The 127,557-nt window shown below is 42.9% G+C and overlaps 3 protein-coding genes and 1 long non-coding RNA gene across 17 annotated transcripts; 3 read left to right on the top strand and 1 right to left on the bottom strand.

Annotated features, from left to right (window-relative positions):
* Positions 1–8,602: 8,602 nt before the first annotated feature.
* On the top strand, positions 8,603–71,685 carry LOC120804585 (BAH and coiled-coil domain-containing protein 1). 11 transcript variants are annotated; one of them, XM_040154094.1, is made up of 29 exons: positions 8,603–8,731; positions 12,033–12,356; positions 40,714–40,896; positions 47,028–47,153; positions 47,368–49,731; positions 50,678–50,792; positions 50,906–51,105; positions 51,295–51,453; positions 53,045–53,346; positions 53,758–54,103; positions 55,033–55,965; positions 57,290–57,459; positions 57,627–57,763; positions 57,970–58,083; positions 60,974–61,088; positions 61,401–61,635; positions 61,778–61,972; positions 63,022–63,195; positions 63,330–63,613; positions 64,275–64,355; positions 64,850–64,979; positions 65,080–65,194; positions 65,831–65,906; positions 68,180–68,288; positions 68,419–68,535; positions 68,640–68,801; positions 69,004–70,256; positions 70,400–70,636; positions 70,771–71,685. In XM_040154094.1, exons 2-29 carry the CDS (start codon positions 12,185–12,187, stop codon positions 70,978–70,980), a joined length of 8,814 nt encoding a protein of 2,937 aa, XP_040010028.1. In that variant the 5' UTR covers positions 8,603–8,731; positions 12,033–12,184; the 3' UTR covers positions 70,981–71,685. The 11 variants fall into 11 exon arrangements, with proteins under 11 accessions (XP_040010028.1, XP_040010027.1, XP_040010048.1 ...); XM_040154093.1 differs by having other exon boundaries at positions 8,603–8,864; positions 12,038–12,356; XM_040154114.1 differs by having other exon boundaries at positions 8,603–8,864; positions 47,031–47,153.
* Positions 57,890–103,215, bottom strand: LOC120804683. Of its 2 annotated transcripts, XR_005709469.1 has the most exons (5): positions 102,976–103,215; positions 101,137–101,245; positions 71,763–71,824; positions 71,446–71,492; positions 70,113–70,211 (listed from the first exon to the last, which is right to left on the bottom strand). It is a non-coding gene; the product is annotated as an uncharacterized LOC120804683 (long non-coding RNA). The 2 variants fall into 2 exon arrangements; XR_005709468.1 differs by lacking the exons at positions 70,113–70,211; positions 71,446–71,492 and adding an exon at positions 57,890–58,061.
* On the top strand, positions 90,536–95,216 carry fscn2a (fascin actin-bundling protein 2a, retinal). Its single transcript, XM_040154162.1, has 5 exons — positions 90,536–91,358; positions 94,209–94,365; positions 94,467–94,588; positions 94,687–94,854; positions 95,011–95,216. Exons 1-5 carry the CDS (start codon positions 90,536–90,538, stop codon positions 95,214–95,216), a joined length of 1,476 nt encoding a protein of 491 aa, XP_040010096.1.
* LOC120804665 (transmembrane protein 235) lies at positions 101,089–111,361 on the top strand. Of its 3 annotated transcripts, none has more exons than XM_040154190.1 (5): positions 101,089–101,109; positions 103,904–104,204; positions 105,438–105,515; positions 106,048–106,185; positions 110,159–111,361. In XM_040154190.1, the coding sequence occupies exons 2-5, from the start codon at positions 104,030–104,032 to the stop codon at positions 110,401–110,403; spliced, it is 636 nt and encodes a 211-aa protein (XP_040010124.1). In that variant the 5' UTR covers positions 101,089–101,109; positions 103,904–104,029; the 3' UTR covers positions 110,404–111,361. The 3 variants fall into 3 exon arrangements, with proteins under 3 accessions (XP_040010124.1, XP_040010116.1, XP_040010109.1); XM_040154182.1 differs by lacking the exon at positions 101,089–101,109 and adding an exon at positions 102,356–102,376; XM_040154175.1 differs by lacking the exon at positions 101,089–101,109 and adding an exon at positions 103,064–103,247.
* Positions 111,362–127,557: the final 16,196 nt, after the last annotated feature.

Here is a 127,557-nt window from a genome sequence, read left to right as displayed (position 1 = left end):
TGAGAGATTCCCTTTTGTGTAATTTGATTAGTGGACCAGGATTCCAGCAAGCCCTCACTCATTTACTATTATTGAGAAGAAAAACAATTAAACTATACATGTTAGCTATCAAGGAGACAACGCACCCATGCGAATGCACACTAACAGATAAAACTCACACACACTCACATAGGCACATACACATGCACATGTCTCATTTAATCCTTTATGATGCGCCTTGAATTTGTAATGATTTTAATTAGGAAAGGTGCAGTAGGAGTCTACTCTGTGGCAATGCTGACACTCCAGGGTGCCTGGAGCCAATTAAAAATATGTGCTGATCAAACAGCCTGCCCTCGCCGTGCACGACTATCCCCGGAGCCTCTGCTGCTGCAGAGGGACGGCCAAGCTCAGGGCCTCTTGATCCCACCGAACAGGCTGCCGAGAACCCGGGTGAGCTACACCCAACACTCTCCGTCCTGAGATGTATAACTCTGCATACGTTGGTGGGCAATGGACGTCCAAGCAGCAAGTGAAAGCTCAAAACGAGGAATCTTTCAGTTCACAATCAAACGTCTGTGAGAAAATGTCACACACCTATTTGATCCCCACAGAGAGGGTTTGTTTCCACAAGGGAACTGGCTCAGCCCAATTTTCCCTCACACTCTGAGCGAGAACATCACATTAAATTAGAATTATATGACAATTTAGAGTGACAATTAAGCCTGGTATTAATTACACTGTTCCTTTTGTTTCGAGCAATCCCTGCGATGTTGCCAGAGCCATGATTAAACAAAACAGATATATTTAAACGATTCTGAAAGCAACTTATAAATGTTAAAATTCTTGAGGAATCCTTCATCTCTGTCACATCCTTTCCCTCCTCCATCTGTGAAGGCCCTAGTCCCTATATCATTAGGCATCTCTGTCCCTGGTGATTAATGATACTAATGAGCATCTGCAACCATTCACTCTGCCTTACATTATTCTGCCCTTTGGCCTTGGCCTTGTGTCATGCCCTCCTGAGGACGGAGAACATGGTTCCCTGGTCAAACAACAATATTAACTTATATCTTTTGCAATATCTTTGTCAGAGGGGTAAGGGATGTACACACATACGTATGCGGAAACATGCATACAGCTTACCTTCATTTCGAATGACTACAGAGATATTATATTTCTGAAAAAAAATCATAATGAAAAAGAAAGAACATAGAAAAAATGTTTACATGCACTGGCGGCACAGAGTAATAATCAGACAAGATTTTACGGTATGTGGACTACATTTAAAGTCAGTCCTCTGTTCTGTGCAAATAATGCTCAATGCATATCTAGTGGTTTAATCAAATGTGACAACCTACTGCTGTGGCTGACCTGCTGAATTTGAGTGGAGTCTGTAGTGACTTGGTGTGTGCCATCATAAAAGATGGATCTCTCTGTGTTTCTTTTCTTTCTCACTTTTTCTCTCTTGCTTTGTGTGGATCTGTTTATTCGGCAGATCAGAAATCAACATTTAAACTATTCTAAAGAAAGATTCTGAAAATGCATTAATGCATTAATGGTTGAAGAGTCATCTTCTACCATTGTCTTACTTAGAGCACATGTTGCTCATTGAAGTGACTGTGTCAGCTGCTGTTCTGTCACTTTTCCACTTCAGCGTTGTTGCAATGATCTGGCATTGTTAAACTTTTATCTTTGGCAGATGTTGCAGGCTCATCCTGTGGGCAGCGAGAGTGATAACTGCATATTTGAAGATCCATAAAAGGGCCCCCATATCTTTGGGAGTACTATCAGCTGGGACACTGAAAAACGGCTCATCACTTTTATGTCAGAACCACAATCGGGCATTGGGATGTGAAATTAATATGACAGAAAGGCCATCTGCTATTAGGGAGTACAATGGCAACCAGGAAAACTGGTTTAGGCCTCGCAGAGGACATTTTTAATTGGACACTTCATGCGAAAGGCATATACATGTCATGTAAAGCGATCCGTTGGTATGATGGCTGCGCTGGATTCATGGCAGCAAGCAAAGAAACATGTTGAAAAAAAGAGATGGTTGGAAGGAAAAGACAAGTAGTGCTTGGAGGTGGACACTGGGACACTTTAGAGATTACTTTACATTCAATGCCCTGCATCAGATAACCGAAAAAATGCTTTGTCTACTTTGATTGTTCAAAAGGTGCTTGTTGAGAAGTCATGGCATTTTAACATGCTCTGGCTTCAGTGCATGCTTGTTATTGTAATTGTTATTACTGGAGATAAGCATCGACATGTCGGGCTTTTAACTACCTTTTAACTAAGCCTCACATTCTCACTTAGGGCTGCAGCCTGCTGTGCTGCAGGGCCTTGATCACTGAATACCTATTGATCATTCATCAGGAGCTAGTGGCAAGGGTCTCAGCACCTTCTTGATTCAGCAAGCTTACAGAGAGGTGAATGATCGGAGGATGCTGCCACTGTTATACCCTGGTTGATTTTCTGGCCTCACACATGTTTAACTGTCTCCTAAGTTTTTCTACTCTGAGGTTGACACTAATGACTGTTACGGTTCTTGGGGTGGTCCAAATACAAACAGTTGGTGGCAAAACTTAAGTTTCAGCATTTTTGTCTACGTGTAAAACCATGTTTGTATATTGATAGATTTATAGTCTGTCTGTAGCCTCTATCTGTCATCCCGTCAGCTGCATGGACATTTAATGTTTTTTTTAAATTATTATCTATTGCCATGATCTTCATTTCAAATAATTTGACTTTGTCTCTGAAAAGACACGCGCGCGATGCTCTGATTTACAGTAAAGAGAAGTGGCCTGTGACTCACTTTCCATATTTCCTCATTGTGAAATTTTATGATAATGTGAACTCTATTGTTTCTGAACTCATCTGCATGCAGGGGATTCCAGCAGTCTGTTACCAGTCATTTTGAAGCAGGCTCTTCTGCATAACACAATCTCTTACTATATTACCCTGTAAGCAGGACAAATACATAGTCTTCTTTTGCACCGTTTCACCGCTGGGTGAAATCCTATGGTACTATTTCTTTATCAAACTGGCAAGAGAAATCAGTATATCCTGATAAATCAGCCCTAACAAGCATCCAGGGTGTGGAGAGAGGAAGAGGATAAAGCTTGAGTTGTGTGAGATGAATGCAGGGGCTCTGTGAATGAAAAGAGGAAGCCCAAAGGGCTGAGCTGACTTAGCCATGGATAGACCTGGGTCTGGGACCCTGAAATGATCTACATGAGTGCTGGCCAGTTCAACCATGTGATGCTTATGCAATGCTCCTCCAACCTGCAGCTGGGGGAGAAATCAATCACACCACAAACCTCCTTTTCTTCTCTCGAACAAGAGCTTTTTAGTGACAACAGCCATCCTGGTCACATGACCATGGGAGCATCATGCAACCCCCTCGGTGTCCCCCAGCACCTCTCACTGCAGATGTTGGGTAACAACGCGGCTGATGAGTTTAATATTGGAAGCACAATGTTGTTCTTGTGTGTTGTTAAGCCTTCAACAGCCATGTTAGACATCCATGATCATAAGACTTGATTAAAAACCACAACAACCTAATGTGTGATTATTCTGACGCATCAGTAGAGCTATTTCAATAGAACGTCAACTAAAAACTGTTTATCAACGTATCTATATTTAAGCTCAATTTTGAGGGAAGCGGGTATTTGTATGCCACATAAAAGAAATGCTGACCTATGCATCCTTATACAGACCTACCAACGGTCCAAATGGGTTAAACTGATACATTAAGACACTTAGTTGATCAGAGCCCCTGCGAATCAGTAGAATTCATCAGCTGCAATTTAGGTTTTATGGCACATACATGAACATAAACACACACACACAGTTTACTTTTGAAACCTTTTTTTATCCATGAACTTTGCAGATGTTGTCATTTCCATTGTGGGCCTACAGGGCTGCAGGGGAAACAGTGGGGCAGTGAGGGGGTTAAAATGTGACGTCAGGTTGCCTGGGTCGGTGAACTTAAAGGTAAAGAAGGGCAAACGTGCCAGAGGATGTCACAGGATTGTCGGTTTGTAATGATTACATCCTGCCTTTATCTAGACAAATGCCCTGCACGCTCCACCACCAACATCTCTGTGAAAGTACTGACTTTAAATTAGGTAATATTTTGATTGAGGAAAGGGCTCTTTAAAAAAAAAAAAAAATTATTAATTCATAGGTAGTCAATATATAATCATTTATCAAAATAAAAAATTTGGCAAATACTGGATAATGTTGTTTGTGTGTGTGTGTGTGTGTGTGTGTGTGTGTGTGTGTGTGTGTGTATGTGTGTGCGCACACTCTATTACAATGTGGGCTGTGATGTATCTCGCAGTTCTGTGCATTGTCTGTTTCCACTGCTCTCTGGAGGCGCTCGTGCTTCCAATGATCTTTTGTTTACAGTCAGAGGAAGTATGATGTGATTTAACTTTGGCCTGTCGCTAGCATTTAAATTTGTTTGAGCTGCCCCATAGCAAGAAGCACATCTGGGCGAGAATATATCTAAAAATAAAACGAACAGTTTTATTAGTGTGCTGGGATCAGGGTTCGTTCCTTGAAGTGAAGACAGATCCATGTAGGGTGCAGTTTTAAATACAGTGCCAGTGTTCAGTGGGCTTCTGGTTATGCCATATGCCACCACAATTCAAGCAGCCCTTACCCCCACCACACACACACACACACACACACACACACACACATACACACATACACACACACACCCACAAACACACACACACACCCACAAACACAGAGACCTTGATTATGCCAATCCAACCATGATAAACACACACAAAAAAACATATTATGTTACCGCAAACAATCTGCAAACTGTTATATTTGCTTCCAAAATGTTATGTGTGTAATTTATGCATAAAGATAAACCTGTCAATGTGATTCATTACATCTTAATTAATATCGACTGATATTCAATCAGGTCATGGCTGCACGCACCAATGCTCACACACACACACACACACACACGCACACACACACACACACACACACACACACACACACGAAATGCACACAAACACACAGTTCAAAGGCTAGCCGTTGTTAACCATCTCCACATTATTTCGGACTGTGGTTTGAGGACTTAACTTGACCGAACTAAACGCATCAAACCAAAACTAATGCGTTTTGGAGGAATATTAAATATTATTTTTTTGGAGTCAGTCGATTTAAAACGTTTTCCAGCATTTTCAGCTACGTTGCGAAAGGAAAAAAAAAAAATCGACTTTAAACCGCCAGAACAACTAAAATCTCGTGGTGGTATAAAGCGTGCTTGTTTCAAAACTCGCTCTACGAAACAATCGCAAAAATTTCCCGAACATGAAATCTCGCACTATCACTGTCAGATGTTCCACATGATCACCCACGCTTATAGTGCTCCTGAGTATTTTATGGGTGGAGATAAAAGCGTATAGACAATGAGTTTGTCTATCTTTAATATCCAAAGGCCCTTTCTTCGACTGTAAATGGAGGTGGGAGGCACAGGCTGTCAATCATCAACGCTTCATTGATCAAGGACAGTCCTCGTCGTAAAACTGGTCTTTTTCTTAAGAAATCACCCACTCCGCATTAATTATCACTTTGCCTGTTGTGTGTGCGTCTCTCTCTCTCTCGCTCTCTGTGTGTGTGTGCGTGTGTGTGTGTGTGCGTGCGTGCTTGCGCGCGCGTGCACTTAACCACCTCTCTGACTATTTCACATTGCATGCACCCACTTGAGAAGAAGCCACGACGGGGATGAAATTCCAGCACCTTCTGCTAAAATACAAGTTACTGTTCAAACAAAGCAGCCGGGTTTTTGTCGAATCTCGCGCGGGGCAGGGCACAGTGAAAACAGTGTCCTCTGCAGTAAACGACATTATGGTCACAGAGAGTGAAAAAAAAAAATCCATTAACTCCAGCTCGACTTGAATCTGTGCAAGTAAAGATAATTTCAGACACACTCCGTAATTCCTTTTCTTGATATAGGGCTGAGTTATGTGAGTAGGCCGGCTGTGAAAACCTCTTGGACTCACAAATAGCACCGAGACTAGTTTTTGGTTTCATCTGCCCCCGAAAAATAAATAAATAAAAATGAATAAATACAGAATATTTTGTATTTTTTGTCAGCCCATCCAGGATGCTTAAAAAAATGTCACGTGGATCCGGGGCCACTTAAGCTGGTAATAATTTACCATGAATCTTGTCATAAATATTAATACCCTACCTGTATATTTTATTTTCATATGATCTGGCATTTAAATGAGACATTTATCCAGGAATGTTTTGCAGAGTAAAAAAAAAAAAAAAAAAAAAAAGAAAGAAAGGAGGAAAAAAAAAAGTCACTCCTTTTAATGCACAGTTGTGGGATGAATAACCAAATGAAAAGAGAATGAATACATTTCTCTTCTTTATTATTCTTACAAAGTAGACGTAGAATTAAAAATGCTTTGTATAACAGAGAGTGGCAGCTATTTATTGACCCATATAATAAGTAACATTCAGGGGGGCCTCCCAAAAGTATTTTCAGGAAAACCCTAATGGGAAAATTCTTGTTAAATGGCTGTGATGAATAGGCTAAATGAAAAAAACATGCAGGGCTGTCGGATAAAAAAAAGAAAAAAGAAAAAAGAAAAGACTGTCAAATATTTTGGCTGCACGACATTCACGATGGTCTCCACATTGTAATCACACATCCATCGGCGACCTCGCCTGGCTCCATGCAAGCTTTTTTACACCCTAGTCGCCGACTACAGCCAAACCACAACTGTTACAAGCAGCATGCGACGCGATCCGATTAACTCAAAAGTCAAAAATTCACATCAAACACATTACGCTGTTTTTTTTTTGTTTTGGTTTTTCTTTTTGTTTTGGTTTTTTTTTTTTACCGCACTAACACCACAACGACAAACCTCATGCAGACACACTTTAAAATGGTGAGAGACTCCATGCAGGTTTTCTTCATTAAAGAGGACTTCGGCGGGGGCCGATCCGCGACCGGAGCTGCTCCCTCCCCGCTCGCCCTCGCGAGCAGCCTGTGAGCCGAATCGTTTCGAGGCTCGTTTCACTTGTTTTCATAACTTTTCCACTAAGATTAGGCACCGCCGGTCCGCATTTATCCGAAAACTAACCTCGATTATTTTAAATATCCAACATATAATTTCCCCCCTCTCTGCAGCATTCCCTTTGATTCACGCTTGACTCATATGGCTTCAGGGCCAATAGGGGTCCGCCTTTGGGGCGCCTTGAAACCGTCCCTCTTTTTTATCCCCTTTCATCATCTAACCCGGGACGCCTTGAAACCGCAGGGCCAGTTATTGCCTTTTTTTTTTTTTTTTTTTTTTTTTTTTTTCAGGCAGCCCAATGCGGACTGGCCAACAGCCAATCAGAGTCTTGTTTACACTCCGTGACTGACAATGCTCTGGCAACGCGCCAGCCAATCAAAAGAGCACATACAGGAGGGAGATTCATTTGTAAACATTTGGCATAATGTAATAACCGAGGTCCATAGTAATAACATGTGGGAAATACTGGAATTACTGTCTTGTCTGCGTGATTCAGTGCAGTGAGTCTCAACAAATTGGCTTTGAAACCATTTGTCAAGAAGCATCTATTGGCTCCGAAGAGGGAGAAAGTAGGGAGACAAGAATAGTGACTGTTTGATGTGCATATATGCCCTGAGTTGTAAAAAAAAAAAAAGTGAAAATGAAATGTACATAGAGCTATTAATCGGTAACAGAGACAGGCTACTTCAGTTTTATGTTACAAGATAAGATTTATTTAGCTGTATTTATGTTTGGAAAACTTCAAAACTTTCTGAACAACACTGCATAAATAATTGTCATTTTTATGTTTTTTCTAGTGTCATTATTATTGTTAATTTTTTTTTTAGCTCGCTTTATATTTCAGTGCTGTTGGTGACGTGTTTAAATCCCTTGGTAAATGTCACGTAGGCAAAGATGCAAAACATTGTTTACCCATTTCTCGGGGTGCTACCATTCTTTCTGATTTAAATATCAAACTAAAATGTAGGATAAATTGGGAATTTCTTGAAAGCGTGCATGAATTGAATTGGATCTCTACTAATTCATTTCATTTTTGTTTGGTTTTACTTTATTTACATTTGTCAGGATCCACCAGGACGTAGTAAACACTCCATTTTTTTTTTTTAATCTGCTGTGCATTTTTGGAGCTGTGTTCAGACTTAAAGCTCCTGGGAAATGTCATACAGGTATGTGGTATACATCTTGTTGATTTATTTGGAACATTATCACAAGTAGCATAAGTTCAGTTTGGGGTTTTGCATAAATTCAGCTTCACTTCTGACCCTTAGATTGTTGTCATGACCACTGCCTGTCAACCTGTTCTACCTACTGTGCATTTTTAAGCCGAGCTGAGGCTGCGCTGAGCCCCATTTGTACGGGATCCGGACCATCCCGTGCTTTAAATCTGGCGCTCTTCGCTCTGTTTAGTATCGCCAGCCGGCGCGCTATTGGTCCGCGCCGCTGGCCAATCGGCGCCGCCGCCTGTCTGCGGGCGGGCGGCGCCGAGCGCGTGAACATGCAGGTATCCGACCAATGGGAGGGCGTGTTTACCCTGCCCCGAGACGCGAGGTACGCAGTTGCACCGGGAGAGAAACCGCTGCTCGGAGATCCGAGCCGCGATCCAGCCAGGCCGGAAGCCCCAGTCCCACTGCTTCCATAGACTGAACGAGCAGGGCTACTGCACAGCCTCAGATGGAAATACTGTAGGATTTCACCCTAGCCACATGGTTTATCTCAGATTTTGATTTTAAATGGGCGTCGCACTTGGCCTTGCTCCTTCCCTCTCTGTGTTTTGTGATTTTATAATTTATTGTTATGCAAGGATTTAACATACCAGTAAGTAGTAATTTTATATACTTTATATTTTTTTTTTCATTGAATAAAATATTTTAAGGTCTATTTCCTCGTTGTAAAAATGACTATATTTAGTCCAAAATGCTATAGGCCTATGTGACATGCTGTCCATTGCACACAGAGCATTTCTATAATTTTTAAAATAACAAAACAGGATCAGGGTCTGTTAGGTGTATCCTATGTGGCGTAAACTGAGGATTTAATACAATGAGCTGACAAAATATACGTACACTTAAAATATTATTATAATAATTATTATTATTAATAATAATAATATTATTAGTGTCAGTTGACAATAGGTAGGAGCCGTTTTGTAATTATAGAAAATATTTAATTTCTAATCGACGACTCACTCACTGATATTTTTAATCATCCCATATTTTTAGAAACGTGTGGGGTTTTCATTTTTTATTATTTTTTTGTGCTCTTGGACGAGATTTAAGAGCCTCTAATAGACTGTTCAAACATATATTTTTTTTTCATCTGCTTGCCGGTAGGGTGTAGACTGTGGTTGCAGTCCGTCCGCGACACGCGAAACCCCCGAGCGGAGAGAACGGGAGACATGTCTCCGCTCGCCCCGGCCGAGATGCACTCCCTGCCGGCCAGCTCAGTCGCGGAGTGCCGCCCGTCTCGCAGCACGCTCCGTCCTCCGAAGCACAATTTGATTTATTCTGTGCGTTTTTGCTCTCGATTGGATCCTGTAAATGATATCGACAGCTGCTTAATGAATTGTATTAGGGGCGTCGATTATTTGAAGGTTTTTTTCCCCCCCCTTTTTTTTAATTACAGCGTGTTTGCTGAGGGGGAATCGCACATTTAAGAGTGAAATGAAAGAAAACAGCCACGTTTTTAACGCCACTGCGACTTCGTTCCCGCGAATGTACATTTTCGAGCATTCACAAAGCAGACGACTCGTGCCCGCCTCGTCAATTGTGAATAATTTTATTCTAAGATTGTAGGTGGATCTTTAGAGTGGGCTGTATGCAACAGCATGGCGAGGGGAAGGTAATGGCTGACTGCAAAGCACTCTCTCAGTGTGGAGACAAAGGCAGTCCTCCTGACGGGCGGCCATTCACCTTGGATCCCTGCACAGTCGCACAAACTGTAGACTCAGCTATCGTGCATGCCGCATCTAGGCTTCTTTGACGTCTTTTCGCGTTAAGGACCCACGTTCACGCACACACATTTAGCTCACGAAGCCCCAGTTGGTAAGATTTCGGTCCCAGGGAACCTCCATATGGAGGGATTGTATTGTTGTTGATGTAGCACTGAATTGTAGGCTAGGCTGCAACCGGCTACATGGGGAGATAATAGTGCTGAGAGGGAAATAGCCTATATGATTAGAATAGGCCTGCTCATTCTTATACATTGCAGAATTTAGATATTTATTTAGTCATTTATTTGACGGTTAAAGAAATGCCTCTATCTTGCTGGGGACTCTGTGTAATCCCCTAAAAGCAACCCTGTAGGGACCCCAAACTGAGAATTTATAATCTAAAAACCATAACCCGACTGTGTTAAGAAAATTCAGCCACATAGGATTTATTTATTTATTTATGTGAACTATGAAATTGAGCTGCCCTCTGCTAGCCTGCTTCATTTTTTTTTAATTGCTCAAAGCCATCACTGAGGCACAAAAATGGCCTGTCACGTTTAGATGATTGTTGAAGGGACAAAAATATATTTTTACAGTAAAAATGACATTTTATTTCAATTCATCCGAATGTTTTTTTGTGTTGTTTTATTGTTTTTTTTTGGGTTTTTTTTTTTTTTGCCTTCCCCATCTCGACTAAATATTGCTATTTTTGTGCCATGGCAGAGGATGAAGCCCATAATGTATTTACTGCACCATTTGATTACCTGACCTGAAATAGGTCAAGGCAGATGAAGACAGTGAGAGTGCAGTTATTCACATGCACACACACACACACACACACACACACACAAACACACGGGCGGGCGCACGCTCCTGGCACACGCACACACACACACACACACACACACACACACACACACACACACACACACACACACACACACACACACACACACAAAACGAGAGAGAGAGAGTCCATGACTGCAGGAGCTGATGCATCTCTGTGATGGAGCGACATTTTAATTATATTCTTATTTTAAATATCAGGTCTCCTACTTTATGATCTGTTGCGAAACTTAATGAACTGACAGCACAGGTTCTTTGTACCTGAGGGTCGGCAGCTGGTCGATGCGTGGTGCATTTTGTCACTTACCAGTTTTATCAGAAATTGGGTTATTTTATTGTTTGCAAATGGTGCAAAAAACAACAACAACAACAATGTCTTCGGTATCTGTGTCGTTTTACATGTGAGATCACCGTAGTGTGAAACGTGAAAATTAGTCTGAGGTGTGATGAGAGCTGGATGGAGGAAGAAAAAAAACGCCTGTATCAACCCGAAACAATAGGACGAGCAGGAGAAGGCGGGCAGCGTTGTTCACCTTGAGATGTAGGCTGAGTAGGCTTCCATCATTTTTAACCCACCCAAACAGGGCAGCGCACTTCTCCCTCTCACAGAGCTGCTGAGCTTTTTTAGATCGTTGCAGCAATCACGATTTCATTAAAAAAAAAAAAAAAAAAACCTTAATATGCTTACCAGGCTTTTGGGAGTGACAGCTGGCAACTGCTGACGTGGTGGTTGAGTGAGTTGTTTGGATAAAATACAATATGAACATTACTGTGAACGTCAGAAAAAGAATATATAGAAACTCAGATGTGTCAGTCGGCTCGTTGAGCCCGTGTCTGTGGAATATGAAGGGCTCCTCTCCATATGATGCATATTAGGCCCATGTCCCAGGCTGATCAATAGAGCCGCGGTGGCGGAGCCTGGCTCAGTTGGGCTTGTGGACGCCTCGCCGGTCGTGTGTATCTGCGGTGACTTCTTTTGTACCCTCCGCTTTAGGTCGAAAAAAGGGCGATTTCAGGCAATATGCAAACACGAACCCTGACATGAGAGAGAGGTAGCCTATTACAACAAAATTCAATGGTGCGGCACTAATGATTTGTTTTCTCTGACATTTTTGAAGGAGCGAAATGCAATGCAATGTCAGTATTTTGCACTTTCCTTTTTTTTCCCCCCTGATAATGAAAATTGCTTTGAATTTCTCCTTTGGCAGAAAAGATGATCGGGGGCTACGTTTTTGGCTGGAGAAGCCTGCACTCGACTGAATGCAACACATAGATCTGAAGGAAAGGATTATTATATGGGTTGCATTTGATTTTCCTGACCTGCCCTATCCGGAATTCGGATTACTCAACATTCTTCGGAATGGAAGGACGGGATTTCGCTGCTCCGGCGCACCTCCTATCAGAGCGGGGCGCCCTGGTGCACCGAGCCGCCTCTCGGATCGCTCCCTCGGGCCACAGCTCTGTACAGCATGCCGGTCACTTCCCGCCGGGGAAATACTACCCCTCGCACATACCAATGGCTCCCCACTCAGGTTAGTCAAACATCTACGGTTTTTTTTTTTTTTTTTTCTTTTTTCTTTTTTTTCACACAAGAATGCAGCGACTGAAATGTTTTTTTTGTTTTTTTTTTTGTTCCCATAGCGGCAGCATTTATCTATCTCAGCGCTGGCTGTTGTTTCAAATGCCCCTCTCCTAATGTTGCGCTAGAAAGCCTGTGCATTTATCAGCGTGCATAGGCTCTGGCCTGCATGTGTGGTGTAGAACAAAGCTGACTCCTATTGCACAAAAGAGCAGAATGGACGGGGCTCTCTGCTTTTAAATGAACGGTTGTTCAGGTGTTGGCTATTGACAGAGTTTCACTATTTAAATATCAGCTAATAAATCGGGTGAAATTTGATTAACACTTGATCTGCGATCCTGAATTTTCATTAGGCTGAATCAACATTTATAGCTTAAATATCTCAAAGGTAATAAAGGCATCTTAGTTAAACAAACAGCCATTTGATAAGTTAGGTAAATGCCATGGTATTTAAAATTGGCATTTAAGATCTGTTTTAGTTTGCACGTAGGTAGTTGGACGGAGCCCACTGGCACCGGCTTCCCACTGGCTCTGGGGCTGAATCTGAAATGAGATTTTGTCATTTCGCGTTAAACTGATAAGTGTCACACCGATGCCATCACTTAACCGAGACCCTGGGCCATACCCGGAGCCACAAGCCATCCGACGAAGAAGCCGGGCGAACAGGTCTGTGCCACGGGTCACAGTGTGTGGAGGTGGTAGGAAGTGGGAGCACTACGGGAGAATCCTCCTCCTGTACAGGGCTTCCAAGTGTCGGAGTGCAAATGTGTTCGGGACATGCATCGAGGTTTAACAATTGACACGGGTATCTCGTGTACCCAAATGTGCACGTTTACAAACTTGAGTGGGCACATCTGTGTCCAGATAGAGCAGTCCAAATGTAGCACTCAACATAGAGGAGGCTGAGCAGAATAATCTATTGCAGCTGATATATTTTTGAAAATACAGGATGAAAGAAACACCTGTACTGTCGGATGCAGTCCAATAAAATAACCCTCCAAAATAAAATAAAATAAGAAATACTTGGTCATGTGGGCTCTGCTATGTAGATATTGTATTGGATCTAATTAAAGCTTTTCCTAAATGTATGGTCAGGAAAAGATTTTTTTAAAAATTTGCACAGATGTTGTGATGAACTACAGCTTTTATTTTGTCCGCCTATGTAAAAGAAAAGAGGTTTGAAATGAGGAAAGTCACATCGGTTTCATATTGACTAAATCAAACACATACACACCTCCGAAACTATTTCCTTTGAAAATATGTTAATGCAGCTTCCAAAAACACATTTCCAATCCGGGAGCTGAGGAGTCTGGGGTCACTGGAAAGCAAAGAAAATTTAGCTCTTTAAGGTTATTTTATGTAACGTATATCAGCTAAAGTTATAACTGAATTCTGCGGGCTATGTGTAGGTGGTTGTTGTAGGTGGTTAAATACTGTATCAGTGCTCTTTTTGTTTTGTTTTCTGCATTGCTCTTTATTTATTTATGCGTGTGTTTGTTTATTTATATTTTTTAATATCTTATTAAACCGATCTACCGTAGGCAGTATCGTGGCGGGGCAATCAAAGATATTTTCAAATTCATTGTGTTTCTAAAGATTCCGAATTCATTTGCAAAATCGTGCTAAACACGAGGTATAATTAGTCATTCAGGAGAATTCATGGGCGCTGTTCACCATTCATCTCGCACCATTCATGTTTGCTTTTGGCAGTGCTCTCTCTCACACACACACACGCACACACACACACACACACACGCACACACACACAGTGCCTGTGTCCCTATGCTTTCCTTATAGATGTTTTATTGAGAGCATGAAGGCTAATGCTGGCTACAGGGTACAGGTGCTTACCCAACAAGCTCTGGTGTTTCTTTTGTAGTGCTGCGCTGCAGCAACATGAAGACCTACCCTCCAAATGTCATCGCTGTTCAATGAGCAGCACAGGTGGTTTATTGTTCTCCCTAGTCTCCTCGGTTACACATGGGTGTGACTGGAGAGAAGTCTATCTAACATCCTCAAGATTAGGAAAATGAGTTAATTCTTTACATTTCTGGTCTTTGATTGAATTAACATGGGGAATAATCCGACATAAATTAACATAATTTCGAAATCGTCCTTGTTGCGCTCTGCTGACGTACAATCCTTGATTTATTATTTTAACAATATTTGAAAATGTCAAGCATGTCATAATGCAAATAAGTGGACGAGACATGAGGCATAATTCACAATTATTCACGGCATATATATTTTTAAGAGGGTAACTCATCGAAACAGTACACAATGCAAATTTATAATCTATGTGACACGAGGAAAAACCTTTTGAAAGCTATTTTCATTCACTAGGTCCAAATTTAATATAAGGGAAAAGTACTTAAGTATTCTTTTGTGAGGTATTGAAGTTCAACTGTTTTTTTTTTTTTTCTTTTTTTTCACACAAGAATGCAGCGACTGAAATGTTTTTTTTGTTTTTTTTTTTTTACTTTTTTCCTTTTTTTTCACACAAGAATGCAGCGACTGAAATGTTTTTTTTGTTTTTTTTTTTGTTCCCATAGCGGCAGCATTTATCTATCTCAGCGCTGGCTGTTGTTTCAAATGCCCCTCTCCTAATGTTGCGCTAGAAAGCCTGTGCATTTATCAGCGTGCATAGGCTCTGGCCTGCATGTGTGGTGTAGAACAAAGCTGACTCCTATTGCACAAAAGAGCAGAATGGACGGGGCTCTCTGCTTTTAAATGAACGGTTGTTCAGGTGTTGGCTATTGACAGAGTTTCACTATTTAAATATCAGCTAATAAATCGGGTGAAATTTGATTAACACTTGATCTGCGATCCTGAATTTTCATTAGGCTGAATCAACATTTATAGCTTAAATATCTCAAAGGTAATAAAGGCATCTTAGCTAAACAAACAGCCATTTGATAAGTTAGGTAAATGCCATGGTATTTAAAATTGGCATTTAAGATCTGTTTTAGTTTGCACGTAGGTAGTTGGACGGAGCCCACTGGCACCGGCTTCCCACTGGCTCTGGGGCTGAATCTGAAATGAGATTTTGTCATTTCGCGTTAAACTGATAAGTGTCACACCGATGCCATCACTTAACCGAGACCCTGGGCCATACCCGGAGCCACAAGCCATCCGACGAAGAAGCTGGCGAACAGGTCTGTGCCACGGGTATCTTATTAAACCGATCTACCGTAGGCAGTATCGTGGCGGGGCAATCAAAGATATTTTCAAATTCATTGTGTTTCTAAAGATTCCGAATTCATTTGCAAAATCGTGCTAAACACGAGGTATAATTAGTCATTCAGGAGAATTCATGGGCGCTGTTCACCATTCATCTCGCACCATTCATGTTTGCTTTTGGCAGTGCTCTCTCTCACACACACACACACACACACACGCACACACACACACACACACACGCACACACACAGTGCCTGTGTCCCTATGCTTTCCTTATAGATGTTTTATTGAGAGCATGAAGGCTAATGCTGGCTACAGGGTACAGGTGCTTACCCAACAAGCTCTGGTGTTTCTTTTGTAGTGCTGCGCTGCAGCAACATGAAGACCTACCCTCCAAATGTCATCGCTGTTCAATGAGCAGCACAGGTGGTTTATTGTTCTCCCTAGTCTCCTCGGTTACACATGGGTGTGACTGGAGAGAAGTCTATCTAACATCCTCAAGATTAGGAAAAATAGTTAATTCATTACATTTCTGGTCTTTGATTGAATTAACATGGGGAATAATCCGACATAAATTAACATAATTTCGAAATCGTCCTTGTTGCGCTCTGCTGACGTACAATCCTTGATTTATTATTTTAACAATATTTGAAAATGTCAAGCATGTCATAATGCAAATAAGTGGACGAGACATGAGGCATAATTCACAATTATTCACGGCATATATATTTTTAAGAGGGTAACTCATCGAAACAGTACACAATGCAAATTTATAATCTATGTGACACGAGGAAAAACCTTTTGAAAGCTATTTTCATTCACTAGGTCCAAATTTAATATAAGGGAAAAGTACTTAAGTATTCTTTTGTGAGGTATTGAAGTTCAACTGTTTTTTTTTTTTTTTTTTTTCTTTTTTTTGTGGGTGGGAACACAGGGGAGTCATACTATGTAAGAACAGTCAAATGCTTGTAGGTTGTCTGACCAAACTGGCCCCAGACTGTTGTTCATCTTGACAGGGCAGGTCATTAGTGTCCCTTCAAATGTCCCGTATGCTAGCAACATTAGCACAACTGAGCATGTTGTTTGCTGAGTGTATTGGATCCCTTCGGTTTCTCTGCATTTTCCCCTTGGGGACTAACTTGCACACTGGTTCACATGAATACTTTACAAAGAGCATGAATATTTCAGGGTTGATGTAAAAATGCATTCGGAGGCAGGTTTCTGATGTGGCTCCTTGAAAGGGCTCCGCTGACTTTGCAGAGGTATTTATTGTGAGCGCTCCCTTCACCCTCACTGCTGAGAAGAGTGATGGCAGTTGCAACAAACCTTCCTTGGCATTGTTCCTTGCCGGGTTGCAGAATTTCAACATATTTTGGGAGGAAATTTCCTTTCTTTCTTTTGCACAGACTGGTGAGTTTGGGTACAATCAGGAAACAACAGATGCATACATACACTCCTACCGTCTAGTCCACTGAACCATGTAACTCAACACCGGTAGAGATTCTGTCAATGTGCATTTGCCTCTGTCCATCTTCACCTACTACAAGCCAGTCATTTGTAATGCATGTCAGGTGGTCGATTTATAGTTTGCACTTTCACTGTGTTCTGGGAATGTGACATTGGAGCAGCTTCTCTCTCTCTCTGCTTACCGAAACACTGAGACACAGACCTGTTAACTCATCTAATGTGGTTTAATTCAGCCTCTTCATTTATGAGGATTTTGAAATAGTAATTTTATCTTCTGCTGGCTCTGGCGCAGCGTTGGAGACAGTCTTCACTTGGCAATGAGGCCGGGATTCAGATGTTGGATAGTGTCAAGGCAGGAGACACAGTGGAGCTGTCTTTACTGCTGGCATTTATGGCTAAGGGCTCATCTTTCAGCCATATTGTTCTGATCAGTGTGCTCGGGCCGAGGTGTGGCTGTGTGAAAGCAGCATGGGGTTCAGAGGCTGTCCATGGCTGAGCTCTCATGTAATCAAAGGTCATATTTGTGTCATCTCGCTCACTTGGCCTCCCCTTCCTTTACATCTCCTCTGTCTCCGTTTCCATAAGCTGACCTATCTCTCCTCCCCTCCATTTCTCAGTCTCCTTTCTTTCCAGCAGGAAGACCCTTGTGTCTGGGAAGCGGTGGTCTTCCTGCCACTTCTGTTTTAGCCACCCTCCCCTGCCCCGGGCCATTGTTGCAGACCCCAGCTTTGTGTGTGTTTTACGGCTGCTGTTAAAGATAAAAAACAGTCCCTTCCACCCCCTTTATTGTTTTCTGGTAGGATGTCCCTGGCATTCCCTTAGTTTTTATGTCCTAGCTGGATATCCAAGCAGCTTCCTCCTTCAAAGGTTAGCTGTGCTGCCTGCCTTCTCCAATTTTTTTTTTTCCAAAGGGGAATAAATAACTTTACTGAGACTTTTATTGAATGTGTCACTGCTGGACTATCCCATGGGTCTGCGGTTGTTCGGAAGACGCTTCAAAGACAAACACAGGTGTTCAGTGGAGTTAGCAAAGAGCTGGTTACAACCAGAGGCTTAAAAAGAATAAACCTCAGTGAGTGGGTGAGGGTTGTATGTGGGAAGGGAGGCGACTTCTTCTTGGCCTTGTAGCTCCTGTGTTGTGAGCACTTGCAGTTCATACCCTGCTCAATTCTGCTTATACCCCCCCCCACACACACACACAGACACACACACACAGTCCTTGTTGACCCCAGACAAGAGTGGTGACTGGAGTGTGTTGCGTGCTCAGCGTAATTATTCAACAGCACAGCACCCAGCCCCACTGGAAGGCTGTGCCAGCCCTTTCTTTCTAAATCTAACAATTTTGGGGATTTGGTTAGAGAAATTCAAGAGGCGAGACTTACCTGAGTAAAAAGAAAACTGACATCTTGAATAACCCATCTTAAATATTACATTAAAGGGCTTCTTGTATCCACTGTGGTGGAAGTACAGTGACAGAACGTGGGTCTTAGGCCAAGTTCCATTTGGCTCGGCCTTGTGCACTCCCTCCCCCTTTCGCTCTGTAAAACAGAGCGAGAACCTTGGCCTGTTGTCGGGCTCATTTGTGGATTGTTGTGAGATGACACAGTGCAGACGCGATGTCACAGGAGTCCCCCTGAATAGTGGAGGTGTTGCCTGGCATCCTACACCTGGCCGAAATAGCACCTTGCCCGATGCTGCCGCCATCTGTCACCTTCCCCCGACACTCCCACTGGAAGCCCAAATAACTTGCAAGGGCAGTCACCTGTCTAAGAAAGGGTAAATCCCTCGCATATTTGCAAATACTTTCGGTTACAAGGGAAACATGCGCTTATTATGTTTCGAGTCAATTCAGGATTTCATATCATTAAAACTCTGGCAAGCCCCAGATTTATTGTCACCATTGGATCATCATACAAGGTGTCCATTAACCAGTCTCCAAATGATAAGCAGGAGCATCCGGACGTAATTACAGTCAGGTGGGTGAAGTGACAGATTTGATGTCAGAAAAAAGGTTCAATCAGCTTTAACTTTGCATTTCTCTGTAAATGTGTAAAAAAAAAAAAAAAAAAAAAGTAGGGGTCTGGCTTGGCAAGAGGATTTTGGCTAGTGAGTGGCCATGCTGCCTCAGAGACGGGTTCTTCAAACAGACCGCCACCGACACTACACTGTATGGCATGGTGCCACAGAGCCCTCGCCTCGAGCATGGGGCGTGTACACAGGACAAACACAAAGGAGACCCACGGGTGAGAGCGACGGGCAGGGTAATACCTTCCTGTATCGGATTTCAGGGCATTGGATTTCAAAACCTTCCCATCTATTTTTACACTCAACATGAGGAAGTGAGAAGCTGCATTAAGAATCCAACAAGGCTATGAAAGTCTTTTGTTCACTTCCCATGACGAACACACACCAAAACTTAAAAAAAAAAAAAAAATAGCTGGACTGAAAATATATTGTTGCGAGATTGAATAGACTGATACATTTGCCCAAAGTCAACCACTGCTGTTTTGTTTGTGATTTGGATCTCTCCCCCTGGTTTGCTCTTTTTTTTTTCTCTCTTTCTGTCTCTCTTTCCCACTCCTTCTCCCTCCCTCTCCCAGTATCAGGCTGCTTCTCATCAGGCAGCCCCAGGCCCACCTCAGCGCATGGCCGTATTGCATGTGACAGCTGTTAGACATTATTAACGGCTCAAGCAGAAAATCCAGATTACTTGTTTTTTTTATTTCAATTTTATTATTGTAATCGTTCAGTGAAAAGAACAAAAAAAGGGCCGTTGCCCTATTGTTGTTAGCAGATTTGTGGTCAGTAACAATACTATATGCACATGAGGATATGAGCATGTGTGGTTATGTTTGGGTGGGTGGGTTTTCGCATGCGTGTGTGTGAATCCTGGGCTGTGTTCTCCAGACTACCCCCCCTCCCGCCCCACTACAACCGCGGCACCCTGTGGTTGGCTGTGAGGCCTAGACAGGTGCATTGTTAACCCTCCAACGTCTGAGTCTGTCCCTGCTGGATCTGCCGCTAGTGTTCCTCGCAAGATTTCATGCTCATGATGCGGCTTGTGTGGCGGTTCCACTTCGTGCTGCATTCACAGCAACCAGCAGTGCTGCGCTACTGGGGTGCTCTTTTCTCTGCACACGAGAGGGGTTTTGAAAATCACAATTTTTCATTTGTCAGATGACAGTTTAGCAAACAGGGTGCCTGTCCAGTTCGGCCATATTCTACAAAGAACCATTTGAAGTTCCTGGTGAAGCCCTAACATGTTGTTAATGTATGGGATTCATTTTGAAAGGGAAACAATTATACAACTCAGCTGTTGTTCCTGGTGAGCACTTCCTTTCTGCTCCTGTTTGTTTATTGTTATTGCATATTTTCTGTATTCTGAGCTTCCATATTTCAATTGGCTGAATATGATCCATAAATTTAGATGTTATGTGGTGGAGGGCCAGGAGTGAGAGCAGATAAACTCAAATAATGGGCCACGATTCGGTGACTGTCAGTGGAGCAGCGGGCGGTGGCGACACACAATACCAAACAATGAGGTGTGCTGCTAAATATATGCAGAGATTTGCCATTAAATATACATGCAGTATGCCTCTCAAGGATGTGTCAGCCCTTTTGTGAGAAAACAAAGATTAGCATCAGGAATTCCATTTTAATAAGTCTCTTGGGACCATCCAACCAGCTGCCTAGTCCTCAATCCAAAGGGGACTTGTTGCTCTCTCTCTCTCTCTCGCTTTCTTATTTTACGTCCTCTCACTTGCTCTCTGTCTTGCATGAATTTCATGTGCTCCTTCTGACATTGATTAGAACAAAAATCCTGCTCTCTCCCTCCCCTTGTGTTTTATTTTTTTTTTTTTTTGTCAAATCACTTGTTTCACACCACAAAATTCTTTCATGTCTTCATGTTCTCTCTTTGATGATCCATGTCTTTCCCTGTCCATTCCTCCCTGTATTCCCCCCACCTCCTACCTCCCCCCTTCTCTTTTACATTTATTGTCCTCCATCTTTCTCAGACTGGGTACCTCTCTGCCCCACTACCTCATTCTGCATTTTTTTTTTCTTTTTCTTTTTGGTCCCCTCTGCCTGGTGTGACCACTAGGCTACACTGCCTCCTCTCTCTGATAAAGTATGTGTCCTGAGGATCTGGGGCAAACGACTGGCTCCTCAGCAACAGATGTGTGTTTGCTGGTGCTGTATGCATTAGCTTTTTCCTCTTGCCATGCATGGCCATTGACCTACCCTCTGGTGAATGTGGGGGAGGGGAGCGAGTGAGTTTGTGTGTTTGCACAAGAAAGAGACAGACAGACAGAAAGAGGAGGACGACAGTAAGACTAGATGCACATGTCACATGCTGTCATACACTTACTGGTGCATTGAGAGCAGATGCATACAAAGGCGTGCCCGCACACACACACACACACACGCACACACGCACGCACGCGTGCACACACACTCAAACACTCACATGTCATGCACATTCACACATTTTGCTTCCCAGGAGGCTGTGGGGCCAGTGGGACAGAGCAAGCTTGAGAGCCTGGTTCGTCTGTTTACATCTAATTATAGAAACAGGACTATTTCTGCAACCGCTGCTCCAGCTTTTTATATTCTTACGAGAGAGAGCGAGAGCGAGAGAGAGAGAGAGAGTGGGGAAAAAAACAAAGCTTTGACAGCCTTTTCTCACAATGGTGAACAGTTATCTCATCCCCTCAGCGCTGCTACAGTCTGCAGGCTCTCAGTACAGTACAACCGAGACCGGGGGGGAGGGGGAGAGCGTCTAATATTGTAAACCTTCTCATCCTCATCTAACATGAATGTGCAAATTTACGAGAAGCGAGCAACAGCAAACAAGCCAATGTATTTTCCCCATTAGTCTCACTGATACATTCAGTTGACAATCACCCCGATAAAATGAGAATAATTTCTTCACCCCTGCCCTGCGGGCTCTGGCTTCGACCTGGTGGAAAGTGCTGTCCATCACAGTAGTCTAAACAAAAGGAAGAAAGAGTTGATGTTGGGGATTAGCGTTGTATAAAATGTATCTAGTATTAAAGAGACAGGGCCAGTGCGGTAGTTAATCCTCAAGCTTGGTGGCTGATATCCAGCTGAGTGGCTGCTGTTAACCAGGGGGGCCTGGAGGGGGGAATTTGTCAGGGAGACGCTGGGCTGCCTGTGATGCCAGGTGAGAGCCAGAGCAGGGCAGGGTTGGGCCTGTGGGTCTGGGCCAGACAGGTTGCAGCCTCTTGCAGGTGCTTTCATAAAGATCCCCCAAGGCCAAATACACAGCCCGCTGGATGCAACCTGAGCCAGGTGCTCCCCATCCCCCACTCAAATACAGAAACCACTACATAATGGCAGCGTGTGCTTGCATACACTCCGCCGCCACCCCCCCACGCCACCCGCTTTATTCTGAGACATGGCAGGTAAATTAATTGGCCGTGAGTATGCAACGTATATACTGAGATAAAGGTGCGCTGTCTGGCCGAGGCATAGCGTAACGGCCGTAATGATGCCTCCATTGTGTTGATGTTGAGGGGGGTAGTTAGCGGCACAGCCGCTGAGGCCCTTTCTGGAGGGCTGGATAGCCTGTGATTAATAGTGGAGAATGCTTTGAAGTGACACCCAAGTGCAACGGCTCACACGCTAATAGCAATACCATCAGTATAGGGAGCTCTCCCTCTTCCTCAGTCTTCATTAGCTAATGTTTTCCCAGCGCTATCTCGCCACCCTCCCCTCGCACGCCTGCCTCATCTACAGAGAGCTTTTAGGAGCTCTTGGGTTTTTATTTCTGAAATTGTTTCATGATTTCACCATCATTTTTCTCTGTCACGTTCGGTAAAATAGGAGATTTTTTTTCATGATGGCAGCGGAGAGGGAAGGCAGAGAGGGGGCCTCTGCTCACAGAGCTCTACCGCACAGGTGAACTGTGGCACAGCCTAAAGACTCATGGGACTGATGTGGCACAAGTGGGACACGGCTGGGGACTATTCCCAGGATCCATTTTGATCTCCCATACTGACAGACGAGCTACAGCTGTGGGTGTCTCTGTGTGAGTGTGTAAGTGTGTGTGTGTGTGTGTGTGTGTGTGTGTGTGTGTGTGTGTGTGTGTGTGCGTGAGTGTCTGCGTGTGTTTAGGAAGCCGAGGCGGGAAGCAGGGTTGGGTCTGTCAGCTGTTGGAGTAAAGTAAACTATTAGCGGTGGGAGAAGGCAGTGTTTCCAGTGAAGAATTAGAACCACTTCTAATTGCAGTGAGGTTGGGCTATGATTACATGCTGGCTAATGCACTGACAGACCTCTCACTTGGCTGGCTCTCAGAATGCTGCTGAAATGGCTGAATGCCTTTTGGTTATACAGCATAATGGGAGGGTGTGTGGACACACGTGTATATGTGTGTTTGTGCGCCGTGTGGGTGTCTGCTTGTGTGTATCTGTGATAAAACTTGCTTTTGAGGGTGGTTTTCTGTGATTTTTACATGTTTTTGTGAGTTCTGCATTTTGCTTGCATGCTTGTGTGTGGGTTTGTGTGTGTGTTTTCTGTGTGATAACTCTGCTTTGCTTGTTTCTGGAGTGCCTGTCATTATTTGTAGTGGAGGCAACTTTTCTTTCCAAATCAAAACTCAGCTGGCGCAACTGTCTCTGAGCAGTAAAGAAGAAGTGTGTTTTCGTGTGTTTGAGTTTTGTGTACGCATGTGTTGTATTCTTGAGTGTGTGTGTATGCCCACGGGAAAGCGCAATCAAAGGAGCTGTGTGGTGGAGAGATTGTATAAAAGGAGTGAGAGCAGAGACGAGAGTGGCAGGCAGCTGAGAGGGCAGCATGTGGGGGTGGACGGGGGGCTGATGCAGGTGCCTAATTCTACCTCAGCCCTGGGCGTTTCGTATTCCATCCGTTTCTCTCTTCTCCACTTCTGCATGGGGCTGTTGAGGATGTAGTAAATCCACCTGCTTCAATTACAATGCTGATTAGCCGATATATCTGTGACAGCGATCAGAATAATAACACACAACGCTGGATTTATACAGCATTATACTGTAACTGTGTTGCATAAATAAGCAGGTATGAGCTTTAAAAAGCTGTGTTCATTTTTCAGCCCATAATTTTAATTAGTCTTTTTTTTTTTTTTTGCTGGTGGAACAGCTTGTTCTCAGGTGTGCCGACACCCCCATTTGCAAGAAGCTGTGGTTTACTGTTTTGCTGGCAAGTGCCGTAAATCACATTATATTCCCGGCATATGGCTTGACAGTTATGGGAGCGTATCTGCTGTTTCTTCATCAGGCCATTAGGCCCGTGTTATCTCTCTTTTTAACTAGACAGAAGGAATACAGACATCATGGTGGTTTCTCCAGGGGTCAGGAGGTCAGACAGAACTTTCAAAACATTAACAGGGAATTTTTTTTTGTGTGAATCTCTGTTGATTACATCCCGGAATATTCATGGGTCATAGATAGGCTGGAGTGTTTCGAGGACTACTCAAAGGAAGGCATTTTCATGCGGGTGGGAAGTCAGCAGTGGACCATGACTGCTCAAGGATCGTAAATGGACCTGATTGTGCACATGTGGATCTGTGCACGGTTGTTAGGAAACAAAACACGACATGTGTTGGGTTTATTTTGGTGATGTGGAAGGTCTGTACTTTCCTGGCTAACGTGTGACAGAGCATTGAAGTATGAGGAGAGAAGTGGTCATCTGTGGTCACAGGGCTTTACCAGACTAGATTCGTCTGCACACATGGAAACTGGATGGATCAATACCTCTGGTATGGCGGTAAACTGTGCAGCTGTGTGGGAAGGAGAGGATGGTTGGGCATACTGGAACATATGATTGTGCTGCAGATGTCTGTCAAATTAGAGAAAGAATATTATTTAACCTATAAGGTCCGCAAAGTATTAACGCCTTTTTTTCACCAATTTTTGTGTGTGTGTGTGTGTGTGTGTGTGTGTGTGTGTGTGTCTGGGGGGGGGTGTACATGTGTGTATCCCCATTTGACAGATCTTCTTTCAGAAAGTGGAGCTGCTTTGAGGATCAATACTGACACACTGTCTGCACAAGTACACACACACAACATACACACACACACTTACTGTCTCATCTGTCAGTTGACAGAGTTTTCTCCAGCTTTGTAGGTTCTCTTTCCAGCCAAGCAGATGGCGAACATTCAGAATGAAAGCAGATCCTAAGTCCTTTTGGATCTACACCAAGCCGCCTGTCTCTGGCCGTCCCACACGGGGCTCAAGTTTCTCAGCACTGACTGAGCCGTCCCAGCTCTCCAACTAGGCCGTAGTCGCCGCCTTCCCTACACAGCACACATACAGTAAGTCCAGTCTAACAGCAGCGCTATTTAATCTCGCATCCAACAACGGTCCACATTCACTCGTACAAACACACAGGGACTGAAAAGGGGCTGCTGACAGTTCCCATTGCTCACCTCCAAACCCAGCAGGGTGCCTCTGCTCTCCCACATCCTTGCCCAGTGTGTGGCATCCCTCTGTGCGCATATAGCAAATGCTCTGAAGAGCTCATTTCCCTCGTACCTCCCCCAGACCTCCACCCTGTGTGTTTTATGTGACAGAATGAGCGGGATTTAGTTCAGCACGCGTGCTTGGACCCTTTAACGGGGCTGGTTTGAAGTCGCGCTGCTTTGAAGCCTGCGCCACTCTTAACTGTAAGTGATTTTATGAGACGTGCTCCTGTGCCAGTCAGCCAGGCCGCTGCGGCACCACCAGATTGGTGGAGAGCAATGGGGATGCCATTGCAGCACACACCATCTGGGAGAGTTTGCAAAGTGGAAAGGAGAAAGTGTGCATTCCTGTGTATGTGAGTATGCACATATGTTTGTGTAGGTGTGTGTTTGTGTGCATGTAAAGGGAGAGGGGCGGTTAGTGCTGGCTGTGAAAGGAAAAAAAGTTTGGCTTTTTGAGGGAGGCCTCATACTGCCCCTGCCCGCGTCTACTGATTTATGGGCTTGTGAAGGAAATCTCTCATTTGTCACTTTTCATCTCTTTTCTCCACGTCATCCTTTTTTTTTCTCCCTCGCTCTCTCTCTCTTAGTGGAATTCAGCCTTTTCCCAAATCTTCCACTGCTTCCAAAGAATGGAGAGGAAGAGAGAATAACGGAGGAAGGGAAGAGAAAGGGAAGCAGCCAGGAGGGAGCTGGTTTCTTTCCACAATAAAACCATGCTACACAAAAGGCTTGTCTTGTGGATATGTTTTAGTAAATATTCTTAGTTGTACATTACACTGGCATGTTGACATGCCAGTGTAATGTACAACTGATGTGTACTTTGTGGTAAGGATGCATGTCATTAGGCAGTGTATACTTTCTGCCTGTAAATAATTCAAAGCACTTGTTACGGTGCTGTTCCTGCTGTACTGTGGTTTGAGCGTTATTGTTGGAAGTAGAAAAGAAAACACTGGGTCTGAATCTTCTGCGCAGCACCGTGTCTGTGTGTGGAGAAATACTCTGGCCACGGGGACACATACACACAGGCTTGCTGCTAATACCTGCTAGCCAGTACATTACCGCACTGAGGTCACATTCAGGTCAACTGCAGTCTGGAGCCTTACCGTGTGTGTGTGTGTGTGTGTGTGTGTGCACACGTGAATGCGCCCTCATAATGTGTTAATGTGCCAGTGTGCACCTCGCTCTCTCAGGTACTGGCTATAAATCTGCCTCACCCTTTCCTGGCCCGCTGAGGACACAGTAGGAGCGGCTGGTGTTTCACCCTTTTTCAAAGTGGGGGAGGAGAGAGGAGAGGGAGGGGGAGAGTAAAGGGTTAGAGGGGAAGAGAGATAAATGAGGGGGGACCTTAATGAGAGCCCTGGCTCACATGATTATGGGACTGGCTGATAGAAATCAGGATCTTTCTCAAAGAAGTCAATTAACCCCCTCCCCCCTTCCCTAATTATGCATGGATTGCTCCACTGGCTCTTTACTGATACGGCTGCTCAGCTCACCTTGATATGCAGACTCATGCTGCCTGAGTCTACAAGGGGTTGTGTGTGTTGTTAGAAGCATTTGTCAACCCGTTTTTTGGAATCTGTCGGCAGTTTGCTTTAAACTCAGGGTTTTTCAAAGCCATTAGTTAACCCCACCCCCCCCACCCTTCTTCTCACCTTACAAGCAGAGATCCAGTACCAGGCAGAGCCAGGAGGGGGCTCCACCCCAGGAGGCCTCTGGTCATTAGTGCATTACAGGCTAGATGATAGCTGAACTCTGTGGTCAGAGTAAATAAGCAGTGTTGTAGAATGTCAACACAACCAAGCGGCTCCTTCACAGCACCCAGTGTTGACATAACTGCTCTCTTATCTGAGGAGTGCAAAGCCCAGCCCCACAATAGAACACTGTGCCAGAACAAATACAGTAAGGAGATAGGAGATAGAAACCACACTCTCCAACACACACACACACACACACACACACCGATTCGCACGCACACACACACACACACACACAGTCAAACTCCCTGTGAGGGAATGTGTCAAAGCTGCTGCCGTCTATATTGCACAAAACAATTCATTATTGATAATACGGGACTATATAGCAGTAGTATAATGAAGTTGGGGTCCCAGCTCGGGCTAATCATGCTACCATACTACACAGTGTTCATGTTTCTCATGAAAGCAATGGGATCGCCGTAATCTGGGTAAAGGACCTGGACTCTGCTCAATGCACTGCTCAACCTGGCAAGCAATGAAGGCCAGCTCTGCCATGGGGCTTAAGTGAACGAGGGACGCAGAGAGACAGAAAGGTGACAAGGGAGAGAGGGCACTGAAAGAAAGATGGTCGTGGTTTTGCTTTTCAAACCTTTGTTTATGTACCTGTGTCACATTTGCTATTTTTCTGTGTCAAAACATTTCAGTAGGCCTTCTTCCCCTCATTGCCTCACATCACCCTAATAACTCTTCTTTATTTTCCTTTCCTGTCTCTCCCTGTCCCCCTCTGCCCTCCCCCTTTCACTTCGCTGCCAGATCTAGACTGAGCTTGGCTTGCACTGGCGTTGTGATAACCTGCTGAAAGCTGTTGCCCTCCCGTGGATATGAGGACACCCAGCTGAGGCTTCTCTGCGCTACCTCTCCCTTGTGCTTCCTCTCTTTAACTCCACGACTATGAGTCGCTTTCTATCTTCCACAGATTCCCCAAACCCTTTCACTGGTCAGGCCCGTCGCATAGCTTGAGGCTCTTTTGGTCCAACGCGTAGCCGCTGACATGTTTTATGGCCGGCAGAGCGAAGCATATATTAAAGAAATATAAGAAAAAGCCAACATGTGCACTCATACGCAAACTGTTCAAAGTCGGCTTAATGGCTACTCTAGGATATAGGGCTTTTATTTGAGACCCAAAACACTGCCAGTGTTGCTGTTGAGCATGGCCAGTTGGAAAATGTATGATTTTAATTTTCATCCTGCTAACATGTGTATATATAAGCTTCCGGTACTTTTGTGTCTTTTCAGTGAATGTGTATCTGTGTGTGTGTGTGTGTGTGTGTGTGTGTGTGTGTGCGTGTGTGTGTGTGTGTGTGTGTGTGTGTGTGTGTGTGTGTGTGTGTGTGTGTGTGTGTGTGTGTTTGAGGATGTGCTATGGCAAACAAAACGAGCAGCTGCAACACATCTGTTAACTTCGATCAGATGCTGCAAGCCTCATGTAACCCCACTAGTCCTCCCTCCTCCTCCCTGCCATTTCTGAATATGACCTGCAGACAAATACAGAGTGAGGGTGGGGGTGGGGGGGTGTAAAAAGTGACTGTCCAGCCCACCCACCTGTCCAGCTGACTAAATGTGATTACTGCAAAGGAGATAGTCAACTGCAATGGGAGCCATTCAGCCAACTAACCAGACGGACAAGCCATGAGCTGTTGATCGAGCTCTTACCCCCCCCCCCAATACCCGTCTCCCTGGATTGACCTTGGATACTGCCTTCTCTACTCAGCTGGAGAAGAGGGGAGGCTTTTAATGGCTGCCCTGCTCTTTGTTACACTTCATCTGTTCATGTTCGGGTGAAGATGACCTTCTCTCCTCTGTACAGATTGCAGGAAATGCTCCTAATTTTACTCATCTCTGCTCAAGTGTGTTGCTGCAGATGTTGAGCAGGCCCCGGAAGCAGCATTCCATGGATGACCAGTGTCAGCGGTCAGGAGACATAACTCAACTTTAAAGCCCAGTTTGTCAGATGCATTTCATAAAAGAATTTACTGTGTGATTTGGCTGACCTTGTTTGTTCTTGAAAGTCTGCTACAATGAGAAAGAAGGTGGTTATCTGTATGGGCCGAGTGGAATATTGTCCTTACGGCTAAGAAGGATTGCAACAATAGAAGTCAAGGAAACGCACACATGATTGTACAGTGTGTTCTTTACAAGGTAATAACGTATATCGTTTGGCCTTGGCTTCCTAGGTGCCTTACCTCCTCATGTCTGTAGGTTATCAGAACAAAAATGCTTGCATTTGTCTTGGCCAGCCCTGCAAGAATTAAACATTTCTCCTTTGTTCCCCTGGAGTACCAACGGCAAATTACATTCAGGGCTGCAGAAAGACCTTGGGTTGGCGGCTTGCACGGCGGCTCTCAGCTCTGTTATCTGCACTGTTCAGTCTCTGGGCCTCTGACAGGATACATCAGACGGAGAGAAGCCAGAGCAGGGAGTTGCCTTCTGTTTCTCTCACACACATCACTCCAGGACTTTATCATATTACAAGCCAATCCAAGAAAACTCAAAGGACAGCAGCAAAGCAGTCTCTTCAACCAGGCCCGCCAAGTCCAGTACTGCTCTCCATGACCTAAAGGAGGCGCCGGGCCACAGATGGAAGAGGGAGGGAGAGAGGATGGGAGGACAAGAGAGAACAGGACATTCCGCCAAGCCCTGTTTGCCAGTTCAATGCTGGGATGCTGATTTATGGGCGGTTCTGACAGAGGGAGGGTGAACCTGTGACTCCCCATAAACCAAGACGTTCATTACCCTCCCAGGCCCCTGGAAAACTGATGGATGAACAAGAGCAGAGAAACAGAGCACAAATGGGATGAAGGAGTGGGCGGGAAAAGCAGTTTTTATAAAACCCCAAAAAATGAAGAGAAAGTGTTTCCATTTTGGAGCATGCAGATGACGGCAACTGAGGGAAGAGAGCGAGGTGATGAGGGAAGACAGAAATATGGCGCTTAGCATCAGAGGGAAGGAGAGAGAGTGATGGAGGGATGATGGAGAGGGTGTGAGGACGGAAAGGGAAAACTGAGAAGGGGAATGAGTGATGGAAGGAGCAAACAGAGAAGAGGGGATGAAAGTGAAAAAGGGAAGACAGCAGGCAAAATCTGCCCCGATGAATCGAGCTGCTTGCAGATTTATGTGGTGTTGTGGGTATCATTATACATCCAGAGGAGATGGGGAGACTCATGCAATGTGACACCTATGGGGCTGTGTGCGTGTTTATCTGTGTATGTATGGCACCTCACGCTGTTGATGTCTCCTCCAAAGCAAACTGACTTCTGAGTTCAACAGAACACAAACGCCTGTGGTGAGGTAACATCCACCCACATCCACACTCCACTTTTCCAAAGCCAATCTATCTCACACCGCTGGTTTCGAGAAGAGAGGTTTAGACCACCCAGGAATGAGTAGTCAAAGAGCTGCTTTGATGTGGCACAAGCATATGTGCAATGCATGGGTACAACCTCTGCTATAACACACTCGCAAAACACGGTTTTACTGCCTCCTGTGCGGCACCATTTCTCCTCGTCAGTGGAGCGTTGGGATGCTCAAAAAGAGAGAGAGTGAGAGAGAGAGGCAGCCACCTCCTGTGCCAGGCAGTGCCAGGCTGAAACACTGGAGCCGTATGGTCACCCTGAGGGAGGGGAAACCTGCCCAGTCTAACCACATCTCAATTAACCAATTAAGTTCAAAAGTTAACAGGGGAGTAATTAGAGAGAATAGTGCTGAGCACTTGTTTTAATCTGCCTTTTTCCCACTACCAGGCATGTCTGCGTCCGTGACCTGGCTGGCTGAGCTTTGGCTGCGTCGGCTGAAACATGGCACGCAAGCTGCTGTTAGTCACCCATCCGTCCCCATGGCCAGAATATAAAACCAATGGATTTAGACAGATCAGTCATCAGCTGTAAAACAAAACCAGATCCAGATCATTCCATGTGATGTTTCCAGTGGAACAGGAGAATCATCAAAATTCCACTTTTGGATCTGGAGATTGAGAGACCTGTGAGAGAATATTCAAAAGTTGAGGACAGTTTTTAGTCATATCTAACGTGGCGGTTTCCTGTTCGCCCCCTCATATTTGGTCCTGCAGATGGGTTTTAATGGATGCCAAATGTGGGGTTTAGTGCCTTGCCATTGGCCTGTTGGAGTTTCTTTTTAACACCATCATATTAAATGACTTGTGTTCAGGGCTCGAGGCTACAGCGTGCTCCTCTCTTTGACAATATGCCCCGGGCACAGAGTGTTTGTAACTTACCACTAAAAGTACAAATTTTATCCCTGTGTTCAAGAGGAGGGGGAGGGGTGCTATATTGTCTGCTACCACCAATAAAAGATATGTGGGCCGTATGACACGATTGTAGTGGGGCTGCTTCGAGCCCTGGAGCCAAATGCAGTGTGTTTGGAATCAGGCTGACAGCTAGATAGAGAGAGAGAGAGAGAGAGGTGAGAAATCCCTCTTTGACTCTGCTCGTTCTCCAGCGGGGATATCTTTGTGCTTTGATTTTTTTTTTTTTTTTTTTTTTTTTTTTTTTTTTGGGCTTTATTTGGAGGCTGTGACAATTTAAGTTCCTGCATGGTTGATTAGCTGTGTGTGTGTGTGTGTGTGTGTGTGTGTGTGTGTGTGTGTGTGTGTGTGTGTGTGTGTGTGTGTGTGTGTGTGTGTGTGTGTGTGTGTGTGTGTGTAAATGAGGAAGAGGGTGAGAGAAGTCTTGGATGTCAGGATGCAGTTTGAGGGGTGAAGGACTCCCCTGTTGTATGTGAGGCCCTAGAGGATTCCTCCCCCTTTCCTCTCTTCTTCCTCCTACCCTCTTCACCCCCTTACACTCATCTCTTCCTCTGTGAGATTCACAATGCTGGGAAGAAATGTGTCATTAACAGGGGAGACCAAAATAATGTTTATGGGCTCAAGCAGCACTGAAATCATTTTCCATATCAGTGCAACTGCATGGGCCCTGTGGGGGAGTAAATCTGATTTTCTCCTCTCTGTGCCAATGGGAAACATCATGGGAAAGAAAACAGATTGGATTGTTAGAGAGATGGCCTGACGCAGCTGTGGGCGGCTCTTTGTGTGTTTGGGTGTGTTGCTGTAAGTGTGTTCATATGTTTGTGTGTGTATATGTATGTGTATATCATGAGACAGAGACAGCTAGTGAGGGGATAAGAAAGAGAGAAAGCAAAATAAAAATCCGACTGTTTAGCTCGTGTGTGTGGATGAGAGAATGAGATGGATGAGCCCCACCGTGGTAATCACAATTTCTTGCCTCAGGAATAAAGTGCTGGGACGCAACAAACGGCCCTGAAATGCTCTCATGTAACAACGGGTCAGTTAACAAGCACACTCACCAAAGTTTGGACAGATAACAAATGGCTCTCCTTGAAGAGTGTGTGGCTTCCCTGTACACAAAGAACAAAGTGCTTCTTGTCCTGCAAGTTCTCAGCAAAATGTCGAGCCTTTATTGGCCATTCCATAAGAAACGCTTGCATTTTATCTGAACCAAGAGACAACAAAGCAGCCTCTTTAGCAGGTAGCAGGCAAGGGGGGGGGTTTAATAAAGTAAAACCCTGATGGAAATAACAAGGTGGTGCTTGGAGAGAAAACACTCCATAATGAGAGCCCGGTCCAAACAAAACTGCACTGGTCTGGAGTAATATGCACTTCCTGTTACATCATCAACATTTAAGTTCTCAGAGACAGGACAGAATGACAGCAAGTTAAAGCAGCGTTTAGTGATTTTGCGTTGTGACACTGCTTGTCTTGTGGTTGCTATTACATCTGAGTTGTGGGCTTAGGGAATGTGTGTGTGCATGTGTGGGTGGATGTAAAAGGAAGGTAATGCGCATTGAGTTCATTTGTCATGGCCTGGTCCTGTTGCCATATCGAATCCGTCCTCCCACCTCCCGTGTCCCAGCCTGGAATGCCTGCTTGTTCTCCACGGATGAGGTCGTTGACTCAGCACACTACTGCACTTTCACACGGATCACAGCGAGGACAACAAAGCACAGGTCCAAGTGACAAGTCCAGACCTTTACCGTAGCCATTTGTTTAGCCATAAACACTGCCACTTTATGTCCACTTTCCTTTCTAGTCTATCGGTAACATTAAACTTGAGCCACTGGCCTTGTCCTGTATTTTACCTTTCACCTCCTCGTCCTTACCCCAGCTTCTTCTTCTTACCCTGTAGCCTTCACCCACACTGCTCAACCCTTTAGCCAGCTCTTACTTTGACAGTCAGAGGTCTTATCGTCTTTTAAACGACACACTTCCTGGCCTGCTCCTTGACAAATAGCTGCACTGGTGCTCTGTGCCCAGCTCTTTATTTACTGTGCCCATAAAACGCCTCTCTCCCAGACATTGCTATCTCTTTCTGCCCCCCCCACACACACACACCGCTGATGGCACCGGGGTAATGGGATTAGAGGTGGAGCCCCTTTTTGATGACGACAACCCTCTTTGAAAAGGGGGCTTTATGAATCATTCATTGCGATAAAACTGAGGTGGAATACCCCTCGAGGAGGCTGCCCAGGTAGCGGCACATGTTATAACTGCTTTGCCATGAGAGATGTTTTTGCAGACTACTGTAAAAATAATGAATGAGGGTGAGAAAGAGAAAAGACGGAATGAAACATATATTGGTGGGATGTGTGCATGTTCTTTGACATCGCTCCAACCCAACTAGAAAAAAAAAAAAAAATCCCTCAGATACATTTTCTCCTATCCATTTTTTCTGTAGCATCACGGCCTGTGTGGACCCATTGTTGTTTTCAGGCTCCCTGCCAAGCTGGGACAAGCCAGTTGGACTAATTTGTTTAGGATTAGAATCTCTTATCCCTATCATGTCAACTTGTATATTGTATAAACAGCTGGGTGAAGTGGGCGGTGTGCTTCAGCTGACCTCCCCGAGCCAATTTTATTTGCATAGCACTTCTGCGAAAAAAAATTCCCAGAATCCCTTTTACCCTGCCATCGCTTCAATCGCTAGCGAGCGGCTGACCACAAAGCCACTCTGCAAACACAGGCTGTCAACTTCAGTGAGACGACCACCATACGCACACACAATCGCAAACACACACAGGGGCTCACATATGCTCAGCAACACACACTCCCACACACTCTCTGCTGCGCTTTCATTCTCAGAGTTTCTCACAGTTCCTCACACCCTAATCTACACTTCTAGTCTAAACTCTCGCCCCTTACCCCTCCTCTGGATGTTGCCTTGTAGTACAGGCAAATCATTTTCACTCTCTTCCTCCATCCATTCTTCCAACTGCTTCTCCTGCTCCCTTTCCACTTCTCCCACCCCCGCACTGACCACATCCACTAAACTCACTCCACAGGCACGCAGTGTGGAGAGTGTCGGAGGCGTGCGCTGCTGGCACTTTCCCCCACCCCTGCACTGGGCCCGGCTCCAGGACTGGACCGCCTGCTCACTCTCTCTCTCTCTCTCTCTCTCTCTCACTTCAGTTTGCTTCTGATCAGACCAGCCTCCTTCTAGAGTTGTAGAGGGGGGCCACTCCCTCAGCCCCACCATACAACCACCAACCAACCCAAAAAGATAAAGTCAGGGAAGGAGTTTGTAAAGTAGGGGGGCAAGCAACCAAAACAAAACAAATTAAGAGAAAAAAAAAAACTAAAAAAAAAAAACTCTTGCTACAGTTGTTTCCGAAGTGAGGAGGTACTTGGCTACCAGTTGCGCTAATGTTTTCAAGATGACTTTGACTGTTTGAAGGAAATCCCCCCACTTTAGTAGCCATTTGAAATTCCTTTTGTGTTTTATTGTGAGGAAGTAGGCGCTGGGTTAGTCAGCGGCCCTTCGGGGTAGTGTGTGCAGTCTGTCTGGGGCCACTGGTGTGTGCAGTTTCCCAATCCAGTCCGGTTCCCCTATGTTACTGGAAAGGGTCTAAAAACTTACTTGTGTGTTTATGAGTGAATATGTGTGTGGAAAGTCTGGCTGGCTTCTTCTTGGGCGTCTGAATTCCTGGGCAGAACATGGAACAGCATCGGTAGGAAACTCTGATGAGAAAGACACTGAAGTGGGAGTGAAACTCTGTTACCAACAGACATCCTGCTCAATATGTTTTTACTTGGTAAGTAAACATTCAGATATCTATTTCTTCATCCTTTCTGTCTTCGGTCTCTACTCCCCGCTTTTAGCCGACTTCCTTATCTCAGTCAAGTGTTAAAGAGCCAAACTATTAACACAAACAGCTGAGGGCACACAAACACAGATATTTTTAATGACTTGAATAGGAAAACTTATTTGAAATCAGTAATCCCATTCTTATATCTTACTAATACATGTTCCAGTGTCTTGTATCACTGTGTCAGAGTTGAAGCATTGCCAGCAACAGCTACTGCAAGTAGCCTCTGGATTTTAAGCAGCCCCTTGGAATAACCTAAGGTTACTTGTTTTCTCTTTAATCTTCTAACTCTTGGTGACATTGGTTTAATTTATTCGGGACAAGAAGGAAGGGAGTGTGTGTTTTGCCACAGGACTTGACAGAGGGAGAGTATGTGAGCTGTAATCATTCAGGGTGCGTAGTGAAGAGCTACAGAGCCTGGCTGCCACATGGCACTGACCGCTGACTGTGCAACCTCAACTGCCTTGTGCTAACTGACTCCTTCTGCGACAGGACGTCATATAAACTGGTGGTGTGTACTCTATGTGTGTGTGAGTTTCTATCTCATGGTATTTCTTCATCTAATCTCCTCTCTCTGGTGCTTGCTGATCATTGAGCTGTGGAGAACAGGTTGATGCAGTCACACCTGCAATTTTCTCCCCGTCTCTCTTCTTTTCTTGTCACCATCACTCTCATCTCTCGTTGTCTGTCTGGTGTCCTTGTCTAGACGACACGTCCATCCGTCCCTTCAGGGTGCCGTCTGCAGATAAACCAGAGAGCTGAAGACTACCTTGGCTCGTTTTTCAAGCAGACAGGGAAATATGATGCATGGGGAAATAATTGTACTTTATCCTCCCTTAGACAATAGGCATAGTTGTAGATCTGTGCTTGTGTGTGTGTGTGTGTTAGTGTGCGCGCACTGCCATGCTCAAGCAAACCAGTGCGTGTGAATGGGTGTGTATTTCTCCAGGAGGAAATTTTGATCTGATGCCCAGCATTCAAAAGAACAACATGTTGTGGGTGGGTGCTTGTTGTCTTCTCAGCTTTTTTTCCCATCACTGCTTGGCCCATACTTAGATGAATCCCTTTACATCCCATTATTGTATAATTCCTCGTTAACACACCAAACAACTACTCATCCTTGAGTTACATAAATGGGTAGGGGCACTTGTTGGAGCAGATTAGTGACCCAAACCGGGCAAAGATTATGACACTTCCCTCTCTGTAGCCCAACCAGAATAAATTCTGGAGAAAGGTTTTGTGTGTGTGTGTGTGTGTGTGTGTGTGTGTGTGTGTTTATGAGCTGAACAGTGGCTTGGGTGGGGTTTCGAGGTAGGTTAGGAGGGCTGTTGTTGCTGAGCAGCACACACTGACCAACTTCGTCCGTCCACTGCTGTTGTAATGGCTAGCATTCAGCCTCCTTGCCTCAAGCGCTGTTTCTCTTTCGTTCCCATGACAACTAGACCTTCTCCCTGCTCCGCCTGCTGCTCACTCTGTGCCATCCAGGGGGGCCTCTGCATGGGCCCACATTACTGTGTGTGTGTGTGTGTGTATGCATTAGTGGTGGTGGTGTTGTTATTGTGCACAAACTGGACACTTTCACCCTGCGCACCCACGCTGGAGCGAAACAGTAGCACTAGTTAACACCTCCAGCTCCAGAGGTTCAGCAATATTTGTGTGTTTTTTTTTCTGTTTGAACCCATTTGAACACAACTTTTTTAGTGAGGGTGTCAGGGTGGGATGTTTAGATGTCAATGGAGGGAGGTGGGGTTCCCCCACCCCAGTGCTCCCGTCTCCTTTAACTCTCTAATAGGATTAATCTTCATCGCTGTCAGGGATCGGCACCAATTAGGATGCACATGACCCGATTTTCTTAAGAGCTCATACAAGTGCACTGCTGGCATCGGTTAAGAACCAGAGAAATAAATAAACAGGGTTTTCAAAAACAAACAAACAAACACAAAAAAACCACAAAAAAACCCACAAAAAAAACCACAAAAAAAAACAAACGGAGGCCAAGGAAACACAACTTACAAGGAGCCGGCACAGCGGTAGCAGGCTCCTTGGATCCATGTCACCATTTAATAAGCTGCTAAATAAACAGTTATGGTGAGTCCAGCACTGTTGCTGTCATGCCTCGGATTTTTGCTCCATTTGTTCTGCACTGCTTTGGTTGGCACCAAAACTGAAACTGCCCTAGCACTAAGGAAGACCAGCCCACTTTTATTACCTGTGTGCTTTCTCACCAACACCTCTGATTCATTAGGCTTCCAATGGTGTGAACTGTAGTGGTGTATGAGAGAAAGACAGAGATTTTGCACGGCATCATACACAGTATATTTCTCAGCATGAAACAAACAGTGGACATAGCACCGAAGGAGGGCCCATCTAGTGTGAGTGACAGGCTGCGGAGTCAGCAAACAGCCAGTGTGGCAGAAGTGAAGGCCGCTGCTTTATTATTCTGCACCTACTACAGCTCAGATTGGAACAGTGGTCCGCCCTTCTCCCAGTCCAGACCCTGTGGCCAAATTGGATCACTTAGAGACTTGATCTGGTTGCCTTGTGGGAAGGGCTTCATGTATGAGTTGATCCTAGACCAAGGTTTTCCTTCAATCCCCTTCTCCCCTAACATCAGTTTAAATTTCAAAGATCCCCTTGCCTGACATCTATACATCCCCTTTTTTATGAATTGTCCCCCTCCTCTCCCTGTCTTTCTGGCAGAGGCCCTCTCCTCTATTGGTGTGTGAGGAGGGGCTTTGCGGCCTCTCTATGTCACTCTCTATGTCTCTTTCACCCTTTCTCTCTCTCTCTCTCTGGGGTGAGGCTGTTAATAATGCAGGAGGATTAGCTGATTTATGTGAGCCAGAGGCGCGGAGGAAAGCCTGGGTTCCTGGGGGCGACACGCAGAAAGAGGGTATCGATGAGTGTGCGGTGGGGAGGGCGGTGCCATACAGGAGCCCTGGGTGTCTGGATGATGGGGGCTGGATGTGTGCCTGACGAGCACGCTGGCCATAATCCACCCCCTACTGCCCCCGACACCCACCCTGCACTCCACAGAGCTGTGCCAGGAGCGCTCCACAGGGACATGGGTGATAGGAGTTGGCAGCGGAGAAGGAAGGAGGGGAAGGGGGTCTGAGAAGGATAAACACATGGATACTGTAGTATGTCATCAGGCTAACTCACAACGCCTCCCACCTACATGTGCGATGTTGCTATAGCACCCATTCCTAAGTGGCTGAAGGCCTCTTAAAGATCTTTCAAGTCTTCTGCATCAGTTCCGTCTGCTTTATCATGCAAATGTTTGTAATTGTAGTGGATGTTCTCAATGTTAGTTTTGTGTTCTGTATTTTGTCCCTAGTACCACATCAGAACAAAACCTTCAGTTTAAGTTTTCATTGATTTTGCCGAATTTGACTGAAAAAGTTGACTCATAGTTAGAAACCGCTTACTGCAGGTTTTCTCTTTTACCAGACATTTCCCTAAAACAATAATAAAACAAATGACAAACAAAAAACAAGGCAACAATAATTACCAATACCGAAACAAGAAAAATTACACACTTTTTATATTTTCTCCTGTGGTCAAATTTCGGAGGCTATTTTGCACTGTGCTCGTTAAACACTAAGATGACTGAGTTTTTGATATACCAACGTGTGTACACACCCACACCCACCAGGGCTTGTTTTAAAGTAGTTTTTGAGGTAGGGCTCTGTAAATTTGGGGATTGTGGGGGATTTCCACCTGTCTGGGGCTGTGGCGCAAAGTGTGAAAGAAGTGTGTGTGTGTGTGTGCAAGAAAGTGCATGCAAGTGTGAAGCATGTGTGTGTGTGTCTGTGTGTGTGTGTGTGTCCGCGTGTGCGTGCCTCTGCATGCTCCTGTGCTCTGGCCCATGAGCCATAGCCTATTCGGTGAAGGAGCAAGCAGCAGACTGATGGGTTTATCCCTGCTGTCTGCCCAGAGGATGTGCTCGCTCACTGCCTGGCTGATTAAGACTTCCACGCAATTGTTCTCACACTCCCAGAAAAGGATCGATTCATGTTTGGACGGATTCATGCTTAAAGAAAATCAAATCACACGGCGTTCCTTGTTAGATCAGCTCGTCATGAGGGGCTGATAATGATTTTTACCATGTCGCTCTCCCCTACATTTTCAGAGCTTGCGCTGTGCGTGCAGTGTTTGATGCACTGTGTGTGTTTGTGCAAGTACGTGCATGTGTGCTTTCGTCCAGGAATCTTCATACATATGCATGAGACTTCACGGTAGTGTGACTTGGGGGAAATGAATGTGCAAAGAGCCGGGCACCCAGGCCCCTCGCTCAAGTGCACTGGCGGGCGCGTAATGGGAATGCAATTTAAGCAGTGGTTAATCAGTGTGTTTTCTCCAGCTTGCCCAGCAATGCATAATAGACAATCAGCCCCCAGTCACACAGGCGTTGCTACAAATGGTCAATTACTCATCATAGTCTTGTTAAACACATAGTTCAGCCAGCCAGGGACAGATTGCTCTGTTGGTGCCATCATTATAGTAAAGAACAAAGCAAAGCAATGCTATGTGTCGGAAAGAAAGAGGGACGGAGGGAGGGAAAGAAGAGACAATGAGGGTTTGGGAAAAGGCTCATCGAGATGGGACAGAGGAAGGAAAGAGAAGAGAAGAAAGGGCCACTGTGACAAAGCAGAGGCAGGAAGGGAAAAGAGCAAAAGACCAAAATGGAACCAAAGAAGAAAGAGGAGTACAGGATTGTCAGAGTCATGTGGAGAGAAAGCAAGAATAAAAGAAAGGGAGACAGAGAGAAGGTGAAATGGAGCAGAGCAATAAGAGAGATTGAGGGCATGAAAGTGAGAGATGGAGAGCATAAGATAATGGAGGGAGGGAGTGAAATTGAGAAAGGGACACTGGGGAGCGGGAGCAAAAGTGTGTGAGAGCGAGAGGGAGAGAGAGAAGAAGTGTGTGTGTACTGTGCTGAGAGATGAGACTGCTGTGGGGGGGAGAGGGGAGGTAGAGGAGGAGAGAAGACGAAGGGAGAGGACTCTGCTGTCAGTGAGGGGGAGGAGAGTCTCACACTCTTTCTCTGTCTCTCTCTCACACACACACACACACACACACACACACACACACACACACACACACACACACACACACACACACACAATCTCACTCATTCACCCTCTCCCCGGAGCGGCGATCAAATCTGCCTGGTTTAATGATTCCACCTAGAGGGCCAGTGGGCTCCATCGTTTTACATCTACATCTAAATCTGCTGGTTTCTTTTCTTTTCTTTTTGGTCACAGTTTACATGCACTCCTCTAATTCTAACCATGTTTTCTCTCCTTACCTTTGTCCCTGTGGGAATGCAGGCAGTGGATTGATGGGCAATTCCTCCGCCTCCTTCATGGGGACCTTTCTGGCCAGTAGTCTGGGTTCCCCCCCTTCCCACCCGTCTCACCCATCCCGGCCGCCCTCCTCGCCCTCCTCGCCTTCTTTCCGGGGCGGACCGCACTCCAGCGCCTCGCAAATCTGGTTTCCCCATTCGCATGAAGGTACTTAAAAATCACACATGTACACAAACACATGTCCACAGTTCTCACCCCTCATCTGACCACTTCGCCTGGATGTGGATAAGGCTATATTCATCTCTTGGCAGTATTGGGACAGAGCTTTACACGTTGTATTGTTACTCTGATATTGTGTATTTTTTGGCCGTGTTAGGTTTCCACCAAAGCACGGCTTGTAATCGCGTAGCAAGAGCCAAGCTCCCACCCTTTTATTTTTGAACCAAAATAGGCCTAGGCCCAACATGTCTGGGATGGAGCACCATGCCATGGTTTCTGGACGGGGACACGGGTCAAAAGTTCAGCCAAGGAATCTTGTGGTATTCGATTCACGTCAGCAGGAATGTCACTCAAGGCTCTCTGAGGCAGCACGTGCAAATGCAGGCCAGTGAGAGGTTGCACTGACTGCAGAGCTTTCAGCTGGTGTCTCCATCATAGGGTGGTTCCCACCGAACTCTCAGCATAACAAAACCGTGGCTACACACACACACACACACACACACACACACATACACACAGTCAGAAAAATATAAACACACACACTGAGTTAAGCACCTCACGCTTCTGCTTAGATACAGCCAGGAAGTCAGACAAGGATAAAGATTTGCTTGGGTATTTAGAGAATTCAAATGTTAAGGACGACAGATAAATGTAAGACCCATGCAATGCTACCCACTGATATATTAAAGCAGAGTCTGCTCACCTGTGACTTCACTTGTGTCACTTTTCGATTTACCTGTTACCTATCTTTTGCTAATTACGTGATGCGATGGCCACCCACAACCATCTAGTGAACCACAGTCTTTGAAGTTGACAGACTCGTTATTTCAGTCCTTTCGTATTAATTTATTTTCTATGAATAGCCCATCTGTTAGCCCATGGAAGGAGGTGGGGTCGGGTGGGCGATGGGGCTGTGGAGGGGATGGGGGTTTGCCAGTGGGGAGCACTTATTTGTGGTCACTGATCAGCGGTGCCCCAGTTGCATGATGTGTGGCAGGGGCTGATTGGGTGCATTGCAGTTGAGGTGTTTCCTGAGTGTGTTAAGCCAATGGATGCCGTGCAGCCAATACCCATCCCCCCCAGACTCTCATGTCCTGGCCACCAGGGGTAGAGTCAGTGGACTGCTGCTACAGCAGTGAGAGAAGGTGAAACTCTACACTTCTTCAAATAAACATGGAGACAGGAAGGACAGATCTGAATAAGATATCAGCTCTTGTATCAGCTCAGTCAGAAACATTTTCCCTCCAAACGCATTTTATAAGCATCAGTGTTTCTTTTACCTTATAGTTTCAGGGTTTCATTGTCAAAGACTCTACTTGTGGAAAAGTAGAATAATATTAATAAGAGTGATGATGATAATGCCAAGCCTAATAAAAGTAATGGAGGTGATTATGACTGGGATTATTACTCAGTTGGCAATGGAGGCCATTATCTCTATTGCAGTTTAATTGCATATAACGCACTAAGAGCATGATTGAATCCAGACTGTTCATCAACCACATTCAGCTGTTCCCTCCTCAAGATAATTGCATATTGTCTTTTTCCTGTTTTGCATAAAAAGCAAGTCATCAAAATGAGCGGCACAATTACCCAGACTCTCGCCTCCTCTCTCCGGGTGTCAGCAGAACCCCACCAGCAGCAGAGCAGGCATTGACTTGTGCGTGTGTGTTGGTGCATTAGTGTGTCACTCGTAACCTTAAAAATATTCTCTGGATTTTTTTTTTTCTTTTTTGCAAGTGTGTTTTTAAAGTGGCTGCTTTCATGCAAATCCAAGCATAGCAGCTCGAATTTGTATTCAAAGATTATTGTGTGATCTTCATGTCTCTGGCATACACCTGTCATGGTTCAGAATGTCTTTGTCTCTGCTATTATTCTGACACATTTTCCACAGATTAAAGAGCTAAAAACTACCATGTATTAAATAATCGATAACATTGATCTCATTAGTAACTTGCTTACCAGTCACTTGTGGATGAATGCTTTCCTAGTGGACTGTGAGTGTATGGGGCATGCTAAATCAAAGGCACATTTATCAGATATTTATTTATTTACCTTTTACAAGGTAAGTCAGTTAAGAACAAATTCTTCTTTTCTATACAATAATCGTCACATGCTTCTGAATGGAGGCTTCAAATTTGTACAATTAGGAGAGAGCTTTCAATGCTCAGTTTCTGGTATTGGAAGGCCAAATCAGGGAGAAAAAGATGTGGTTTTAACTTAACCTGCATTAGCGTGGACATGATCTGAGTATGTACACAGAGAGGGCCAGTTAAGTCGTGCATACAGACCAATTTTCTATTGGGACCATTAGCGACAAACTGTTAGCTGAGTGACACATTAAGCACACCTATAAATATCACCACATAACAGAGGTGGTATGCTCCTTTGGATCAAGATAACTTTGGCAGAGAGAGTCAGTGAATGTGGTACAGAAAAGTCTTGTGTTAACTTTAGCTTAAAGATTTATTGTGCTGGGAAAAGGAAAACGTACATTATACTGCCTTACAAACGCTGAGATATTTTTGTATAAGGCGACAGTGCCAAGAACTGAACCATTAGTGGCTTTCATGATGTCAGAGGGTAGCATGGATTAAAATAGGTTTTTTGTTTTAGATTCTCTCTTCACATTGATTGCCAAATACAGTAACAGCCATTGTGTGTTGCTGAGGGGAGATGTGGACTCACTGTCACAGAGAGAGAGTGAGGAGTGGCAGAGTGATTGTGGCTGCAAGAAGACAGGGATAAAAAAAAAACACACACAACTCTGAAAAGGAAAATTCAGTGTAGTGCCCGTTTTAATAAATGTAATGTAAAATGTTTTTCATAACACCTGGTAAAATGGATTAGGCCCACTGAGCTTTTGAAAGATTGATTTTCATGTTTGGAACCGTTTGAATAAACCCCACTGCATCAACTGAGTGCAAAGATTAAAAAAGAAAAATGGTGAAAAAAAAAACCAAACCTGCAGGCTCCTCACAGGCCTGAGGCCAGCTGGCTTTGGTCCAAATGACTTCTTACGCTATGCCAAAAACAATCGCAGTCCCATATCTCTGTCCACACATACCACACAAATAGACACACATGCATGCACACACAAAATTGCCTGCACACACCTGTCTAATCCACTTCTGTTTGATACGCCTTTCCAAGCCTATCTTCAGTTGTCCATCTTTCCTTCTGTGAGCAGTTGCTAGCTTTTCCTTTTGTGGGATTTAAGCTGCTCCCCCCACCTCTCCTCTCTTACATACTCCTGCCGCTTTCATTCTCTCTCTCTCTTTCTCGTGCCAGCCTGCATCCCTTCCTTTCAATTAGTCAAACCTGAAGAGATCCACCACAGTGCTGCCCCTCCTCCACCAAACATCTCGTCTCCTCTCCTCTTCTCCTCCCTTTCTGTGTCTTGATGGTTCTGTCACTTTTTCTCAATTAGCGGACTTGACAGGCAGCTCAGCCTGCTCCTCTCCTCTTGGTCTTCCTCTGCCATGCTCTATCTCTGTCCTTCTATCTCTCTATCTCTGAAAAGTTATAGCCATTTCCCCAGAGACAGTATACAATTCAGCCCTTATGTTATGTAGCCTTTTAGCAAAAGTGAAGAAACCCTCATCAGTAATTGTATGGGCTGGTGTCTTCAGAGCAGGTATAAGATGACTGGATGGGAGTGGAGAGAGGATGGTAACGAAATACTCTGTCATCAGCCTGTATTTCGGCAGGCTTAATTCTCCTCTGCCTCTAGGTGCTGCTCTATATCCAGCCCTTTGCTTTTCTCATCCCACCATGCTGTGAGGAATACCTTCAGAACTTTTGGAAATCCCTCCCTGGGATGCAGCTTTGTTTGTTCTGCCTCTCGCCCCTGCTCCGCCTGTGGAAAGGAGGGCATGCGCTGTGAACTCCCCTCTGTCACTCACTTGCCAATGCTGACTTGTTTATGTGTGTGTGTGTGTGTGTGTGTGTGTGTGTGTGTGTGTGTGTGTGTGTGTGTGTGAGTGAATGTGTGGAGGGAGCAAAAGAGAGTGAGGCTGCTGTGCAGTCAGCAGACTGCACTAAGACCCTGCTCACGTCGCCTGCAGCAGCAGCAGCAGAAGCAGCAGCTTCCCTTGTCCTGGCCAGATTAATGGCTGAATGGGCTCCGCCGTGCCCAGCAGTCCCCCTCTTGCCGCCCCAATGGAGGGCATGCTGAAACTGAGCAGGCTGGCATTATCGGGCACAGCCAGACCAGGCTGTGAAAAGGGATTACGCCGTCAATCGTCACGCTCACAAACAACATGCTGCCGCAGAAAAAAAAGCCCCCTCTCCCAGCTTGGATAAAGACTGCCAAACAGCTCTCTGCTTTTCTCCCTCCCAAAATCAGAGGAAAACGTCTTGCTCAAACAAAGGATCCCCCCTCCTCCATCTGTAGATGAATTGGCATAAATGTGTGCTTATTAATCATGACAGCAAAAAAGACAGAGAGACAAAAGGGGAGAGAGGGAAGAGAGGTAGAAAAATAGGTGAAAGAAAAAAAAAAAAACAGAAAAAGTGAGGGTATGTAATTATCGCCCAATTGCCCTCCTCAGCAAGCAGCACCTCCTGTGTTATTGCAGGGCTGTTTGCCCTCTCTGTGCATTTCATTAATTAATGGGAGGATGCGGAGGCCGCTCTGAGACGAGGTCATTAAGCCCACAACAACACTCCTCCCTCCCCAGAGCCGGCTCACAGTATCGGGCCCATTGTTCCACCGGCAGAAAGTGAGACATTCAACACTCGGAGCTGCTGTAAAAACCATGCCGCTGCGCACACACACATACACACACGCGGCAAAATGAACTGCATCTGCGATTTCTGGGATCAGGTCACGCGCTTGCCAACACAAATACGTCTGTCTTTCATTTAGCTCGTAGAGCCATGTTTTCCTCTCTTTATCCCCCTCCTCCTTCCTTCACTCCATCTGTGAGTTGTGTTTTTGAAAGTGAGGCTGGAGGGTGACACAGGTGCAGAAGCAGGGAAAAGGAGACGTGAAGCACCTGGACTTGTTTAGATTGGAGGTCACTAAGATACTTATATTTGATGCCGGTGGACAGTACATGACCTGTCTGTCCTGATCACGGTCACACAGATTGGAAAAGAAGCACAAACACAAAATAACACTACGTGTCTCTGGGAACTGGTTCAATCATAGTGATAGTGCATATAGGTTAGTTTTCTTTTTCTTATTTCTCTAACCTGTGCGTGGCATGGAGTAGATGGGGATGGCACAAGTTTAATCATGGCATAATCATGTTTTTTTTTTTTTAAAGTATCACATTACATAATACGCTAAGTAGAGTATTCACTGTATTTATAGCACTGCTGTTAGTAAAGATGTCACCATACGCCCACCCTGCCCTATTTATAATTTACAGTACTTTGATTTTATTATCAAATCTCTTTTTTGCAGTTGTGTGAAAAAATAATCATACAGCAGTAGAGATCGGCTAATTCAACTCATATTGATTTGTTTGTTTGATGTTATAGTTACCCCATTGCAGTGGAAGTAGGTTGTCATAGTGATGCCGTTTCTTTATCCTAATATTGTGATGGGCTTTCATCTCCATCCATGTTTTCTTTCTGCTCCACCTCTCCTCGAGTCCTTTGTGCTTTTGAATGTCCCACTGGAAAATTAGTTTTGTGTTTGGTTGTGGTGTAAATGTCCTCCAGATGTGCTTGATGTAATAAGTCCAGGTATACTGTCTTACAGGCCCAACATCCAAATGACCTTTTACCCCTGATGTAGGTCAGTAAAGGTCAGCTGGCTAGCTCTCACTTCATTGTAAACACAATCTACAAATCTGTCCTTATCAATCCATTTCAGATGGATGGAGGTGCCACCACCACTTCTTAGACAGAGATAAAGAAAGAGCCATATGTTTCAAAGACAAATTTCATACATCACAGCAATCCCCAAGCTTGTCTTGTATTGTTTACATTCCAAACTCAGCCATGGAAAGCAAACATGACAGGCAGAGCCAGTACTTATTTGCGTATGAACACCACCAGCTGCATTGGACCTGAAGGATTATACTGGGTTAGTCTTGATAACTGCATCTTGGTGGTTATTGTCCTGTCTTATCAATTCTCTCCTACCCTCTCTCTGCTATCCATCTCAGCAGCTCCAGGGTATCCTCGATTCTCAGGGAGTCTGGCCCACACTTTCCTTCCCATGAGCCACCTGGATCACCATGCCAACAGTGGAGTTCTCTATGGGCAGCACCGTTTCTATGACACCCAAAAAGGTGAGGCATGACATGATTAAAATTCAATCAGACAGAAATAAGACATTTAAATCCAATTTATACAACATGGTATGGTGTAATTTGATGTGGGATACTGATATGAGGATGCCTAGGGACACTATCAGGAGAGCTGAATAATCTAATTCTGTCATTGCCTTTTCCCTTCTTGACTAATGCATTTGTCTTCACTGGCCTGCCTTCTTTTCTCTCTTAGAGAACTTCTATCTTCGAGGTCTCCCGTCCCAACCGCCTCTCATCTCAGCCAATCACAGTCTGCCACCGATGTCCAGGGCAGGTTCAGGCCACTCTCAGGGGTCCTGCAGCAGAGACAGAGATGCAGGGGTAGGGACAGGTCTACATAAGGGTCTTAAAGAGGGGTCTGTCGAGAGAGGAGTGGTACCTGTCAAGGACAAGGAGAGGTCCAGTAGCAAACAGGAGGCAAAGGAAAGACAGCAGCAGCAACAGCACCATGGCCACCAGCCACCCCAGCCCACACACCATCACCATTCCCACTCCCATCAGCAGCACCCACACTATCCACAGCACCCACTGCCCCTGGAGGAGGTGAACAGTCGGGCCCTGGAGAGGCACAAGGCATCGCTCACGATGGACTACAGCAAGGAACACCCTCAGAGTATGGGCAAGCCCCTCAGTGCCTGCTTGCACAATGGCAAGATGCAAAATGGAGATGCAGGAACTGGAGCTGGGGCTAAGGCCTCCATGTCCAGCTGTGGAGGGGAGGGCACAGGTCTTGGCGCTATGGGGGCTGGGGGGAGCAGCCAGGGCAGACATATGGGGTCCAGTGGCAGTAGTCGCTGCACCAAAGAGGGGGTGACTGGGGAGATGAGAATCAGTGAACAACCTTCAGACTGTCTGGAAAGGGGTCAGGCACCACTCCACCACTCACTGTCCTACTCTGTACCCCCACCCTTACACATGGGTTCTGCTGCTGGAGGGGCACACCCCCATCCGCATCCTCATGCTCACCCCCATACACATCCTCACCCAGGGGGCTTTCACTGCCTTCAGCTCCACCCAAGCCACCCACACCACCCACATCATTCCCACCATACACACCACCATCCGGACTTCTTCTGCCCGCCTCCCTCTGCTCCTCTACCCAACCCTGCCTCACATGAGAGGGGAACAGCCAATGTGGGGCAAGAACCTAAAGTCACAGGACCTACATTTGTGCCATCTGTGGCAGACCTGGGGGACAAAACTAGTGGGCCATTCCAGCTTGGTAACCCTGACTGCCAGGGTGTGGGAGGTGGAGGGGGAGGATCCAATGCCAAGGACAAGGTAATAGAAAAGAATGGAGGCGGTGGGCACCATAGTAGTTGGCACAGAAAACAGCAACAGCAACAACAACAACAACAACAGCAACAGCAACAACAGCAGCAGCAACAACAGCAGCAGCACCCATACAGAAAGACAGAGAAAGCTCCAGACTGGATGCAGTCCCACCACCAACACCTTCAGCCCTCACAGCTTCCTCCACCTACCCAACAACAACAGCCTCCACATCCCCAACAGCAGCACCAGGTTGTACGATCACGCAGTGCTGAGTGTATCAATAGTGGTGTGGACATGGATGTGTTCAGACCCTCGCTGCCCCAGGGGCCGAAAGCTGGACACTCTGTCCCTCATTCTGTAAACACTTCTCCTTACAGAGACTGTTCCCATTCAGGACCCCCACCTAACTCCTCCCCACTTGGAAGTAAAAGCATGGGTCAACATAGTGGGGCTGGAACAGCCCTTGGCCCTGGTCCAGGAGGTAGCTGCTCCTTACAGAGAGATGGTCAAAAGGTAGCCAGGATACGCCACCAGCAACATGGCCGACCTGGCCCAGATGCTTCTTCTCCTGCTGACTTGAACCAGGGGACTAGTCAGGAGCTGAAAAGAAAGATGGACATGTCTCCTTATGGTTACAGCAACAGTAGTGGGCAGCACCACCACCAGCAGCCCCCGGTGCCTCCCTGGGCCATGAGGCCTCCCCACCACATGTCACAACCCGAGGAAGAGCAGAGGAAGTCCTACATGGAGTTAGGGAGCACTGGTGGGCAACACTCGCGGCAGCAGCAACAGCAACAGCAACAGCAGCAGCCAGGTATGAGCCTTCCCCCCTCCCAGCCTCCCCCTGCACCTCCCCTCAGTCAGCAACAGCAACAGCAGCAGCCACAGCAGCAACCTGAGCCCCAGGGTCCAACCCAGGGGGAGAGCAGTGCCATGAAAAGCCTACTGAAGTACAGCAACCAGCAACAGCCACTGCTCCTGTCCCAGAAAAGCCCCTTTGGGGGGCTGGGAAGCCTCAAATCAGGTCCTGCTGGTGGGAGCTGTGCCCTGCAGGGCAACAAACAGACTCTACCTTCCAGGAAGGGCCCATCCAATGACAACGAGCGCCCTGATTACAGTGGGCGGAGCCGGGATATGGGGGAAGCAGGTCATGGGGAAAGTGAGGTGCGGCAGCCGCCAGTGGGAATTGCAGTGGCGGTGGCCAGACAAAGAGAGCCACCTTGTCGTTCAGCAGACAGTCATCCCAACAGCCGGCAGGGCAGGGTACATCCTTCTGTGAAAGGTAAGCAGTCTAAGTAGCTGCCTCATAAATGAGATGCAGGGAACAGAAACCAGTTTTTTTCTCATCTGTGACCTGTGGAAAAAAAGAAACCAGAAAAACAAGATATAAACTTTTTAAAGCTTTAAATATTGGTTCTACAGAGCATTTTTTGCAGTGATGAGACAAACCATCAGTTTTGGTGAATGATTTAAGACTCATGTATGGTATTTCATTCTCACTGTCTTTTACATCTCATAGGTTTGAATTTAATTTTTCTCCACAGTAGTCCCAAAACATGCCTATCCAACTTTACATGAGTTCTGTATTATTTCGATTAATTGTTACCCTTAAACAAAAATTGGTAAATTTCACAGATATTAATACTTGAATTCCAATAAGTAAAATCTTTGTAAATGTTAAGAACAGGAATTTACATTAAGTCAGTATAACTAATATTATATGATGTCAATATTACTAAACTTGGCTCCAAAAAACAACATAATCTTGCTTTTTATTAAATTTAGCAGTCCCAATCAAAATAAATTCTGTAGCACCATGAGTTTAACATAACAAATATACATAATCATTAACACATACAGTATGTGTCCTTGTTTAGATCAGTACTCATTGCCCCCCCATTCATGGTGTCATTTTGAAAACAGTGGACAGTAGTGATGAGATGCACCGTTGCTTTGATTTCATCAAAATCTAAGTTGTGATATCTGAAATACAATGTCTCTCAAAACAAACACATTCACAGAGGACTGATTTAATTTTTGAGAAACAAGTAAAGGTATGATAAAGAGCAATAGGCCAGAAAATACAAAAGTTTATGAGTGTATAGTGAGGCAACCTAATAAGCATTCACTCCAAGTCTTTTGTGAGTTGTTAGAAATGGTGGGAGACTTGTTTTCACCAAGAGACACAACAGTGAAAGCTAATGGCTAAGTAAATGCTTGTCTTACAGGACCGCCCCGCTCCATGTATTCTTCAGATCCCACCACCGAGGAGGAGAGGAAGAGAATGACTGGGGAACAGATAGGACTGACTTGTTTGGACAGAGAGAGAGATACATACATCAGGTAAGCAACTGTGAACTCTCTGCTTAATACCCAATTCAAACCCATATGTTAGAAACCTCCAGTTTAATGATCTTCATTTGTATTTCCATTTCTTTGTGTCATCCTGATGTCAGGGATAATAAGGAAAGGGTGGAATTTGCAAGGATCCACCCCTCCAACAGCTGTCACGGTGACCTCACCTCTCATCTCATGGTCCCAGGCGGGACTTCCCTCCAGTCTGGCCAATTAGGAGATCCTGCTGCACATTCTGCTCACCATCATTGGATGCCAAGAACTGGAAGCCCATCCCTCTGGATGACAGGACACTCTTATGGTGAGAGAATATTAATATTTAATTATTTTAACTTTTTTTTAAACCTACGAATCCTTTCAACTTTAGCACCTTTCATCAGTTCAGTGATTATGATTATTGACATAGTACATTTGTACCTTTTTTTTTATTTTTTTTTACATGGAATATGATGGGTACATAAACTAAACTTAAATCCGTCTCATAAAGCAGGTATAAGTCATACAGCCCTGCACCAGAATCTGCCCCCAGGTTTCTCTGCAGCCATGCCAGGCCCTCTGCAGCCAGTCCTGCCTTTGCCTCAGGACCCATCTGCCCAGCTGGTGGTCCTGCCCACTGAGCCTCCTGCCCATCCTGCGACCCATCACCTGGGTATGCCTTAACCTTTCTTTCTCCTCTGTAAGGTCAAGTGTATTTATAACGCACTTTAAACAAATGAGTTTGCCAAGCACACATAAACTATGCATTTACAGAGTGACACATACAAATCATGTAGTTGCCATCATAATCTGCCACACAAACATAAATCCCCATAATTAAGAAATTCACTAAATTTAGCCTTTATTCCATAGTTTTGCCTTCCACTGACTAGTCCTCAACACAGTCATTTTGTAGTGATCCTGTGAAGGATACTGATGGAACTTCCCTTCGGAAGTTTCTGTGAATGATGGGCTCATTCTCTCTCACACACACACACACACACACACACACACACACACACACACACACACACACACACACACACACACACACACACACACACACACACACACACACACACACACACACACACACACACACACACACACAAAACAATTCAAACATTTCCTGCTCACCACCTGCTTGGTCCAGCATAAAATAGTGCTCTCACTGGGTCAGGGAGCACCCACCACACACACACACACACACACACACACACACACCGAGTACAACACCAGAGGAAGCGGAAGTGTGAGAGTACAGCGAAGATCATTTCTCAAACGTCCTTGTAGACACGTATTCGGTGAATAGGCTGCAAAATTTAATTAGCTCACAATCTTCAACTGTGTGTCCCTCTGCACTCCACAGGAGTTTCAGCTGAGAAAGGAAGTGCATCCACAAAAGCTTTCCCACAGGAAACATCAGAATTTCCAAGTTTATGTCACTGAACAAGGATTTTTGCAGTGTCTAGGCAAAAAGGGGTGGAAGAGTGAGTCAATTTGGACATAACTGTTAATGAGAAAGAAGTGTATTAAATAAAGAGAATAGAAAAATGCCAGTATTGCGTTTCTTATAGTGTGGGCCCACAACTACCCAAGCGGGACCTCTGTCATAGTATGTCACCCACATCAGGTTGTACTAGTCCTTAAAGTCACATAATGAAAAAGGTTGTCCTACCACAGACGTGGGAACTAAGCTTCCTGCTGAACTCTTTCGCAGACTGTGGTTTGGCCAGGCAGGTGGGACTTTTTGTTGAAAAGGCTGCAATGAGTGCTCTGGCGAGACAAACGTGCATTTTCAGCCCAGTATTTTGACCTCCAATCAACCTATAACCATCATCTGTTCGCATTTTATCATTGTCATGATTTTTTTTTTTTTTAAACAGCATTCCAGCAAATTCTCTAGGCAGTTCTTGAGAGACAGCTTTCTGTTCAGAGCAGGGGAGAGTGTGGGATTACTTTTGCCTGGGGAGATGTTGGTCTGTGAAGTCAAAAATCTTTTTTTCCTTTTTTTTTTTAGATTTGCCTATGTCAGTGCTATAAAATGTGAATATAATTTTTAAATTATCTATAATGGTTTCACTGTTTTGAAATGGTTGTGTAGGAGGTAGATAATGAGGGATAAGGATAACAATGTTGTATTCAAGTATGTTGAGCGTAGTGTTGATGTGTATGAATCCAAAAGAAAAGTGTGTATGTGGAGGCACATCTTTTTGTTCTAAGGTAGCCCCCTCTGTCACGTTTCTCCTCCTTTTTCTCATTAGATGTGATGGAGCAGCCAGGGCTGTGGCCCCCTGTGTATGGCGCCCGGGGCCCACCCTCCCACATGCAACATCCTGCTGTGTACTCCCGATCCCAGTTTCTACGGCAACAGGAGCTATACGCTCTTCAGCAGCACCAACAGCTCCAACATCAGCATCAACATCAGCACCAGAGCCACCCATCACAGCAACCACAAACACAGTCTCAACCTCAGCAGCAGCAGCAGCAGCAGCAGCAGCAGCAGCAGCAGCACAGAGCTACGCATGGCATGGACATGCAACATCAACCCACTCACAATGCACAGGTGATTATAGAGTCAAAATATGCAAGAAACATTAAGATTTTAGCGTAACAAGAGTTTGATCAACATAGATTGACATAGAGATAGACGATGACCATCTATCTGCACATACATAATAGAACAAGTCTCAAGCAGCGTATGTGAGTCATGAATCATCTTAAATTCTCACATGACTATTTAGTCTATTTTTAACTCCCATAATATTTTCCTGGGATATGCTGATTTTCTCACAGGAATGAAGGGAATCACTGAATATAGTCTGCCGAGCAAGTAGCTTTTCTGTCAATGAGTAGATTACAAGGAATTGTTTAATACATTGCTGTTATACAAAACTACTTACTTGAGATCTTCAGGATTTCTTGGGCCCTTCAGCAAATGTAGAAATCAAAATGATTTTTTTTTTTTATGCCATAGATGCAGAAGAGGCCCAATGAGCCCTCAGCTGAGCTAGAGGAACTCATTTCGGAACCCAGAACATCCAAACCCGCCAAGCCCTACTCTTATAACCCATCGCAGAGGAACACCTCTCCCACTGGGGCCTGCGCTGCTCACCTGTCCCCTTGTTGCCAGTCCCCCTCACTGCGACCGCATCCCAAAAGCACTCCTTCAACACCCTGCCCTGCTCCCAGCCCTGCTGCAGCAGCCCCTCACTCGCCTGCCATCAGCCCTGCCCCACCCCAGATGCCCAAGGGGGCCGAATCCCAGGACAAGAGAGTAGAGGGACAGCCCCCACAGGATTATCCAGAGTCTCTGGAGCCTGGTAGGAATAAGCAAAAGCATGTATATGCATACAAAAGTATAAAAATGTGCCTCAGCATTTTACAGCTGGCTTTGATGCATTGCTTGGCTGAAGTATGAGCAACATTGATAAAATCAGATAAAAACCTGTCAAAGAACATGCTGTCTTTAATCAGTTTAAGATGCCACTAGTTACAGATGTTAAGTCAAATAAGTCTGATACAGCAACAAAAAAAGAAAGTGAACTCTAGGATATAGCACTACCTTGTACGTGATACCCAGTGGTAATTGGAATAGCCACTGTTGTTATTAATTCGTTTTTTCTGTTGGTGTTGTAATATGTGTGGGTGGCTCGGTTGGCAAGCCTCTGATTGACTGAACAGCTCAAAGCTACAGAAAATGGCTGCTGGCTGAGCTGAGGCTATCCAGTACTGTTACCTCAGTAATGACTGAGAAACACCTCAGTAGCAGCCCTCGCCTCTCCTCCACCCCCACAGGCAACGCACTCTCTTCATCATCATTAATGTCTAGCTAACGGCCGCCGCACGCCAGAAGAATTGTGTCAGGCGCTCTGATAAACCAAAGGCCTGGCCCACTTCAAATAACACACTCACACAAGGTTGCATGTGGTTCTCTCCCTTCCCCACTGCTGGGACATCAAGGCAGAGTGCCACTTCATTTCCTTTTCCTGTTTTTCACCCCTCGTGACCTCAAAGGTAGCAAGGGGATAATGTTCAGAGGGAGCCTGAAGTGTAAGGATTTTTAGATTTGCATAAAACCTCTACATGTAATGCTCTCTTCAAGAAAAATTGTGCTTTCTGTTGTATATCAGATAAAATATCACTTACAAAATAACGATAATGAGATATTTTTGTGGCAGGCTTTAACAGAATCATTTAGCCAATATTGACAACTGATGAGTCTATTATCTATATTTCTTTCTTTTTATAGACTTGCCTCCTGGATACACCTACCCTGCCATTACAATGGGCTACAGGAGCGGGCCCTCCCCTCAGGATGTTCGACTGGCTGAGCCAGCCGACCTGGAAGCAGTCCAAGTGGAGCCTGCTGAGCATGTTCCCCAGTCTCTCTCCAGCCTTGGGGAGGAGCTAGACTGCCAAGTGGTCAGGCCCCTCTCAGAGCCACTCCCCTCCGAAGAAGTGGAGCAGGAAGAGGAGGAAAGAGTGGTCGACAGAGTTCTAGAACAGAGGGAGGAGGTGGAGGTAGCAGCCAACTATGTGTCTGGGGAGGAGGAGGTAGAGGAACAGGGGCCTGCTGAGGAAGAGGTGCTGGTTTGCCCTCCTGCTGAGAGCCCAGTGTGCGAGGCTGCTTCCTGTCCAGTCCCCCTCTCAACAGAGAAGTCTGAAAGGCCAGAAGCTGTCATCACCTTGGAAGAAGAGGATGATGAGTCAGTAGGTGAGGGGAGCCAAGTTGAGCATGCTCAAAAGGTCAACATGCCTGGAGAGCAGGAGCCAGACCTACCAACAATCATCGAACTTGACCCAGCTTCCCCTGCACCCCCTCAGCCGCAGTCCCCGGCCCCTGAGGGAGCAAAGGACAGCGAGCAGCAGCACACGAACAGGATGACCACTGATGACGTCTCAGTGGATTTTGTGTGTCTTTCCCCTGCCTCAATTCCCTCCCGTAGTCCAAGCCAGGCAACTGTCGCAGTGCCCCACAAACCTCTTGTGCCCTGCTACTGGAGTCTAGAGTTGCTGATCGCTGCTGCCTTCTGTACAGATGTTCCTCCATTTCCCCTGTTCCCTTTAAGCACCCCATCAGTTGCACCATCACAGCCCAACCCCCACCAAGGTATGGAGCTTCTGAGTGAGCTGGCAGATCTGGAGCTGCAACAGCGAAAGCGCACCTGCGGGAGAAGCCAGGGTGAGGGACAGTGGGTCTTCCATTACTCATACACATTAACATGCACACAGAAACACACTGATATCATCAGGATGCAATTCTCTCTTGTAGCTTACACTCCTTTTCCTCTGTTTCCACTGAGACAAAGTCCCACTCCCCCTTCAGGCCTAGCCTTGGTCACTCTGTGTTCCTTCTCAGATACTCCTCTCTTTCAGCTGGTCTCAAGAGCCTCTGGTGGATTCTAACACATCCCCAGAGAAGCTGTCTGCATGCCTGCTTGCCGTTCCTCTTCTTTGGTGTGTTAAAGGCACTTTTATTTCCTAAAAGGCTGTTCTAATGATGAAGAGGCCTCAGGAGAGGGAGAAGAAGCAGGAGGACAGGGCTGAACTACTAGTGAGGGGTGTACAACTCCCTTTCTCACTCCCTCTCTCGCCCTTCCAGTTTTCCATAGGGAGCTGTCTCTGTGTCTCTCCATCCTGCTGCTGTTTGATGCACATGTGCGCATAAAAGCATACACACCCAAACACACATTAAACACACACACAACTGAAAATACACACACTTTAACAACAAGGAAAGAAAGAGACAGAACAATTGGCATTCCTCTCTCCCAAATACAACACTTTACTGAAAGTTAGTGTGTAATCACAAAAGCAGTTGATGTTTTCAGCACCCTGGAGCATTGCCTGGCTAATTAGACCCCATTGTTTTAAAGTGCCTTTAAAAGCTTCCTTGTTTTTCAAAGAGCCGTTTTTTTTTTTTAATTCATGCAAAAGGATGTTTTGTGTTTACCACAGCATCCTAATGCATTTAACTGCTCCCAAACGTGGCTTCTATAAAAAGGGTATCATCAACTGATTCCAGAGTCTGTGATGTTGCCTCTGTGATGTGATACTGTTGACAGCTCAGGTAAGTGGCATATGTCCCAACAACAGTCCTTACCAAAACAAGTACTAAACAAGTGAAGAGAATCAGTATATATTTTTTTATTTATTCATGTAAACATAACACAGTGTCATGTTGTGAACAAAATGTCATGTTCTTCCGTCTCCGTGACTACGCTGCAACCCCTGCTGGCTTAATATGCCCCATTTCCCTCAATGTCTTTCTTCCTCACTATTTATTCACTATATCACACGGTTACTGCTCAACTTATAAGCCACCTGTGCACGTTATGAAGTTGAATGTGCAATCACATGCACAAAACCCCACCATCTTTCTTGCTCACTTTTTACATGAGTTTCAAATTTTTAGAAGTTTTTAGTTCAGTTCTAGTGTCTCTAAATAAAGTATGCATGAACACAATGTGAACCAAATCCTTGTTTCTTCTTTTGTTCCCTAACAGAAGAGGAGTTGCTGATGTTTGACCTTCAGAGCCTTGCTACCCTGGCCACAGCACGTGCACTGGAGATGGGCGCCCAGGAAGGCAGCAGTGCGGGTTCAGGGCGACACTTCCCAGCCCGCAAGATCCTGAATTTACGCAGGAAATGCAGCTGGACACCTCGCAATGAACCAGTAAGACTGCAACTACAGCGTGCTGTTGTTAACATATAGAATCCTAGAGGGTTTTAATGTCTTTCATTTAAATAAATTAATAGACAACCTGGGGGAGAATATGTTAACTTGAATTTTTTAAAGTTGGTTTTAAAGTTAAAAATAACCCCTAATGATGTTTACTTCAGGTGTGCCCGGCCAAAGGTAGCATGGAAACAATGGACGGTCCTGAGCTTGCCATGCGTGTGAAGTTGGCTGAGCTACAGCGTCGCTACAAAGAGAAGCAGAAGGAGCTAGCCAAACTTCAGAGGAAGCACGATCATCAGTGAGTATGACCTTATCCTCCTTTACCTCAAGCTTATCTCCATCCTTCACAATAAAAGATTTCAAAAGAAATAAAAACTCTAGACGCGTTTCTTGTTCAGAGAGGATTCCACTCTGTATTCTTTGCTGTGTCAACCTCTGGAGTTTATATGTTTATATGTGTAGTATCTCACGAGTTCCTCTCTGTCTGTTTGCGTGTGCAAGCAGGAAGGAGGAAACACCTCGCAGCCCAGCACGACGAGGACCGGGGCGGCCAAGGAAGCGGAAACCCACCCTCACCACAGGTCCAGTGTCCTCATCTGAGGGCCAAAGAAAAGTCAAGTGAGTATCAGTCAGCCCATCTCCGCTGGCTGGATATAGTCCAGTCTTGCATGATAAGCCCCTCTGTATCACTGGCATACAGGGACTGGCTCTCATTGGCATAAACAGGAAATGGGGGAATACAGCTGAACCATTCAAGGAATTCCACTTGAACCCTTTCTAATCTAATCAACACTGGCTTTAATTGGTGCTAAATTCTGTTAGTTGTTCGTATGTATGCTAGTACAGAATATTTTTGTTACTTTGTACTTGGTTAAATGGTATTTTGATGCTTTCACAACACTGTTTTTGAAACTTTCATGCCAACAAAGCACCTTTGATTTTGAAAGAAAGAAAAATATTGTATATGCTTGATATCTCATTAAGTTTCAACCCAGCAAAATGTAAATCACAGTGACATTACTGTAGTGCATGTTGAGCTTAGCTGGGCAGGGTACGGGGGTTAGAAGGAGATGACAGGCAGAGGATGTAATTAGACTACTGTGAATTCTTCTGTAATCTGTCCCAGCAGCAGGAATGTGACACACCACTGCCATTACAGTTCCGCAGGGTCACCAGGGGTCAAAAGGATAATGTGACGATCAGACAGTCCAGACACTCAGAGATAAGCTGACATTTAGAGCTTTCATACAACGTGTGTGTCTGAGGAAAAAAAAACAATTAGTGGAATACAGTGAAATGAACAGCAGAATAAAAATAAAGAGGGGGCAGGTATAAAGATTGAGGCATAGTCAAGAAATAAGAATGCTACTTAGAATTGTAATGCAATTCAAAATGTAATGATGACATTTTAAAAAGTGAAAGCATCCACTTTAGTCAAGACAAGGGTACCATTGCAGTTTGGTGGTGGTGCGGGGTAGTGCTTCTGGCTGATAAACCAGAAGGGTCTAGGGGAAAAAGGTTTGCTGTCAGGCTTCAATTAGCCTTGTCATCAGGGTTTGGAAAGGCTTAGAGCACTAAATGTCACCTCGCAGCATTCTCTCTCCATCCATCTTCTCTTATCTCTTCTTTTCTTACTGTGGTTTCTGGGCAACAGTCCATAGTGTTCCCAGTTGCCCCTCTGCAATGTCACCTCCACTCTCCTTCCACCCATGTACCCCTGCCCCCTTGCCAGGCCAGCACTGATCGGAGAGGGGACACTGATGCTGGGTGACAATGACACCCACATGAAAGGGTAACGGGCCAGGGCCCTGCAGCGAAGTGTAGTGGAGGGAGGGCTTGGGCTGACATGGGGGTTGTGGGGTTCTTTACAGGCCACAGTGCAGTAAACTGGAGTCTGTCTCTCTATTGTGTTAAAATTTGAGCCACAGCTAGCCACAGCTCAGGTACTTTTAAGCGTGTAGGCAGCCAGGGTGTACTCCCTTTTGTAGCTGCGGATTTGTGTCTACAATGCAGCAGATAATGACATGACACTTCTGAACATGAACAGGCAAGCAGACTGGGGACTGATTAGCCCCATGTTGCGCTACATGGCAGGGTTATGTAAAAACATGTACTGTGCCTGCCACTCATGCCACTACAAGACGTTGACGCTTGGGTGCTATGATGGAGGGCAGTGGGTCAGTGGGTAACAACCCTGGCATCTAGTATCTCCTTCCTTACCTTATTTTGCTTAAACGTCAGGGAGTTCGGGTGGCAGTGTTTGAGTTAGAGATGCATTCAAGCCTCCCTGCCTATGCATTCTATGCATCCGGCAATTGGTAATGGAGACAGCCGTTTGCTTATGAGCATTTATGCAGGCATTGTTTGTTTTTGTGAGTGCCTCTGTTATTCCTGTGGGTAGAGCACTGGGGTGCTTTGTGGTGCTGCTTTGATTGGGTGGAACGCTGGAGAGAACAACTGAACGCCAGCAAACCCTGCTAATCAATTCTGTTTAATTAGTCACTGTACGCTCAGCCCTACCAACCCCCCACAGAGAGGAGGGACTATGTCACATTGTGTTTGTCAGCAGCAGAAGGCAAGCCGTGGTGGGAATCTGCCTCACGGGGACAACTCACACTTCCCTGCCACCTCTGTCACTCTCCTGTCAGTCAGTGGGCAGACAGCCCAACTCCCCGACAATCACCTTCATTTGCTTCATACTCTGTTACAGACAGGCAATGACACACTCTGATTATGAGATTTACATATAATCGAGGCCAACATACATACATTGCGTCCCTATGCTGAATACACATAAACAGAAAAGTATACAAACATTTGATCCCAAACAATATGTAGTTAAAGAATTGTACGTGGTACAATATGCAAACAAAGAGCTAAAATGAATATACTTTATTTATATTTGTCACATTTAAACACTGCTTACTCTGTAAATTTCCTAGGCCGTACGCACACTAGGAGAGGGGAAGTTAATCTTTTGTTTGAGCATGGCCTGGCTCACGTCGGTGTGGTCTATGGGCAGGCTTCCAGAGGGAAATTCAAGGGCATTCAGAGTGGTTGGCCTGTGATGCTGCTCAGTGTAGGGGAAAGAGTGTGTCACAGTGATATGAAAATGCAACTGGAGAGCTATGATATTCGCTGAGAACAATGGAGCTGCATACAAATGCAATGCCTTCCAACCATTTACTGTATCTTTCAAAGCTATGCAGTGCTTCACAGGCTGCAAGGACACTCCCTAGATATAGCGTTGAGGCTTCCTATGCCACACTGCCCTCAAACAATCCCAGGGTCCTTGTTAGATCCCAGTTTTTCAAGTGTGTGGTTCAGACACTGGACTCTCCTTGTCCTTTTTGTCATTCTGTTCATCAGACAGAGAAAAGAGAGTTATTAGATCCCACAGAGAAGTGACTCAGCTCTGTTTTCCCCTGTGATGTTCTACCCCCTCTTTTTCTTTCAAACCACTGCCATTCTTCTCTAATGAATGCCTCTCCCTTGTTTTGACTGGCAGGTCGATGGGGGCGGGGCTTGCCCTGTCGCCTGAGGACCTAGGAGGGGGCGGAGACAGCCAGAGAAGGAAGAAGAGGCTGTCCAGTCGAGGCTTTGAGCAACTTAACAGTACACAGGTCAGGGTCCCCTTGTCCTCCTTCCTTTTGTCCTCTATCTAAATAGAAATGAAAGAGGGCACTCTTTGTTTCTTTGCGTTTGATATATTCTTTTGTTGCACACTATTTCTAATTAGGTGCTACCCTCAGGAGTCAAATCCTCTGCTCTCCATATATTAATATCTTTTTCACTGGGGCTTCTACTATTCTTTTTTCTTTTCTGTGTTTGAGCAAATGAGAGTCCTCTTCCTCTGACGTTCTGATGCTTTTGCGGCTTCTGCGACCGGGAGTGTAACCTGCTCTCTCTGGCTCTCTTATCTCTCTCTGTTGCAGCAGATAAAAGCACAGGGCTGCAGAAAAAGCAGTCTTCACAGTGTGCTCAGCTCCAAGCTGGCCAGTGATGTGGCTCAGCTCAAACAGAAAGCCCAGGGTAAAAAGAATTTCTCAGGGACTGCCGCTAGGGACAAGGAGGTTTCGCCCTGCAACTCCAACCCCAAGCATGGGCACAGAAGCCAGGGCACAAGCAAAGTTGAATCCCGGCGAGAGTCTGGGGGACAAAGTGACACAGGTAGATACTGGCAATCACAATATTGATTGCACCTCACACTGCTTGGTTCATTCATTCAGTTACACACTGTTGAATACCTAAAGTTTCACCAACAGTTGTTAACTTAGATTTGAACTGTGGCTGGTTGTGCAAATTTTCTCAGCAGCCAGTGTGGACAGTGGCCCCCTGGAGAGCTGGACTGGACTGGTGCGACGTGGACGTAAAAAGGGATCCACCACTCTGACACAGGGTTCCTCCCGTCTGAGCCAGCCCAGACCAAGGGTTCTCCGTGGCCAGACGCAGGACGCAATGCCGGAGGGAGAGAGCTCCCCTGCAGAGAGTGACTCCTCAGATCAAGGTGAGGAAGTGAATACTGAGAGTTTGTTATGAGGAATATACAGTTATAGGTAATGAAACTGGACACAGCAACCCGTGGCTAGCGGTAAACATTGTCCTCTCGTAACAAGAAAGACCCGGGCTTGATTCCTGGTCTTGACCCTTTCTGTATGAAGTCTGCATGTTTTCCTGTGTTGACGCTTATGACTTCTGGCTTCTCTCGTTTACTCCCACATAGACAGACAAGTGAGGTGATCAGGGACTTCTAATTGCCTAGCTATTAAACTGCCACTTGTTAAGGGTCTTCTGCGTGGCCGAAAAGACTCTATAAACATTTTGTATTTCTGTGTACGGTTAATGTGTGCAGTGCTTAAAGCACATTTAACTTGTTTCAAGTTAATAATAAAGACACAACCCCTGACATTATTATATCTGACCAGAGGATTGCTTACACACTGAATCAAGTATCCTCTTAAGATGTGCAATGCCAGTTTAAGCCCAGCATGCTTTATGTTAATTTGTAAATCCCTTTAAAAGCATCAGAAGTGAGTGAAAAGGTGTTGATGAATGTCTTGTATCAGACAGGGGTGTGCATGGACATTCAACACCTCAGTGATCAACCTTGTTGGCTGATCTGAGCTAGATGTGCAGCCACAGCTGTGGACACTTGCCTGTGAGAGGCTTTGACAGCCCTGGAGACTAGCTGACTGGGCCAAAGAGCTGCTTGAGAAAGTGCAGTGACTGACACACACACACACACACACACACACACACACACACACACACACACACACACACACACACACACACACACCCTACAACACTAGCTCCATAGCATGTGGGTTCGCACCAGGAAATACCGCTGAGGCAAAGCACTTCATACATCATTTCTATGAACAGTAAACTATTTACTTAAATGCTAATGAAGTGCCTGTGAAATGATGGAGAGGAAGTTAAAGAACTTCACTGGTTGGTAATGACTTAAAGAGGTGGATCTGATAAGCCAAGTGAGTTCATAAAACCCACCTAATAGTAGAATATCTATGTTATATTGTTTGCTATCTCCTTTAGAAGATGAAGAAGAGGAAGGCAGTTATGATACTGATGAAGGTCAAGACTACAAAAACCAACCCTCCAGAGACGTCACTTCTAGCTCGTCTGTGACAGGTCCAAGTCCCTCATCTGTTGTAAAACTGGAGGCCAATCAGAAAGCCAGGAACAAAAAACAGAGGCAGGAGCTTTATGGTAAGACTGTCCTTTGAAACTGATTTATAAGTCCACAAAGCTGCCCCACATCTCCATGGGAAGCATCTGTTTTGTGCTTCTCCTCCTGTCTCGTTAGCTCAGTCTAAGTCTGTTTCTCTAATTAAACTGCCCAGGCTCCCAGAGTTTGTCTGGAGCAGAGGGGGAGGTCAAAGTAAAGAAGAAGCCCCCCTGTAGGATGGGCCTGGCCACTGCAGTCAAAAACCACCGTGAAAATCACCGGCCTGAAGGGGTTAGAAGGTCATGTGGACCTAGGTCTAAGGAGCCTCGGTGGGGCGGCCTTGGGACCAGAGGCAACCGCTACCGGAGGAGCATGGGACTGGCCACCTTCCCGACCACAAGTGAGAGGCTAAAGAGAGCGACCCGCAAGAGCACCATGTTGAGAGGAGCAATCAACAAGGTTAGAAGAAACTAGTTTGATAGAAATTTTGATATCCTGAATGAGAAAAGCTGAGAGCACTAATGTTGCTTACATTTTCTAGGACAAGGAAATTATACAACAAATAGCAATGAAAAAAATTCAATCAAAATAAATGTAATAGTCTGGACATGATATGCCCACAATTCAAAAGTGGTTTTGAGCCATTACAGCCTCCCTGAAATGTCAGATTTAACCTTAACCATAAAAGCAGCCACACATAATAGGCACTCTGCACGCAACTTGCTACTAAACGGTTTTGGTTGACTTATCACATTGTCATCACAGAAATGCTCATGATAGTAAAACTTCTAGCAGAGCCTGGCAGGTATCAAGGATGAAACATTTTTATAATTTGTTCATGCAAATTTTCAATTATACCTACAGTTTAATTAGTGAATGTGAAAAAAACTTGATTTAATTGCACTTGCAAATTAGAAATATGTCCCCTTGACTGACTAATTCATACCCTCAAAGGACTTAAATTGTGCATACCATTTTGCACATAAATTATTACTTACCATTTGTGTGGATAAACGTTGTACCCATTTCTGCTTTCCCTTGCACTAACTGGGACAATAATCTTGAGTGCTTGCCGAGACACACGTCACACATTCACCACTCATCTTGTCAACTTTCACAGAGGAGAAGTTGCTGGTCAGTCGGGGCCACACCTTCACAGACTGAGGAGGGCAGCAGGAGCCGAAGGAGCAAGGACCAACAGGTATCAGTCAGAGTGAATTCAAGAATCTGTCAATCCTCACTCAGGAAATTAGGCACATGCAAATCACCAAATATATTCCAATCTTATGAAAATGCAAGCCTTCATACATTCTCTTAACAATTCTGCTGGAGTCTTACTGTCCTAGAATTCTCACCCTGAGGACCGTTACAGTAGAACTATTAAAAGTACTTAGCACATTACACATAGCCCAACCTCCTGCTAAGTAATCTTAGGGGAGGAGAGGATGGGAGAGGAGCTGTGGGAACGGAGAGTGGCTCACACCTTCTGCTGTGATAGAGTGAAAAAATGTTAAAGTAAAATGGCTACTGATAAGACATGGTACAGGCACTGTGAAGTCCCTTGTGGTTAACTGTAGCATGCTAAACAATTTCTCCTTTCCTCTATCACACTTTCTGTCTCCACATTTGTTTTTTTTTTAATCCATCCCTGCATCCATTTATTCTTCTCTGCTTCCCTTCTGTTAAATTCTACAGCCAAAGGGAAGAGCAGTGAGCCGGTTGCTGGAGAGCTTTGCGGCTGATGAGGGCTTTCAGATGGATGGCAGCAGCTTCTCAGAAGAAGAGGAGGACAGCAGCTGTTCACACAACAACAAAATCCCTGAAAGTAAGAGATAACACTGGATTTCTCGCAACATTGTTTGAAGCAGGAGATCGTTTCCATGATGTTGAAATATTAATTGTGATGTTTGCTTTTCTTTATGTAGTTCCTAACTGTGTCCTAACCAAAGAACTCTTAACTGACGGACTGAAGGTGCTCATCTCCAAGGAGGATGAGCTTCTCTACGCTGCCAGGGTCAACACTCTGGAGCTCCAAGACATGTAAGCCCATGTGGTTCAAGTGATGTTTTCAGTAGACATTTAGATAAGGCAATACTACATTTTTGCAAATGTTATGAATATACCTTTACCTACTAATTAACAGACTCAAATTACTTCAGTCTTTCAAATTACGGTGAAATAATTACACCCGTCAGTGTTAATTCTGCACATGCGCTAAAATGAAGTAAAGCTTGCAAAAAGTGGTCTATGTAGTGGTTGAGGCATGGCCAGTACTGGTAGGAAATCAAATTAATGAATTATCCTGGAGGCTAATATGTCTTTCTAGACATCAACCCATCATAAAACAAATCATGAACTCTAGATTTATTGGGGTAGGCATCTTTACAATCAAGAAAATTTGGAATTTTGCACGAGAGGACTAGAAATTATCACAAGTATCCATATTTTTGCCTCTTTTATTTCTCTTCACATCTTTCTTCCTTACATACTAAACCCTACATAGTCCCATACCCAGCTCTGAGTGTCAATAGGGCTCCTCTGGCTTAAACAGAGAAGAGGTGCTATAACACCACCAGAGTGAGAATAACATATGACATGGGATCCAAGCAAGTATAATACAAGCATTTAAAAAAAAGAGCCTCATCTTTTTCTCTCTCTGCTGTGCCTTTTCTGTAGCTTTAGCATTGTTATCGATGGTGAAAGAGGAAACCGCCCAAGAATCTATTCACTGGAGCAACTGCTACAGGAAGCTGTAAGTTCACCCCACTGCACTAAAACACTCTTTGTTATAAGAAAAACCATCACTTGCTTGGTCTTCCGAAGTCACTCAACGCTTCTATTTTTTTTTTTTGAACATCCTTCTCACCCTGATTGCATTTCTCCGTTGCCTTCCAGCCTTTCTGTGGCTCTGTCAGTCCCTATGCTTTTCCTCTTCCAACCTCCTTTGACTGTGTCTTAGGGTCATTGAAGCCATCTTAACCTCTTAAGTGAATATGAACAGATGGGAGGCAGGATCTTTAGGTTTTATGTGTGTGAATTTCTGTTAAACCCAAAACAGAAATTCACAATTGAAAATTCTGTGAATTTTTGTTAAACACAGCTCTGTGTGAGGGTGGGATAATCCAACTAACATCCGATCCATTCATGTTTTTGGAGTTTTTGGCCCAAAGTAACAAAGTTGTTTAAAGGCTCAGATCGACATAGACAGTGTAAGAAGAGAAGCTAGCTAATGACGACCCAGAGTGATTCAACAGTGTAGGGCTATCAAGCTATTATAAGACATACATCTATTTCACAATAACATTGTTCACCCCTTTAATTTTTTCTTTTACACATTACCTGGGGTGTTTGGCTTTTTTTTTTTTTTTTCCCAAATCTAGACCAAAAGATCATTTGAATTTTGCACTTCTCGCTTAGTTTCATGTTAGATAATCTGTAATTTTATCTTAAGTCATCTATGTAATGAGACAAAATTATACATTGTAGAAACCACAGCACAATTTTGGCTAGTATTCATTTGCATTAGGTAATCTGCGCTTCCCGGTGTGCTTTGCATCCGGAATGGAGTGTTAGTGTTCACTGCAGCAGGTGACCTTTGTCCCATTTTTTTTTTTTTTAACTGAGTGGATACTGGTCTCTATGCACTTATAGCAGCTGGGTCACCTAACGCAAAGCTGTCATCACCCACATCTTCTCCAACTGTGGAAATAAGTCTCCACGACTGCCAAACAGAGCACAGGACATTGTGTTTACAAACAATGGAGTGTCCGAAGATGATGACCTTGATAGATTAGAGCAGAGTTTAACTGGTATGATTTTGCCTTCGATTACTCACAAAAAGGAATGCAAGATAACTGTGCTGGGACCTTATCTAACATGGTCTTGTGATCATATTTCATCTAACATTCTTAATGATAAAGTAGCAATTATTACAACTACACAAATGTTATACTAGACACGGCGGATTTTCCTGTTATTATGTTTAAGTGCAGCATGTATGGAAGTGATCTACTTACACTGAAAGTCATGAGCAATTAATGTCCATACCCTTAATGTTTTCAATCAAAGCTGAATAAAATATTCAGTATATATTGTGAGAAAATGTCTCATGAAACCTGTGTTCAAAGTTAACTGAGAATAATATATCATGGGTGCAGAGGATTGAATTACACTTCTTACTTCTGACTTCCAATTACTTCTTGTTTGTTTAGGTATAAATCCACGAACACCCATAAAAGAAGTCCAACGTGTTATTATTGTTTATATATTCCCATTGGCTAAGACTTACCATAGCATTCAACTCTCCCCCTCACACATACTGTTCGAGTCCTTTTATTATCTGACTGCTTAACTCCCCCTTTTCTCATGTATGTAAACATGCTCATACGATCAATGTTAGTTTCCCCACAAAGCCTTCTCACAGTGTTGTTTTCTCTCTCGCTTTCTCTCCTGGAAGTTCTACACCAAGCACTTCTGGCAACTTTATTCTTATCTAAACACTCATTGGATAGCAGCTGGTTCTAATTATTCCATACTTCCGCTTCTCTTGTCTTTAAATTAGTTCAAAAGCCATTTATTTGACTCTGACACCAATACCCTGATTTTCACTGAGCTCCTTCTCCCTACACCATGCGCACGCATGCACGCAACAGACACACACACCTCATCAGTCAAAGGGTCCCTCGCCATGGCAACAGTAAATGAAAGCAACCTGAAAGAGCCCCCACTGAGTGGCGGATGCTGGGGCTGCCTGCATTGTCGGAGGGAAGATCTGGCAACCTGCAATCACAAACCCTCTATTCAGGCCCTCTTTAGTATTACTCAGCAAGTCAGGATTTACTGCATCATGGCTTCCGTTCTTTTCAGCCCTGACTGGCACATTGGCATGAGATAAGTGCCGCTTGGAAACCTGGCACAGTGGCTGCCCATGCACAATGCTCCATTGCTCTCACACTGTGTGTGTGTGTGTGTGTGTGTGTGTGCAGCCTGTAATGAATCTTACTTATGTTTTGGTCTGGCTTTCAGGTCCTGGATATACGTCCAGAGTCGGAGACCATGCTCAGTGAAGGAACCAGGGTGTGTGCTTACTGGAGCGAACGCTCACGCTGCTTATATCCAGGCTATGTTCGCAGAGGTGAGACATCAACTTTTTCTCTCTCTTTTTTTCCTATGTATCCTCTGTATCTGCAACTTTATACTTAGTTGCATGCACATACAATCACTTTTTTAGTACACCTGAGGAAGTGCATTTTTGTCCCTTGCAGGTGGTTCATCTGATGAGGGGAAGCAGGGAGGAGTGATGGTAGAGTTTGATGATGGAGACCGAGGGAAGATTTCTCTCCCAAACATCCGCCTCCTGCCTCCAGGATACCAGATTCACTGTGGGTGTTTCCTCTCTTTGTAACTGGGAATTTGCCCTTTCATGTTACAGTGTATTGTCTACCTGTAACTAAATGCTAATAATCTTCTACCCCTTGTCCTTAAGGTGGGGAACAATCTCCTGCCCTGCTGGTACCCAGTGGGACAACAGCCAAGAGAAGCTCCAGTCTGGAGCAGGCCCCCATCAGTGACAGACCCTCTGACAGACTCAACACTATCAATACTCTAACCAACAGTCAAACTCTAACTGTTCACAAAAGAAGACCAGGTAAGTACGAGAATTACGCAAGAGTTCAATCAATACATCTTCAACACAGTGTCAAAATAAACTGAGCAGCAGCAGATTTACAACAGGACATATTGTGGGGCTTTTGCACTGGACTGTGTACAGTATTTACAAATGAAAGAGTCATACTTAATCATTTATGAAATATTGCTAAAACTTATTACATCTGTTTTCCTCATTCTAGGGAGACCAAAGGGCTCTGGGAAAAAACAAAAGCAACAGCAGCAGCAGGCTGAGAATGCCAATAAAAATCCTTCACCTTTCTTGGGATGGCCCTCATTGGCCAACAGCAGGAAGAGGTCGTCGGACAATCTGTTTCAGCTCAACGGGGCACCCAGGAAGGTCTTGAGAGGGAAGGAGGATGACCTATTCCCCTTGCCTCAAACCCAGCCACTGGCCTCCTTCCCAACAAAGGGCCTTTTCAGCAGCAGCTCCTTTGAGGTGGACTCCTTCAGCAGCATTGCAAATGGCTACTCCTCCTTCTGTACTCAGTCTACAGGGCCAGGTCCAGGTTTATCTCTGGGCCCAAGAAGTGGGCTGTATGGCCAGAAGCGCAGGCAAGATGAGCTGGTTATGCCAAGAGGAAGGAAGTCTGGACATGAGTTCCTCGTCAAGTTAGATCATGAAGGAGTGACTTCCCCCAAGACAAAGAACAGCAAGGCTCTGCTGTTGCGAGGTGGATCCTCCAGTGAGAGTAGTATGCCCAGGACAGAGGCATACTCCCACCCAGTCCTACTGGTCAAAGACAACAAAAAAGGTGGTGCCTCCAGAGTCGAACTTCTCCTGAAAGGAACCACACCCCAAAGAAAGCCTTCCCCTTCTCTGCGTCTGGGGGAATATGGTGACTTGGGCTTCAGTTCCCACCGAGAGTGTCACAGCTCCTACTCTGATCTGGATGATGATGATGAAGAGGAAGAAGAGGAAGAGAGAAGGAGGGCTGCACTGGCTGCAGCCTCAGAAGGACTAAGGACGGCTGGCCGTTTCCTCTCTCGTTTCTCTGTCTCCTCCTCCTCTTCTGGTTCTTCCAGCTCCTCTTCTTCAGGATCTCTCTCCAGTTCCAGCCTGTGTTCCTCTGACAATGATTCATCCTATAGCTCAGAGGATGAGGACAGTTCTACACTAATGCTGCAGAGTTGTCTGTCTTCCCAGCGGGGGCTCTTGCAACCATCTGAACCCTCCACTTCTTCAAGGCCGCATCAGCACTCCTTTGTGGCCAAAGCTGTGGCTGTTTCCAGTGCCAAAGGAGGCCCCGCTGACCAGATGTCCAACAGCAAGTCTTCGAAAAGGAAAGAATGCACCAGCTCCACATCTAAACCTAAGGAATTCATGAAGAAACCTAGGATGCTTCCAGATGACTCCTCGTTTATTCCAAGGCCCAAGATATCTGCATTCCTAGCAGGACGACAAATGTGGAGGTGGTCAGGAAACCCTACACAGGTGAGAATACCCTATCCATGTTTCTACTGCATGCCATCAATGTAGCAAAGATTTTCCTTCTTTTCTTGTCACCAGAGGTCAAGAATGGTCAATAATCATCATCATTATCAAAGAAGACTGGCTAAAGTTTCTATTTTCCACAGAGGCGGGGTCTAAAGGGCAAGGCAAAGAAGCTTTACTATAAGGCCATTGTACGAGGCAGAGACACAGTGAGAGTGGGAGATTGTGCTGTGTTCCTCTCAGCTGGACGTCCTAACCTCCCATACATTGGTCGAATTGAGAACTTCTGGGAATCCTGGACCTCCAGTATGGTGGTCAAAGTCAAGTGGTTCTACCACCCTGAAGAGACCAAGCTGGGCAAGAGGCATCGAGATGGCAAGGTAAGTCATAATTGAGGTTGCAACTTTATGGAGATTGTTAGTTGGTATTTGTAGTATATGAAACTTTTCAAATGACATCATTCTTTCTTTGTTGGTTATGATGATGCAACTAACCCTGTCTTTTTCCTATCCAGCATGCCCTGTACCAGTCGTGTCATGAGGATGAGAATGACGTCCAGACAATCTCTCATAAGTGCCAGGTGGTGAGCAGGGAGGAGTACGAGTGTCTTACTCGCATTCAGAAGCCGAACAGTACCTCCTCAGACCTCTACTACCTGGCTGGGACGTATGACCCCACCACTGGTCAGTTGGTCACTGCTGAAGGGGTTTCAATCCTGTGCTGAGCCTCCACGAGGACACTACTGAAGGACTCCTCTGGAGAAAGAATAAAAGTCCATGACTTTACCTACAAGACAGTCCAGCCTTGGAAAACAAGAAGTGTTCTTTGGGTATGCCTCAAGGACCCATGGACTAAATGTCAGCACCAAAGCAGGGCTGTCTGAGGTTAAACACTGGAGTCTATTGGCGTCTAACAATGTTAGAAGTGAATGGGATGTCCATAACTGGTTGATCCTTTCAAGAAGAATAGCAGAAAGTCTGGATCTTCCTGGGCATCACAAAATTCAATAAGTGGCGTTTCAATCGTCTAATCTTTTTTTACTAGATCCCATGTGATTGACTGGTTTTAGGACTCATGCTTCCAGCTCCTATCATATGACACCAAAGGAGAGCTGAGATTGCATTGGACTGTGCAAAATAACATGAGGCTGAATAGTCTCAGCGGACCAATTCTTTAAAGGTAGCCTTACCTGAGGGAATGGAAACATAAGTGAGGCATGGGGTTCTCCCTAGACCTCTTCATTCCAGGGAAGTTGAAAACATGTAAAGGATGTAAAGTTGATGTCTGTAAATATTTTGAAATTTTCCCAATCAAGCCATACACTTCAGTACCTCTCGCCTGTCTTAACTGTTCAGGTGTACATTGTACAGTTCAATTATTGTATTGTTGTCTGTTGTCTATATGTACATAAAAGCTATTTTATATAGGAGTTTATTGTATATATATGAGATGTATCTTTCCATGTTTGCGATTGATTTATTTTTATATGGGTGTAGAATACATTACCTTGTTTTTCCTTTGCTTTGGGAAGTCAAGATTGGAGATGTTAGTGTTGCACTGCATATGCCCTGCTGAGACAGACAGAGACAGACAGAGCACAGACAAAGACAGAAGGATTTAGTCTACAACAGGACAAGACTCACTTTCTGAGAGAGGGGGGGTCATCCTGTTTAAAAAAAAAACAGGTCAAGTGGCTTTTGGTATAAGTGTTCTGTTACTTTGCTTTTTTGTTATCCTATTTAAAAAAAAACAACTTTTTTTTAATTTATGTACCTCTCAGTTGGTCATCATCACAAGGCAGATCCCACTGGACTGCAATCACGGGTCACAAATAATTTAAGAGTAAAGATATGAGTACACCATTATGCCACAATATTTGTGTGTGATGAGTGTCCTGGAGTCATTATAATCATGTCCACACAAATCAATTTAGAACAAGACTGAGTCTTTTAATTTGTTAAATGTGCATTGCACTCATGAATGCACAGTTTAGCACATTACTTACAAAATACCAAAGTGTCTTTATTATCTTTATTTCCTTTATTTAAATTTAACATACGTCAAGCACCTGTACTGAACTCAAATCAGAAATCACTGTTAACGTGGAACACTTGTCCTTGCATATACTTGCGTATATATTGGCTTTGCATTGTGACAATGGTTTCTTGCACATGTACCTGCAGTTTTGTTTAGTACAAAAATATGCAGCAAAAGGCCACCTGGGCGTGTGACTGTGAAGGTCAAGGTACTGACAAAGTAAGATGTTGAGTGCTGACAATTTGTTGGAATTAGTCTATTTTAGTTTCATCAGCCATCTGTGTCTATTTTGTACAGTACACGCACATACTCAATGCTAACTGTGAAGGACAATCAGATTCACAAAGCAATGGACATAGAGTAGGTTCACTCAATCTGAAAATACTCACATTTATTTAATTTGTGCCAAGTGCATTTTGTCTGTTTTTGTTTTGTTTATGCAATCCTGAGTATTCTTTGATCACAAAGTTTTATTTTGTTCGCCAACATTTTATTTATTGTCAATGTTGCTGTTCATGCCAAGAGCGCTTTATGGGAATGTGACATTGTTTTTCTTGGTGTGATGTCGCATTTGCAGTTCTTAAATAAAACTGGTCTTATAGAGGCCATCTAGTGAAAAGAAATAAAGCAACACTGGATTCTTCTCCACAAACCTCTGTGAATTAATTCTATTATTTTGGCTCTGTCTCCTTCATCTTACTGCATCTGCCATGTCCCAGCAACACATTTATGTTAAACCCAGCATTTTTGCACTTACTTCGCCTATTTCCAAAACTTAATTTTATTAGACTGTGTAAAAAATTATTTTGCTCTGCTTTAAAGTTGCTATGTGTAAGTTTCTGCTATTGTTACATAGCCAACATTAGGATTAACTGCTGTTTACATACGAACAGCTTCAGTTGTTACAGCCATTACAAGAACACTTGTAAACACAATGATGTCTGCCTAGAGGCAACGCTACTTCTTCATCTACTCATGTTTGACTGAGGGCAGACTGGACGCTACAGTGACTCACTATTGCAAAGTAATATTAGAAGACGGGATAGGCCAGTGCTAGCTGGTTAACACACTAACCTCAGCAAAAGAAAAGAAAAGTGCTAGAAATAGAAGCAAAACGAGAGTTAACATTGGTGATTCTTTCCACCGCTGGAGATAGATCTTGGCAAGTAAAGGAATGAAGTTTAATCCTGAACTCGCAACATTTCTTGTAGACAGGTAAATAAACAGTTGTAAATTCTAACGTTGCCTATGTAGCGATAGCAAAAACTTATATATACTGTAACACCTTTAAACACAAAATAAAATCTTCAAAGCAGTAAAAATGGTAGCACATTCACCAATTCTAGTGTGTGTGCATATGTGTGTGATATGATTGTGGTAGAGTTAACATTAGAAAGCCACTCCTTGCTGTAACTGATAGAAACAAACAAGGTGAGATATGTCACGAGGTCCCCTTAGAGTGTGGCATATACAGATTCAGTAGAGTTATGTAATGTGAGATATTGCCCTTCAAAGACCGAATAAAGTTAATTTTGTCATCCAAATCGGACAAACTGACACAAAATTTATACCAAAGAGACAATGTTTTAAGAATAGACTTCCCCATGCATATGTAAGGTAGGTTTGTCCGCGTCTGAAAAAGGAAGAAAAAAAAAAAACAGGAAGTGCAAAAGTTTATCCATGAACACAAATGCAGCAACTAGCTCAGGCAGAGCACTTACGTTGTGCCTGTCATCAGCTGATCAGTATCACTTGACTATAAGAATCACCAGCAACTGAGTGAACAAGGAGTCAATATGGCAAGCTCGCACCCCTTCTCCCTTAACCATCCCCAGCCTCCACCTGTTCTACTTTCTTATTACTACAAATGGTGAAAGCAGCTCTTGCCTTGTTGTGCATTATGTATATCACATATCTCTTTTATAAGTGTGCACTGTGATCTGTTCTTTATACCCATTAGGGAGTTTTTACATGCTCCCCTTAGAATATTGAGGGCTACTTGGATTCATTTGTAAAGCACCATCAAGCACAAAGCCCTTTTCTGCCGAATTCTTTTATTTGTTACGATAAATCCTTGGATGTAAGTGTCTCTGGCTGAACTAAGTTTATGTGAGCTTTGAGTTCTTTAGTAAACAGAGACAGATCTGTCACAGCATCAAATAAAGCCTTCTGGGTTTAACTGCCAAGCTCTGTAAATATGATGTTGCCTGATTCAGAGAGAGATGTGAATTTTCGGGATTCATGATAAAGTACATTTGCCTATTTGCTTTTAAAATGAATTGGTTCTTTGTTGGTGTATCTGGGGGTAAGATAGGCCCAAAAGCGAACTTAAACTGCAATTTTGTACCGAGCCCTTTGACACGTCTGACAGCATTCACTATGGTAATGTTTTAAAGATTTATAAATGTGTAATTTCTGTATTTGTGCTACAATCTTTACACATCAATTTGTAGCATAGGATCAAGATTTTTATAGTGGATATAATGAATAGCAAAAATGTAACAAAAGTAACAAAAATGTAAGATTTTATTCTAATTAAATGTTTGTTTCTCATCAAAATAAAGGATATTATATATACACGCATTTTTCACATCTCTTGAATAAAGGATAGCTGTAAAAGAGGGCGCTCTCTAGTGGAACACAAAGCGTGCTACATGATACAAAGAAAGCTTGCGGACTGAAATACCTTGTTTTCTAATTTTGACTCAAAGACACAGTGTAGTATCATGGATTTTTAGTAGTTCATAGAATGCCAGCAGCAATGTGTACACCTCTCAATTCGATGCCTGGAGCAGCGGATATATTCCTCTATCCCACTACAACACCAGTAACCTACAACATCTGTCCATTTGCATACATGCTCATCAGCTTGGACAAAGCCGATCTCTGTAACCTGAATCAGTGAAATAACCACTGGCTAGGCCTGCAGGAGACACAATACGGGTCAGTGACCTTTCTTTGCAGGCCCTGGGGTCTTTTTGTTCTGCATGGAGCCCGAGCGCTGTCACCCCTCCCCCTAATGCCCAGAAAGGGGCTAATGGGCACATCAGTCATCTCCAACAGCAGCCCAGTGAACACAAACACTGCTGTTTACCACCACAACCTTTTGTGTTGACTATGGCCACTGCCCCGTGTCCAAGCAGGGGCCCTTCCTGTTTCAACAGCATGGGGGTAGGAGGGACTCTCCCCACCACTGGAGCTGAGGACGGGGTTAAGAGTGAGTGTGTTGGGGTGTTTAGGTTATTATGTTTTAAGAGGGTTTTGCTTCATTACTCCTCTGTACTTAGAGATACGAAGTCAAGATAAGATTCATCAGGGACCTAATAAGGCCAATTTAGGTTGTACTTAAGATATTTTTGAAGATTTATATGCAGCCAACCAAACATACTGTATCTGTGGGAAAGATAAGGTCACTAAAGCAGTCAATGCACCAGAGTTGTCTATTTTTTTTCCTCAATTGGCCCACGTTTTAAAGTCTATAGCCTCGATCCTCTCACTCGACAGACCAGTCTGTCTGCCTTACTGTTCAGTGCCTGTCTGGTTCAGCTCGCTCAGCATCCAGACTGTGTTGCTCAGTGTCAACAGGAGGAATGCCTTGCTGCACAAATATCTACAGCTCATAAATGTCTCGCCCTCTGCTTGACCCTGTCTGGCCTCTGACTGTGAGGGGGTTGAACAGGGGACATACAGACTGGTGTGTGTGTGTGTGTGTGTGTGTGTGTGTGTGTGTGTGTGTGTGTGTGAGTGTGAGTGTGAGTGTGAGTGTGAGTGTGAGAGAGAGAGAGAGAGAGAGAGAGAGAGAGTGTAGCAGTAGGGTTGAGGTGAGGGTCTTGACAAGGTGCTGGGAGAAGAGAGCAGGACAAACAGATCATTCAGATGTTGATTGCTTTTTCTTAAAGAACGCTAAAGCCCCGATCATTCGTTTTTGAACATATCAATTATGAAGCAGTTACAGCCACTGTAAAATAACCTCATCCATACTGAATGCTGTAGCAACACAGACGCTTTCAAGCAATTCCCCTATGTAGTGAAGCACAAGTACAGCACAAGTGTGAAAACCATAGAACGCCTTTGATATGTACATTTGGATTTAAGTAAAATTACAGGCAAGTTCGAAAGTATTTCAGGGGTAAACAAGACCCCATCATTTTGTTTAGGGGCAGGGTCTGGACTTTAAGTGCATGAAACCTCCAAAAGCTGAAACTGTGTGCACGTTTAGGTGTATTGAATGCTGTACCACCTGCTGTTTTCAAATACCTACATTTCCTCATAAGGATATCCTGGACTAATGCATACTACTGTGTTGCACAGACACATATGTCAAGCCACAGTCGACTCACTAACTGTGCTGCGCGTTGCTTACTGTGGCCCAGATCCAGCCATGCCATCCCTAATCCACTTCTCTGTTGCTCATTATTAGTGGCTTGTAAAGATTCTGTATCAACTATGCGAAAAGAGCTTTTCACAGTATTACATGGGATTACTGTTGCTCCTCGCTACATATGTTGCTCACAAACTCTGATGTAATATCGCCACCCTGTTTACATGGCACTGACAAAATAACAAATTCATGACTCATTATCAGGGTCTTCCCCTTTTTTGTTTGTGGGTTAGGTAGTGTCACATCTTGTTTTATCCAAACATCATTCCTCTGACACTTTTCCATGTCTTTCCTTCTGTTGTGTGATACAGCAGTAGTGTGACTATGAAGGAATGAACAATGAAAATGAAGAGGAGAGGGGTCCAGAAAGGAGAAAACAGGATGGTATGCTCAAGGTTAATTTCCCCGTAAAAGATTAGGTTTAGAGAGAAAGGGTATTATATAGCCACATGGTCTTAAACTATACATATACTAGATATGTATCCTGTCTAAACTGCTCACTCTTATCGTATTTATCCAGCTTGGCAGCAATCACAGAACACTGCATAATCAGGGGATGGATGCAGTTTGTAAATGGGTCTATGAATCCAAAAGATCAAATCTCAACCTCTTTGCACATGACCTGGCTGTGAAAAAAAAAAAAAGAAACAAGATGGGGGTAGTTCAGCAGTCAGCAGAGCCCGCCTGCACAGTCAGAGGGGCTGCTTGAAACAAGTCACTCCTAAACGGACCGCAACACCTACAGGAATCTGGGTTTCATCTAACATGTATGGACGTCGTTTTGTGTCCCTTTTGTCGTCTAATGAAAACGATACTGTGCCAACAGCCACAGTTGTTCTCTCACTGTCCACAGTACTCTGCTGACCCAACAACAGAAGGAAAAGTTACAGCCTATAATAAAAGGGGTCAGGCGCCTTCTCATACCATCCCATTTGTAAGTGCTGGACAGCTGGAAACACTCTATATCTCATAAATAATAAAGAAAGCCCTCTGGCCCTCTTAGGAGGGAGATCAGCTGTGAATTCCATTAATTAGTTGCTCCCAAAATCAAATCAAATTAAGGCATGTAGTTGATAATTCACCCATAGACTAGTATTACGTTTTCAAATGTGAGACACTGGTGAATGGTAACTGCTGCCTTGGAGACCAATCCAAATCAAAATAAAAATGCACAGGTCAGGTAGTATATGGGAACTGAGACTGTATTAAGCATTACTGTTTTGTTCTTTCACAAAACACCCTCTTTTCTTTCCAAACCTTCCACACAGTGGTGTTTGCGCATTCCTGTGTCGACAAACCCTCTTTCTAGTTCTCTAGGGTGTTTACCCCCTCTCACGATAGCAGGGAAGCAGCTCCTACCATCCCATCTCTGTTTACATTGCTTTTCCCCTCTATTTACTCTGTGCCCTAGCACCCTGGTGCACTGCGCTCCAAACAGCTGTTCCATTATGGAGAGAGCAGGCGCTTCAACCAACGCTGCCACACACCTCTCTCTGACAGCCCACCATGATTGCTACCACGATGACTGCCTGGCTCCACTGGAACGCCCGCCATTGTTGCCGTAAAGCTCAGTCTCCTTAAATGCCAGAGTAGCTTCTTGGCATGGAGTCAGCCAGGGCAACTGTCAGAGATTGTTGTCAAACCGCAAGACAAATTCGCCAAGTTTGGTTTTTGATTAAGTGTATCCGTATGTGATGCAGGTCTGTGGTAATTTAAACAAGCAGCAATCATATCCAGATGATCTAGCCACTGGCAAACTGGTTAACATCTTTACAATGAAATAGGGCTTTTATAGTATGTCATTACAAAATATAATGCATTTTCATCATTTTGGCACATTTCCATAAGCACCCTCTATATATCCTGCTCCTACATGACATCATCCATAAGGGCCATTAATTCACAGAGCATGAACATGCTTCCTCCGAAATGCTTTGCCGGGCTTGCTGTCAGGTAAAAGGAAGACTATTCTCTGACTGACTGCCTTAGGGTCAGACTATACCATGAATCTCCACTGAATTATTTTTACCCATTGCATGTTCTTTTTCCTGTTGGTGTGCACAGCTGGTGCTGAGTCAGGAGACAGGAAACCTGGGAGAAAGGCCACCATGCATCCCCAGGCTCCCAGCAGACCGCTGCAGGGCCCTGTGGCTACAGAGACAGGAGACACTCCATTTATCACAATACAATAGTCACTGCCTAGGGCCAGAGGAATATGGGCTTGTCTGGGTCTATATGTTGCTTAGTATGTATATAAGTGCTAATATGTGAAATAGCATCAGTGTGTGTATATATGTGTGTGTGTGTTGTTGCCTCCTTTCATGTTGTGTTTGTGTATGTATGATTACAGGTGTCCCATATTGCATGACAGAGTGCCTCTCAAATATCAAACGATTAACAATGCCAGCAATGCAGTAAGTGAAAAATTTAAAGAACAGGTGCAATCCAATCTCATCTTTTAAATGTAGAGTAATTCTGTCCTGAGTGATATGAATGTCAAAATATCCACTTTATGCTGCTATGGTAACAGTATACGGTGCCAAATCCAAAAACATCATCCATGTTTCACAAAGGCCAGTACACCACTGATCAAAGGACTATAGATTCCACTCCCTCTCACTACATGGAATTTTTTTTGGTTTAATTTGTAAAACAGCCACTTAAAAAACCCTTACCCACACCTCCCAGCATCTGTTCTTTTCCTTTGTTTATTTATGTGGTGAAACAACTAAGTTTGAATTCACACTAAAATAGATATTTGTGCAGTAAAGGGACTAGGCAGCCAGTAAAGAACTCTTATTTGGACACCAGATAGAAAAATGAACTAATGGTAGATTTGATTAACAGGTGATTGTGACTATTGTCCATTGTGTCCTCTTAGACAATAGTCTAAGTCAAAGCTGCCTGATTGAAAAAAAAATTAATAAAAGGAGAAATTTTTTTTTTTTCTAAAAGGAGGAAACTCTCCCCTATCCTGGGATGCAGGTGGTCGAAACAACAGATACACTGTTGCACATTCACCCCAGACCTCTCAGGGCGATGAAGACCCATGTGTGCAGCAGTTCAAGTTGCCACACACACACACACACACACACACACACACACACACACACACACACACACACACACACTCTGTAGTAGCCTTACCCACGATGAAAAGGGATATCAGCGTGTATAATAGCACGAGTGGTGAGTGAGCCTATTAAAGAGAGAGACGTAACGAGAGAGAGAGACAGACAGAGCAGGAACTCATGCATGCCTATGTGTGTGTATAAAAGTGCCAGTCATAGCAGGACATAAAAGAATTCTGCCCAGCTGCCAGGCCCCCAGCCCCGGTTTCCAGAGCCCTTAAACACATCCATGTCCTTCACTGGATGGCTCTGGCCCCCCACCCCCCCACCCCGTTTATATCTAGCACTTTTAAAAATATACAATCTGCTTAGATACTAGGCAGTCATAAGCTCCATGACTGGCACTTGGACATTTTATCAACATGATTTGAAGCCCCTGGGCAACTAAGCCAGGCTTTGATCAGACATTTTGGAGACATCTTTCATTTTCTTCAAACAAATCCATTGGGGTTGGTGTGCTAAATTTGAAACAAACTCAAAGCACTAAATGTACCTTGTGATGCGGGAAACAGAGGCACAACCATATACAGTCTGCTTAATAAAGAGGTGAGATGCTGAAAAACAGTGTGTGAGAGAGGAAGAGAGAAAAAATGTCATCGAGAGGTGAGGACAAAAAAGGTGAAAAGAAATTCTGTCAGAGAGAGGAGAGGGGAGAGCACAGCATGCATGGGCCTCGCAATGAGATCAACTGACAAAAATCTCTGCAACCTTGGCAAAGGCAAATCAGCTTCCATCCCCTGAATGGCCTGTGACAGTTGTTATGTATAGAAACCCAATTTCACCTTATATCTTCTCTTGAATTTCAGCCCTGCTACCTGTCAGTGGGAGAGAAACAGAAAGTGGGTGAATGAACGAAAGAGATAGTAAAAGTCGGGCTGAGGGCCTGCTGCTGAGCAGTAGGGGAGAAAGTGAAAGAAAAAGAGAAAGAGAAAGATGTAGACAAGAAAGAGAATGAAACCTAAATGGACCAATTCAGCTGGCGGAGCCACACAGAGAATTCACCTGAGGCAGTCTCATGCCCTGTTTGTGTCTCCATGGAGACAGGCCCCTTGAGTGTCTACTTCTGTACAGACTGACAGTAGTCCAGCTAGCTAGTCTTGCTATAGATTTCCACACAATTTCCTTGACCAGATCAGTGGAAAAAGCTAGCCTGAGGTTAAGTCCTCTGCTGCAAACTGAACTGGTGTGGATGACCGCAGAAAACCCCTGTGTATTCTTGCCAGTGTTTAGATTCATTTCTTTGCATGGTTTTCAGTTGATTGAGATCATTGAGATCCAGTGAGTATTTTAAGAGACATTTCGTGTAGGTATGATGCATTCCTTTACTCACTTCTAATGTATAGCTCCCATCACATAAGATAAAGTGTTTTCTCAGCTGCTACCAGGCATTTGCTCGGAAATCTCCAGCTTTGAATATATTAAGGTTTTAAGACTTCAACCAACTGGACTACAGGCTTGATAAAATCTTATAGTCTGGTGCCTTGAGATATAAATACATCTACAGTACAGCACATATCCGTTTTGTAATCTGCATGGTTTCAAGACCTGAGGCAGTTGTCCTTAATGACAAGGGTTTTCTGTCATCCCTCCCCACTCACCACTCTCCACTTCCCTTACTAGCCTGACCATAGGAACCAGATCAGAGGCTCAAAATGGCCTTTATATGGGGTCTATTGGCCAGTGTCAGCTTACAGGCCCCACTCTGTACACACAGCACATTATGGAAGTTTTAATAGGTGATCAGAGCAGCTGTTGCCGGCACAGCGTTGATTTACTGTGGCTAAGAGAGGGCTTAATGACTATAGAGGCAGACAGCTCTTAACCCTTTGATGTGCGCTGGATAATGTAATAGGATCAGGTAGCCCCCTGGGAAAGTTGCATGTATGCTCATGCACTAGCATAAGCATATACTAGCACAAACACCCTTGGAATACAATTACACAGTCTAAAAGCTCATCAGTGAGAGAGTGCCAACCTCTTACTGCTATACAGTAGACTTAAATACAATATATGGGTTTGACTTTTGCAACTAGTCATGGCTTGTGACACGCTTGTAAGGTCCATGCATGAACATAAAAACACACACACACAAACACACGCACAGTGGTGTTGTTTGCTGACAGGTGGTGCTCAAGGAAATACAAGCTTACCCAGCACAAACAGCCCCAGTAGGCTTAGCACTTCAGCTGACAGCAATTGGAGTACTTATGCAGAAGCTAGCACTATTCAGACCATGCAACATCCATCTCAAGGGTCAAAGGCCACATATTCTGTTTGCACATTGAAGACACCAATATCCTCTCTTTTACAGTATGTAAACATCACCGCTGGGCAAACAACAGGGATTAGCCAGGCCAAAAAGCCATGAGATGGATTAAACATCTGATGACTTAGAGCCTTGTCAAAAAATAAAACAAAAAAATACATGCAGACATCACAAGAACTTCTATGTTCACACAAATACATGGAAGAGAACTACCACGCACATATTTCTAAGCAATAATCATTGCCGTAACAACCGAAAATCTAGGCCAACCAACTGTTTGAACCCCAACATAAACCTCCAGCCCGGGCCCCATTAACCCATCTAGGAATGATAGCTAAATTGTCCGCTAGATTTCCGAGGCCAGCCAGGATGTAATCAAAAACAGACGGAATAATCAACAAAAATGCTCTCTATTCCGGTAAGGATGTCTCCCAAAAGCACATGAATTGCATTGAAGCAAGCACTGGGACTGTGTGAATGATGTTGGGCTACCAGCACCAGCCAAGTCACTGTATCCCTATGCCAAGTGAGAGGATGCCAGGCACTTCCTGCTGTAAACAATCTACCCACAGACAGAGAAAGAGGGGAGGAAACCTCTGAATGAGAAACAACGGGAGACGGAGAGAAGACCCAGTTGCTCAATGAAAATTTCTCCAGTGAACAAATGTGCTCAATTTGTCAGACAAGCTACGGTAGTCTGTTTGAGGGGAATGTGTGTGTGTGTGTTTGTGTGTGTGCGGGCTAGGACAAATGGCATCTCTCTGTGTAGATGAACACAAACCAAGTGCTCAGGGCTTATGGAGACAGACGTTGGATATATAGCTTGGCTGAGTTAACACTACATAATAAGGGCTCCCTCTCCTTTCTTTATCACTCTCTCCTCCCACACATCGTCCCCTCTTTTCCAACTGCTGGCCCAAACTGCTGTCTTCCAGCCAGTTTTATTAGCGATCAGCGCCGATATTGACCTTACATCGCCATGGGTAGCTATCATAGCATTGACTTTGATCCCCATTTGTAATTGTCTTCCCTAATTTACATACCAGTGATGATCCCAAAGCTTTTATACTTGTGCTGTTTTGGATACTTCCCCCAAGCTACTAGATTTTACTGGGTTGCTACACAAACATGCTCCTCTGACCCTCTTAAAGAAACCCAGAACTAACTGAAGGTTTCAAATCAGCATGGGAGCAGAATAATGCATAGACTGTGTTGCCAGCTCAAGTATTTATTCACTTTTGTATAAATCGCTCTCCTTTACAGTGTCTGCGTGTGGGAATGCAGTAAAAAATGAGAGACCAGAAATATACTGCGATGTACGGTATGTCTGACTCTTGCAGAATGGCAGGGCTTGTATATAAACCTTTGACTGAACGCACCAGCATGTGGAGACACTGTTTTTGCGCATAAACTTCCATGTATACATGCACGTGCACGCACAGGCACAGACAAAAAACACAAAAAAAAAAATCACAGTATTAGCTACACATGCAAGCTCACATCCACCTATAGACATTAGCTCACAGACACACACACACACACACACACACACACAGAAGGATATTTTTACAGACAGATACAAATACCTGTCATTGGAATTCACATGATCAGGGAATTGTCAGAATGGCAGAAGCTGAGGCCTCATATTAGCCCTGCTGCCAGAGCCAGTAAGCAAAGGATGACATTAAAATTAGTGCTCCTGTCCCTTGAAGCTCCCCGTCTGCCTCGAAACAAGAGCCCTGTCTGCACACGGCCAAACACAGTGACCACGAGCCTGCAGTTTAATCAATGAAGAACAGCTTTTATTCCTTACCTATTTACAAACTGCTTTCCCTGAGAGTTGAGGTATCTTTGCCGATAATGTATTGCACTGTCAGCGATGTAACCTCCAATGAAGTTATTCCACCTCTGCATGAGCAGTTCTCTGCCTTCACTCCTTTGAGAATGAGGAAGGGGGTGTTGAAGAGTGGTTTAAGTTTGGCTCACTCTAAAAACAAATGACAGCCTACAAAACAAATGTGGCATTACAACTGAGTATTAAAAGGCTTGACATTTACCAAGGCTCATTTATATGGCTATCCATACTTAGGTCATTGGCAGCACCCATTACACAGGGTAGAGCAGGAGTGAGAGAGCTGGGGATGGGCTGGGTTGGGGCTGGGCAAACACAGCGGGGTCAGCTGTTAACGGCCTGTGGGAGGATTGTCCTGTAGATGAATGAACACCTGGATTAATGGGGTCAGTGAGCACCAAGCTGCTGAGGAGGGAGAATCCCAGCCAAGGCAGCCATTTTACATTTTACTTTTACTGCATGTCTCATGGACCTTTTTCCTCTGCTGGTTTTAGAGGAGGCAGCAGAAAGGTCCCGTGGGGGCACAAGAGAGCAAAGAAAGGACATTTTTGGACCTGTGTGCTGTATATAGGACATGAGCAGTGGGGGTGGTAGTTATACAGTAATGATTTTATAAACTCTCTGACACTTCAAGGACAAAACCCAATAGGAGAAACTGCAACAGGTTTACACTGATGTACAATATTTTCAAAAACTGTTATAGAAAGTGTAATAGCATTGAATTTGTCAGGAACTGAGCTCACCTGAATTAGTGGCTGCACCTTTCTGATGTTAATCTTTTGTAAAGCGTCTGCCTTCATATCCATAGAGGAATTTTCCAGGGTAACCAAAGTGTCATTATATTTGTCAGATTATTTAAGACATTTGCATCTTAGTCCTTTGGGAGTTAGTTGGGTTCAATTTCCCACTAGACAACCTTGACTCCTCTCTGAAAGTGCTTTACAATGCAAACTAAACAGGGAGAGTGCTGGCCCTTTAAATGGAGCTCTGAGTGCTTGGCAGGCTAATAGATGCAGTCTAAAGGTACTAATGGATGGCAACCTGAAAAATGGTCTTATCTGAAAAGGTCCAGGACAGTTATAAATGAAATAATCGCGCTGGGCACATTAATCCATGTTCATGGCCTAGGGGGAGACCTCAGCTCACGATTTGATTTGTGTGCGAGTGCATGTATACAGTATGTTTACGTGTGTGCACATGCATGTGTATGTGTGTTGCAAGTAACCACCCCCTTTCACTAATTTTTTTTTTCTGTCCTTCAATCATTTTCTTTTACAGCTAACAGTAAAGGTTTTATTATTCTTTCTTACTTGCTTTCAACGAGGAACTCCAGCAGAGAAAGAGAGGGAAGAGCGAGAAAATAGCGCAAAAAAAGAGAGAAAGATACAAAGACAGGAAGAAAACCAAGAAAGACAGGGGGGGACAAATTAAAGACATTTGAGTCACAATATGCAATTTGACCACAGTTTAACTGTCCTGCAGTTATTGCTCATAAGATTCCTGAAGTGCCAGGCAACCCCAGACCTGCAAGGGAGCAGGGCTATCTGAAGGACAGAAGAGTGATTGAAATATTATTTAACAAATGAAGACAATCATCAGAGATTCATGGCATAGGATTTACGGTACGTCCTCACAACAGTTTCTTGGTTCTTTTCTGTTTTTTATTTGCGATACCGGGAACACCTAAATGCTTTTGTATTTTTCTGACAATTCACATTGCACTTGTATCATTCTATTTGGGACCCAGACAGCTGAGAAAAAAATGATACACACTGTTGCATGGTCATCTTTCCTCTTTACCGTTTTTTGCTACCATGTAACACACTTTTATCATAAATATAAATGACATTCAATCGGATTTTGTAAAACAAAGTTACAATACTATTAATTCCCCCCCCCCCCCTGTTCTAATAGTCTTTCAATTACCAATAAACTAACAAAACTGATACGTGGATTTTTTGACTGAGGCTCTGTCCTATTCAGGAAGAGAAAAGTGAAAAATCAGGAGATTGTCAAACATTAAACCATTTAGCTTTTGCTTTGTGTTCAACCAGCCAAGCAACTCCTTACTATTAGGAACCCTGAGAAAATGATTGACATTCTTCTCATCGAATACTTCTCATTTCACAGTATAACCCAGTGAACACAGGAATCCAAATTTGTGAGAGAAAACAAACTAGTGACAATTTATAGTCAACACTGCCATCTATCAGGCATGAAACAATTGCAACATCCATAAAAACAATGCTGTGCATATGCATGCACATCAAATTTGCTTTGGCAAGCTTTGGCCATATTTCAAATCAATTTTGCAAAGTTAACTGACAACTGAGCTGTGTCCCTAGTTACCTGGGTGTTATAGAATATTAAAATATAATACTATTGATAAAGGGACTTACATTCCTTAAAGTATTGATTTCCATCTCACTAATTACAGAGGAGCCTATATAGGGGTATTCTGTCAAATTAGTACTGCACTCCCAAAACAAAAGGGGACGTGTGAAAATTTTTTTTAGAAAAACTTTTTTTTTCTTCCAAAAATCAATGCAGCCAATGCCGAGATATCCTGACTTTTATTTCCTAATATGGGTCAAGCTTCAAAAACACTAGCTCATAATTTCCATTATGCAACTCAATGATGTCTTTCGTTAGGCTCTTCCTGCCTGGTAAACAGTCATATCTTTACGAAATTCCAAGCAATTTCTGTTAAAACATTTTGTAGTCTCCAAGCCCAAACCAAGATAACTCAAGCGATGTGACTGGAATGTTTTTCCAAGAATTAACATATCTCTTACAGAGCCACAGCATACAACTGTTTTCATACATTGTGTCAACAATTTAATAAGCAAGCTAATAAGTTTCAATGTTACATAACACTATTTGACACAATAACAATTCTCACTATCTCACTATGGGAATGAACAAAGTTGCATATATACTGTGGATAGATGATAAGTCAATGGATTTAGGATCTTTCCAACTAGAGTACTCTGCAATTTATTTCTGAACCTGAAATATACACCAGCAAGATGACGTTGTATTAAATGCATCTAATTCATCTATTAACCACACTTCGTCTACCTGTAACAGTAAGCCACTATTATGTACTGGTACAAGGCAATGCTGCCACCTAATGGGCACAGTGTGAAAATACATGAAAAATAATTTATAGTATACTGTACTTGTGAATGATGGGTTTGGGTTAATGTGAGGGTATGAAGGTTATTTTTTTTGGCTTTTTAATGACACAAATCAAGGTAGGTCAGAGCAGACCAACTGTTGTTTTGTTTTGTCAATGTTGAAGCATGAGATACTGTTTACAGACAACTGAGAGGTTATTCTTGGTGTTCATTATTATGCTTTTTAGTTACTTCAGCTTGTTAAAGAACAGACTTCTCTGATGACTTCAAAAAAAGGACACTACTCAAAAATTATGTCCGGCTGACAAAAAAAAAAATAAAAAATAGACAATAAGACAACTGAGTTGTTTCAAATGACAGGTGAGGGTGCACGGAAGCTCAACTGAAGAATTGAACTCTGAGTCATGTCAGAGAGATCAGAAGTGCTGTATGGGCACCTTCTTTGTGGTGAAATACTTTGCGCCATTTTCATTAAACTAGAATCCCACAGTTCCCACACAGAATAAGTAGATACTACATCAACTTTGCTATCATAGTAATGGGGGATCCAACTATATATTTGTGACAATATTTACTATTAATCCATCCATTTCTTGCTACCTCTTGCCAAGTTATTCTATAAAAGAAGTGGTCTGTACAACGTGTTGACAGACAATGTCAGAACCTGGTCTGAACTGACCCACTTGAAGGCCAAGTGAAAAGCCTGTTGTCACAGAGAGGAGGTATGTGTGATATTTTTTGAATATGGAGATAATGATGCATATTTTCAGTCAGTCTCTCCAGGAAGACATTCATAGTGTTGCACTAGAGTTGAGTTCAAATCCGGCAAATCTTTCTCACCAATCACAGGGCAATTAAAGTGTGCAGTGGGTATGAATGTCACATCGCCGGTTTTTGGGAAGTTACAGATATGGTTTTAAGTTCGCAGGACTTTAACTTCTCTCTCAAGCTCTCTTTTTCATTCTTCAGACAATTTCTTCTGTCACTTTTCATATGTAGAAAAAAGTGCAACACTATGAATGCCATTAAGGAAAGATTGTCCAAATGTGGGTTGTTATCCCCATATTAAAAGGATTATCGCATCTCGTCTCTTTCTGTGATGGCAGGTTATTCACCCGACCTTTGATCGTGTCCTTTCAAGAAAACTAAAAAAAAAAAAAGTTTGTCTTCAGACCTGGTCAGACGAAACATCGTGAGCTAGTTCATTTTGGAGCATAACTCAACCTTTACCCTTCTAATGAGTTCTGGGTCGCATAGTTAGTCTTCACAGGGAGGGGTCTGAGAGGCATCCGAAACATACGTTTCAGGGTCAAGTTTTGCTCATAAAGAGGTAGTTTGTTTGAAATGGTATCAGACCCTGTCAGAAATCGAATGTGTTTGTAGTTGTTCCAAATGGCCACACTCAAAGGCAGAGTGAAAAGCTAACCATCATAGAGAGGGGGAAGGGACAATATCATCTCTACTGGAAGGCATTCATATTGTTGGATTCCATTGTTCACATGAAAAGTTACAGAAATGAAGAAAAAAGACAGATGGAGAGCAACAGGTCCTCTAACCTTAACAATCATATAGGGCAATTTTTCCCGTCTCTGATATGACCCATGGCCAAGTTTCCTGAATTAGCGCCCCTTACAGCGGCAGGATTTATGCCAAGATAAACTGTTAAAAATCATTTCAGAAAACAGCACAGACTTTGTTGCTCTATAACGACGTTCACCTGACTTCCTCCTTTGCTCCCGTCAGAATTACTACTAGAGGTCACTAGAGGTCTTCGTCATATTGAATTAAAACGTTGCCTCCTTTCTCACCTCTTCACAGCTGGACAGTCATGGTGTGAAGTGGGTTTTAATGTCGAATTGTCGGTTTTGGAAAGTTACACAAATGTTCAGACACAGCCCCCTGAAATCTTCATCCTGCATGACAGTGATATAAACACTGAGAATTGAACCGTACTAAAAAGGACACCCATCAATGTCATACATATTTTTGTGTTTGTATTTAGCTTTGGGTTATTATCAACATTTTTTGCCTTAAATTAAAATTAGAACATTATAACCTCTTATAGTGAAATGGGATAATTATTCTAATCACTCTTAACTGTCAAGGCTAACAGATGAGAGAACTTGCCATTAAGTATTATTAATACTCTAAAGCTTTTGTTTTGCACCAAAGTTTGAATCAGACACTTTTGTGTCTTTTGTATTTATGATATACACTTCTCTTTGACATTTCCCTCAACATCTCCCAGGAACTTTAGTGAAAGAGGGTGGTAATGCTCTTCCAAAGATTGATCTTGGCGTGCACTGTGAAAAGGGTCCTGGACGCGTCCTTATTATCGATTGACTGAAAGAATAACAGAAGGATTAGAAAGAAAAAAGTTGAGAATCAACCAAGGTGAAAGTGGAGGAAATGGGCAACACTTGTACATTCAAATGTGAGCTATTCAAATTCTTCTAAGCTGAACTCACAGACTTCACAAATTTAAATATCTCTGAAGACTTGAACCAAACAGAATGTTGCTATATAGCTCCCCTGGACCTGCATGTGGCAAACTTTGTTAATAGCTTTCATAAAGAAACCTTTGTACTGCTTTGTTAAGATCATGCTTCTAAATCAGTCAGCCATGTACATTAACCATGGTCAAATGCAATGTGAAAGAGGCTCTCTGTGAATACAGTTTTAATCTTTACATCAAGTCTTCAACAAGCAGAATGCTTATTCATGGATGGAAACAGTTATTCAAACAGTGATTATATGTACACAAACCCATGAAAAACTCAATTATTCTTAGGCAAAATCTGTTTTGAAAAGAGACTCAAAAGAGAAGGAGAAGCAGCAGCAGCAACCAAAAGCACCTTTACTCTCTGGACCTTTTCCAAGGCTGTGGCTCGCCAGCAGATCAAAGCCAAGATAATCCTAGGGCTGGATGGCATGGCTATTTGTATATGGACCTAAATATGAACGGGAGGACCATTAGTAATTCAGGTTGACAAATGAGTGTCACTGTGAGTTACAGGTAAAAAAAACAAGGGTGGAGGAGAAAAGAGAGAGATGAGAGTATAATGGGAAGATATGGAAGAGATAGAGAATGGAGCTGCATTGAGTGTGTACCTTAGAAGGAGTGGGAGGAGGGGAGGTTTGTGGTTGGTGCTCTAGTATGTGACGTCAGCGGCTTGTTGGATTGAGGTGCTGTGTCCTGCTGATTTTAATCCTAACTCATTAAGGAACAGAGAGCAAGTGCCTGTGCAAGCCCTCTAGGGAAAGAGAGAAAGTAAAAAGGGAAGGAAGGAACACTAAACAATCCATCTAGAGAGATAAGTGGAGCTCATTTACAGCTTGAGGGACAAAAGAGGAGAGAAATTAAGCATTTTATTTTTGCTTTTCAGTCTCATGCCTGCTTTCCCTCATTACCCTTTCCCTTGTTTGTCCTAAATCTCTTTTCTCGCAATATTAACGTGTGGCCTGTTCAAGCATGCCCACAAACGGAATTAACAGGGCCCTGAAGCTGCAGTTTGGCCTCATTAACTATGAGAACCGCTACCTGACGGCTGAGGCCTTTGGCTTCAAGGTGAATGCCTCAGGCACCAGCATGAAGAAGAAACAGATCTGGACCTTGGAGCAGGACGAGCAAGATGGCCAAGTAGTGTTCCTCCGCAGCCACCTGGGACGCTATCTGGCCTCTGATAAAGATGGGAAGATTGCATGTGGGGCAGAGAAGCCTGACCCTGACTGCCGTTTCCTTATTGTGCCGCAATCTGATGGTCGCTGGGCACTTCAATCAGAGTCTTACCTGCGTTACTTTGGAGGCTCCGCTGACTACCTGTCCTGCTTTGCCCAAGTCATTGGGGAACAAGAGCTGTGGGCCGTCCATTTGGCTTTACACCCACAGGCCAGCCTGCTCAGTGTGGCACGTAAGCGCTATGCCCATCTGTCTGCTTCAGATGGAGAGATCTCAGTGGACAGCAACATTCCCTGGGGAGTGGACTCCCTGGTCACCTTGGTATACCTGGAAGGCAAGTACAGCCTGAAGACCTGTGACAGCCGTTTCCTCAGAAATGATGGCAAACTGGTGAAGGAGAACACCAATACTACTAGCTTCACACTGGAGCTGAAATCTGGCAAGCTGGCCTTTAAGGACTGTGATGGAAAATATCTGACCCCAGTTGGTCCAACAGGAACACTGCGTTCTGGCAGATGCTCCAAGCCTGGAAAAGATGAGCTGTTTGATCTCGAGGAGAGTCATCCACAAGTAGTTTTTCAAGCCGCCAATAAAAGATTTGTCTCAGTCAAGCAAGGTAATCAGCTTGTGATGTAGTCTTGAGAAAAAGCATATTTTTTGTGTAATCATAGCTCTTCCTTATCTAATGATAACAAATGAGAGTTTGATATTTACAAAACTGAATAGTTTCATACAGAAAATGAATGTGAGTAGTCCACTTACACAATGATGTTGTCAATCCAGTAGTAAAAGCACTGAAGAGCTTTAAAGTGATAATGACGTTCACTGTTGAAAGACCTTGACATTAAAGAATCAGATTTGATTGTTTGCAAATACATGGCAAGGTAATGGTGTCTTCATGGTTACAAATAGGCAGTTCACATTTAGGTAAAGAAAAAATTATGAATATCATGGTTAATGCATCTCTTTTCACAAATTAGTTAGACAGCAATTTCCTCCATTATGATTTTGCAATCACTATGCAGCTGCTGTAAGTCTTTGTACACTTTACCACAATGTTAGCTCGTGAGACTAGGTAAGACTATTTTCAGAGAGGCAAAAAGCAATGCACTATATTTTCAAATAACTCTTTACCAACCTCTTGTTAAGATATTTTTTTTTTCTCAGTCCTTGTTATATTTTCACAGTCTGTGCTTAAATGGAATAGTCGTCTTTTGGGAAATGCTGATTTCAAATCAGTGGCCGTCTCCTTTCAGTGAACCTACACAGACTGTTATATTTTGCAGGTTTTGGGTTTAGCTAGGAGTCTAGCTTTACCCTTTGTAAAATAGCTAGACAACATAGCACACTAGGGTGCTTGGTGCTGTTTGACACATAAGAACCAAGTACATTCCTGAGTGGAGCAATACCACTGTTGGGTGTAAAGTAAACTCAAATATAACACTGTGTATCATAAGGAGGGATCCAAATTAATTTGAGGTGGCATGAATTAATTTAATTTAATTTTTACAGTTACATTACAGTAACCAAAAAAGCAAATCAGTAACATTTACCAGCTATGGAGAGAAAGCCCTGCCTTTCTTGACTACATGCTGGATCCGGAGTGGTTGACAGCCATTCTGTAGAGGTAACTGTGGTAATGGGCTTTGTCATTTCCACTGTGTGTCCATTGAAGATTAAGCAGCGTGCAAATGACTCCAGGGCAGATCTGTGCCCCATGGGTGTCAATTACCATCAATGGACTTTAAGCCTTGCAGCTACTCGCTCTTTACCGTCATCCATCCAGTGAAGTTCTCCAAATTATGAGGATTTGTAGTCGGCCAGTGTGGCAATGAGGTTGCAACTAAAAAGAGCTACAGCCAGACATGCCAGACAGATCAGTTACAGGGTCTCTTTAAAGCCTGCATTATGTAATCTGCTCTGTCCTGTATAATTGTTCGAGAAAAATATGTGGGAGAACAGGGGAGCAAATTGTCTTCTGTTACAGCTTTTTAAAGCTTTAAACTTAATTAAAACAAGTAAGAGGAACATGTGCTGAACAATGCACATGCAATACCATAGCATATCCGAGGAACGAGGTTCTGAAACTAACTTTAGACTTCATTCATTGTTATCCTTATGCATGAATAAAACTATGCTTTAAAAAAAGGTCACTGTCAAGGCAATATTTCAACATCATGGAACTCCATCCTCATAATATTGGGCAAAGATTTACATTTTTAACTGTAGTTTTTGGCCTTGTGGCAGTTTCACATTTTCAAGGAACAAGACACTGAAAGCTGCTTAGTGGGCCCTGTGGTGCAGATTTGCATTTCACCACTCAGGGAATTACAGCAAGGGAATGAACAGGGAGGGTGGAGGGGTGACTGTGGGGGATTAGGGTTGTAACAGGCTTAAGAGAAAGGTTGAAGGATATTTCTGTGGCATCTAATTTGAACTACAGCAGACACAGTTCAGTTTTGTGTGTCTTTGTATTCTCCACCACCTGACACCCCCCCCCAGACAGAGATAATGCATGTGGATTACATACATAACACTAGATTGGGTGCAAGTGAGACATTTGGGTTAAGACAACAGGGCACTACCTGACTAACTGGAACGATAGGGACAATTTTAAACAAATTTTGGATGTTATTCTGAATTGGGTTTAATTTTACTTGTGTGAGGCATGGGAACATCAGCGGCTCACGGATAGCTATAAAGCAGGTTCATATCTTACAGTGATCCCCTGCCAAAAATCTATTTTTTTTTAGTTTGAAACATTCAATCCCTACTAACTTGAAATGTGAAATAGATTGTAATAATGACATGTTTTCATGGTGGGGAAAAACATCCAAATGTCAAGCCAATCCTGCAGCATAATCCACTTCTACAATGCAACCTGACAATTTCTGTTTTTATATGATGGAGCAAACAACATTTTTAGTCAGTTAAAGCTGGTTAGTTACAGTAAAGCATGATGTAATAAGTATGACTAAATGTCATACATCCATGAAGGTAACACTGAGAATTTGGTTAATGCAACATCAAATGTGTTAGCATTTGATGCTGCATTTGTACATGCCTTTGCATTATCAGAAGAGATCACAGAACCCCTGACTGGGGCACAAAATCAAGCAACCAAAATTATCAATGAATTACGCTTTAAATAATTTAACGGATGAAGATGTAATGTGTTTTTTTGTAGGTATAAGTAATATGAACATATGAAATTAATTGCAGAGTCATTTTACTCATCTGCCAAATAAAATGCTGTGTGACCTAGTAACATCTGCTGCCTATGTGAGAAGACAAAAGCCTTGAATGAGTCATTGTAGGTAGCACACTGTATTACTATTGTGCATACAGGTGTCTTTTTTAATACCTGAGACAGTAAATGGCATTCAAGACGATGTAACATTGTAATCCATAATTTTCATTGAACAAAAGGCAAAACTGTAAAGGCTGTCTTTTCCCCTATCATTAGGAGTGAGTATTTCAGCCAATCAGGATGTGGAGACAGACATGGAGACCTTCCAAATGGAGATTGATAAGGAGAGCAAAAAGTCCATGTTCAGGACCAATGGCGGATCCTACTGGACTCTAGTGACTCACGGAGAGATCCAGTCCACTGCCACAGAAGTGTAAGAAGCCCTGTTAGCTTTAAAGAAGAACTTTCTTGTAGGTTTTCACATACCTCCTACCTGAACCTCTCCATCTGCCCATCCATATCTTTTTTCCCCAGAGAGGTCAACACAATGTTTGACATTGAGTGGCGAGGACAGAGGGTGGCACTCAAGGCAAGTAATGGAAAGTATGTGTGTACAAAGAAGAATGGGCAGCTCTCAGCAGTCAGCGATTCAGTGGGTAAGAGCTTTCAAGCAAGCCACTCGAGATTCAATGCTACAGGTACAACTTTGTTGACCTATGCATAACAGATTAACAGTATTTATCCTTCATTGCAGGAGATGGTGAATTATTCTTGATGAAACTCATCAACCGCCCTATGCTGATCCTCTGTGGAGAGAATGGCTTTGTTTGTCACCACAAGAATTCCAACACTCTGGATGCAAATCGTTCCGTCTACGACATTTTCTCATTGATCTTCAATGACGGCGCCTACAATGTAAAAAGTCAGTGTTTTTCATGTCTGCACAACATACTAAATTTATGCATAAGAATCATTGTATATCTTTATCCTGTTTGGATATATATTTAGCATCAACTAGAACAATGATTGTTCATCTTAACAAATGGCTGAAATATAATCCACCGATATCCTTCTGCAGGTGTGAATGGAAAGTTCTGGTACGTCTCTAGCAATGGCTTGGTGTGCTCAGATGGAGAAAAGCCAGAGGACTTTTTCCTTGAGTTCCTGGAACATGGACGCATCGCAATCAAAGGCTCCAATGGCAAGTATCTTCGTGGAGACCAGGGAGGCACGCTTATGGGTGATGGTACATCTGTCGATGTATCTTCTCTCTGGGAGTACTGACCCCCTCAATAAGGGTCTTCAAAGAGGGCCTAAGATACCAATGCAGGACCTGCTTCTATCAGCTCATATGAAGCGGACTGGCCGAGTAACATTTTCCTACCTGTTTTTATACTAGCTGCCAGGTGCCCGATCCCATGGCTTGTTTGTTTTTTGAGTGGGAAGAAATGATGCTGTAGGAAGATATGTGTGGTTTTTCCTTTAAAATGTTAAATGTTTTGTCTTTCAAATGACAATGCCAACATCAAGCAACACATAATGCGTGAAAATGTGTAATTTCACAAATGCTGATTTACAAAAGTGACTGTCCCAATCCTTTCAGACAAATTTTGTTCAATATAGGTACAGTGAAAGATAGAGAAATTTTACAAATTGTGTTGCTCCATAACTTGGTTTGTTGCTCCCTTTGACAAATTTTCTGTTTAGCCTATTCAGAAAGCACGTCCACGAATGGCAAAAAGGACCCTTTAATCCTTTTGTTGCTGGTAAATTCCACTGGCTAAATAGACAAAATATCTCCAAAAGGTATTAGAAAAAAAAAAAAAAAACCTTACAGGTCTTTCTGTCTATGAAAGCTTATAAAAATCTGATAAATCTGATAAATCTGATTAATCTCAAAATTAACCTAATTTGGTTTAGGTGGACATTAGTCGACTCTGATTATCTGGATCTTACTTCTATAACCTCTGTCAACAACCCCACCATGTTTGTTTACAGTTTTTAAATTATTTCAATACTTTAACATATTCTATAAGAACAGTGTGGTCATTGATGTCACTCTAAGCAAAAGCAATGCATCATTGTGTTCAAAGACAGCGAATGGGTGGTGCCAGTGGTTTTTTCAATTATCTTAATGGGCAATTAACAGCTTCCATAAAAGCAAAATATAAAGCAAATGAAGTGGACAGGAAAAAATAGACTATACTGCAACAGTACTGCAATGCTGAGCAATGTATATCCAAAGAGGACTTAAATCAGCATCACTGCAAACACAGAAATACATTTGTTGATATAGATGTGTAATACATATAGAAATACAGAGATCAGACATGTTCAGGAACAAATATCAGTAGAAATGTAATATATCCATGAACAAGAAAGAAACCAAAGGGGGAGCACATTTAAAGAATCTGATGGACTATACATCATTTTTAATGTACCAGGTATGAACTCAGAAAGTGTTTTGCTTTTGTTCTGCCTAGGGGCCTTAAACCATACTGCACTCCACATCCCTTTATGCCCTGTTCACATGTTCAGAGTTGGCTGGTAAGATTAGAGAATATAATGGATTTCGATAACGGATACTTTTGACTAAGATTTCTTGCTGGAATACTTATGAGTAGAATGAGACAACTCATTAGACCATTTAAATGGTCTAAAGAGTTGTGACAGTGAAATCTGATAAAAGATGATGTAGAAGAAAATGTGTTTGAATAGAAATCTTAAAGTAATGCTTGTTCTCTGTTTACCTCTGTTTTATTTGTGAAATGAGTGCTATGTGCACTCACGCTGCCCAGCTCTGATGTCTCAGCTGCTCCAAAGCTGCCTTCATACAGCTTTGGAGTTGTTGGAAAATATGTTTCACTTTTGACAGAACATGGCTATCAGCTTATACTCTCTGCTTCCGTCTTTGTGCACAGCTAGGTCAAGAATGTCCCACTAAAACTGATATGAATCTTCTCATCGAACTCTGGATAAGACACCAAAAAATTGTATTTCACAAAATGCTGGACTGTTCCTGTGCACTGTTTTTTATAAAAAGGGGCCAGCAGCCTCTAGTTGACCCTTAGCCAGTGCAGCCCCTTTAAAGAGGAAGTTTTTATATTTTGACTCAATCTCTCACTTCACTCACTGAACTGATTACATACTCCTGACACCCATCAAATCGTTAAGGGCACAAGCTGCCCAGACTTTTTTGTGACAGATGTTGGTGAGCAGAGGACAACCTGAACCTCTATGCAATTTATCCTGTAGATTTTTGTCAGTTATTCCCAGGAAGAAATAAAATCTGCAATAGTTCAAGTGTAATATCTAATCCAATGGTTATGTGACATGTGCAATTTGCAATTAATAGACAAACATTTTAGAAAAGCGAGGTCAAAAAGGCTGGATCACCTATGCACCCTGTATCAGCTCTATAGAGAGCCTCTGGCCACATTTTAGAATGTTTTTAAAATAGATATTTGTTGTTTTACTATCTTTGTTTGCTAATATGATTTTTGAGACTGTTGATAACAATAAAAAACGTGGCAAAATCTGTGTTGACTTTGGGACTAAAATTGTATGCAGAAAATATGTGTGGCATTTCTGATTCAGTAGTTCAGATGCCAGAGGGGGTTGGCAATTGATTGTAGGGTTGGTGGTTGGAACCCTGGCTCCTGCCGTCCTTGAGCTAGACACTGACCCCCAAATTGTTCCTGTGTAGGAGAGAATTGTCAATTTGGGCAAATGTGCCTGCCAAATTATTGTAGTGTAATGCGCAGATGTCAGAATTACCCCACAAACATCTGATGTATGCAACTGAGAATTAAAACTATAATGAATTAAATGTATTATTTTGTATCACTAATATTTCAGGTCAGTTACCTAACACATGGAACAGATATTACTCAATAGCAGACATTTTGACTTGTAGTGGCAAAATCACAGGTGATACTTATAGCATTCATGTTGACTCTGTTCTATTAAAGTGTCCCAGTAAGTTAAGTTTTTATGTGCATGTTCAATTTGTGCATAAAAAAACCTGAGTGGAAATGCCTGAAATGTGAAAATAAAAGTCAAAATATTATCAAAAACATTTAGACGTTTTGCTAAGGTGGACTAGTATCCTTAAAAACAAATGTGTGTGGACCAATGAGGAGACTGTAACATTCCTCAAATGAACACATGAAAGAAACATAATTGCCATATTTACATAATGTTTTCTACATCTTTTTTCGCCATTACGTTATCACCTGTACCCTCAAGGTTGAATGTCACCCAACTGCAGAATTAGCACCACCAGCTGTTTATGTTGATGCGCACAACTCGTAATATTCGCAGAACAGTAACAGATGGAAACACATTAATTCACCCTCTCTCGTTCCAATTTTCTGGAAATTTGGTTAAACTTTGCGTTACATTTGGATGGACACTTGCCTTATGACTGTGTGACTGTGACTGTGTGAGCCAGCATCCACAATAACAGGACCTTAAAAATAAAGCGGCTAAATGGAGTCTAAGTGTTTAGTCTAGGCGTGCCAGCTCCAGGGTTCTGAAATAGTACATGCTGTTTCAAGTGAGGTCTCATTAATGTTATTAGTTACACTTGTGCTCTTTCTGCTATGGCAAGTCACAATGTCCATTGAAAAAGGCTGATGAGCCCAGTAACTGGTTATATAAAACTTTCGATATACTGAATGACCTATAATTTGTCAAGAAAAGAATCCAAAAACAATGGTAACAATGGTAACAAAAATGCCAAAATATACCATTTGGCAGCTATTTGGCTAGTGAAATTCAACATCCTACCCAGAAATGTCTAACCTTGTAAGCATTCATCTATAAATAAAAGGCAGACGGGACTCTGATCAGTGTGTGATTTTCAGTGTGAGGATTTTCCCCATTCGCTACACTGGGTGGCAGTATGTACCTCTCTTAGTTAACTGTCTGTTACAGTAATAGTCAGTGACAAGCGCTGTGAAAATACCGTATCCTGCTGCAATCACAACAAGCACAAACACCTGTCGGCAAGCCATCAAACTGCAACTGAAATCCTGACATGTATTCACACTTTCAGCAACTCCAACTCTGTCGCTTGCAGAACAAAAATTATATGAGTAAAAACAAGACATGATTTCACAGTATGTTTAGGAAGTCTTTCAGGTTCCTCATCAACACTTTCTCCAACAGTTTCATAGTTTCTTAAACAATTTATCCATAACAACGTATGGTATTTTGTTTCTAAGAATTTATAATTGTGTCTCTTGAAAAAATACAAACACACACACACACACACACACACACACACACACGCACACCTCTCTCTTTCGCTCTATCTAAACTTTTCTCAAGCCCAACACATTTTAAATTGACACTTTGCCTCAGCTTGTTTAATTCTATAATTACTCTGGCAGAAGTCTTCTTTGAGAATCACAGCCCATAAACGCCTTGCTCACCTGCCCTGATCATTGCACACTACCCACTGAACAGCAGATGGATGTTTTAACAGATTAACTTTCCTTTAACGTGACACAGACTCTGCTTTTGGCAAAGCATATTAATTGGGCAAAGGCAATGGCTAGAGGTCAATATGTATTACTGGCAGTGATTTTCCTCTGTGTGCTGTACTGCAACACTGGCTAGATTTGTTTGCAGCCAGTGTTGTTTTGCACAGACAATACATTAAAATGGGGTTATTGTGGTAGGTTGTCAGACACACAGCTTAGAATTTTTTGATTGGGTCCACCAAGGAGGTTATCTCAAAAATACAAACATTAGAGAGAAATACAACTCTGATTTCTTGACGATTAAAAGCTAGTGCTTGTTTTAAACAGGTGGCTAAGACACACTTAGTTTTTATGCAAATCGTGTTTAAACAAATTTCAGTCAGCTCCTTGGATCTGCCTCAAAATTCTAGTGAGTCACACACACAACAAATACACTCGTGACACACAGTAGCTAAGTCTATACGCAGGCTTCAGAGTACATGCACTGTGCAACTGCAGCTGTGAGTTTTTTATGTCTGAATAAGACATCTTCTTACAAGGAGAGGGAAAGAGTCAAATAATAGTAGCCAAAATTGAGGCTCTAGAACTAGAAAAGCCAGCAGCCCTGATAGTATATGTTGAATCACAAAAAGGCAAAAATTCAGCACAATGCAATACAATGTACAATTCATTTCATCTTAGAAGAGTACGCCACAGATTTAGCATTGCACTCCTACAATACTGTCATACTTGTGATGAACAGTTAAAAAAAGCATCAAAATCAATGCAGCATATAGGATATATCCAGATATTCTGGTCTCTATCTGTTAAAAACTCACAGTAAATTACTTCTGTTTGCAGATGATCTAATGTTACTAGCCCCACCTCAAGACGCATTACTACAACTGTATTATATTCCCATATTCGGCCAGATCTGGGCCTTGACAGATAACCTGGATAGGAACATGATCATGATTTCCCAGAAAAAAGTCCAGATCTCAGTGAAATCCACATAAGGTTTTATTTGGCTCAACGGAGCTAGGACAAACACACAACATAATTCTACATATTAAGGAATACAAATTATATCTACGGGCCATTTCATTTTGGAAGCTTTCAGAGACAGATGAAGGAAGACTTTATATGCCATTCACCAACTTCAGCACTTACCTAACAACCAAAATTACTGAAATCCATAAATGAAACCAATTTTATTATACGGTCGTGAAGTGTGGGGACATTCTAACAAAACACAACAATTGAAAATGGCTTAAACACGCAACCAAAACCATGCACACTGAAAACTGTAAGGGCCTCAGAGCCCGTAGAAACACAACACACAATCAATGCTGCGCTGAAAGACCAATATGGAATTAGGATGCAAAAAAGAACCATAAAATCTATAAACTCCTTAATCCCAGTGAGCCAAGCACCACCCACTGAAAAGCTACAAAGAGGAAAATATCCAGAGAAGTCCTCTCAGCCAAAAGGCCCATAGGGCTCAGCTCATCAAACAGTGAATGGCCTCAATACAGACCTCACACAACCTGACCAATGAGGCTGGTTCACACAGACATACCTGGCAGCCCATAGTCAGTTCTGCCTACAACGAAAGGTACAGACAGACAGACGCAGAGTGAGAGCCTGAACGACGAATTGGATTCCTATGTAAACAGAGGAAACTGATCGGGAGAAATAGCTCAGATCAGGTAATTTCTGCCATCACCTGTTCTTACCTTGTGACACTCCGTTGGTGCATCATGCTGCTCTCACATTTTCAAACTCACTTCCACAATTTATATATGAAGTGGCTGAGTCCATTTCACCTGCATTCTTCAATTGACTCTGTAAAAACAGAATAGATTTAGTGTTCTACATCACGCATCAGAACATAATTTGCTTAGGAATTTATTGTGTTATGTCAACAATGCTTCACTGATTCAAGGTCAGCTGGGGACGAAAGCCACTGTTGTAGCTCAACATGCATAAATAAAACAATACCAGCAAGACAGACCTCAAACAACATGTCCACTAGTTCAACTGTAACATGTGTGCCTTTGACGTGACACTTATGTGCTGATGGATGACATGGATTGCAGAGGGATGGAGTGAATATTTGAAAAAGCATGGAAGTCAGGAAGTTCAAACTAGATGTTGTGACAGAGCAATGGTGAACCACTTACTGACCTGAACATTACTTTACACTAAGCCAGCATGCCAATGCAATGATCCGTCTGCAGAAATTAAGTGAGAAAAATGTGCGCTTCAAATTTAAAAAACAGACGTGGCAATTCTTATTGTCCATCTTGCTAACAGTAACCATAAATCAGCAGTAGTGTTGTAGTGCTTAAACCAAGCATGGTGCATTTTTGCTATTATATTTTATCATGGAATGGTTTGATAATTAAAAGCAAGGCAAAGCTTTTTATTTTAATTTGTTAACAATAGCTTCTAATAAAGTGTTGCAGAGGTTTTCAACAAATTTCTGACATGTCTGCAAAAGAAGATGCAAACCAATACGTGTGATTGCATCAACTAATGTTCTCAGTGAAAATATTCAAGGGGCACTTCAAAAGATTACATAATTACCTGAGCCTCAACAACTCTGACATATCATGGCATTTCATTGCCGCTTTCCACGTAAGGTGGCATTTGAATTATTCTAATGAAATAATTTGCAAATTAACACGGGTTTACAGGTGCAGTGAAGATGCAAGCCAACATATTTTTTAATTGTACAGTTTTTTGGAAGTAAAATTGCTAATTTAGAATAACTTTTAATTATTTCTGCCACAGCTTTCACAACAAGACATAACCTGTGCAGTACAGCCCTGTTCAATTAGCCTTTTAATACATTATGGAAGTTTTAACAGATCCTGAGGATCAGACATCATCTGTTTGATCATTATTTACTGGTGCAGTTTAACTAGGCTACAATCAAATCTAACTCTTCTCCTCTCCAAACTGTATGACAGTGTATGTCAGTATATGAAGCGCAGCCAAGTAAAACTGTAACATTGTATGCAGGGATAACTTATAACTAGTGCAAAAACAATCAGCCAATTTGACTAATCCAAATTTTGCGCTCTAACAATTAGTCGATTAATCGATCATCAGAAAAACAATTGGCAACTATTTTGATAAACGATTAACTGTTTAAGCCATTTTTCAAGCAAAAACTCTGCTATCTTCAGCCTCTAAAAAATTAATATTTTCTGCTTTTCTTTGTTGTAAATCTTTGTAAACTGAGTACCCTTGCGTTTTAGACTGCTGATCGGACAAAACGAGACATCTGAAGGCATCACCTTGGACTCGCAGAAACTGGAATGGATATTTTTATTCTATGTTCTGACATTTTATAGACTGAACAATTAATCGACTAATCGATAATGTAAATAATCTGTAGTTGCAGCCCTGATCTAAATAAATTAGGACCTGGCCGTTTCCCACCGTGCCTCTACACAGGGCGAATCTTTGTTTTGTTTGCATTTTTGTGAGAGTGACCGGAAAAAGAAAAAGAAAAAAAAAAAAAAAGCTTAATCGCGTCGGCTAAGGTTCAATTGTAAAACACCTACCTGGGAGTCTGATGCTAAAGTTAGCTAGCTAGTTCGGGTGCCCGTCACCGCCTCCCTCGGCAGTCGTACGTTACTGTTCCTCGTGTAACCTCAACTGTCCAACTCACGTCTATCAAACGTTTTCCTCGCTGACATCGGTTTACGACGCCAACGCCAACCGCACGCTCGTTTCTCTCCTTTTAGACTAAAGTCAATTATCTACGCTGCGCCGCCTACGGGGCTCCTCCGGTACAACAGGAGGCCAGGTGCCTGGTCGTAAAGTACAGGCTAAAGTATTTATAATTAATCATTTGATGTAAACGAGGCGTCATGCCAGCCGAACTTCTTGAGTGCGATAGTATTTTTAGCAATATGTTATTTTGTTATTTGTTATTCGCCTTTGTTATTAGTAGGCATGTAAGGCTTAAATGTTGATTTTACCTATTAAGTCTGGTTTGTTCTCATCGTAAGCTACCTTTTCATTTACTACTGTATGGGTAGAGTGAAAAAAAAGGATGGGGTCAGTAGTTATTTATATCTGGTCAAGGTATCTGTGACTGTTACTGTTGAAAATAGGCTACAATTGAGGGACAGTTAAATAGTCAAGTCAACTTCAAAGGCGTAAACTATGGCCGGATATGGGCTATTTTGCAGTCAGAAGTAAATTTCAACCACCCTGACTTACACGTGCTCCTCCCGGTCAGAGATTTATTCTTGTAGCACAGCACCGGAAGAGCGGCGTTTTATTCCAACAGCTGGACACCGCGGATCAATCCAGGAGCGCCACAGCCGCTGTCAGCCACAATTAGTCAGCGTCAGTGCGTTATAAGCTGGCGCAGAGAAATGCGCATCTCTCTGCTCTTATTTTTACTTTACTGGTTTATTTTTCTTTCAAACTAAACTGGGCACAATTAATGGAGCGTGTCTTTTTTTCTTTCTTTTTTCTCAGTTTCTATCCTAAACTACATTTTAGCCACGGTAGCCATGGAGAACCATCGTGGATGGAGATTACAGTGTAGGAAGATATAAAGACTCCTCGGAATATTAGTGACAGCGCTCTGCGTTTGGACGGTATATGATGAGATACGGACTGGCGGTTCTCACTGCTGGGTTTACGGGTTTGCTCAGTTTTAGCCTCCTCGCTGTGGCGATTGGGACCGATTACTGGTACATCATCGATGTGAACAAACCCAACCACACAGCTTCAGACGACCTGAGTTCACACTCTGGACTCTGGACAATCAATGAAGGTATGGCAACTCAGTTTAAGCCCGTGGTTTGCAGTTCGTATGAGCTTTTATTCAGATGGCAGGTCTACTCAAGTGGACTATGGCGTGTGAGCTGTAATAAAATGGGATGCGTTTTTTTCCAGACTAACTTTCGCGCTGCTCTGCCAGGGTAAATTTCTCATGTGGCATCAACCCTGTTGCGCGTAAAACGCACCGAAGGTTCGCGAGGTTGATTGTTTCTGCGTTAACTTGCGATATTCGAAATCACGGAATCAGGCGCATTTTGACCGGTGCAAATGCCAGCACCGATCGTTTCTGAAGCTGACGCGAAGGAAAAAACACCGTGCGTTACGTGTGATGCTGCTGAGCCCTAACGCTGTTAAATAGAGTACAAGGCTCATGGATCCTGAGTCTTAGATGTCGCCGTGCCGCCCGTGTTTATTGTCAGCAGCACTCCACGCCAGAGGCTAAATTTGCCCTGCTTTTGCTCCTCATTCACTCCGCGGTCAGGGCGGCGGAGAACTCCGGTGCAAGTGAGTCTTAGTTTTGAGACACAGAAACGGTGCCATTCCAGTGCCCTCTGCGTGGAGAAATGCACGACACAGTTGGCCATGTGCAGAATTAACTCCTTAATACGATTCTTACAATTTCATTTTTGACCAGTGAGTATAATGGACCACAAGAGGCTGCGTAAATATGCAACAATGGATCCATAATATCCGCTATTTGTTCTCTGAGTGATAACTGCAGCAACTGTAACCCCGCACATCTCTATCGGCCCCTTCATGCAGCCGCAGGCGAACACACAGGAGGCTGCAGATAGAACACATATTTTTCCACACAGCTGCAATATTGTCTGCTTATTGGCCGCGCAGCCTGGGGTCCCAGAGGTCTCCCAATTTGTGGCTGGTGGCGCACCGTAGTTCACACAGTAAATGCCAAGTAATGAGACAACATATTGTTCGAAGCTCTTCAAGCAGTGCTCACCAGTGCTCACATACTGCTAGAAGTGGAACCTGCACTGACACAAATCTCAGGCGCAATACTGTCAACACATGTCACAGAGAGACGTCTTTTATCGGTTTCATTAATTTAATCATGCAATGTGTTGCATTTCTAAATATACTGATAATTATTTGTACCACTCTAAGACAAAAATTCTCCTTGCTTGGTATCCAGGAGCAATTTTGCAGAGCCCTACAGCTCCTGTCCACACGTCCTGTCGTGTGTAACCTTTTCCCTTGACATTTTCAGGCGCAAACAGGAGTTCAGTCATCCCTTCTTTCACAGCAAATACGTCCCGCATGTCAGAGGCAGAGAGGTACCTTCTTGGTAAGTGGTTTTATTTATCAGCTCACACAGGCTTTGATAACTAAACTGATTTGAAGTCCACATAGAAAGTGATTCTTGGTAGTGGTAACTGATAGGTCTTGGTGGCTGCTGAAAAAACATTGCATTTATAAGCTATGCTGTCAGACAATCACATCCAGGGGACAAACACTGGGCAAACATGGACATTTTTGCAAAAGATAGTGTGTATTTGGTTGTTTTATTTGAGCGAGAAATGTGATTTTTTTTTTTTTTTAAATCTTTGATCTCAAGGTGTCCTTAGAGTTTGAAAAAAACAGTCCATATTCGCTAATATGCCATTGTTTGAAAACCAATGGCTCCCTGGATGCTAGAAAACAATCTAAAAATCTCAACTGCCTTTGCAAATGGTTGTACTCAGCAGTAATGTAAAATCCAGCTGACTTGTAGGTCAGGCCCTATTTAAAAAAAAAAAAAATTACAGCATAGCCCTATAAAATCTTCAACCACAGTAACTTTTGTGTGATAGTGTGTATGTGCACATGTGTGTTTGCAGGCTTACACAAAGTTGTGGTCATCCTACTGCCTCTCAGCCTAGTCCTGCTGGTGTTTGGCTGGATCTTTGGACTTGTCAGTTCATTGGCCTGCAGCCCCAACTTGCTGGCTGGATCAGCAACATACTTTCTCTTCTGCAGTAAGTCCACACGGAATTTTTATTGTTTTGTTTTGGGTTTTTTTTAAATTTCCTGAGCCTCTAACAATGGCATCTGCTCTGTGTGTTGGCTGGTCTGAAGCAAATCCTTTGCTTGGTGTGTAAGATTCGAGACATTAGAAATATACTTGAACAGCTATACTTGTGTAAATATATCTTGCAGTTGACTGGAAAATGCTGTCATAGGTTGATTCTGCAGCTACCTATTAAATATCTCCATGTGGAGATTAAAAACCCCATTTGACTTAATTGAGTTGAGTTAGGTGATGATCATTTTGCTCACACTGTTAGAGTGGGTGGGGATGGGGATTTTATTGTGCAAATAACGAAATAAGTCGCAAAGCACTTTTAGAGTGGTGTGACAGTACTGTGCAACAATTCTGTCTCTTTATTCAATATCTTGGCCAGCAATTGTGAATGCACGACTGACTCAGGACATTCAGATGCAATTATAGTAGTACTGTACCAGATGGTTGTGATGCTCTAACAGGGACTCCCATATGCCAAATCATAGTACTGACATCTATTTCCAAATGCTACCATGCCGTAGAATGATGTGAATAAAAATCATTTCTAGTAATGATTTACCATGGTCAATTTTTTCTTAACATATGCCAGTCAGATTTGCATAAAATAAATCATAATTGCAAGCTGGTTCCTGATGAACCTGAACATTATTTCAGACACCAGACCACCAAAAATTCTCAGTATGGATATGGACGTAACAGTGTTGATCGCAGCACGTAGAGTGACTGCTGATCAAGTGAAGTGGCACAGAATTGTAGGACAGCTTGTCCTTGATTGAACGATTCAGTCAGACTTGGAATTCCCCTTGGAATCATGAAATGGGCTCTTTCAAGTGTTATTCTCTTCTGTCACAAAATTTAATTTTCTTTTTGTAGAAATTGAGTGTGAGAAAATGGACAGCCCATGAGATATACTGTGGCTTGTTACCTAGCATATTGTATATGAGTATAAAATATCCATTGAATTTCCAACAGAAAATCGGCTCAAAGATAAAACTGACACTGGAGAGTCCTCTTTGAGCAGGTTTGTCCAAGGTTTGATCTATACAGTAAAGAGACCTGATCAGCTGGTTCCTTAAATAGCAGTATAAGGACACAATGTAATAAGACAGTAAAGTAACAAAAAGATTGCTTTTTCCCCTTCATTGTGAAGGGTTCAGCTGCTGGGCAGTCACAATTAATAGATTGCATTATTTGATGGATATTCAATTAGGTATGAAATCAAAGGGAATGAGTTTGAATCGGGTATAGGCTCAGAGTGAATGCATAAATCGGTCACAGAGGTTGAAGGTCTCATTATATACTTCACACCAAATGTCCTGTCCACATCTCTACATCAAAACACCTTCAAGTACTAAGCTCTTGTGCTTTCAAAACGTACTCTGATACTAGGTATACTGAAGAGAGATAATGGATTTCAGTGTTATGTCCTGTTTTTAGTCCTTTTTACTCAATGCATTAACTACCTATTTTCTTAGTTTGAAAATTCGGCGTGAGAGATTGCATATCCAAACACTATGGGTTTTTGAAATCCCACTCTGAACACTTCATGTACTGCAGTACTGATTAATCTGTCTCTTCAGACTTTGGACAGGCCACTATGAATGTGAGACGTGGAAAAACTGACATTTTCATTTTGGACAATATTTACTCCTTCGTCCGCTTAAAAACCAGCAACTAAAAGGCTGTTTTATATTGGTATTGCTTTTCTTAAGTTAGCACAACAGACGTTTAGCTAAATGTAGCATGGTATCGGTGTACTAACTGTCAAAGCTGATGCAAGAAACACAGGGGAAAGGACCCAAATACAGGGGCAAGGGGGCAAGGAGCTGAAAAATGGAGGTCGAACAGCAGGGCAATGGCAAAAACGGGTCCTGCCAACTGGAAATCATGAGCGGGAGTCAGCCGGACCACAGACTGGGGAACAGGAGCAGGCTTGACGTCGGCCGACTCAGGAACAGATGATATGTCGGCCAGGATGGCCAACTCAGGAACAAGCAAGACATCAGCTGGGACCCCCAACTCAGGAAAAGGTAAGATGTCAGCCAGGACAGCAAACCCAGGAACAGGCTTTGGTATAAGCAGGACATCACCCAGGACCCCTGACGTGGAAACAGACGAGATGTCGGCCGGGACCCCTGATGCAGGAACAGACAAGACATCAGTGGGGACAGTCAACTCAGCGTGCAGATGGGGGCCCGGCTGGGCCTCATTCAAGGTGCTGGTTAGCAAGGCTCGGCAGCACTGGGAAGCTGAGGCTCTGTGGAGCTGGGCAGCTTGGGGGAAGATCAATGTCTCCGTGACCCACGCTTCCTTGTAGGGGCTCCGACCCCTAGATATCTCAGGGAAATCGCCAGGCAAGTCCCAAAGAAAGGGGACTGCTCAAGGTCTTCAGCAGGAGGATCAGACAGGAAGGTGTTCAGCTTGGGAACAGGAGCAAACAGAGGACTAGCTGGTTCAGGACAGGAGGGCTGCAGGCTCACAAACCCAAGCCGAATTGACTGGAGTGTAGGCTGAAGTACAGGCTGAAGGTTAATATGTGGCTCGCTAGTAGGCTGGGCAGGCTGAAGGTTAGCATGCTTGTATGCTTGTGGAACCAACACACAAGGGGATAGGACCCAAATGCAGTTGCCAGAGGCAGAGTAAATGTAGCTCATTGGTTTATTAACAACTAAATGAACAAAAGGCTTACAAAATGGTGAAACAGGCAAGCTTCAACACGAGGAAAGGCAGTCCAAATAGGCAAACAGATCCAGTGAAGAGCAGGTAGAAATCCAAAATCCAACAAACAGGCAAAAGTCCAAACAAAGATTTAAAAAAAACAAAAAAAACAACAGGGAACAAAGACAAGAAGCACACAAGAACAACTGGCAACTGAAAGTGAGGAAGACCAGGCTTTATATACACAAGGACTAATTGGCAAATGAGAAACAGGTGGAACAGAAACTGGTGGGGAAAACAACAAAAACAAAACAATAAAAAACCACAAAGCCAGGAGTTAAACTACAACAGACACAGAAATTTCGAAAATAAAAAAGGAAATAAATAGACAGAGGGAAGTCCCACAGAGGGGCAGATCAAGACAGTAATAGCTCAGACCCAACGTAGAGTGCAATGGAAATAAACATGTTATACATGTTATACCTTATTGCCTGCCCTCCATGAATGGGATGTCTTCAGAACCTGCTGTGTGCCTACATGCAGATTAAGCACTACTTGATCAACATCGAGAGATAAGCCCGCAGTTTCTACTTTCAAATGAGCTGTAATTAACAGAGGTTAATTGCTGCAGAAGACTGTGCATTGTGTAGTGGTTCTGCCTTCCATGGCGCCACACTAAATGTCAGTCTGAATTGTACATGTAGTTGTGACTACATTCTGTATTTAAGGTGTTTTGGGGTTGACATTCAATGATAAATGCTCTGTGATAATTGCTACATGAAAAGTTTCACACAGTAGAAGCTTCATACTTACACCACAGGTTCCTCCTGTAGAGTAAAAGATCTGATTAAATATAGAAGGATCTTCAGGGAATAAGTTGTATATGAATGACAAAAATTGTTTTTCTTGAAACTGCTTTAAATCTTTAATGCTTCAGGATTATACTAATTGTTTCTCATTAATGGACTAAAGGTTTAAGTCTATATTATCTAGTACCATCCATTGGGTTCTGTGAAGACACTTACGTTGGAAAAAGATTTGCTAATTAATGCATTATTACCTTAATGACATCATTGCAAAAGCTGGTTAAGTGTAATACATCATGGCGAATATGGTGTGTGATTAGGCACCTCAAGAGCCTCATGCTCTGAGAATTCCTTTCAATTCCTCTAGATGGATCAATTTCCATGCTACAGGTACAAGAGAATGTATTTAAATCTGAGAGGTTTTTCCAATGGTACCATCTGTCTTTTTCTATGCACCAACAGGTCTTTTCACCCTGTCCGGGGTCAGCATCTACATCAAATACTCAAACCAAGCCATGGAGGAGTTCCAGCAGATCGTGTCCCCGGAGAACCTTGCCTATGTGAACGTGTCCTTTGGCTGGTCCTTAGCCACAGCCTGGCTCTCCTACAGCCTGGAGGTGGCCACTGGTCTGCTGCTCATGCTCGCTGCCAAAATTACTCAGATGAAGGGACATTATGACTCTGGTGTAGCCATCGCTATGTTATAGACTGAGTGAATGAAGCTAAAAGCCCACAGGTTGGAATGTATTTTATTGCTGTTGTTAAATTATTTTGAAAACTTAGAAAAGTATTGTAGTCCAACAAGTAGGTCAAGGACCAAGACAACCAAACGTAGCTGCAAGCTGGCTTAATGTTACTGCAACTAGATGCTGAGTAAGTGATGCTGTTGAACATCTGTTTCTTCATTGTTTTTGCTGGCTTGTTGTGACGCCGGCTACCTTTAACACTCTCAGTATCATTTGTCCCAGTCCACAATGGTGTTATAAATGTGGCCACAAAAACAGAAAAAAAAAGGCTAACGATTCACTGAGTAATTACTGCATAGTTTAATGGTAATGTTCGTCTTGTGTGTATATGTAGTGTGTTTTGTAACTTCAGCCTTGTGTTGCCATATTCCAGTCCATATATATGTATAGCTAATAACTGTCTTTACGCATATGCAATTCTGTCAGTTTGTAACATTTTATTTAGTATGTATGGGACCATTTCCTTTTCATGCATGCTACATAAGCTTTTTGATTTGAGGACGACTTTGGTACCTCAGCTATTTCACAATAGAACAGGTGCTGCATTGTTGATCCATTTTCTAGAGTAATTCACATTTCACAGCTTTTGAAAAGCAGTTAGCATTTGATCAATGTAGAAGTAAAGACAATGTTGGCCACTGGGTATTGTGACTTTTAGAGAAACATCCAAAATGTTAGTATGGGCCTCCTGCTTACAACATTCTGTGCCCATCCTAATTTCTTTAATCAGGGCTGAAGATGAGTGCACTCTTAGGAATCCTGCAAGCTGTTTTCAGTGGTACAGAATGTGTGAGAGTGTTGCAGCGTGCTTTGCCATAGTTAACAGCTAGATATTGTAATATTCTGTATGTGACTTTTCCTCTCTGCACACTGGAACTAAAAAGAGAACCGTGAAAATACAACATCAAGTACTGTTCAATGCTGTAGAATTTATTGTGTTGTTCTCTTTTCACAATCATGACAAACCTCTCTTATGCTTTAATAACTGAACAGCTTTTTAATTGTTCACTGTGACAGAAAAGCAGTGAAACATCAATCCAGTTGCAGTGTGAATGCATGTAAGCAGGCAACAGAAAAAGAGTACACTGATCAAATGCTTCCAAATGTCAATGACACACATGGACTTTATAAATCGAATTTCACCAGTGTCCTGAAGATTTGCGTTGTGAGACATAAGATCATCCAACTCGTCATGCACTGTGTATTTTTGTTTACAATATCGTTCTAAGACAACAAGTCTTGAAGTTATCTACAATACCTAGCCACCATGCCTCAGGTTAAATTGGGACTGCTTGCCTCTGAATGTTAATGGCGCACACCAGGAGCCTGGCCTGACAGAAAAGCAATCGTATGAAGAATAGCCACAATCAGCCGCAGAACAATTCAGAAGTGTCTAACTAATATGTTGTAAACACTGTTTTCTATAAAAGCTACATTAATTAAAAAAAATATTTGCACATTCAAACCACTGGAGATGTTGTGACAACAGTGAAATTTAACACAAAGGTGCGCACATAATATTCAGCGCATTACTGCCTTTTGTGTTGTAATGTGCAATAAAAGGGGAGATTGTGCCAGTAAAAAAGATGACAGCAAGGCAGTGTGAACAATGCAGGTTCCAAAGCATCCAAAAAAGGCTTTGCAAGTGTATTTAAGGAGGGAATGCATTTAAATTAGTGAGAAATATAGAATATACAAAAAAGACAATTATTACAAAGAAAACTCCACAGGGTACTCTATTAAACTTTGGTCACCCTCCAATACTAGAAGCCTTTGACATCCAATAAACATCACTGACATCCAGGCTTTTCCACTGGTTTTTAATATGAATTTTCACAGAGATCATTTTTGTGTCAATCCAAGAGAAAGAATATGTTGTTTTTAGCCTCCCTATTATGTTTTTCATATGATAGAACTTTTTATTTTTCAATACAAAATACAAGTGAGAATATAGCTGAGAGCGGCGATGCAGGGTTGAGGAAAAAGCGTTTGAAACAGAGTATACTTCACACGCACACACACACACACACACACACACACACGATGAGGGTTTGTTTATCTACTGAGCAATTTGATCATGATTGCAGGACGCTCTTGTAGTGATTGGCCTACGTCCGTCTTGTGTGTTCACTGACAGCTGTGTGATAGCCAAATGATCTGCAGGATACGAAACTGATTCGCTAATTCAACTGTCTTCCATTGTGACTCATGAGCAATGACAGTACATACAGCACCATAAGAAATCTCAATTCAGGCCATGCTTTTTTAATTATAAGAATTCTGTTGAGAAACCTCACATATGAGAGGGGGGTCCAGAACATTAGTGATACATGGAACGGTGTAGGAGTTGCAGGGCACAATGTGAGATGCACTTTTGACCCCAAGATGTCGGCCTGCACTAAACACACTTCCAAACGGCACTGCTCAGCATTGTAATGGGAAAAGCAATGCATAGGTCTTTACCAAGGGTGCTCATGGTAGATATAGACGTTACAGTGCTGAAAAGGTGTGCTTATGTTTGCCTAAATGTGATTTGCAACATGATTTAATGTCCCTCAGCCAGTGACTCAAAATCCAAACCATAAAACATTATGTCCACTCAGCTGTTTGTCTGGCAGCTCCCTGCCCAGTAACCCATCTCTCAGATGGTGCAGAGAGCTATAAAGGAAGGACCAAAGCACAGTGGCTCAGACTTGCAGTCCCGCTTTTATATATTAGGCCTGCTGAAATCCCATTAAACTTTTATGGAACATAATTCAATCCGCACTGGCAGAACAACGCCAAAGTTGGTGCTAAGCCATTACTCTTTAGTTTTGGGCCTTGTCTTTGACAGAGTGCAGTAATTTTGACTTTGACAGTTTCAGTTTTAAGAATGTTTGAAGAAACAAGCTTTTTATTTAAAAATCAGAACTAATTTTCCTCGCTCAAAGCCTTTCCTTAGGTGACTGTTCTCCCAAACAAGTAATAATCAGTGCATTTAGAAAACGGTCTTCCTTTCGTTGGAGATGACCATTGTGAAGTTTGTCTTTGTCATCAGTCATGGACTTCGGCACAGCCCATGATACCAAGCTTAATTAGATGTTTATCATCTGTGTGATTTCTAAAACATTTTTGTTTCGACTCTTGTCACAGGAAAGCCAGTAACTCAAAGGACAGGACCCAAACGCAAACACACACAAAGGCAGGTAGATGTAGTGAAGATACTTTAACTTTATAAGGGAAATGCTTACAGTCAGTCAGGTGAACAAGATGGCAGACAAGAATCCAGGAACACAGTAAACAGGAAAAATAAACATGAGGAAAACTAAACCAGGAACAAAACAAATAATCCAATACAGGTAGTAAGTCCAATAGGAGACTAAACAGCACAAGTGCACGAGGGATCATTGACAGACAAACTGAGAAGGAGGGAAAGGAACACAGACTTAAATACAGGAGGGAGGCAGGGATAATTGGGAACAGCTGTAACACATCAGGGCGGGGTGACAATCACAGAAGCAGCAAAAGCAAAGACAGGAAGTAAAACAATCAACTGACGCACAAGGGAGTAATTTCAAAGTAAAACACCAATTAAAGAGAGTCCAAAGGGCAGATCGGGACAGTTCTAGGTGTTGCTTGTGCTCAGTTTGACAAAAGTCTGTGACAACTGTAAACTGTAGCTGTTTCTCAATTAGACATTTGCTACCATTAAGGGAATATTCATAATATATTACATATCCTTACACTCGTGTTGAGTGTGGAGTTAAGAAGAGGGGAAGAACAGAACAATGAAAAATACTCATTTAATTACAAAAGGAGGTTTTAAGATGAACTAAGGCCATTTCTATGACATGTTCAAGTCTGGACTTTACAAGGGTTTTATTAGCAAATTTGACATCATATTTTATAATGAAGTCACATTAAAAAAGTCTGTCAACACTTTTAGTAGAGTAGATCACATCTCAGATTACACATTATTAAAAACTGAGCTGGGAGGGCAGCTCATTATACTGCTATTAGTATGTTTTGTTTTGTTTTTCACCTACTGCTGTAGATACTGAGCTTCTATAAGTGATGACATTCGGGGATCTGCTTAAATTTCAAGGAAAAAGCGTTTTGTGTATCTCTAATCCTGAGGCAACGACACATAGCATGCAATTCTTACATGGAAGTCGCTCAACAGATGCAGCACACTCTGGAGAATGCTTTAGTGAAAATGACCGAAAAATAACTGAGAGAACTAAAGGAGAGCTACTCTACAGCCTTCAGATCGTAAAGCATACCCATTTTGTCATGTGGCTGATTCTGCTGATTTTCTCATATTTTTACACCCTCTCCTTCCATGGCAGCAGGGTTGCATGGGGTTCCCGTGATTAATTCTCCCACGCTTTCATCTCCGCATCCTGATTCGAACAATCTTTCTTCCCTGTTGTGGTAGCTTCTTAAACTTTTAACCTGTTTTGACACTTTACCGCATCACATCGCTTCATTCTAGCGCTGCAATTGAAGAGTGCGTGGAGCTGATGTCCCACAATTTAGTGGTCTCATAAACCGAGCAGGAACTCAATCCCTGGAGGAACGTGAATAAGATGTGTTTTTCTCTAACCTGGGAACCACTTGAAAAGTTAATTAGACCTGTCCCCTTGCTCAGTGAACAACGATGGTATTGGGATCATTCAGAAAATTCAAGATGCCATGGCTCTCATTTTCATTTGTTTCCTCCGATGAATATATAGGCTATTCAGATGATGAAAGTGATGAAATGGAGGGAATAGTCCACACAAGGATTAATGCATAAATCATGTGACACACAGATGCACAAACACACACATTTCTACAGAGTGGAAATGCTGAGAGGAGTGGACTGGCAGACTGGGCTGGGCACTCGAGACCTAAGGCTTGTTGATCCTTGACTCAACTTGACGCAAGTTGCAAATATGAGGACATGTGACTCGAAAGAAAAGATTCTGTCTGTTTTTCCCAGTAAAATCCTGAAGCAATAAAAGTGTCATAATGTCAGGCAGGCCCTATATATGTAGTCATGCCACATAGATTCATTTTTCCTTATCAGGCCTGTAACTCAATGGCTAAATTAAAATCACTCAGTGAAAGAAAATGAAAAGCTTGATATTTAATATATATATATATATATATATAATATAACTGTTTATGTTCAGCAAGTTTTGAGTAGTGCTATTACTTACCCCAGTAAAAGCCACACAACCTGCAGTTATTAGCTTTGTTTATTGTATTATTTTGATTAGTGTATAGATTAATACATACAGATTAACCCATTTTTAATAATCAAAATATTTAATAAAATGTTCAAAGTTACTAAACAAAAAAAATGTTTTCATATGGTTTAATTAAAAAATAGGCATAAAATGTAAGCTTGACACAATTATTAGCACCCCTCTGATGAATTTAAATTAGTTCTTCAAAACAAAATAAAAAACAAATAGGATACTTAATTTTCAGTGTTCACATGACCTGAATTAACCAGTAAATGATGGTTTTATTGCATAAAAAGGGGCTGATTGTTTTTCATAATGGTGAAGACAAGAGAGCTGCCGCAGACCATCAGAAATGCTATTATAAACAAACATAACGATTCCATAACGATGTTCAATAATCTTACTAAGATATTTTGATTATACAAAATTGGTTCATTTGCATTTATTTCTGAAGATATTCTGAATTCTATACTTAAAATTCAGGGATGCCAATCATTTCTAACCAGTACTGTATCTAAGACAAGACCATAGACCAGGCAGGTGTCCAACTCATTTTGAATGTTTAACTATAATATTGTGTTTGTAATCACTGTTAATCTGACCATAACCAGTGTTAGCTAAGCCTATGTATAAAAAAACATACTCACAGGATATCAGTCCTTTCAGCTGAGAGGTAAAAGAACTGGAAAGCTTCCCTGGTGGTTCAGTAGTTTCTAAAGAGAAATCAAACAATGTCTACATAAAGAACATGTGAAAAAAATATTGGATAGATAGATATTGGAAGTATGACTTCAGACAGGCAGATCAAGATGGAGCTGGAAAGAACAAATATAGTAACCAGTCCGATGGATCACGTATTCCCCTTTCTGAATAGAAAAGTCAACTTCCTGTTGATGAAAGCTGAACACAATTCTGTCGTCCACAACCTGGGAGAAAGGAAAGCAGAGAGACGGCACGGAAAGCCCACCATATACTGTATGGCTATATTTTTTCTTCGACCTTTGTGACCCTCTCTCTTTCACTTTTTCTGCCTTGCTGGGTTTATTTCAGAAGACAAAGACAAATTGTTCCTGTTGGAGCCGAATGTATTCTTATCTCCACTGTGCAGCTTCCTTCATAGCGCTATTGCCAGCAACCACAGTCGATGTGAAGCTAATAAGGTTAAATAAAGCCAACAATAATGCAAAGAGGGCATGAAATAAATTGTCAGTGAGAAACAGGCTTCATGTCTCCTGCTGCCTGGAAACATCATGCAGGGTGGTTGCAGCAGCAGTAATGGCTTCACGCCTTCCAGAGTCATGGTAACGGAACAAACTATGATACACATGGCCTCTAGTTTGATTCAAATCACCACCTGGATTCTTATGACATTTTCTGACTTAGCTTATATAAACCTACAAAGCCAAAATGTTTGTTTTACTTTCTTTTCCACTAAATCTAGAAGGCCGGAGGCTTCTCTTGGTCCGTGTTGAAAAATTCCTGAAAGCTCCCAAAACAAACAGCTCCTGAAATAACTGCAGTCGATGCTGTCGACGCTGTGATTGAACCACAGTGTACTGCAAGGGATGCAGTGAAAGACAGCCAGAAGCTTAAAAAGCAACTCAGATTTTGTCCAGATTGTGTAGCTAAAAAGATTTTTAGCACAAATTGAAATTCTGTAGCATTATTTATCAAATGACAAAATGTTTCCTTTGATAAGTGTCACACCTGAATCCACGTTAAACACTTGGAGTAGAGAAAAAAAAAAATTAAACCTGCATTAATGAATACTTAATTAATATTTTGGCAGAGCAACAACCTGTAATCACAACAATATACATATTACTACCTTATAAAGTTATGGCAAACTTGTTTTAGGGTTTTTTTGGGATCCCTATTAGCTGTTAAAAGCACTACAGCTATTCTTCCTGGGGTCCATAGGAAAAAATACATTACAACAATTTTCTGCGATTATGTTAATCAAACTTAAGTGAAAATAATATTATTCTATATATGCACATAGCAAGCAACATGGAGCAAACAGTTGCCTGTTTACACATCCAGCAGGAACAGGGCAACATTAGCATTCGTTTGGAGTCATGTCTCTGGCAGTGCAACAAATGAAGTCCAGTGATCCCTCCCTTTTTCCACTGCTCCACTGTCCAATGAATCCTGGGTGCCCGTAACCCTGTCGCTGGTTCACCGGTTGTCCTTTCTTGGACCACTTTTGGTCAGTAGTGACCACTGCATACTGGGAACAACCCACAAGATGCTCAGACCCATTCGTCTAGCCATCACAATTAGGCCCATGTCAAAGTAAGTATATATATAAAATCAAAATCTTGGTGTCAAAAAACACAAAGTCCAACAAAAAACGAAAAGTGCAGGGAGCTCCCAGCAGCATTTTTTCTAAAGTTAACTGAAAATTTTTATCAATATTTAAATAAACCCTGGAATGCCAAGGCCAGTGTCAAACAATATAAACCAGAATTCAAAGAAAAAAATTCTAATTCATAGTAAATGATCCAAAATCGATTGGGCTCTTCCCTGGCCCATGCCCTATCCCTCCACCAAATTGGTTCAGTACTTTTTGCGCAATCCTGCTGGCAAATAAATAGACACAGGCAAAAACATAATGTCTTTGGCTGAGGTAAAAATAGCTGTGTGTATTTCGGACTGGCTTCCCTGGTGTTGGTTGAGTGTAATACTCTCACACTGCACTCTTGGACCTTTTCTTTAGTGCACCCATCTGCAATGAGGATTTAGAGGGAGAGGGAGAGAGGGAGAGTTAAAAAGTAAACAGACACGGGTGAAAACAAAACCTCCTTGGCAGAGGTGATGATTACTATAGCTGACTACATAAAATAACAATAGACATGACTATTCAACTCTGACTACACTGCACACCATCTATGCAGAACCATGTATGAAATAACACAGGCCTTAGATGCAGCTACATTACATCTAAAGTCTCTAACTACAATATCCTGCACCTCTCTACAAGAAACAGAGTCAGAGACGGCTTCAGGACACACTTCAGTAACGTTACTAGTAGTCGTGGGTTGAGACTGAGCGCGTGACTCAGCAGGATTACGGCTCATCAAAAAAACTTGTTGATGTTCGATGTCACAGTCAAGTTAGCTCTAAGAGACTAAACATTAGCTCACGTTATTATGACCATCGGTTACCTATAACGTGTAAAAACGGGAAGCTCATATGGGCCTGTAATGTTACGTTCACAATACGGTAGCTAGAATAAGTTCCAGTTGCACTGGCAACAACATTACTCAAACATATTGCTATTTCTACATAAATAAGCTCTGATATTTTGATAAAGTTAATTGTAAGGCGCTGAAACAAAGTGAATAAATCTGGTATTTAAGGGTAACCAAGAAACTGTGCGTGCTCGTTATAATAGAAATAGATCATAAGGTTGTGATGGTTATTGCAACTTCTGCAATATCTGCTGCCTTACCTTCAAAACACAACTCCGCTCGCTCACTTGAGCCGCTGCAATCTGCAAATGCTAGTGTAGTGTCACTCGCGAACGATTACAATCTTTTGGCTGAACTAATTGAATGACCTCCTGAAACAATCCGTTCATTTCTCAGTTGAGTTCTCAGGGAGCTGTGAGCAAGTGTGCAATGATACACTCACAAACTGATTGAGAGATTCAAGTCATTGATCTGTACTCATTCAGTGAGTGAGTAAGTGTAATCCCAGTGAGCAAATGTGATTCGTTCGAAGGGATACACTCATTCACTCACTCACTGACTGAGTCATTTCATCCACAGGAGGAATGGGGTGTGTACAAGTCTAAGTACTTTTTAGATCCGACAGAAAGTTACTTTGCCACAGCAGAATCACACGTACATTACTATACAACACAGATGTCACGAGTATCGTATAGAAACAAGTAGCAATAGAACAAAATATGAGTGAGTGATTATTGGCAGCACAGAAAAATTAGTGGCAGAACACAATATATATGAATGTCAACAAAATTATGAATTGCATTAAAAGATTTGAATTACAGCAATAAATACGAATGACGACTAAATATACATGTCAGCAGAATATATGCATGGCAACGAAAATATGAATGGCAGATCACAATATGAATAGCAAAGCAAACAAATGCCAAAAAATGAAAAATAATACCAATTAAGTACAAAATAATAGTTCATAGTTTTTAATTTTAAGCTTTTACTTTATGGGTTGCTTGATCAAGTAGCCTACTGAACTAAATACGATTTTCTATTAGGCAGCTCGGGCTGAAAACTGTCTCAGATCCTTTCACTGCGGGGAAACAGTGCATGCTCAGTGATTTGACGACTGAACGTACTACACAGTGAGCATGAGCCCTGAATGATAGTCAATGGCTCAAACTGCCAGAACCAGGCCCAGCAAGTTCAAGAGTAATGGCGAACTGTAGATCAGTTAAAAAGACACAAAAGCCATTGAAAACCAGCATTCAACTCCGATATGAACCAACTTTTAAAATATCAAGAATTATAAACGGAGTTCAGCATGTTTGTCAAAGTGACAGCACCTCCAATTCCAGAAGCCGGGGATCATAAGGAATATACAGCGATCGGCTGTGTTTCAGTTCAGTGAGCGGGACGATGCAGTCGGAGCTCCGGTCGAGCACTGAACAATTTGGAGAACGAATCTTTTGAATGACTCTTTTTAATGAACTAATTCTGGCGATTCGGGACGCTGAAAAGACCTGCTTTGCACATTGCTAGCAAATGTGTGACCATCTGTGGCACGGTAGCCCTGTTGGGCTGTTACTCATGATGTGTAACCAATCGATGTGTGGTGACTGCAGACAGAGGGAGGTAGCTGTATCAGAGCGAAAGTAGTGCATTTTTAAATTAATCTATTTTTTTTTATCATTATTTATTTATTACTATTGGATTTAAAAAAATAATGATTCCGATTATCGTAAAAAATGCTGCATATCGGATCCGATAAACGGCCGATAATCGGTTCCCCTACTATATATATATACTGTATATATATATATATATATATATATATATATATGTATATATATATGTATATATATACACCATTTAGCCACAATTGTAAAATGGTTAAAGTCATTCTCTTATCTCTCAATTTAGCCTGTTGATGTTGACTGAGAAACACCATTTACCAGGGTCTTAATGACAGTCGATCCAGTAATTACTGAAATATTTCACTCAGGACCAAATTGGTGGACAACAGAGCAACATTGCCTTAAACAGGCTCCTAGCATGGCTTAAAAGGGAAAATGGAAGATCAGTAACATCTTGTTGAAATGTACAGAGCAGGAGAATTTTTGCTAATGGATTAATATTACTATGCCCTATTTAGTAGATCTCTGAAAGCTAGCAACAGCACATAGACAAACCCATTAACAATTGACATGCTAACCTAATGGTTTCTTTGTGATAAACAGGACCTTACCCGATCTTTATCCAAAACTCATTATGCATTCAGCGAGCCTGTGAGCAAGTAATTAATCACCCAGATGGATGCACAATGCATGCAGCAGTCACACTGATCCGACCCTGCTCTGGGTCTGGGGTGGTATCCCATCATCCACCAGGTGTCAGCCTTCTCCCATTCTCTACATTTGTCACTGTGCACAGACTCCTACCCGGAGTTTGTCACTGGGCACAAAATGATGTCTTTGTTCACCCAAATACACACTTTCATTATACTGTCACATACTGGGGGTGAAGCACTGTGACTTTTGGCTTTATTTCAATTGTAGTGCTTATTCCTTTGCCAGTGTTGAATAGCAGTGGAATTACAGTAAATCGTAGTTACATGAAGTTGTATATATTCGGCGTATTAAGCTTATATATTAAGCTTTTCTACTTTATTTTCACATGTACCAAAAATAAAAACTCATGGTCGTGGTTGTGTTGTCAAGAAACCATAATGAAACTAAAAATAACTTTACCAGAGAAGTGTCCATGCTTAAGCTGTGCAAGTACACTCCGTACAGTATTCAATTACATGATATAATCTGTTTTTGTCTGCACGCCAGTCACTAAATTACTCCTTGCTGGCATGAGGTGAACACACATGTCATATGAACTAATCCAAAGGGGCACTGTGCTTCCAGTAAGACCAAGCTGGGTGTTGGCACTGTTTCTTCCTTTTCTATTGTATTAGAGTCAGCTCCTGTACCCTGTGCTGCGGTGGCTCTGTATCGGTGAGAGTTTCCTCCAGTGAAATCCATGTAAACACATCTTATTTTTCAATAAATTCTTTGAATTAATAATGTCAACATCCTTAAGGTGATTGCATTCGCATTCAGAAGAAATTCACTGCAGCAGACTAGCCTAATGGATGCAGAGACTTTTGAATTGTCTACCATCTGATCTGAAGCCTCTCTGTACATTTGCAAACTTCCTCATTTTGTTTTATTTTCAAATGTTTATTGGCTTGCACTCAAATGACCCTTCAGTCATTTTCTCATCCTGCATTTTCTCATCCTGACAACAGGGATGTCATAAAGTCTTAAGTTTGTCCCAATCTCTCTCTGCAAAGGCTTTTAGCAAAAAAGTTGACTGGGGGCTTTCACGTGGACAGCGTCAACGCCCATGTCTTGTAGGAGGAAAATTCCTTTGTTTAGTGTTTGGAAGGCCTTTTTGACCCATTTTTGATCTCTTCATGTGGAGGCAGAACAAAGGTCCACTTGATGGTCTTTTTGCTGTGTGTTTGGGTGAACAACATGTCCCTCTCAAAGCTGCTCTGAGTCATATACTTACATGGTAAACAAACAAACAATCATGCAGTGTTTCCAAGGATAGAACTCGTTTCCCATTTGCACAGCTAACATCTGCTGACTGGTATGTCTGCACAGTCCCAATACTGGATTTAGCGCCATCAGTTTGGCTTAGCTGAGATGTGTGTGTTCATTCCCGTAGACATGGCTCTGCTGCCAAAACAAACAGTGCTGTGGCATGGTCACTATGAGCCCTTTTCCATCTTAATCCACTCAGTCTGTATCCTCCACTAGCAGGACAAGGTCCCTCCCAGTGCCATTGAACAAAGGGGCCCTAAACATCTCACTGTAAAACTCATCGTGCCCGTGGGGGATGAAGCAGAAGTCAAGCCAAGATGGGAAGGACTAACATGAGCTCATTGTTGGTGTTCCTGCCAACCCTCCTACCCTCCTCACATACCCAACCTCTGTGCACCCCTACCCCCCCCCTCCCTCTGTCTCCGTTATCTTCCAATGAAAACACACAGGAGCTTGGATTTGGGTTAGACGAGGTGGTCGCAGGCTTGACTCAAATGCACTCCATGTTGCAGCCAGGTGCTAGAGTAAAGAAAGATGAATTCCAAAACATTTAAAGTTTTTTCTTCATAGACCGTTTCCACACATCTGTCCAACTTTTCTCTCTACTCTTATTTCTCTTCACTCATCCCTTCTCCCTCCCTCTTCGAGGAAACGGAGACAGCCTGACCTGAATTTGACAATTTCTTTGTCTATGGAGCAACACTCCTTGGCACTGAAATATTACAATAGCAAGATGGGGGTCACAACAATGACACAAGAATAGAGAGTTTTGTTTTTGGTGCAATGCAGCCTGTCTATCAAACCTTTCAGAATAAAGGTTACCTCAGGCTATGCACACATAACTCCCAGCTCAGTTACAAATTCATTCTCTTACAGATCCCATATTACTTTAGAAGTTGATGATTAACCTCTTTTTGTTTAATTTATCCTGATAGGGTGGGAACTGTCATCTGCCGATACTGCATGTCAAATAGCAGTCTTGTTGTTATCTTCTGGTTACTAGGAAAGAGGAAACAGTTGAAATAATGATTTATATTGCGTCACTGATAAAATTCCACGTAACATTTCCTTATTAGGCAGGTGGCCATGATTCGTATGAAATTCAGAGGGTGAAATGAGTTGTGTAAACTGCAGCCACAACTTGAATTAAACAGAAGGGTGGTGAAATGTCCCTTTAAGGTTAATTCCACATTAAATGACTTGTGTATTTCTGTTAGACCAGCCCATACTAAACTAATAATCTTATACTTAAACTTATACTCCACTATTCATCAGGTAGGTATATTGTACTTTTTACTACATTACAACTTGTCACTAGTTAATTTACAGATCAAGATTTTATGCAAAACAAACATGATCAGCTAGTCAGCAGTATATAAAGTAGTGAAAATTAGCTTTGTCTTGGCTCGACCGGTTTCAGTGTTAAAATACTTTTATGTTAATGGATCAGTGATAATAATTAGATAACATAATATTTCATATTTTGCTGAAAATGCAGCTGCATTTATACCCGATGGAAATGTAGACTTTTTGTTGTAATGGAGGATTTTTCCTGGGTGTTACTGCTAAGTTTTTTATCCTTTCAGTCCCCAGCCAAAAACTGCATTTTTGTCCCACTTTTGTCTCTTTTTAGCTTCAAATATAGATTAATTTTTGCATCTACATTAATTCCTATAGAGAATAAACCCCGCTACTTGGATATGAAGATTTATTTGATGTAAATAGTTGCATTAAAGATTTATAATGGATTATATATACATGTAGAATTCCTTTGAACTTTTTTTTTTATTAGTTACAAGATGGATTCTATCAGAAGTGTAGTTGCCAAAAATGATAGCTCAGAATAGTAATCCAACTAATCGGTGACATCTGTGAGGTTTCTGGTGAAACTCACAGGAAACTTCCACACCCTTTCACCGTTAAGTAGAATGGGACACAACACAACTTTAATGCTAACATGTAAATTGGATTTCCAAAGTAACACAAAAGCCAGAATGATAGCTCATTTTGCTTATAAGCACCAGAGCTACTGATGTGATGACTGACAGTGAGATAGACCAACCGGTTTGAGTGAAAGCCTCACTCAAATAGTGAGAGGGACGCCACCCTTCCACTGGGACTGATAGGATTAAGTAAATGATCAGAATATGTTTGCCATCGCTGGTTTAAATACATCGTCCCTATCGTATGATCCGTTTGAGGCTGCACATGCACAAACTCATATGACAACTTGACAGCTCTTGTCACTGGAATTGCAAAGAGGGAAATGGAAATTAAAAAAAAAAAAAAAAAGAGTCAAACTCTAACCATAACCCTCCTAACCCTAAAACTACATCTTTGTCTTGGAATGCAAAATATAATTTATCACAAATCTAGATATAATCTAACCACACGCACAAACACACACACACACACACACACACACACACACACACACACACACACACACACACACACACACACACACACACACACACACACACACACACACACACACAAACACACATACGTGTACAGATCTGGAGAATTTCCCTTTTACTTTCGTCCCTTATAATGTGGAAAATATCAGCCCTTTATCTCCATTCAAAGTGATGTGGTCAGACTTTGATTACTGTACTGTACCCTTACAGTAATATATCATCAATATACCTGAATGGTATCGTACTCAGGTGAGTGTGTGCTAAAATGATCCCACCACCCATTTTCTTAAGTGTTAACAATTGAGTCTGTCTGTGTCCCGAGGGGGGTTTTGCATAACAGTTTACCTAATATCCAGAGGAATGTGTAGTAGAGCTCTTAATATTTACACTGTGCTGCAGTTTGCGATGACAAATTACAGACTTGTGGGAGCAAAACCAGCCTGTTGCATTCTGACCAGTTTTAACACTTCATTATTTTTTTAACTCAAAAGTGCTCAGTAAGTATGAATTATGAAGAGGCCTCACATTTACTGATGTATATTCATTTTTGGCTTCTATGCAGTACTTTACGGATTAAAACTAGCAAAAGGGTAAGAAATAAACTCTCTAGTATCCATGAATCATTATTCCACTATCTATTTAACTTTGCGCTACTACAAATCCCACATTTACAGAAGAAGTCTATCTCTGAGGAGGCCAATGTTGCTGCCTTCCTCATCAATCTATTCTGCATAGCACCCAAGTTTTCATGAAAGACCTTAGCTCAGTGGACCACTCTGTGCCGCAGCAAAAAACTCAGCTTGAAACATCTGATGTATGACAAAAATGGGACAGCTAAATCCCGAAGACGAATTAAAATAGCATGGTCTGTAAGCCCAGGACATCATGTGATGGGACTTTATAACTATTTTCAGCTATAGGAGAGCAAAAAAAAACTGTGTCGACATGAAAGAGAGACACAGAGATAGAGAGAGAGAAAGGATGTGTGTGTCAGTGAGTTGATTAAAAATGGAAGTGTCTCTCCCTGGTCTCGCTGCTGTCATCCGATCCACTCCTGCAGCCATCTGCATTACACCATGGCATTACCTAAGACCGGGGGAGCTTGGGTTTCTCAGCCAGGACAAATGGACTCTGGCCCATTCATTGTGCAAAAGCAGCTCTTTCTCCACTGTCCACAGCGTCCCCAGACAATAATTCAGAACTTTGCTCAAACAGTATCCACCATAACACAGTCATTTCAGCTCACTCCAAAGAATACAGAATTGCTCTTTCTTTGTTATTGCTTACTTAAAACCTGTTTGATGTAGGTAACCCTCACACAGTGAGAATAATGATTATATTATTATATTGTTGATCTGTAATGCAGTAGATAATACTCATTGGTTTAAAAAGTCTTCCAGGTTGGTGTTCAACTGCGGGAGGGTGAATCTGACATCCAAAACCAAAAATGTCAGTGTTGAGACCACACGCAGACAATGATCAAATAAATAAAAACCCAACTAGAACCAACTAAATGTTCACTGCAATAGATTACTTATCGCAAGCAAGTCTCCTCAAGTTGATTTTCATACTGTGTGAGATAATGCAGAAAAATACATGTAGTGTGCTTTGGAAACTGGCAAATACAATGTAAGATATTATATTTACTCATTTTGAAGCAACACGCCATTCACCCATAATAGGTAAAGATCAATTTGCACAGCTTTGGCCAAATTTTTCTCTAATGTTGCATTTTTGAGCCAAGAAAATGAAACCTGAATGATCTGATAACTGGACAATTAATTTAGTGTCTACTGACCCATAAGTCATGCTTTCTTTCTGCAGGCAAGCTATGGCACAGATCCTCCATCTTATTGAAAAACAGCCCTGGGGTTGATTTATTCAAGCAGGAGGTTTTCACTACACTGTGCCAAATTTCTTCTCCTGCCTGCTTGCTTGTGTGTGTGTGTGTGTGTGTGTGTGTGTGTGTGTGTGTGTGTGTGTGTGTGTGTGTGTGTGTGTGTGTGTGTGTGTGTGTGTGTGTGTGTGTGTGTGTGTGTGTGCGTGCGTGTGCATGCATTTGTCTATTTATCCTTATAGACTGGTGTGTGCGTAATGTTGTATCTGTGTTTATTTGACTGGAAATGCTTGAATGACTCAATAGAGACACCTGGGTGAACGCAGGGCTTTGGCTGGCGTCACTGTCAATCTACTCTGGTCAGGGTCAGGCGCTGTGGTCTCCCTACCCCGTACAGCAGCCTGACCGCTGGACCTATTTGCTCAGCGAAAAAGGGTGCCGCATGCCATGTCACCTGGTCGCCACAGTAACAGTTTGGTCAGTCTTTCCTGTAAAGAGGGGAAGAACAGTTCCATACCCTGCATCACAACCTGGAGGGTTTGACTGAGAGGAGTATTACTCTCTTTTCGTGTGCTTGTGTTTAGCCAGTTTTCCTTCTTGGTCTGTTTTAGCCTAACAGCTGCACAACTTGTCCACCTTTTGTCTGTCTTTCACTTTCTCTTTTGTGTCTTACATTCTCCCTTTCCTCACCATTTCTCCTCAGCAAGCTGATTTCCATAAATGTACCTCCTCTTGGACTGGGATGCTTCTAAATGCTGCACCGTCCTTTTTACTGTTTTACTGCCCTCGTAGGTGCCCACGTGTGGCATTCACTTCATCAAATTATCTGCATCTCACACACCATGACACACTGACCTTTGT

This window comes from Xiphias gladius, chromosome 3 (assembly GCF_016859285.1).
Source record: "Xiphias gladius isolate SHS-SW01 ecotype Sanya breed wild chromosome 3, ASM1685928v1, whole genome shotgun sequence".
Taxonomy (NCBI): domain Eukaryota; kingdom Metazoa; phylum Chordata; class Actinopteri; order Istiophoriformes; family Xiphiidae; genus Xiphias; species Xiphias gladius.
The sequence above is the reverse complement of the archived record's forward strand: the minus strand, read 5'-3'. Positions and strand labels throughout refer to the sequence as shown.

Excerpts from the sequence above, each read along its gene's own strand:
- LOC120804585 (XM_040154094.1), top strand. The coding sequence starts at position 12,185 with ATGGAAGGACGGGATTTCGCTGCTCCGGCGCACCTCCTATCAGAGCGG. Across the intron at positions 51,106-51,294 it reads GATGACAGGACACTCTTATG|GTATAAGTCATACAGCCCTG; the intron begins GTGAGAGAATAT and ends CTCATAAAGCAG. Across the intron at positions 53,347-53,757 it reads AACCCACTCACAATGCACAG|ATGCAGAAGAGGCCCAATGA; the intron begins GTGATTATAGAG and ends TTTATGCCATAG.
- fscn2a (XM_040154162.1), top strand. The coding sequence starts at position 90,536 with ATGCCCACAAACGGAATTAACAGGGCCCTGAAGCTGCAGTTTGGCCTC. Across the intron at positions 91,359-94,208 it reads ATTTGTCTCAGTCAAGCAAG|GAGTGAGTATTTCAGCCAAT; the intron begins GTAATCAGCTTG and ends CCCTATCATTAG. Across the intron at positions 94,589-94,686 it reads AGCAGTCAGCGATTCAGTGG|GAGATGGTGAATTATTCTTG; the intron begins GTAAGAGCTTTC and ends CCTTCATTGCAG.
- LOC120804665 (XM_040154190.1), top strand. The coding sequence starts at position 104,030 with ATGATGAGATACGGACTGGCGGTTCTCACTGCTGGGTTTACGGGTTTG. Across the intron at positions 105,516-106,047 it reads GGCAGAGAGGTACCTTCTTG|GCTTACACAAAGTTGTGGTC; the intron begins GTAAGTGGTTTT and ends GTGTGTTTGCAG. Across the intron at positions 106,186-110,158 it reads AACATACTTTCTCTTCTGCA|GTCTTTTCACCCTGTCCGGG; the intron begins GTAAGTCCACAC and ends ATGCACCAACAG.